This window comes from Antechinus flavipes, chromosome 5 (genome assembly GCF_016432865.1).
Source record: "Antechinus flavipes isolate AdamAnt ecotype Samford, QLD, Australia chromosome 5, AdamAnt_v2, whole genome shotgun sequence".
In the NCBI taxonomy this organism is placed as follows: Eukaryota; Metazoa; Chordata; class Mammalia; order Dasyuromorphia; family Dasyuridae; genus Antechinus; species Antechinus flavipes.
Genome location: NC_067402.1, coordinates 107,819,807 through 107,936,792, shown reverse-complemented (window position 1 = coordinate 107,936,792; position 116,986 = coordinate 107,819,807). Strand labels below are relative to the sequence as shown.

At 38.1% G+C, this 116,986-nt stretch overlaps 3 protein-coding genes across 4 annotated transcripts; 1 reads left to right on the top strand and 2 right to left on the bottom strand.

Moving 5' to 3' along the window:
* Positions 1–5,221: 5,221 nt before the first annotated feature.
* Positions 5,222–17,690, top strand: STMP1 (short transmembrane mitochondrial protein 1). The gene is made up of 3 exons (XM_051963253.1): positions 5,222–5,342; positions 14,534–14,587; positions 17,196–17,690. The coding sequence occupies exons 1-3, from the start codon at positions 5,328–5,330 to the stop codon at positions 17,268–17,270; spliced, it is 144 nt and encodes a 47-aa protein (XP_051819213.1). The 5' UTR covers positions 5,222–5,327; the 3' UTR covers positions 17,271–17,690.
* Positions 17,691–21,382: 3,692 nt separating this feature from the next.
* Positions 21,383–82,276, bottom strand: SLC13A4 (solute carrier family 13 member 4). Of its 2 annotated transcripts, none has more exons than XM_051963251.1 (16): positions 81,349–82,276; positions 72,788–72,916; positions 49,446–49,582; positions 47,134–47,312; positions 46,605–46,659; positions 46,000–46,039; positions 43,933–44,010; positions 41,270–41,448; positions 39,890–40,009; positions 36,570–36,671; positions 35,248–35,349; positions 32,444–32,541; positions 31,654–31,784; positions 27,005–27,166; positions 26,122–26,259; positions 21,383–23,182 (listed from the first exon to the last, which is right to left on the bottom strand). In XM_051963251.1, the coding sequence occupies exons 1-16, from the start codon at positions 81,445–81,447 to the stop codon at positions 23,024–23,026; spliced, it is 1,908 nt and encodes a 635-aa protein (XP_051819211.1). In that variant the 5' UTR covers positions 81,448–82,276; the 3' UTR covers positions 21,383–23,023. The 2 variants fall into 2 exon arrangements, with proteins under 2 accessions (XP_051819211.1, XP_051819212.1); XM_051963252.1 differs by having other exon boundaries at positions 23,047–23,282.
* A 4,115-nt stretch (positions 82,277–86,391) lies between these two features.
* On the bottom strand, positions 86,392–116,233 carry FAM180A (family with sequence similarity 180 member A). Its single transcript, XM_052001339.1, has 3 exons — positions 115,196–116,233; positions 91,257–91,357; positions 86,392–89,973 (listed from the first exon to the last, which is right to left on the bottom strand). Exons 1-3 carry the CDS (start codon positions 115,269–115,271, stop codon positions 89,629–89,631), a joined length of 522 nt encoding a protein of 173 aa, XP_051857299.1. The 5' UTR covers positions 115,272–116,233; the 3' UTR covers positions 86,392–89,628.
* Positions 116,234–116,986: the final 753 nt, after the last annotated feature.

Genomic DNA, 116,986 nt, shown 5'->3' with positions numbered 1-116,986 from the left:
CATTTCAGCTTTTTAATTCAGTTCTCTGAGTACAACAGATACGAGGCAAGGGTCAAGAACATTATTCCAAGCTAAAGGCATGGAGCAGGTAAAATTGAGAGAAGATAACAGTAACAACAGTAGCCTGTGGCAATTTTGGTGGCACATTAAGCTATAAATACATGCTTCAGAGTATCAGATATCAGAAGGGGCTAAATTCTTGTTTCTCATACATTGTTTGAAAAGGCAAGGAAGAGTGGAACCATTTTGTATATAAAATTTCAGAAAAAGAATGGACCAAAAAAGTCTTTCTTAGGATGATAACTTCACTTATGTTATACAATTTATTTCCTACTGATGCTGGATAAATGAAGTACTTGTTTTGTATATTACCAATCAATTTTGCTTGTTGTACGTTTTTATTACTTTTAAGTTCATTTTTTCAGGCAAAACCATACAAAGGTTAATTTCCTGGGTTTTTGTTTTAAGTACTTGAGTACCACTGGTGAAAAGAAATCTGTTAGCTTCTCTTTTGTGGAATCTTTAGATCTGACCAGCCTATCTGTCTAAACCAGTTTTATTTGGAAACCCACCTCCTAGTAATGACAGCCTGAATAACTTGGCACACTCACCATTGGGGAGGAGGAAGCTAACCCTTTTATATGTAAAATAAGTTTGAGTTTGGATGAGAAGGTCTCTGTCTTCATTCTGCATTAACTTTTCTCCATTGTTTTATATAATAGATATTCTAAAATTGTTAAAGTTATTGGGTATCAGCAAATAAAATTTCGTTTTCTCTAATGCCTCATGGCATTGTGAACGTGGCCTGGGTTCTTGAAGGGCATGTTAGTCAGAATTTGGTAGATGCTTCCAAAATGAAAAGGCATCAAATGGAGAAGGGTGGGTGGGGGGGCTATTTTTATGGATGATATCGTAAGTGATTTTTCTTTAGTCCCACAAGTATTAAGTGGCAGAGGTAGGCTTGAATTCCGGACCTCATACTTCACCAGAGCAGCTATATGCCATGGTCATTAGAGTAGAGCACTTGGAATCAGGAAGACTTGAGTTCATATTGAGCCTTGGACATTCCCTACTATATGACCCTATGAAAATCCCTTATGTAAAGTGGGGATAAGTCCTCTGATGTAAAATGGGGGTAATATTTTCAGTGTTATAAAGGTAAATGAGTTAAGATGTAAAATATTTTTGAAAATCTTATGTTAGAAATTATCAATTGCCAGAGGGTGGATACCAGAAGGTTGGTTTTTTTGTTTTTGTTTTTATCTATAACAATTCATTTAAATATATGCTGGGCTTTAAGGAGACAAAGATAATCATTGCAATAACTTCCTGATTAGGTTTGATCTCAGTTCTCTTTCCATTCTTAATACCACTCTCAAGTATCCTAAAGCACAAGTTCTCCTACATTGTCATTTTCTTGCTTAGAAAGCTCTAGTAGCGTTCTCTTACTTCCAGATGTTTACTGGTTTTTTGTGTGTCATTGACCCTTTTGGCAATCTGATGAATCTTATGGATCCCTTGTCAGAATAACATTTTTAGATACATAAAACAAAAACCATGGGATTACAAAGGAACCCAATTATATTGAAATACAGTTATCAAGTTCATGAATCTCAAGTAAAGAACCTCAACCTGGGATAAGATAGAAACAAAAATCAGAGGGAACTTTAGAAGCTAGTGATTTAAAATTATATATATTTTAATAGTATTTTATTTTTCCAAATACCTGTATAGTTTTTTTAAATAGCTTTTTATTTTAAAAACATATGGAATGAGTTTTCAATATTCACCCTTGCAAAAAACCTTGTGTTCCAAATTTTTCCCTTCCTCCACTTTAACCTCCTCTTCTAGATAGCAAGTAATACAATATATGTTAAACATGTGCAATTCTATACATATTTCCACATTCCACATGGGCATCCACTCAATTTCCAGTCCCAGGAGACAATGCTGGATCAGAGAGTATGCACTCTTGATAGCCCTTTGGCCATAGTTCCAGAATGCAACCAGAATGGTTGGATCAGTTCACCATTCCACCTACAATGTAGTGTCCCAATTTTCCTACATCCCCCTTTCCTGTCATTTTAGTTGATCTGAGGTATGTAGTGGTTGTCTTAATTTGCATTTCTCTGATTAATAGTGATTTAGAGCATCTTTTAATATGACCAAATGGTTTTGTCTGAAAATTATTCTTATTGTAAGTGATTTCTCTGAAGTCCCACAAGTATTAAGTGGCAGAGGTAGGCTTGAATTCTGGACCTCACTTTTAAGTCCAGTGCCCATGTCTCTTGCCTGCTTCCCTTAGCTTGTTCTTTGAAGCTTCATTCTACAACTCCTGCTGATCTTTTAGGCTTAGTGCACATGATTTTGACTTCTGTCTTCCATGCAGACTGACTGGTTTGCTGTTTCCTGTACATAACATTTCTTGCCTCTTAAGCTTTGTATTAAATTGTACTACATCATGCATGTCTGCCTTCAGTCTTCTGTGACTTCAAAGCTTAGATTATGTCTCTGTTTTACAGGAATGCTATCTAGATCAAGTTGTTAACACAAACCCCTTCCTCCAAAAGAAATTAGCTTTTATCACTACACATACATGTGTATATATGTATTTTTATATGCACACATGTATACATATGTGTGCCCATGTGTTGTCATTTGTCTGCCCATGATTTTCCCTGTTGTAATATAAATTCCTGGAAGACTTATTTTTTTGGCATTTGTGTTCCCAGTACCCAGCACAGTGTCTGACAACAAGCTTAAGAAATGCCTTTCAACTGAATAAAAAACAGACCGTGCTTTTAAAAAGTTTAATTCAAATAGAGTTAATAATAAATGTAAGGAGAAGCTTCTGGAAAACATGTATACCAATTCTTCAAATTCAAATTGTAATGAGAACTACAAACAGAGAAGGATCCCTGGGGGCCACATAACAGCTTAGTTTTAAAATTTAATGTTATTTTATTTTTATATTTTATTTTTAAAATTTCCCAATTATGTTTTAATCTGGGTTTGCTGGGGTTTCCTATGGGTGTGTGTATGTGTGTGTGTTTTGATCCCTCTGCTCTTGAGAGTTGGAATCATCTTAAGGAGTACTCACACCAGTGGTTTATCTCCTGTCTTTTGAAATATACTGACTTATTATAATAGATATGCTTTATCCTGATTACTGATTTATTGACAGTTGGCAGTAGTTTTAAAGACTTTTAAAGATTCATTAATCAGACTAGCATTTTATTTTGCAGAAAATAGCTATAGACATACTATCATCTCTCTGTCTCAGTTATCTCTTGTTAAATGAAAGGATTATTAGTTAGATAATGTCCCAAATCCTCTTGGCCTAAAAGTGTGTAATTCTAATATCCTTTCAGAATTTGACAGGAACTTGCAGTTTTAGTAGGTTACCACTAGATGGTGTTGCTCACTTGGGTAGATCAGCAATTATTTCTATTGAATCATTTCAGAATCCATAGACATTACATCATGTACAACCAACAAGAAAGTCATAGAATTTTAGACTTGAGTGGAATTTAAGATTTTATCACGTTTGTAATACTGGTGATTTAGTTTAACTTACAGTTCTCTTTAATGACAACTCTCTGCTTGCAGGACTATATCTACTTACAGTATGCAGTGAATAGTTTCTATTATTAACTGCTATTTTCTCTTCACTGATGATACTTAGGGGCTCCAGGATTTAACTTAATACTGATGCTTATTAGTCTCTGTGATTGATCTACTGATCTACAGAAAAAGAGAATGACTTGTCTCATCTTGCTCTCTCTCTCTCTTTTTTTTTTCCCCCCCCTATTTTCTGTTCCAATCAAGACATGTAAACCATAAAGTTAAAAAAGTTAATAAGGTCCTGAGTAGCTAGGTGGACATAAGCAGAGGAAGCCTGAAACACTGATAGGATTGTAATACCCCTGGTAGAAAGTTAAAAGACCACTTATCATTTCAGCTTTAAGCATTTTGTTCTCAAGTAGGTCTTTTGTTTGTCACAATTGAATAATTTCAATTTTCAAAATTTCAAAATTTTACCAATAAAAAATTTCAGCACACCTCTCCGTCCAGTCCCTATGTTTTTTTTTGTTTGTTTGTTTAGTGTAAGTGAGAGATCCCATATGGCTCAACTTAAATTACTGCAATTAACAAGTTCCCTAGGCAGGAAAAGGAAGAGAATAGGCATTTATTAAATGCCTACTCTGTGTGTACATAGCATCTCATTTGATTTATCATTGCTGATAACAATTTTACAACCTGAAATCTTAGAGAGTTACTTGGGGGCATGGAGAGGATCATAGAATCAATATATGTAAAAGGTGTTATTTAAACCCGGGCCTTTTTGATTCTGAAACCTAGCTCTCAATCCTCTATGCCACATTTACTTTATTGAAACAAAGTTAATAAGTTCTCTGTGCACTCATATCAGTTCCTTTTTCCAGTTATTTTTTGTCCTTTTGGGAATTGTTTTCCTTTAGGTATTTGTAATCTTATTCTTTACAGTCGGATCCTTCTTATGAACCCTTGTAGGGGGAGAGACTGTTGGGAAGTTCAACAAGACTTGACAATTGATTCTTAAGAAAGGCAAAGATCAAATTATTGACTTAGAACATACACATTTCAATGCCAGGAAAGTTACTTTTTGATGCTAGGCGAGTCACCACCTCTGCCCTTGAAAATGTTTTATCTATGAAATGAGGGAAAGGGAATAGAATTCAGAGGTCGGCACACTACTATGGATTTATTAACCCTCCCTTTTGCGTGTCAAGGAAGTTAAGAATCATTCTTACGTTTTAATATGAAATTTTGTTGTATTTAATTTTTTTTTTAAGTTCTTAGCGTGAAGACCCCTTAGGATATATGTGTGCCTCTCCTTCCGCAGCCCTCTCCTCGTGGAGAGTTACCTTTTTGGGTCCTCCTTGCCATCCTTTTCATTTTTAATCTATGATTCTATGCTTTTTGTACAGAGTAAGAGCTGAAAACTGTATTACATACTCGGGCGATAACCGTGACCCTTTGAGCGGATAGTGGGAGTAAATCACAGCCTTAGTTGGGTGGTTAATCCAACTGAGTTTGCAAACTCGACCCTTCCCCACCTAGAGGCGGAGCCTTTCCTGTTCAAAACTCTAGGCGGGAGGGGGAGGGCGGGACTAGAAAGCCTAAAACACGTGGGTGTACTCGTGACCCGGAAGCAAACTCCTTTCCTTTTTTCCCTATCCTTTCACTTCCGCTAACCCCTCTCTCAGAGGGAGGTTTAGAGCTTATTGGTTCGGTGTCTTACTTCAACTGCTGCCGTTGCCGCTGTCGCCTCCACCTCCGTCACCATGATTCAGTTTTTGGTGAGTGTCGGCCTCGCGCTGCCTTTTCTGCTTCCACTCCAGCGTTGGAGATGAAGTGGGGCAAGCAGAGTGGGGATAAAATTAGGGGAGACTCGGCCGATAGGAACCGGAGTCCCCCCGCGGGGCGGAGCCAAGGGGGGCGGGGCCGGGGCCCGCGGTGAGCCTCCCCACTCCCCGCGATGTTCCCAAACTGGCTCTCTGGGCCTACGGCCCCTGAAGTGCACTTTTTGGGATCCCGGCTCCTCGGACTTTACCGGATTCTTCCTGAGGGTTTCAGGTTTCGACTGCCTTGTCCCCCTTCTGAATCCTCGGTTTTGAAAGATGACTTCTACATTGCCTTTTGTCTCTGCCTAATTTGTAGGTGTGTAACCGTTCCTCCCGTTCCGTAAACATCCCGAGACTGCCACCCGATCTATTCTCCGCCCAGTATGAAGCTTCACCCGAGAGGGCTGAAGTAAAGCTACATTTTCTTTCGTAGCCCAACTTAATTTTTTCTGGAGTTTTTCTGATGTATAAAAACCTGTGATTTAAAGCCTGTCACCGTGTTCCTGATGCTTTTTTTTGGGGGGGATGGAGAAGGAAGAGTAAGGGAATGCTTATTTTTCCAAAGTTTAATGTAGTTATCCCAACTTGTAGCCAGGCTAGTTGTTTTCATGACAGAAAATGAAATATCGAAATAGTGGCATTAAATACAGTAAATAATGAAGGGAATGAATCGAGGCTTGTAGGTATTAGTATATTTGCAAAGGATTGTATGGCTTCCAGATTTTGAAAATCGCTGATTGGGTTGTGAACAGCTGGAACAGTCTTACTGTTGTTCATAACTTTTCCCAAAGTGCTCCTTGGGAGTGCCATTAATAACTGAAATAGTCGTCATAAACCTTTTTTTTTTTTTAAACTACAGTTCTGTATCGAACTTTATTGATTTCTCCCTTTTCAAGGAAGTAGTATGCTTAGAAGGACGATGCAAGTTTCATTAAGTTAATATGCCCATAAATTTCTACGTCAAATCACGGATGAAAATGTTTATTTTATGATTTGTAATTCTGGATTCTTTTTTTATATTTTGAAAATAAGTTTATGCCTTTTTTTTTTTTTTTTTTTTTTTTTTTTTTGCTGAGGCAATTGACTTGCCCAGGGCCACACAGCTAGGATGTGAGTGTTAAGGGACTGAGGCCAGATTAAACTCGGGTTCTCCTGATTTAAGGGCTGGTGCTCTGTCCACTGCGCCACCTAGCTACCCCTGCCATTTTGTTTTTATGTCGTGTTCATTTTCTGACATTTTCTTCTACTGAACCTTACCGTATAACCAAATTTGACACACCGATATCGGTAGACAGCAGTCATAGTTTACCTTCTTCTGGTCTCAGATTTTTTAGCCTTTAATATATTTTTAATTGTTTAATTTTTTCTGGTTATATATGTACATTCTTTTTTTTTTTTTTTTTTTTTTTTTTTTTTTTTAATAATACATTTCTTTATAAATCATGCTGGGAGAGAAAAATCAGAGCAAAAGGGAAAAACCATGAGGGAAAAAAAATCCAGAAGACAAAGAAAAAAAAAAGTGAACATACCACATGTTGATTTACATTTATTGTCTATAATTCTCCCTATGGATGCAAATGGTATTTTCCATCCGAAATTTATTGGGATTGCCCTGGATCACTGAATTCCTGAGAAGAACTATAGAATTTTTTGTAGTTGATCACTGCACAATTTTGCTGTTATTGTGAACAATATATCTTGGTTCTGCTTTTAACTTGGCATCACTTCATGTAAATCTTTATAGGCTTTTCTAAAATCAGCTTGTTCATTATTAATCCATTACTTTCATCTACCATAACTTATTCAGTCATTCCCCAATTGATGAGCAGCCACTCCTTTTCCAAATTTTTTCCACCACAAAAAGGGCTGCTACAAATATTTTTGCACATGTGGGGCCCTTTCCCTTCTTTATGATTTCCCTGGGATACAGTGGCACTGCTGGATCAGTGTACACAGTTTTTGGCTTTAATATTTTGTAAGTGGTACCAATTTAACTTTATGAATGTAAATCAGCAAGTTTTAGGTGTTTACTGCAATGAAGTACCATCTACTGGCAAGGAGCATGCATTCTCATAGGGAAGAGAAGTATATTTATATAAATATATACGCCAGATAAGTGAATTAAAATACATAAAAACCAGCTAAATACAAGGTCCTCTGGAAAAGAGAACATTTGCGAAGGGGTCAGGTTATGTTTTAGCCAGAGTAAAGCTTAGTACTTTATTTTTAAACCTTGATTGTAACTGTTGGTAGTTCTGAGTAGCTAGATAAGCCTGAGAAAGCCTGAAACACTGATAAGATTATAATTATAGGCAAGCTGGAAAAGGAACTAATTTGGAATCTGTTCAGCCTTCAGTAAGCCCTCTATTTTTAAGTAGTCCTTTTGTTCTAGTGGACTTTCTATTACAATCCCACCCTACTGGAAGGTCTTTAGAAACTCCCACCTTACTGTATCCAATCAGAAAGCTAAGTTATGTAACCCCCCCTTCCTACCAGATATTTCCCCTATAAAATTTCTACCTTGGTGCCGATCTTTTATTAAGTCCCTTTTTTAGGCTTAGCCTTCCACCCCTTGTGGCCTGCGGCCTGCCTGGTGTCTTTCTCCTTGTTATAGCTCTTTTAGGGGTACTAAATCCCTAAAGCTTGCTACTCAATAGTGAATCCCCTTCCCTTCCTAACCCTTTTGGGATTAGTCTGCTAAACTCTACTATGGATTTAACCTGCCAGTCAATGGCATATTCCCAGCATGTTGCATTCCTTTTAATGGTGTCTTCTTTCTGGTTAATTGTGAGTTCCACTAGGAACTTCTCTTTCCCCTTTTTAATTGTTAAAAATTTTCCTTGCTAATTTGTATGTTTATTCACAAAATAAATATTACTACTTTATAACCTGTGATGACTGCTTATGACATTTCTTTTTGTCTCATCTGAATCTAGATTATGCTATTTTTATATGATATTCTTATTTAATAATCTATTGCTCTCCCAAATCTGTTTCATATTTATCACTCCTGGTGCCTATTTTACTTCTTCTGTAAGTACCATTTTAAAAAGGTAGGTGCTATTATTGTAACAGTTTTGCAGATGAGAAATCTGAGGCTGAGTGGTCAAGTTATTACCTAGAGTTGTTGCCAGAAAGTCTCTTGAGACAAGAGTTAACCCCAAACTACAAATCTAGCTTTCTCCATTATGCCATCTAGCTACCAGCCTTCTCTAATCAATATTATTTTGGCTACTGTGTGGAGAATGATCTGAATGGAAAGAGATTGGAAACAGGGAGCTCAATTAGAATTTTATAATAATTAAATAGGACTTGGAACTATCATGTGCTTGTGGGAGTGGAGTTAAGGAGCAAGTGACTAGAAATGTGTTGGTAGAATGGGCAAGATTTGGAGGGTGAAATTGAGCCAAGAGTTGATGATTGAAGTTGGGAAATAAAGCTCATTAATGGCTGCTGTTTTCTCAGGAAAATAGTAGGCAAGATTATCTGAATATAGAACAGCCACCATATTAAATAACATTCTATATAACATTTTCTACTTAAAAACTTTCAGTGCCTCCCCATTTTTCTAATTTTTTTTGGGGGGGGGGTTGATTAATTTCTCAAATTTTGCTTATCTGGAGAAGGGCTGGAAATCTGAGCCAACAAGGGAAAGGCCTAGTTTACATCCAAATTTTCTTTCCCCAAGAAAAACATGAAATTTTAGGGTGGGGAAGTATGAGTCATGGCAGCTGACTTGGAGATAAAGTAGGCAAAGCTTTTCAAAAGCTACTGGAAGATCCTGATGTACTAGTTGGGAGAGTTGAAAGTAGACTAAGCCACTCTTTGATTACATTGTTATTGTTTGTCCTTCATTCTAGAAAAGGACCTTGATATTAGGGAGGGGAGATGCAAGTGACATGCAGGTGAATTGGATTTAAGAGAGAGGAAGCTGTGCAAGGTCACCAACCTCTTTTGTTCAACTAGAGCCACCTAGTTATCAGTGGCCAGAAGATCAGGACAATTGGAGATGAGCCTCCTGAGTAATAATAGAGACAACTGTATACACACTGAAGCCATACTTCTCCTACATTGAAAGGCTTTATATGGCAAAAAACAAATTGTTGTGCCACAGTCTCCTTGAGGTTGTCCTACCTCAGCTGCTCTGCCCCAAAACCCCAGGCTATAATCATTCCCTCTTGAATATTTGATGAGATAAAGGTCTTGTATCTTTAAACTATAAACACTCCTTTTAATGTTTGAATCTTTCCCGTACCTCCCTCCATTATGTTATTCTAAGTACCTCCCCCAATAGAGTATCCCCATCCAGGTCCTTCCTCCCATTATATCCTTGATCTTGTTATTCTATAAAAGGTCTGCCAATTATTTAGTCTTGGCAACCTAAAAAGCAAAGGAAGAGAAAAAATCCTAATTCCTCTTTCGCCTCTCTTGCATAGGCAGTGATAATAACAGGATGATTCCCCCCTCTCCTCCCCTTCCCAATAAAAAGCAGGGACAAAGAGTGCTAAGAATTGTACAGGGTCTAGTTAATAATAATGGGTTCAGTTATTTCTCTAAAGTGAGGTCCATGTCTAATGACCACTGAGTATACATATCACTAGAGTCATAGAATTATATCAGTTTGGATATTCTTGGTATAAATAAAGCTAGGAGATAAAAGGAACATGTAGCTAAATGGAAAAATGGCTCACGGGCCATTTTTGGAGAGGCAAAGAAGTTGGCAGAGTTGGTTTTAGAGTTGGCATGTCCAAATGCAGCAATAATTTCTATTTGATGGTACATTTGGTATTTTATTTGTATATTCATTATGAAAGCTGGTTTAAAAAAATAAAACAAAACCACTATGAATATAATTGTAGTTTGGGCATTTGATGCAGAGGATGATAGAAAAATGTGAAGCTCAAATAAAGCCCATTTAATTTAATTTGAAGAGTCTTAATACTCTGACTTAATTGCAAAGGTAGGTATAAGGGGATCAGCAAAAATGTTGCTCAAGGAACAAAGGAAAAGGACAAAGACGTTTAACTTCAGTAAAGAGCTACCTGTCTATTATGAATACTTCCTTCTTGAAAAAAAAAGGAAGGAAGTACTGGAAATGGCAAGCATCAATTAAGCAGTGAAAGATGATATATCTTGAGACAGAAAACTGCAAGTTCTGTATATCTGATCTGAATTGGTTGAATTTAGTCTGATCACTGACTTGTTAAAGCAAATGGTGAAGTAGTTTGACTCAGTAAATCTGAAAAAGTGGAGAATACCAAGTGTTTGGGAAACAATAACATTAATTGTAGACAAAAAGTGATTGAGAACATTGGTCATCATGCACTCCTGCTTTTCTATCTCTACAGTAGTTTTATGAGATTGATCTGCCCATGTACTGAGTGGGGGTCCTTGATGAAGGGAGGAGAGGCAGGATTTTGAAGACAGTGATCTGTGGCATACCACATCTTGGCTGTGGAGCTGTTGAACAGGAGGTGCAGAATCCTGTGTTTATTGATGAGGCATTCAAATGGGTAAAGACGGTTTGTTTTGAAAATTGTTCTCCAACATTGAGTGTTTTTCATGCTTATATTGAGACTATAGAAGAGTCCTTGAAAGGTACAATAGTGGCCTTGATTGTTAAAATGAAACAATGGGAAAACATATACTTGCCAAGGATTTTTAATTTTGTCCTGGAAGATATCAGTATAGAAATTTGAGCCAGAGAGAAGTGGGAATGGTTTAGGGATTCTGTGTATTTTTTCAGGTTTTCCAGATTCTCCTGTTTGTAAATAGCATTGTGTTGATTGCTTTCAAGTCCTAAAATATTGCAGAGCCTTCTAATTAAAATCCGGAATCAATTAAGAGTTTGTTCTAACTCTCCCCAGGAGGGGAAAAAGGTGATAAAAGAATGCTTCTTATCCAGACTGATATTGCAGTAGGGTGGGAATAATTGGTTAGTCTTTCAGTACATGTATTTTACACATGTGTGTTACATATGTGCATACATGTGCAAATATATAATTGCATATGACTATACATACAACATTCTTTACCTTTCTAATAAAAACAGATATATTTCCTTATTTTTTTCCGAGACCAGATTTTTTAAAACATAAAATTGTTTGATGTGTTTTGTTCTTACATTTTCTGCATTTTCCAATGTTTTGAAGAGGACCAGTGACATCACTGGGTGATGGCTTGATTTCTGGGTGAATTGTATTTAAGGAAGGCAGAGTTGCACAAAATCAGCAGCCTCCCTCTTTTTTTGTCATTGAATTCCATTGGCAAGGTGAAAAGTCAGGACTACTGGTAATGGCTCAGGATGCAATGTATTACTTTGGTGTCTTCAGCTCTAAGCATTCCATAATGCCTGCTTCAGCTACCTTCATGATCATTGGAACAGATTGTTCTCATTTAACCACTCTACTGGAGGAGGTCTTCTCATGTTTGAAGTAGGCATCCCCCCACCTCACTGGATTTGAGGCCTGTTGGTTACCTCAACTTAATTTAGCCTGTTTTCTGAGACAGTTTTTATCAGGGTGTTGGCATTGCACTTCTCAGAGCTTCTTGGAACCATAGGTGAGTTGGGTGAAAATAAATTCCAGAGGTGGATGATCTCTATGCAAGTCCTTTCTTGAATATCCTGTATACCCCATATTCCAAGGTATCTTTTTTGCAAACCTATCTTTTAAATTCCAAGATTGTTCTGATAATCCTTTATGGCTACAAGAACACCTAAAGAACAATAAAGAAATGCATGGTAGATTAGAACATTAAAAATGTCATCAAAAACATAGGCCTGGAAAAGGAGAATGGAACCTTTAGAATGGATTGCAACTTAGGCAGTTGTAGGGAATAATAGCATTGATGAAATGACATCTATAAAGAATTTGGTTTTTTGAAAGCCTATGTGGGAAAAATGGTCAAATTTCTTTTCTTTACATAGCAATTAGAATGGAGGAAATTGGCCCATATCTCTTAGGTCCCTTTTAATTTTGAAATTCTGTATTCTAATTCTAATGTACGTTACATATGTGCAAATATATATAATTGCATATGACTATGCATGCAACATTCTTTGCCTTTCTAATAAAAAGAGAGATGTATTTCTTTTATTTTTTTCTGAGACCAAATTTTTTAAAGATAAAATTGTTTGGTATGTTTTATTCTATCCCTTTGGACTAACAAACCAACCTAAAAAGTATAATACTTATCTTAGTACATACTAAGTTAAAGTGAATTAACTTTAATTTTGATTAAGTTAACATATTTTTGAGACATAGCCTCTGTCAGAATGTTAAGATGTATCTAAAAACTAGGGTTTGGAATAATTTTACATATTTACTATAGTAACTATGATCCTATTTGCTCTACTTCCCAGGAAAATTGCAAAATTATAATTTGAGACACAGGAAGAACATAGAATCTTAAATCTAGAAAGGGACTGCAGAGATTTAATCCACACTTCTAATTTTTCAAAAGATGAAAATGAGGCTCTGAGAATGTAATAATTTGTAAAAATTATTTTAAATTTTGACAAGTAAAATAGCAAAAATTTTTAAACTAAGTCTATTTTCAACCCCATATTTCAGTGTGTCTAAAAGAATTTGAACAGTATAGGAAGTGGCATAATTTTTGTGAAAAGAGAGACCTCTTAAAATAGACCAGTAATTTTGTTGTTGTTGCTATGTCAAAGAAACTGCACTATAATTAAATAATTAACCTTTTATTTATCTGATTAACAACTCTTACTCTACCCCCAACTTCCAATCATTTCAGATATATGGCATTGAGAAAAAGTAATTGACAGTGATACCACTGATGGAGAATGAACAGATTAGAATTAAAATGAAGAAGGAATGGGTTTGCTATAGAGAGTATTAAAAAGATTGTGGAATTCAGTGAGGAAAACTGAAAAAAAGGGCAGTTGATTGGATAATTAAGAGCTTTTTTGGAGACCTTGGGTTTAGCAATTTTAGTAGAGTGGGGATAAAAACCAGATTGTGAGGGCCATGGCATAATAAGTGGGTGGGGAAGTACACTGGTGAATTTATGCTTCTCTTTCTTGAAGTTGAGCAGCAAAAAGAAGAAAAGGACGAAAGAAGAATTTTCAGGATGTAGAGATCTGAACATTTTTGTAGACAAATGGGAAGGAGGTTATTTTTTTACAGGAGTAAAAAAAGGCAGTAGAGAGAGCAAAGATAGGTATGAGAGTAGCTAGGTCTCAGGAGATGGGATCAAAGACTGTTGTGGTGAGGTTAGTTTTGACGTTTGAGTTCACACTTTAACACTAATGTGAAAATAGGGTGGAATTTCATTGAATGTTTTTAGAATAATAACTGCACTTTATTCCTGGGAAGATATTGTAGTATTTGATTTTGGTGTTAAGTTTTGTTGGATGCTTTTTCTCATAAGTGGAAAGAAAAGGTCAACATTTTCAGAACTTTTAATTTTAAAAAGTTTTGTAATAAATTTGTGTAAACACAGATAAGAAATAAATTTTTAAGAATATTTTATACATACACATGTGTAATCTGAACAATTTAAAGAAAATAATTTAAATGTTAACAAAATAATTTACTGTCCCCTATTGATCTGTCCATTTATTTAAGACTTATTTTTATATAATTGTATTAAGTGTATATGCTCTAATTCTTTCTTTAAGAATTAAATTGCACTGAATGCAGCTATCTGTAAAATATAAGAGCTTAATTATCTTTCTACATTCTTTTATATTTTTTATTTGTAACAACACAATAATACTCAATTACATTGTTATGCCATATTTTATTTGGTCATTTCCCAAATCTTTGGATTTATAAGTTGTTTCCAGTTTGTTTTTTACAAAAACAAGAAACAAAGCATCACAAATGATTTTGTGTAGTTATGGTTACTTCTCTTTTTATAAAAAATATCAGTAGGTGCCTACTTCTGGGATCACTGGATCAAGAGGTATACATCAGTTTTGTAACTCCATTGTGTATTGCCAAATTTGTTCTTCAAAAAAAGAAATCAATTTATATCAACTTCGAATCAAGTGGGATAATATTTTTAAAGTGATTAATGTGGTGCCTGCCACTTAGTGTGTGCTGTGTAAATACTTGTTACTATCCTTTCCCTTTTCACATCTGTGACTATTCCGTTTTTTTTTTTTTTTCCTTCAGCTAGGATTTACTCTTGGCAATGTGGTCGGGATGTATCTGGCGCAGAACTATGATGTAAGTGACTATCATCCAAGACCTTTTTGTTTCTGTTGAAGTGTTTTATAGTGATTGACCTTAATTGGGGGTGTTTTTCTTGCCAGAATTGAATACCAGTAAAAATAAGGAGCGGTTTCCCCTTAAATATTTAAAGGGTGATGCATGAGGGTTAAATCTTGAAGGAAGTAAGTCCAGCATTTAGTCAGATATTTTTTCATCACACTCATAGACTCATAGTGCTATTTCTGCCCCATGTCACCACAAGAGGGCAACTTGTTAGTAATTGAGAGATTGCTCTCAATGATTTTATGCTGTAATTTGTTAGCCCTAAGCTACTACTTTCTCATTTAATTGGGACTCTTTTTCAAGTAGAAAGGGCATTAAAAAAGACATTTAGCAGATAATTTTTGTTTCCTGTCATTTCCATTTGTAGAGAGAAATTGGATAATTATAGTAACAGAATTTACCAATAATTTTAAAGACTAATTTTTAAAGTAGAGCTTCTGCAAATTTTTTTAGATTTCTTCAGAACTGTCTTAGGAAACAAAGTTGTTTCACAGATAGAGTACTGAATTGGGGAGCTCAAATTTGGGACTTAAAGATTTACCGGCTCTGTGAACCTTGGGAAAATAACAGTCTTTTGTCAAATGAGATTTTAACAGCCTCTGCCTTAAAGGATTGTTGATGGATATTCAGAGGAAATCTCATACATACAACATATGCATCTGTGTTGTGTGTGTGTGGGGTGTGGTTTTGTAAATCTTAAATCATAAAAATGTTAGCTATCATAATTATCATCCTCATTAGGAGATGCTATGAAGCTTTTACTGATGGGGAAGGAAGTTTATTTTCCCAGAATCACGAAAATGAATCATTGATAAAAGATTAGAACCTCTCAGTATATCTGAAACAGGATGAAGGTGGAAATGAATCTCTGAAAAGATTTTCAGAGGAGAGAAGAATGTTTTTGCTTTAAAGAATGATAAAGAACATAGGATAGTTTACCTCTCAGACCTGTGGAAGAGGAAGGAATTTATGACCAAAGAAGAATTAGAAATCATTATTGTTTACAAAATAGAAAATTTTGATTATATCAAATTGAAAAGTTTTGTACAAACAAAACTAATGCAGACAAGATTAGAAAGGAAGCAATAAACTGGGCAAACATTTTTTACAGTCAAAGGTTTCGATAAAGGCCTCATTTCCAAAATATATAGAGAATTGACTCTAATTTATAAGAAATCAAGCCATTCTCCAATTGATTAATGGTCAAAGGATATAAACAGACAATTCTCAGACAAAGAAATTGAAACTATTTCTAGCCATTATTAATCAGAGAAATGCAAATTAAGACAACTCTTCAGATAGTGGCTAGAATGACAGGGAAAGATAATGCAGAATATTGGAGGGGATGTGGGAAAACTGGGACACTGATAACATTGTTGGTGGAATTGTGAATACATCCAGCCATTCTGGAGAGCAATTTGGAATTATGCTCAAAAAGTGATCAAACTGTGTCTTTGATCCAGCAATGTTATACTACTGGGCTTATATCCCAAAGAGATTTTAAAGAAGAGAAAGGGACCTGTATGTGCCAAAATGTTTGTGGCAGCCCTTTTTGTAGTGGCCAGAAACTGGAAACTGAGTGGATGCCCATCAATTGGAGAATGACTGAATAAAATGTGATACATGGATATTATGGAATATTACTGTTCTGTAAGAAATGACCAGCAGGATGATTTCAGAAAGGCCTGGAGAAACTTACACGAGCTGATGCTGAGTGAAATGAGCAGGACCAGGAAATCGTTATGTACTTCAACAACAATACTATATGATGATCAATTCGGATGGACGTGACCCTCTTCAACAATGAGATGAACCAAATCAGTTCCAATAGAGCCATAATGAATTGAACCAGCTACACCCAGTGGAAGAACTCTGGGAGATGAATATGAACCACTACATAGAATTCCCAATCCCTCTATTTTTGTCTGCCTGCATTTTTGATTTCCTTCACAGGCTAATTGTACACTATTTCAAAGTCCGATTTTTTTTTTGTACAGCAAAATAACTGTATGAACATGTATATGTATTTAACTTATACTTTAACATATTTAACATGTATTGGTCAACCTGCCATCTGGGGAAGGAGTGCTGAAAATTACCCATGCATATATCTTGTTAATAAAAAAAAGGAAAGAAAATATATTAAAAAAAAAAAAAAGAATGATAGATAAAATGATGTTAATCTTCAAGACTCAGATTTTTAGTATACCAAAGAGCATTTGCAGTAGCAACCTTATTGGGACGATAAAATTTCCTAGTCATGGGTTTCATACATTCATAGAGTATTTGGAATGTGTGGTATAGTGGAAAATGAAGTCTTTTTTCTAGGAAGTCTTTTTTATCTTAATAAGTTCTTGCACATTTAGCATGCAAATAACAGTATTTATAGTACTTTTTAGTCCAAAAAGCAGTACTTTTGAGAACTCTTTTGGAAAGAAATGTAAATTTGTGAAATTTATCTCATATATATTTATGAAAATTGCCTTTGCTGACAGGAAAGGGAGAGGGGAGAAGCTATTGGTCAGATGCAAAGTTAAAATCTATTCTTTTCTTTTCAAAGATTCCGAATTTGGCCAAAAAGCTTGAAGAGATTAAAAAAGATTTAGATGCCAAGAAGAAACCACCTAGCTCTTAATGCCAACATGTAGTAATGTCGTCTGGATGCTTTCCTATTCGGCACTCCTATGCTCTCCTCCAGGACTGGATGACTTTCTTCCAAATGAGATACACTGAGATGCCTTTGAGCTAAAACACACCCATAACACCAAAAGTACCCTTTATTACTTCTCCTGGACTCTTCTGATCACTATACCTGCGTGGGAGATTCTGATACTTGCATCATGGTGCTTGACTAGGAAATGCTAGTTTTAATTAGTGGTCTCCCTTGTTACCTTTAAATTGTGAATTTTTAGTAATTTTTTAAGTTGCTTTTTATATATGGCTGAACAGATGGCAGTAATACTAATTCTTTGTCTACCACACTTGGATGCTTTATAAGCATTTAGTGTTAAATTATATTGTTCCAAATCAATTAAAACTATTATAGAGCAACTAATTTTTGGTGAGTTCCACTTATTTTGTCATAGCACAGCACTTTTATAATTGTGTAACCAGTTAAATAATGAGCAAGTTTATTTATTTTTTTTTTTTGTCAGACCTCTTAGTTGTCCAACAATATATGCTTTGAGGGGAAAAGAAATGGGATGTTAAACTTGCTCTTGAGATTAGTCTCTTTGGAATGCTTTTTTCTATGATTAATGTACTTATTTTGTCCTATATTGCGTCTTAAATGTGATCATTCTCATTTAACTTTCTGCAATTGTGTATAAGTGAAAGGTTGTATATAAAGAAAATATTTCTTGCACCATATTTTTATGTTTATTTTAATTATTTCAAAGATATATTCTTTGTGAAAAAATTGACTTAACCTATACAATTTTTGTTTTACAAATTCAGTCATATTTCAAGGAGCATTCTATCATTATGTTCATTTAGTTTTCATTATATTTTTAGAAAGCCAAAATTAAATATTTTTGTTAGTAGTTCTGTTTTAGTGAGACTAACAGGGTTTTTATTTAATTTTTTTTCTTTTATAGCAACTACATTCATGGTAATGACAGAATGACATATTCAAATCATGTAGCAGAACCTACAAATAGAACTAGTTTTTCATGCTTTTATACACACTAAGCACAACAGTATATTTTGTGATTATAAAGGGGTTTAAAAAACCCACCAGACTATAAATATCCAAAGTAATAGACTTCCAAATATCCCCTTGGGAAAACACAAACTTGTCCAAATGATGTTCCTGTTGCCTGTTGCCCTGTAGTAAGTAAGGAGCCTGATGTGGGACTTGATCTCTCCAGCCCAGGGTTAAAACTGTTTACCTTTTAGTGCCTTTGTGACCTTGGGCAAATAATATCTTTTTAACCCTGTTTCTTTTTAAAATGAAGTATAAAAGGAGAGGATCTCTAAGCTCTCTTTCCCAATTCTAAAATTTCTGCTATTTTGTTCCACCAAAATTGCTTATTTCAAAACTTATTTATAAATCTCACAAACTAGTTATTACTTTTTAGGGACTGGAGAAAGGGACAAGGAAGGGAAGAGATGTGTTTTGACCAACTAGGATTACTTTGAATTTGGGGCCAGCCTTATAGATTTCATTTGTTCTTTAGTCTTTTCACTCATGTCTGACGCTCTGTCTCCATTTTTGGGATTTTCTTGGCAGAGATACTGGAGTGGTTTGTTATTTCCTTCTCCAATTCATTTTATAGCTGAGGAAACCGAAGCAGACAGGTTTAAATAACTTGCCCAGGGTCACACAGCTAGTAAGTATCTGAGACTGGCATTTGAATTCAGGAAAAAGAATCCTCCAGACTCCAGGCCTGGCACCCTGTCCATTATATGTATATCTACAAATGGATATATATTACCTGGTTTACAACTTAGTTTGTTTAGAGTATTGCCTGGGGCAGTGAGAAATTGGTGACTTTACTCCCTCAACCATTATATATCAGAGGTGATTATGGTCTTCCTGATTTTAAGGCTTCCTTTCTCTCCTAAGCTTTACTGCCTCTCACTAGCTAAAAGATGAGGATTTGAATCTTGCTTCTACCTCTTTAATTACATGCTTTGGCAAGACTTTGAATCCTAGTTTCATCATCTGCAAAAGGGGGTAATGCTAATACATCTACCATATATAGGGCTCTTGTGAGGATCAAGATAATATGGACATGGTGTACTTTTCTAAACTATATGTAGAATGTGCATCCTGTTAAGTAATTTGGGAAACATTGCTGTACTCACTGTACTTTTACATTATAAAGTAACAGAAAAACTTAAATGTTCTGCCAAAAAAAAGGATTTCATTGGCTGAAATTACTAATGCTTTTAGCCAGTTCTGATTTGGTGTTGTTTTATTCTGCTGTGAACTTGCTGCTTGAGCAAAAAGAAGAATTTTACTATTCCACTTCATTTTTTTTCCACCTAATTTATTCCCCTTCAATTTCCATTTGTATGAATGTAGGTAAAATAGAAGACATCTGTATATAAGTATTTTAAAATATGTATACAGAGTATGTATACATACATTTATAGCACGTAGTGTTTTCATTTCCATTAAGCTAGACCTCACCCTTTGAATAGTATTCCAATGGTTATATTTCCCTTGTGATTTACCCCTTGTTCAGTGTGCTCTGATTAGCCTAGGCTAAAGGAACATTACATACTATAGTGGAGGAAATTAACTTTCTCTTATGTTTCTTGTACTGTAATTTGTACATAGCACTTTTTAAAAATTATTGCTTCCTCCAGTATATTAACAATTCCAAGACTGATAAATTATATGAAATAACTGAGGCATGATTTATTTATCATAGATTTCAGTGGAAGACTGATCCATTTTTCCATTAAGAAAAAACAGCATCAATGAATAAATAATACAATTTAAAATCATTGTTTGTCTTTTGTTAATAATTGCCAAAGATTATTTAGCATTGCCAGGTTATTTTTTCAAAATTCATTTTTGTCAAGCATTTTTTGACATTCCTCCCTCTTGAATAGTAATTTTAAAAATAAAATCATAAAAATATGCACAATCCACCAAAAAAAATATACCACCTATAAAAATGTATGTCTCATTCTGAATTTTTGAGTCCATCATCTTTATGGGTGAGGTAATGACTCTCTGAGTGGCTGGAACCAGATTAAATGATTGGGAAATGTCTAACAAAAATACAGTACAACATAAGTAATGTTAATTTCTAAGTTAACATGTGGCCCAAAGGCATCCATTACTCTTTGTGAGTTTGATACCACTACTCTGGACAACAATGTAACATTTTGGTCCTTGATTGACATGAACTGCTTTTCTCCTTCATTTCTTGGAATCTGGACTTGAGGAAGGGAAATACACTGAGACTTATATAGATATTCAAGCATTTAAGTGACATCTCTTAAGTCTGAGAAACACAACTCTGTAATTGTCAAATGTGTACCTTCAGCCCTGTGGAGGAGGAATATTTAAGAACTGAAGAAATGTCATGGCAGAAAGCTGTGGAACTAGGAATCAGGAGACCTTGGGATTGATGGTCTCGGCTCCACCACTGTCTTAACTGTGACCTTGGGCATTGTCTTGCCACTGAACCTCCATTTCCTAGTTATAAAATGAAGTTGAGAAAGGATGGGTTGATGTAAAATGCACTATAAAATGAATTTGGAATCAGGCAGACCTACCTTGGACACTATTATCCTGTAAAAATCACTTAAACTCTTAGGGCTTCTATGTTTTTATCTGTGAAATAAAAGGGTTGCACCAAATCCCTCGGTTCCTTAATAGGTCTACAATTCCAGAAAAGTCCAGAAAGAATAGCTTATCTTGGGAGGTTGGAAAGAAAGACATATCTATGGAAGGGCTAGGTGAGTGTTAATGTCTAGAAATTACTATTCATGTGATGTGAAGCTAGATGTCAACATTGGAATAGTGGAATAGGTAAATTTTTGTGACAGAACTAGGAGCCATGATTGATGTTAATGGCTTCAGGAAAGAGTTTTTCTCTTCCCACAGGCCTGGATTCTATTTTTCATATATGTGTGTGTATATATATATATATAATATATATATTTCCTGCCCCCTCCCGCTATCCCAATTCAGATGATCTTTTCTAAATCTTTAAAATACTATAGAAACATGAGCAATATGGAATGCTAATGTTAAGATTAGAAAAAGAATCTTTACAACCCAGAGAAGCTAAATAATTGATTTTATTTGTGTCCATGTGGGAGGGGTCAAACATGCTAATAAGGAACTTGAAGCTAATTAAAATAGGTGCAGATGACTACAAGGGATTATTTCAAAGACAAATAACTGACATCAGTGATCAGAAATATGTGATGCTGGTGAACTATTGAAATAATGAGCATTCTTTTAGTCGTAGAAAACGATGAAAGAAATAGGCTAGTTCTCATTGAGATGAAGAAAAGCTTATATTCATTAGCCACAAACATTTACTGGATGCTTACTGAGTACAGGGTAATGTGCTAAAGTACTTGGGAAAATAAAAAAGATCATTTTTGCCCCATAAGGCCTTGTAGTCTGCTAGGGATGACAATGATTCCTCAGTCTATTCTAAGGCTGCTTAAACTGTGACCCATATGGAGTCATGTAATTGAACGCAGGGATTGTGAAATTATGATTTAATACCAGTAAAATTTGATTTTATACCTATTTTATAGACCAATATATAAGATTTCTTGGGTGAAAAGGTCACAAGTGGAAGAAGTTTAAGAAGTCCTAGTTTATATCTTCTAGCATCTACCTATTATTAAAGGAAATGACAAAAGTTTTTTCTTCATAGTTTCCTGTGGTCCCTTCTAGCTCTAGGTGGGGTTTGAGTAAAACAATGCATTTAGAAGCTTTACTGGCTTATGTATAGTTTTTATCCTTCTGATAAAATAGTAATAAAAAGTTGTTTTTTCTCTCTCTAGTCATTGAGAACATATTTGTAGTAATGAAGCTAGAGACAACAGAGGGGAGTGCCCAAACTCCTTGTTATTTAGTCTTTTTTCTCTTTTCCATTTTGGCATAGTGGAGATGCTGGATTTAGACTCAGAAGCCCTACTTTTGCTTGTGTAACTTTAGGAGAGTTTCTTTCTCTGGGCCTCAGTTTTTAATTTCCTTATCTGTAAAATAAAAAGGCCAGACTAAACCCTTCCCAGCTCTAAATCTTATTAATTCTGAGTACTTCTATTGAGAAAGAATATCGTATAGGCCTATCTGAAAAGGAAAGCATTCTTTTTTTTTTCGCCTTAGTGCTATTCCTTCAGAGAAATGCTATGGATAACAAAGGTGATCCAGAGGTGGAGAGGTTCTCCTTGGCTGGAGTTAGGACAATCGAATATTTGGAATGAGTCTAAGGTTGTCTTTTAGAATCTAGGAGAGGCACCTGGATTAGTCAGCATTGTTTTATCTTCGGTGCTTATCTACCTGGTAATTTGACTCCCTAACTCCTCCCCCCCATCGGTGACATGTAATGCTACAGTACTGCAAGGGTTAAGTCAGTCCTTGCAGGCCAAGAGCTCAGCATGTGGAATGCACCAAGAGGCTGCTCTTAACACACAGGGCAGGGTTTGCACTGCAAAGACCAGCCCTTTTCCTTAGATGTGCTGGCTTTGAAAAGTGAGAAATTCTTTTCTTCTAGAAGGTCCTACATAAAACCACATCTCTGTTTTAAGAAGAATATCTAAAGCCAATGAATAGAAAGGAATGAGAAAAATTCAGAAGTCCTTTCTTAGTGACTCCTGTATGACAGACAGGAAAGAAGTCAATGGAAAATCACGTCTGTCCTTCCAGTTGCTGCATTTTCCCGTCTCGCTGGTGACTGGCCTTCATAGAAAGGAGGCCTTCAGATTGTTTGGCTCCAGGGTTGTTGCACACGCCGGTCTCCTTAGCTTGCTGTTTGGACTCTTCCATGCACTCACTCTGGTCCGCTGAGTCTGTCCGCAGGTGCTAGGCCTGATGGGTGGTGTTACTGACTTTAGCCCAGACTGGAAAGGTATCCAAATGGAAGAGGTTAATTCCCCAAGTGTTGATAGCCACCATGACTACCACCAATCCAATGATGTTGACACCTAAGCCAGCTTTCACCTGTACAGAATAAACCAATATATTGCAGTTACTTCCCATTGAGAGGGAATGAAGGGAGTGATAGGGATGGAGTTGTATAATTCAACTCTACATCTTATTGCTGCTCCCAAAAGTTCTTGTTCCTCTGCTGTAGGTTCTAGTTTTGCCAGGTAATTATGGAAGGGTAAGAAAGGAAGGGAGATTTCTCAGGAGCTTAGAATGGGAGAGGGTGAGCAAAGCAGCTTTACCGGTTGTGCTACAGTTTCCTTTTAATGTCCTGACCCAGTTTCCCTAATTGTCCTATTCAGTTACTCTGCCTCAGGTTATAACCATTTCCTCTTAATCTTAAAATAAAGGTCTTATATCTTAGACCTCAGGCTATAATCGTTCCCTCTTAATGTTTGATGGGATACAGGTCTTTATCCATTTTAGACTACCAGGAGCCTCTCCAGTACCTCCCTCCATTGTGTCATCCTAGGTGCCTGCCTCCATTAGATTCCTCCCCCCATTATGTCATCATTTTTGTAATCCTATAAAAGAATCTTGTGTCTGACATTCGCAGCTGGATTCTTTGAGATGATAGTCTCATTTGGTCTCAGTAAATCTTTCCCATTTAATAAATTATTAAATACTCTGTAATCTCTATCTTGCTCAATTTCTCAGGCATTACACACCTACTCTGTAGGTCTCCCTCAGTGGAGGTGGCCAATAGTTACTTTCTGCTTATTCCTTCCCACTGGAGATGAGCCCAGGAGGAAGAAGCAGCAGATTTCTTTTTCCAAGTGTACCTTCTCAGCAGCCCTTCGCCATACCATTTATGCCGTGGCCCTGAGCAGAACCATATGTACAGAGAGTGTGGGAGATGTGATGGGAGCAGCATGTTCAGATGGAGCGATTAGTACAGTAAGCCTGATCGTTACCCCACCCAGGGGAGTTGCCAAGCATACAAGGAGTATGTACAAAACAAATCTAGTCTGGCACTTACTTGGAAAAACTGAGGGAAAAGTGTATGCTAGGAAATTTTTTTTCAAACATGACTCAGCAGAGGGGAAACACTGGACTCTCGCCGGAGCTGGGAGATTATTAATCATTCTAATCCTTTGCTGTGCTTAGCATAAAGCCTGCTATTCAGATTCTAGGGCAATAAGGGCCCTTGCTTAGATACTAAGGTAGAATTCTGAAAAAGCAGGTGGTCAGTTTGAGAATACCAGGTACCAGGCAGTGAGGCGAGAGAATTACCACTGCGTGACCCTATCATTGAATATGTATAGGCAAAACAAACTATCGGAATAGAGAGACTGGTCCTATGCTTTTACTGATATAGGGAACTCCCTAATAAGGAAATTCCCTTTACCAAAGTAGATTATCTTCTTTGCAAATTGCAACCTTAGGGAGGAGTTACCTAAGGAGTTATCTAAAGAATCCAGAGTGACTTCCTGAGGGTCACACTAATAAATATCAGAGATGGGATTAAGTCTTCCTAGTTTCTAGGAAAGCCCACTCTACCATGCAGACTTACACATTTGTGTAGTATTTTTTTTTTTTTAATTTAGGACGCTTTCATTTTTTGTCTTATTTCATCCTCACAAGAACAGGTGGTAGATTCAATTTAATCAAATACATATTAACTTCTAGGTTATGGTTTCTGACTCTTTGTGACCCCATCTCTGGTTTTCTTGGCAAAAATACTGAAGTGGTTTGCCATTTCTAGCTCCTTTTACAAATGAAATGAGGCAAACAGGGTTTGCTCAGAGTCACAGCTAGGATGTGTCTGAGGTCAAATTTGAACTTGGGAATGAGTCTAGACCTGGCACTCTATCCATTTTACTACCTAGCTGCCCAATTCTAGGGAGCATCATGAAGTAATACCATACTGATACAGGAGTCAGATCAACCAGGAGTTCAATCTGGCTTTGGAGACTTGCACTGTGTCTCTGGGCAAATCCCCTAACTTCTGTGTACTTCAGACAAGCGGCTGGGGGGCTTGGTGGATGGATGCTAGAATTGGAGTCAGGAACCACTGAGTTTGAAGCCTGTCTCAATTAATTAGATGTGTGATGCTGGGAAAGGTACTTAACCTCTCTCAGACTCAGGATCCTCATCTGTAAAATGAGAATAAAAATGAGATAACCAATAAAGGACTCAGCAAACCTTAAAGTACTATTTAAATGGTAGTTATTTTGCATAGTCATTTTGTAGAGGGAATTTCTACCCCAAGTTATCTCTGAACCTGATGAAAACACAGACACTTTATGTAATGGCATCATTGCAGCACTACCCCATGTATAGTAGCACTGTACCAGGCACTTAGGAAAGAGACAAAATTAAACTAGTCTTTACCTTCAAATAGCTTACCATTCTGCTGCGGGAGAGAGGTGTACATAGAGGGCATAAAACAAAATAGGGATGGAACAGAGATTAGCAAAAGGTGCTTTGGGTATGTTTTCTGGAGGGGGGGGAGGAACGCTAATAGTTACTGGAAGGGGGAAGGCTGAATGAAGAAAATGGACTTCAGGAAAGATAAAATTCTGAAAGAGAAGAGATAAGGAGGAGAGCATATTGTGAGGAAATAGGGTATTGAGCTTGTGTTAAGTTGAGAGTATTAAACATAAGAGAACTGAAATTAGAAGGATGAAATGGCCAAGACCACATAGCTAGCAAAGGCCAAACCAGAAATCTAGCCAAGGTCTTCTGATTCTGATGTCTGGCTTGAAGATGAGAAAATTATTATTATTATTATTTTATTAAAAAGGGTACTCTTACTTGGGAAAATTTTAGGAGAGAGTTGAGGGCTAGAGTTAATTTCTCATGGATTTAGAAGGGAGAGGGAATTCTGGTGCCTTAGGGAGCCATAACTCACCATATCTTTGATCTGGCAGTGGCCATAGCTGAAGACAATAGCATTCGGGGGATTACCCACTGGCAGCATAACGGCAAAGGAGATGCACATGGTCACAGGGATCAGGGTGTAGAGTGGGTTAATATGAAGAGTTTCAGACTAGGAGAGGAGATAATTAATAGGATCATTAAGTTCAGTAGGGAACTCTCTCTTTCCCCATTCACATATTTTGTTGCGTTTGTTGTACATAGTAAGCTCTAAATGATTGTGTAGTGTTAACTGCTGCTCCTTGGAGAACACTACTATGATGTGAGATTATTGCCCACAAAAACCATCTTTCCTAAGTAGACATTGTGTGCTGATGCTATTGAACCATCCACAATAGGATGTGGACTCTGAGATCTTTACCCCAATAGAAATGGATTGCATTAAGCCATCTACACTCTCTTTTGCAGAGTCTTTCTGACCAATGACATACTTCTATTGTATGGGTGAGTATGCTCAGGATGCAGCTCTAAAATGGAATTTTTCTTGCAAGTGAAGATTACGGACAATTATGGAATTTTGACTCTACTGGCTTGACTTCACCAATACCACCCCAAATCTAGCCTAAGGGAAAGAGAGAAACAGGAGACTGAGGATAAAAAGGATAGAAAATGGCTGGAGGGGTCAGAGCAAAGAAAGGGAAAGGAAGAAAAAGAGTAGAGATTTTTTATTTTTTGGCTTCCTTGTCACCAGGTCTCATGATATGTGAAACAAGACAGAAGGCTGGAGAAAATAGTCATTGATGGAAGAGAATAGATTCCCACCCTTTTTGTCCTTGTCTATTGATTTTGGCCTCCAAACTAGTGCTATTTTGGGCAGTTTGGCTGGGAAAGTGAGAACACCTTCTGTTTCTACTCACCAAGCTGCAGAGGATCGGCAGGAAGATGGTGATGGTGGCAGGGTTGCTAACAAACTCAGTGACCACGGACACTAAGATGCACGCCAGCAGGGTGACTGCCCATGGTGGGAGGCTACTCAGGGATAACATCTGGTGCCCAATCCATGTGGACAGCCCGGAGGACTGAGAGAAGGGAGGGTGACAAGGAAAGAATGAGATGGAAATGTTGGGCCAGCAATCTTCAAGCTGGATTCTTGAAAGGCATTTCCAGGCCAGACAGACCACTTTTATCCCTTTGTAGATCTGGTCCTGACTCCTTTATTCTCATTCCATCACCTTCCATGGCAGTAGAATTCCATTCCAGACACAGGTAAGTGGTGCAATGGATAAGAATCCTAGACTTGGAGTCAGGATAGAGCCGAGTTCAAATCCGGTCTTAGATACTTAACTGTGATCCTGGGCAAAGTCATTTAGCCTCTATCAAACCTCAGTTTCCTCATCTGTAGATCAGGAATAATGATAGTATCCACTCACAGGCATGTGGGGAGGACCAACTGAGATAACTGGTATAATGTTTTGCCAACTTTTAAGTGATACACAGATGTTAACTTTTATCTTTAAATCTTTCTTGTGACTGAGAAATTCTTATGATTATTTTATGTGTGAAAATGATGCTGTCAATAAGGAAATGTGGTTTGAAGTGAAAAAGCTAAAGCCGTTTCTGGTGTGATACCCAGGACCAAGGTGTTTATGGACCTTCAAGATCTGACCTGGTCAGATCACATCTAGTGTATTATGCTTAATTCTGAGTGTCACATTTTAGGAAAGAAAGAGATAAGCTGGAGATTGCCCAGAGGAGGCAGTCCTTTATGGTAATGGAAGGTTTCAAGACAGTGCCGTAAAAGAATTAGTGGAAGCAAGGGAAGACTCAGAATGGATATGACATCTATTTTTAGTATCTGATGGGCTGTCACATGAAAGACAGAAAAAAACTCATTCAGGACAAAATTAACAGTGACAAATAGAAGTTAGAGAAGGATAGAACTTCTAACCTTGAGTATTATGCAAAAATGAAATTGGCTTTCTACTGATCCCTCGGGTTTTAGGATGTTTCCCCCTCACTAGAAATTGTCATATAAGTTGTTCTGGATGGCCACTTGTTGTGTATGAGCTAAAGGGAATTGTTGTTCAGGTGCAGATCCATCCCACCTCTGAAGATCTCTGTTTCTGTGATCCCCTGAGTTACCTTCCCAGGAGTCTTCCAGAAAAAAATGACTAAAACTTCTGATGAAATCTTGGGTCATTTTCTAGAAAACTGGAGGGAAATGTAGAGGGAAATACCCTTCTTTTGCCTTACTGCAATTGGTATGACTGCTACCTCTTTCTAAGCATATTCTCTTATTTTGTTAAAAGACAGCTCTAGGGATACCCATCAATAGGAGAATGGCTGTAAGTTCTGGTATATGAATGTTGTGCAATACTATTGTTCTGTAAGAAACAACCAGCAGGATGATTATACATGGCAACAAGATTATATGATGATCAATTCTTTTTTCTTTTCTTTTTTTTTTTTTTTTTGCTGGGTTAATTGGGGTTAAGTGACTGGCCCAGGGTCACACAGATAGAAAGTGTTAAATGTCTGAGATCAGATTTGAACTCAGGTCCTCCTGACTTCAGGATTAGTGCTCTATCCACTGCACCATCCAATTCTGATGGACATGGCTTTTTTCAACAATGAGGTGATTCAGGCCAATTCCTATAGACTTGTGATGGAGAAAGCCATCTGCATCCATGGAGAGGATTGTGGGTACTGAATACAGATCACAACATAGTATTTTCACCTTTGTTGTTGTTTGCTTATTTGTTTGTTTTTTCTCATTTTTTCCCCTTTTGATTTGATTTTTCTTGTGCAGTATGATAAATGTGAAAATATATTTAGAAGAATTGCATATATTTAACCTATATTGGATTATTTTCTGTAAGGAGAGGGAGAAAAATTTGGAACACAAGGTTTTGCAAGGGTGAATGTTGAAAACTATCTTTGCATGTATTTTGGAAAATAAAAATATTATTACTAAAAAAAAGAAAAAAGTTTAAAAAAGAGGATGCTCTAATCTTATTTCTCATAAGATACTTGTGACTGATCCTATGATTTATATTTTGGTGGTCCTTTTGCTCAGGATATGGGGCAGTTAATGGCTCGGGATAGAGTGGCAGGTCAGGAGTCAAGAAAATATGAATTCCATTCTGGCCTCAGATACTTACTAGATATGTGACACTGAGCATGTCACTAACCTCTGTTTGCCTCAGTTTCCTCAACTGCAAAATGGGGTTAATAATAGTACCTCCCAGGGTTTTCATGAGGATCAAATGAGATGATATTTGTGAAGTGCTCAGCACAGTGGTTGGCCAATAAACATTAGTTGCTACATAAATGTTAGCTATCATTAGTAGTTCAGCACAGGATCTTGAGAGTGACTTTCTTAGGGCAGAAATAGGATCCCAATTGCTATTATTTCTCTAACTGGAGTCATAATCACAAGTTATCCACGTTTCATAATTACATTTATAAGGGCAAAAGACCTCTGAACTTGGCCCTTTAAATTTGATCCTTCAAACTATTAGTGTAACATAGCTCCTGTTTAAAGTAGAGGGTGATAAATCTGAAGTCAGGGGATCTGACTTTGAACACTAATTGCCCCTCCCTACTTAAGCTAACCATAGGCACCCCTTATCCCCTCGAGGTCTCAGTTTCCCCAGTTAAAGGAAAGTATGAAGTCAAGTGGCCTCCAGCTCTAGAACTATAATTCCATTCAAATGTTTTAATACTCAAACATCAAAAAGATTTCAACAGACAGAAAACAATGGCTCCCTAAGTAAATGAGGTAAAATTTAATAGTGCTAAGTATTTAATATAAGATTTAAAAGTATTTTTAAATCAATTATACAAGCATAGCATTAGAAATAATTACATTAATAAACATTTCATAAGAAAGTAACTTCTTGGATTTGTTATTCAAAAAAGGCTTTGAAAGAAGGAAGAAAACAAGCATTTATTAAGTACTTAATTATGTCTCAGTTACTGTACTAGGTGCTTTTCAAATGGCATTACTTTTGATCCTCACAGCATCCCTAAGAGGTGCTAATTTTTTTAATAGATTTTTTTTTTGTTGCAGATTTATGGATAAAGAAACTGAAGCAAACAGGGTTACATGACTTGCCCAGGGTCACACAGCTAAGAAGTATCTCAGCTTATACTGGAACTCAGTCCTTCTAGACTAAAGATCTGGTCCTTTATCCACTGTACCACCTAGCTGCTAAATCTTAAAATGCTATATAAATGTGAGTTGTTTGAGGTTATTATGATTTTAAGTTGATTGCAAGCTTAGCACAAACCCAATAATATGATATGCCCACCTAAAGGTACTACTGTCTTTAGTTGTAAAAGGGTAAGTTGTTTTAAATTCTTGATACCTTTAAGACAAAATGCAAACAATCGTGTTCTCATCCTTAGATCTCAGGTAGCTGGGCCATGTATAGAATTCTTGATTACTGCTATCACTACAAGCTAATCAAAATCTTGTAGCTGTTTTCTATAGACCTTCAGGTAGCCCCTCTCCTTTCCTCAATGAGTTTGGTTCATGGCGTACAATTTTTCTGTCTTTCCCAGTTCCTGCCTTCACACTAGGGAATTTCAGCTGTACATAATGACTCTCCCTTTAACCACTGGGTTACGCATCTTGCTTCTCATGACCTACTCTTCTGCTGCACCTTAGCTACATATCAGCCTTCCAGTTCCTCTGGTTCAAAATGTAAGTGTCTTTCTCAGCTCTTTACTATCTCTCATTCCTCTCCCCCTACATCCAATCTGTTTCCAAGGCCTACCAATTTCACCTTAGCCACGTCTCAAATATGTCCCCTTCTCCTTTCTGATAGTGTCACTGCTCTGATGCAGGTCCTTATTACCTCATATGGATCTGCCTGCCTCAAGTTTCTTTCCACTCCAATCTCTCCTCCATTTGGCCACTAAAATGATTTTCCTAAGATGAAAACCTGAACCTGTTAACTTAGAATTCAGTAACTCCAGTGGCTCCCTGTTGTCTCTAGGATTAAATACAGGATGCTCTGTTTGGCATTCAGAGCTCTTCAGCTGCCTCCTACCTTTCCAAGTCATCTTATATTCTATTCCCTTTCATGTATTCTTCCATCCCTGACACTGGCCTCCTTGTTCCATGAACAAGACACTCCATCTTTCATCTCTGGGCATTTTTTCTTACTGTCTCTCATTCCTTCCTTAGCTTCCTTTAAGTCCCAACTAAAATCCTCCCCTTTTTCAAATAGGAAGCCTTCTAACCTTTTTAATTTTTAATTTAACCCTTCCTTTCTTACTGATTTTCTTTTCATCCTGAATTTATCTTATATATATTTGCTTGTTGTCTTGTCCATTAGATTGTGAACTCCGTTTCTTTTTGCAGGCCTAAAACTTAGCTAGCATGTAGTAGGAGCTTTAATAAATACTAATTGATTTATTGTGGAATAGGTATTTTTATTCTCTCTCTCTTTCTCTCAATTCTGAGAAATCACCAGTTAGATATTCCCTCTGAGCACTTAACCAATTAGCAAAGCTTCTATAACAACATTCAACAAATCAAACCCAGAAAAAATGTTACCTTGCTTCCAGATGCTAGAGCATAACCTCCACCCACCAGAATGACAATTTCCCAGGGCATAGTCTTCTGAAAGTCCTTCCATGTAATGATAGGTTCCATTTCCATTGAATCTTCTCTGCTTTCTCCTGAATCTAAAGTTTCATGAAGACCCAGATCCCATATTAAAACCATGACACCTCATTAGAAGAAAAAAGGAGCATTTGAATTGATCACTAATTAGTATGACTACTCTGATGTTGAGGCTCTCTTTAAAGACTTTTTTTTTTCTGAGACAATTGAGGTTAAGTGATTTGCCCAGGGTCACACAGCTAGGAAGAGTTAAGTGTCTCAGAGCAGATTTGAATTCAAGCCCTCCTGACTTCAGCGCTAGTGCTCTATCCACTGCACCTTCTAGCTACCCCTCTTTAAAGACTTTTAAAAAGTTTTATTGATCACATTTGTTTTTATATCCCATGTCTTGATACACTTTCCTCCTTATTGAATCCTCCCTTGAAACACAGAAAAAAAGGTAAGCCAGACCAACATACAAAATAACCACTCTGACAGCAGGCTCTCATAATATATTCATAGTTCCCTAGTTCCTGAGAGGAGAATAAACTATTTTTAACTCTGTTTTCTGGGATCATTAATGATCCTTACACTTTGTCTTATTTTAACTGCCTTTTCTTTTATATTGCTATATAGTATAATCATTTGACATTATTGTTATTCTGCTTCTGTTAATCTTTGATAACTTCGCAATCAGGTGTTCTTTAGGACCCAGTGTCCTTCATCACAGTTTGCCTCTTACCTTCATCTTTTTTTCCAAAACAGGGTTTCTTAGCTGGGATTAGGAAGAGAAGGAAACCAAGGAAGACAGAGACAGTAGCGTCTGTACGGTAGCCTTTCCTAGTGAAGAAACAAGTATGAATGTCAAAGATGCCATAGGAGAGACTAGACGTGTAGTGTGGTAACCAGAAATTTCTGGGTATCTCTGGGATCCTCTGGATATTATACCTCTTTTATTGAGAACTCCAGAGAGTGGCTGTCAACCTAATCTCTTTGATTTTTTTTAATTTTAAGGAAATGATCTTTTATTTCTTCTATTTTACAAGAGAAAAAACTTAAGACCTTAAAAGGTTAACTAGCTTGCCTGGTTATGGACCTATTAAGCGGTCAAGTTTGTAATTAATTTTAGGACTTTGGAGTCCAGTTCTAGTATTATCATGCTGTATGAAGTTCAGCTGGGAGGCTTACCTTTAGCTCTTGGTTAGCCTGGAAAAGGGAAATATTGGATTGAGAGAGAAACTCAATAATTGTGTTTAAGTGTCAGAAGGATTGTCCTGCAGAAGAGGGAAATAGATAAATTCTTCTAAGCGTTAGAACATAGAATAGGAGCAATGAGTGGGAGTTGTCAAGAGATGAATTTCTACTTGATAGAAGGAAAAACTTCCTGACTGGCAGAGTTATGGCCCAGAAAGAATGAATGGCCTCGGAAGACAGGAGATTCCTTCTCCTTTCACATCTCCATGATCACTTCTGGGCTATATTTAATCCAACTTCTTTCTGGAAATAGCTACTAGAGGGTCTGAATACCAATGGTCATGTGGAGTGCTCCCTATCTTGAAGGCAGAACATAACTTTTCAGCAATTGTGAGGTCAGAAAGTGAGGGAGTCAAATAGTGTTTTTTTTTTTTTGTTGTTGTTGTTGTTTGTTTGTTTATTTCTTTTCATCAGTGTGAGTCAATCATTCATGGCAAAAAAGGAATAGAAGCTGATTGGGGATTAGAGATCTGCTTCCTCAGACTGAAGCATGAATGTCAAACTGAAGCCTTGCTGTGTGCAAACATCAATCTTGTCGAACAGGAATGATAACATTGGCCTTCATCATGAAGATAGTTTATTTGTTCTTCCCAACTGTCTTGTAGTGGAGATACTGCAAGAGGGGGTGTTCCAAAAGTTTTAGTGTCCTTCTGAGTTATTAAACCTTTAATAAAAATTTTAATTAATTTTTAATTTTAATCTTATTAACATTTTAATTTAAACTTTAATGACTTAAAATTGCATTAATACTTTTGGGGCATACTGTTATGATCCCTATTGTACAGGTGAGGAAATGAGACTCAAAGAAAGAAGTTAATGTGATTTGCACTCAAGGTCACACATTTCTAGAAGTAGGATATTCCATTTTTCTTCATCAAATTCTGTGATGTTTCTATTTCAGAATATTGGTTTCTGTCAAAAAGCAATTCATCTGTGCATAATAACCATTGTGGCTTGGTTCTTAGGGGTACCTCATTTAATTTCATTGACTGGTTTATTGAATTAAAAAAATTGGGACATTCATTTTTAAAATGACAAGTAAGGGGTAACTAGATGGTGCAGTGTATAGTACACTGGCCTTGGAGTCAGGAGGACCTGCATTCAAACCTAGTCTCAGACATTTACTAGCTGTGTGACCCTAGGCAAGTCATTTAACCCTGATTGTCTGCAAAAAACCCAAAATCCCAAACCCCTAACAAGGTAGGATCATAAATTCATTGAATAAAATATCATTTGGTTGGAAATATTTTGGTGGCATGAAAACTAAAACATGGAAACATATTACTTACCCAGCCTACCTGGACACAAAATAGAAATAATGCATTGTGTCTTCCATACATGGCTTCCCAAAGGGCCAAAATAAGAGGAAATTGACAAATTGCCCCAGAAGGCTTTAGGTTAGTTAGAGAAAAACTGTTTTCTTTGTGAAAAAAAAAAATTATCTTAAGAAAAGGAAGAGAAAGAAAGAAGGTCCCTAAGGCATTTTTTTCATTTTTTAATGGAAAAAAAAGAACAGAAGGAAAATGGGCAAGAAAGCTCGACAAGCCCCACTGCTGTGAAAGCTATAGCTTGGAATATACTTAAAGCAAGCTGTATTTTAAATAGTCTTTTCTCTCTTGTCCTGTTCTATGATGTCCATGAAAATGCCTATCCTATTTGGTTTTTAAAATTCAGAACAAAGATAAAAATTAATAAAAATTATCTTTTCATTGATACTTTTTGTTTTTTATTTCACATCCATTTCCCATGTCTCTCTTACCCTGACTTTTCCCTCTCTTACCCATTCCTTGTAACAAAGATTAAGGAGAGAAAAAAAGGCATTCAGTCAAACATTAACCACTTCTTGATGGAAGAGGCTTCTAATAATATAATGCAGGATTTTCCTTGGAAAAAGAAGAGAGATGCAATTTCTCACCCCTTCTCCAGAATTCTCCATTTTTTGGTGGGGGTAAAGAGTGGGGAGAAGGGAGAAAGTTTTAACTCTTGAAAAAGGTATAGAATTCTCTTGCCTTCCCTTTCTATCCTTCCCTATTTTTCCTGTCACATAACAGTAAGATTAGTTATAGGATATAAGGAGACTGATTCTCTTCCTTTGAGATTTCTGAGAAGGAGGTAAGCTAGCACTAGGTTGGTTCTGCTAGGCCATGGGGCAGGGAAAGTGAGAAGGGAAAAGAAGGGAGAAGGAAAAAGATGTCTCTGGCTATTTCTTCCATGTAGAAGAAAGGGAATGTGAGAATGCATTGTGAGGAATGAGGGTTACTTCTTCACAAGGAGGGAGGTTCTAATACTTACTTCTCAAAGAATGAATCCCAGCCAGGGACAAAACCAGGCTCCCGGGTAAACCACAGCAGAGTCATCAGGATGAAGAAGAATCCAGTCACCATTTCAGGGTAGCTAGAAGGAAACGCCCACTGACTGATCCTCAATCCTCTAGTTCCTCATTCCAAACTGGCATCAGCAGAGGAAAGAGAAGCTCTGAGCAGTTGAGGGATTGGCCCAAAGCACAGCTGGTAAATGTGTGCGGGGAATTTGAACCCGCTTCCTAAGACTTACAATCCATCGGTCTTCCCATTTGATCACTCCAAGCCATGTGTATTCCTCACCAGCATAAGGGCCATCCTTAACCATGGTTTTAGTCAAGGGGGAAGAGTTGGTAAAGACTGCTTTGGGCGGATACATCCTTAGGCCCTATTTGCAAGCCTGCATTAAATATTTCTTTAGCTAGTAGATACAAAACAAAAGCCCTTCTGTGCCTGTAAAAAGAAATGCATAAATTTACAGACAGACAGAAACTTCAGGCCATCTAGTTCAGTATCTGGTTTAATATTGGGTTAATAACTTAGCCAATATCACTTGGGTATTGGGTGGCAGAGATAGGGTCCCATGACTTTAAATCTAGTGTCTTTCTCTTTTTTTACTGTGTACCCTGCTGAGCCATTCCCCTTGTCCACAAGTCATGGTTCTGTGTAAGTCTGTAAAAATTGAAAGGGATAATTGGAGATGGAGCCTTTGAGGGTACACCTTGTGCTACAGAAGGGTAGTTGAGTTCCCTTGTCTTCTCATTCTTCCCCTCACTTTTCACCTGTTATAGGAATACACTGAGAAATATTTTTGGGATAATGATAGTAAGATCATCTGAACTCTGGGTCAATAGCCACTCTTGAATGCTTGGGTTTATAGTAATGAAAAACCCTTGGACTTGGAGATTCTAGAATAAGCCTCGGGCAGCTGGATGGCACCGTGGATGGAGTTCCAAGCTGAAAACCTGAGTTCAAATTTGACCTCACACATTTACTAGCTTGGTGATCCTGGACAGGAGACTTAAAATGGCAACCCTTCAATATGTCAAGAAAACCCTAATTGGAGAAAACCTCAGATGGAGTCATGAAGAGTGGGACATGATTAAAACAGCTGAACAGCAATAGGGCAGCTAAATGACACAGTGGATCCAGCACCAGTGCTGGAGTCAGGAGTATTTGAGTTCCAATTCAGGCTCAGACATTTACTAGCTATGTCAACCTTGGTAAGTCATTGCCTCAAAAAACAACAAAAACAGGTTTATTTTCTGTTACCATTATGTATTCTTTCCTGAAGGAGGGAAGGTCGATTTTTACCTAATGTCTCCCAGTTTCTCATATTCTGCTTGAATCCTCCTTTCTGACAACTCTTCTCTTTTTGTCTTCTTCTTTTTACTCAGGGAGCAGGTCTCTTTAAAACTAAGAAATGGAAGAGAGAGATGTACCTTATGATGTTATAGGTAAGTTGAAATAGTGGAAAAAAATACTGGTCCTCGGTTCAATGACCAATTCTATCATTTGTTAGTCTATCAAGACTGACCATACACTTCATTTCCTCAAAACTTAATTTCTTCATCTTACAAAACTAAGACTAATAATTTTCTCACCATCTGCTTCATAGTGTGGGAATTAAGGAATGTATTTTTTTCCATAAGCTATCAAATAACATGGAAATGTGAAGTTTTTGTTATTTAGTCATCATCAATCACCCAATTTTCTTTCTCTTGTATTTGCCAATGTCATTGATTGGGTTCTGATTCAAATAATACTTCACATTTATAGGGTTTTTTACATTTAATTTTTATTTTACTTTTTCTCTATATGCAAACAAAAATTTTTAATATATGTTTTTAAATTTTTGAGTTCCAAATTTTCTCCTTCCCTTCCCTCCCCATTCCTTGAAAAGACAAGCATTTTGATATAAATTATACATGAGAAGTCATGAAACATTTTCATATTAGTCATACTGTGCAGGAAAACAAGAATAATAAAGAAAACTGAAAAGGCATGCTTTAATCTACATTTAGACTTCCTCAGTTCTTTCTCTGAAAGTGGCTAGCATTTTTCAGTATAAGTCCTTTGGAAGAGTTTTGAATTCTTATACTGCTAAGACTAGCTAAGTCATTCACAGTTGGCCATTGTACAGTACTATGTATAATGTTCTCCTGATTCTGCTTACTTGACTTTGCATCAGTTCATATAAGTCTTTCCAGATTTTTCTGAAAGCATCATGTTCATTATTTCTTATAGCACAAATAGTATTCTCTCATAATTATATACTCCAATTTATTCAGGCATTCCCCAATTGAAAGGTATTCCTTAATTTCCAATTCTTTGCTGCCACAAAAAGAACTATTATAAATATTTTTGTACACATAGATTCTTTTCCTTTTTTTCAGACCTAATAGTATAACCTCACATGTATGAAGCACTTTAAGGTATTCCATAAACATTTCCATTACAGCAGCCCAGGAAGTAGAAAATCCTCATTTCATAGACAAAGCAATTGAAACCCAGAAGGCGGGGTAGACTTGCTTATGGTCACACAATAACTAAGTACCTGAAGCAGAATTTAAGTCATGAGACTACCAAATTCAGTGCTCTGTGTAATTCTAGACTTTAATGTTGTAGAATTTATGAAAAATTGGCCTGGACTGAAGCTTATCTTTGTACAGTTTATGAAGGAACAGTTTGCCACACAAATTAAATAATACTGCGAGGAACACAAGAACACAGTGTCCAGCCTCAGACACTAACTAGGACTGTGACTTGTGGCAAATTGTATAAACCTTTATGCCTCAGTATCCTTATCTGTAAAATGGAGAGAATGATAGCATCTATCTCACTGGGCTAAGAGGATTAAATGAAATAACATGCAAAAGTACTTTGTAAACTTTAAATCACTAAATAAATGCTATTGTTAGTTAATTATAAATAGCTTATATATTCCTTATTCCAGAAGCTAGATTTTGGGGGTTTATCAAATATTAGATTACTGTAGTCATTGATTGTGTATCTAACCTATTCTATTTCTTGGCCTACCATTCTATTTCTTGGTCAGGGCCACATGGTTTTGGTGACTGCTGCTTTATAAGACTTATGTATTCCTTAAATGAGATAGGATTTAGAGACTCTTTCTTTGTTTCTCTCTCTCTTTCTTTTTTCTTATTTTCACTCTTTCTTTGGCAAGGCATTTGGGATTAAGTGACTTGCTCAGTCACACAGTTACTATGTGTTTGAGCCAAATTTTAACTCAGGTCCTCCTGACTCTAGGGCCAGAGTCCTATCTGCTGTGTCACCTACCTGCCCAAACCTGTATTTCTTTAAAAAAAAAAAAAATCTAATTAACACATTTAATTTTGATATGGCTTCCACTAAAATAAGTTTAAATTGTGAGGGTTCATGGTTATTTAATTGTTTCCAGTCGTGTCTGACTCTTTGTAACCCCTTTTGGGGTTGTTTGGCAAAAATTTTGGAGTAGTTTTCCATTTCCTCCTTCAGCTCATTTTATAGATGCTGAAACAGGCAAACAGAATTAAATGACTTGCCCAGATTCACACAGCTAGTAAGTGTTTGAGACCATATTTGAACTCACTTTTTCATGATTTTAGGTCTGGTGCTCTATCTAATGATTCACCTAACTGCTCTAGTGAGGGTTCACTTTTCTGATATCAAGTCTATGTTTACCTTTTTGCAACTTTCATTTACAGCTCCTCAGCCAAAGCTTGGAATCAGACATCCAATTTCTCTTCCAATGGCTTCCATTCTAGTACATTTATTATGTCCCTTCTGAGTCTTCTCTTTTTGGATCAAATAGCTCCAATTCCTTCAACCAATCCCTAAATGGCTTGTGGTCCTTCTTCATTCTTTAGCATTGCTCTACTCTGCTCATTCTCTTCCTCATAAATCCTTCCTCCCTGGTTTGCTGTCAATTCCCAACCACAGTAGGACCACCCTCTTACTCCTGAAAAATCCCACCTTCTCTAAGAAGCCTTTCCTGATTCTTCTTAGTTATAGTAGAGCCTTCCCTCTGATGATTATTTCCAATTTGTTATGTATATAATTTGTTTGTACACAGTTGTTTGCATATTGTGAAGACATAATCTCCTGAAGGGTTGAAACTGTTTTTTTTTTTTAATCTTTCTCCACAGTGCTTAGCACAAAACCTAACATATAATGTGCTTTTCTTTTTTTTTGGAAAGGCAGTCAGGGTTAAGTGAATTGTTCAGGGTCACACAGCTAATAAAGTGCCTGAGTCTGGATTTGAATTCCAGTCCTCCTGATTCTGGAGCTGATATTCTATCCTTTATACCACTTAGCTGCTCCCATAGAACCCTCTTAATAAATTTTTATTGATCAGTTAACTAGATATTTGACATGGCTTTTAATCAATAAAATAGCTAAGACTAGAATAGAGAATACCTGGCTCCCAATACAAAGTATTCTTTTTAAGCTTAATACAAAGACACCTTTAAACAAAAGATATCAGAAGCCCCTTCCTTGAGGAAAGTGAGTTTCCCCAGCAGCACATTGCTTGGACTATTGCCATTTTCTCCTCAGTATTTAGCATAGAGGAACCATGCCAATATTTTATACTTGAGAGGAATCAACAGGGTTTCTGAATTAGTTCTACTTACTTGCAACCCAGGAATAGCCAGTGCATCCAAAACCAGCTCACCACCAGCATGATGAGGGAGATGGGAAAGCTAAAAAGGAACCAGGTTCCAAAGTTCACCACCTCAGCATTCGGGTATTGGCTGGAAAAGAAAGAGTTGGGTCAGTGACCAGCAAGGTTGGGGGGATGAAGTTCTAAAATGGCACTTTGGGGTTAATAAGCTCTGGAAGGCAAATGTGGGTGGGATGATGCTTATAATTATAGACTGACATCTTCCATATCTAGAAGCTATTTAGCCAAAAACCTTAACTCTTAAGGACTTTGGTAGGAACTAGGAAGTAAGCAAAAAAGGCCCCAGAATAATCATAAAGGCAGTTATTGAATCCTTTCTCTCTCTTTTTCCCCTCTTCCTTTCTCTCTCCTCCTCTTTTCCTTCCCCCCTCTTCCTCCCTTCCTGTCTCCCCCTCTTCCTCTTCTTCCTTTCTCTCTGTCTCTAATTCTCTCTCTGTCTCTGTCTTTCTCCTCTTCCTTTCTCTCTCCTACCCTCTCCCTTCCCCGCCTCTTCCTCTCTCTCCTCTTCCTCTTCTTCCTCTCTCTCTATCTCTGTCTTTGTCTGTCTCTGTCTCTCTCTCCTCCCAACCCCAATTTCATTAGTACAAGAATTTTCAATTAAGGATATTCAATTGACTAAAGCAGATTGATCTTTCCTCTTCTTTTTTTTTTTTTTGAAAAAGTAATTCTTTATTATGACAAAAATACACAGTTGACTGAAAACACATGAATAGCACACGATATTGCACAGAAGCTAAAACCTGTTTGAAAAAAGATGGGACATTCCAGTGCAAACAGCATCCCTTTAGATGGGTAACGAATCATGGAAAATGATCCACTAAAACCCAAGAGCAGAAAGAAAAACCATCCTCTTTCACCAGGCAGAACCCTGCCATACCTCCCCAAGATAAACTTCTCCCACAAGGAATGCAGTATTTCAATGTCCTCTTAAAGAATTGCATGGAGCTGTAAAGTGACTTGTTCAGGGTCACCTCACTGGCCAGCTGTACTTAAGCCAGAAATTATTTTAAGCGCCACTTTCCAGGATCCAAGGTCGGCTCGTGATCCAAAGAAAACTTTATTTCAGAGTTTCATTTAGGGCTGTTTCTGTTCTCAGTGGTTTTTTGCAGTTGGGTTGTCTGGGGGCCAAAATCTCCCTTTTGCTTAGCCATTAGGAAGCCAGGATTCACTATCAAATTTTTTTACTTTATAGAAAAACTGTTTAGGTGCTGACACGGTATTTGGTGATCACAAGGCTGCAAGCTGCAGAGTCCTAATTGGTGCCGTTGGGACCCAAGTCGGCATTGTTCTCTGGGCCAGGCCCTGCCTGGGATACCATTGCGTGACTTACTTGTTGAAGTGTTCCAGGAAGATGAGGCTGGTGGATGTGCCAATGATGGTGGTCAGGCCCCCAATGGTGGCGGCGTAAGAGATGCTCAGGGAGAGGCACTTGCAGACCATGTGATCATGCTGGGACCTGTACTTGCCGCTCAGCTCCAGGTTCCCAGGGGGTAGGACTAATAGCCGTTCCTGCCAAAGGAAATGTACTGTACCCCTCCGTCCCGGTTCTGGCTGCCCCGTGGAGAGCATCGTGAGCAACAGGATGTTCAGGGTCCTACTCCAGGAAAGAGACTGGCCTTCACCTTCATCCCCACTCTTACTGTTAGCACCCCCATCACCCCCGTCATCACCAGTATCACCAATCACAACCACTGCTACCACACCACCACCAGCAGTTACTAAGCTCTGCAAGCGCTCTATTAGAAACGAGGGGCACAAAGAGAAATGAAGCAGTCTCTGAACTCAAGGAGTTATAGTCACAGAATCCCAGAATCAACAGCTGAAAGGCTGTTGTAGTGCAACCTGTACTTGAGGAATCTGCTCTACAAGAAGTTGGTGTGGTAGAGGGGGCAGAGTGCGGGATCTCGAGCCAGGAAGTTGTTGCTAGCTTTGTGATTTTAGGCAAGTTAATCAGATCCTCTTAACATAAGTCTCTGAATCTGTAAAATGGGAATGATAATATTACCTATTTCAGAGGGTTGTTAGGACAGTTAAACATCTTTCTTTCTTTTTTTAGAAAGTAGCAAGCCCATTTTCAGCTAAATAACTTTTGTATTATTATGATCCATCCTTTGTTGGGAAGCTTTTGGTAATAGGAAACGCATTACTTCAAACTATTTTCAGACTACTCTATTTAGGAAATTTTTCCTTCTGATAAACTGAAACTTACCGTTTTACAACTGTCACCCATTGCCCCTTTTCAGCTAAACAATTTTTGTATTATTATGATCCACTTCTGTTGGGAAGCTTTCAGTGATAAGAAACTTATTACTTCTAAAAAGAACTATTTTTAGGCTCCTCTAATTATTTAGGAAATCTTTCCTTCTGATAAACTGAAATCTACTTTTTACAACTTTCACCCATTGTTCTTCCCTATGGAGTCAATCAAAATGAATCTGACCACCCTTCTACATATGATTGGAAGGTAGTCACTATATATAGATGAAAGGCAGTTATAAGATCAAATCCATTCTTTTAATTCAAATTAGAAAAGGTCTTGGTTGGATGAATACTAATGGATCATTTTCGAAGTATAGAAGGAGTCTTGCCTTCCAATCAGAATGTGTCTTCTTGGCTTGTATGGAAGGTAGACTGTTATGCTACAGTTCTCTTTAACTGTCCTGACTCAGTTTCCCTGTCTCAGTTTCTCAGTTTCCTTAACTGTTCTGTCTCAATCTCTTACAAATTAGCAAGGTAAACAAGAGAGTAGATTCCTAACTGTTTTGTGTCCTCAAGGATTTACAATATTCCTTTAGAATATTCCAAGATAACCCACGATATCTTTACTTCTTTGTCTCCGGATTTTTTAGGGTTTTATGGCTTCCCCTCCCTGATAAAAACTTTCCCTCCCTTTCTCTTCTTTGTCTCCAAATAGGTATTTAAGAAGTTGGGGTTCCTCCATTCATTGCTGGAGAATGGCATCTGGCAGCTGTATGCTGGACGCTGGATACTTTGGATCCTCCAGCCCTGGGACCAATATGGATTCCTTGGTCCCAGTATACTTATCTCTGTCTGACTGGATAATCTGAGACAAGAGTCCTGTCCAGTCAATCTTATTCTCCCATTAATAAAAATAACTCTCTAATCTCTCTCCTGCCTCAGTTTCTCCGGCATTACAAGACAAGGGAGTAAAGTTCTTGAGTTGGTCTAGATAACTTCTGACAGAAGTGTCAACCATCCCCCAGCAACATTCTCCTCTGTGTGTGTGTGTGTGTGTGTGAATCAGATTAAAATGTAATTGAGAAATAGCTGACAAAATAAAAATACAATAGAACATAGATAATGTTTCTAAGTCAATATGCTCTCCAAGGGATCCATCCTAATGTGTGGTTAAATACTGCTTTCTATTTGAATTTGACATCACTGATTTATGTTTTTATTGCTGCCAAATTTGCCTGGATCATGACTCTCTACTATATGTATCTTTTTCTTCCTTCTTTTTTTCCCTCTCTCCTCCTCTTATTCTATTTTTTTCCTTTTCTGTTTCCTCTTTTTTTTGGTCTGTTGTTTAAGTCTGCCAGTATCTCCCATGGATATTGCTTATCTCTGTTGGTGACTCCTAATCCTTAGTCTACAAGTCTAACTCAGAGGACAAGGTGGGAATCTCATTCACCTTTTCCTTTCTTTGTGTTCCCTTCCCTCCTGGCCCTGGCCTATTGTTGGGTCAGATTGTAGAGGAACAGACCAGCTGCTTGCACCCAATGCTTGTCTCATCTGGGAAGGACCTAAGCTGGATTCTTCAAAGTCCCCATGTGGGTGAGGAATGGGTTACTTTATTCCTGTGATACATGAGGGTGAGCCACGTCCATCTGGACAAAGAGGGCTCAGACACCATAGCAGTAAGGCAGAGCAAGACCTGATCTGAGGACTGCAGAGATGGTGGCTTTCCTGGGAAACAGCATGCCCCGAAGCCATGCTTAATATATGAAACAGCCCTCCCTCCGACACCCTTACCTGAGGCGAGCACTGCCTCTTGCTCTGAGGTTTCACAGACTGGATAGAGTTGGAGATCATGGGTACGCCATTCAGGTTCTGTAGGAACAAGAGCAGTGAGCCTGACTGGAGGAGGACGAGAAGGGCGAAGTATCCCTGACACCTGGGATAGGTTGGGAAAGTAGTGCTTGATTTGTGGGGTCAGTGAGCTAGAAGCCAAGGAAAGTGACCATTTGACTGGGATCGCCCACCTCTCATCAGTTCTGCCTCCATTGTGCTAAGAAAAACACTGTGTAAACTTTAAAAACATATATAATTTATTATGATTGCTGCAATAATAATACTGTTTTCTAAACCCCGCTCAAGATCAAACACCTATTGTGCCAAAGTGCCTTTTGAGGTCCTATTTAGTTATTCTGCCTCAGGTTATAACCTTTCCCTCTTAATGTTTGATGAGATAAAGGTCTACCCCAGTTGCTCTGCCCCAAAACCCCAGGCTATAATCATTCCCTCTTAAATGGTTGATGAGATAAAGGTTTTATATCTTTAGGTTATAGACATTCCTTCTTAATGTTTGACAGGATAAAGGCTTATCCATTTTAGATGCCATTAGAATATCAGTAACCTCCCTCCATTGTGTCATCCTAGGTGCCTCTCCCCCCATCCCCCATTAGGTTATCCCCATCCAGGTATCTCTCCCATTATGTCATTGTTCTTGTTATCCTATAAAAAGCTTTCCCTCTGATACTTGAGGGCTGGACTCTTTGAGATGATAGTCTTTCCTACATGGATCCATTGGTCCCAGTATCTCTCTCCATTTAATAAACTATTGAATTGGTCTCTAATCCCTGTCTTGCTCAGTTTCTCCAGTATTACACACCAAGTTACAAGTCTGATAAAAAATGTTGCTGATAATAATTTTTTGGAATTTTATTTTTTCTAAAGAAGCTTTCTTTGTCCCTTTAAAATGAAGAACATCTTTTAGACCCAGAATTCTTTAACCTGGGATTTGTGAGCATGCTTTAATAATACATCAATAACTGTCTTTCGATATAATTGATATAATTGATTTCCTTTGTAAACATTTATATTTTACTCTATTTAAAAACGTAATTCTAAGGAATCCATAAAGTAGTTTCTCAAATTTTCCATGATACAAAAACTTTAAATTGCTTCAGACTTATAATATATATGTAGGTATGTGTGTATATATATATATATGCACACACACACATACATTGATATACAAATGTGGGTATATTGCATATAAATAACCCTTTAAAATTTTGTAAATATTGAATTTTTATAAATTGAATCATTTTAAATATAGAAAAACTTGCTACTTAAAAGAATAAAAACTATTTTTAGGACTATTAATGCTATTTAAATGGGGAATCATTTTTGGGATAGGAATAATTTTTCTTTAAAATTAACTATATATTATTACATATTATATACATCATGTATATTACAGGTCTCATATAATGTATTACGTATTATTACTATATATTTATACAAAATATTATATCTCAATGTATCTTATAAATCTGGGCTCTCCCATATTAAGGAGAAAATGTGAAAAATGAAATGTTGTCTGTCAATTGTATCTAACTCTTTGTCAAATCCCATTTGAGCTTTTCTTGGTGGAAATACTAGAATGGTTTGCCATTTTCTTCTCCAGCTCATTTTACAGATGAGAGAACTGAGGCAAGTAGGTACTCAGGGTTACCCCGCTAGCTATCCAGTGTCTGAAGACAGATTGGAATTTAGGAAAATGAATCTTCCAGATTCCAGGCCCCACAGTCTATCCACTGTGCCACCTAGCTCTCCTATGAGATTTCTGAGGTAGTATCCATTTTTCTGAGTCATTCAGGATTGACCCTGTAGTAGAAGGTAACACCAGTTACTGACTTCCCAAGAGTTGGATGTTTTTCCCTACCCCTCCATTTTTGAGTGTTTTTTTGCCTACATTACACAGAAGAAGGTCATGATTTTGGGGGCCAGGGAGGCTGGGCTTTGCTACCTCCCTGATTTATCCCACTGGTCTGGTGGGTGATTCCAGAGCACAGAAAGAACAAAAAGCAGTACCTTGCCCTGCATCAGAGAAGGGAAATCTGGAGCTGATGAGCTGGAAGAAAGCAAAAGATACAAGAAATGAGGGAAGATGTTGACAGGACTATATGGGAATTGGGTAAATCTAAGTTCTATTTATTCCTGACACTCAATATTTATTTCTTTAATTGAAAAAATAAGCATTCCTTAAGTTACCTACTAAGTAAAAGGCATTGCGCTTAGAAATGACTATATATACGCCACCTTCAAGGGGTTTGCAGCTAGTAGGAGGTATAATATGTCTGGGAATTGGATCCATGTCATGAGAACTGCCTCTATTAAGGCTAGTGGGCTCCTTCTCTGCACCTTATAGTTGAAGAGAATTAACTATAATTTTAAGAAGTTAAATGACTTGCCCAGGCTTCACAACTTCACAAAACTTCACAAAAATATTGTGAAGTAAGGCTTGAATCATCTAGGTATTTGTGATTTCAACATAAGTGTTTTATTTATTATGTCCTGTTTCTTCTTGATAATGATAAGTAATACAAAGAGTATAATGTAAAATAGAATATAAGTGCACAAGAGACATATAATGAGAAACTTTGCCCCTCTTTCTGTTGGAGAAGGAATATACTTACTCTTCATTGACAAAAATGAGCTCCAGAGAAGGGGGTCCATTTTTTTCATGAAGACCTACAATTGGAGAGGAGAAAGAGGAGGGAGAAAGGAGAAAATATTGGAGTTTCAGGTGACAGAAGGAATTAACTGGTTCTTTAAGGGTTCTGAGTTTGGTGAAAAGGCATTTCAAGCTTCCAATAATATTCATCGCCATCCTTCCTAACTCCCAGAGTGCTTTGGTGGATAGCAATGCTTGCTTTTTTTGCTCTGAAGGCCCGGAGGGGACAGTATACAGAGATGGACTTCAGAGAGGACTTTGGACATAGTCTACAACATTTGAAAGAGGAAGAGGAGCAGTTTGTAGCAACAGTCTTAGGAGGAAGAAGCAGGGATGGCGTTGGCCAGTCTCATGGGGAAAATGCTCAGACCGTATGGGTAAGTCTGTAAATCATAGGAGCAGGGAGATGTCTGGGGGAGAAGAAGGATCTAAGAGCCTGTTTGGGGAAGAGGAGAGTGCTAAAAGTTTAGGAAAACTCAAGCAAACTGTACTGATTGGCTCAGTTTCTTCACTGCTGGAGTTGCCAGGGGCCGCCATGACCTGCTCTTCTTCGGCACTGACCAACTCCTGCAGCACGGCCTCCACGATCGGCATCACCATGGCCGTGGTGGAAGTGTTGGAGAGCCACATGGACAGAAGGGTGGTACAGCACATGAAACACAGCAGCAGCCTGGAAAGAAATGAGAAGCTGTCCCTGGGCCCAGGGGACCTGAACGAGAACCGTAATGCACTTTGGAAACAGAAACAAGTCCTGTAGATTTTTCATTGGATGGTCCTAATCTGGAAAATAATGGTGGATTTCTATTAGGCTTAAACTTAGACTAGCATTTCATAGCAGAGAATGAGCAAACACAATTTTAAGTGTTAATGGTTTTTACTCAAGGCAGAAGACTTTATTTACATAGACAATATCACTGGTGACAGAAGTACAGTATTTGCTAACCATTCTTCACTCCAGACATTAGCCTGTAATGCTTCTGTTTGTGAATGCATGTAAACAATAATTTTAAAAAATCTCAGACAATATCCTCATGAGGGAGCTCAGTGAAATAATGAAAATCTAAATAATTCTATTCTTGTTAATTATACTTTTTGAAATACTTTTAAAATAATAATATTGAAACAATATTACTTTTGAAATAGAAATAATTGAAGTAATATTGAAGTAAAATAGCTAACATTTATATTGTGCTTACTGTGTACCAAACAATGTGCTAGATGCTTTTCAGTTATGTCATTTGATCCTCACAATAACTCTGGGAGGCAGGTGCTATTATTATTCCCATTTTACAGATAAAAAAACTGAAGTAAACTGAAGTTAAGTAATTTGCTCAGTGTCACACAACTTGTGTCTGAGGCTGAATTGGAACTCAAGTGTTCTGAAATCCTCAAATATAAAGGGAAAATGTCTAAGGTCTCTTATTGGCCAAGTAGAGAACTCAGTATACGGTTTACAGTTTTCTCATTGAGGCAATGAACTCACTTAATCAAATGTTTCCTATTTCTCTCCTCTATAATACTATTCTTGACTATACTCGTTAATGGCAAAGAAGAGTATGGATAATTTTTAAAAAATCATTTATTTGACTTTTTGATATATCATATAGGATTATGGCTATATTAGTATATATTTCTGTGAGGCATATATGAAAAGAGCCTCATTATTTGATGGACAAGAAATAAAATGCAATTTGATGGACTAGAGTACATAGCATATTTAATTTCTGAATTATTACTTGGGTAGGCTAATGCTCTAAAGGTGTTTTGAACAGGCTGATGTCTGAATGATTTTTAATACCCCATCAGCTCATGATAAATGATGAGAGAAGTGGGGAAATGAGGAGTGAGAATGATCCAGAAATAAGCAAATAATGGGTCAAGGACAATCTAGTCTGGGATGAACATTTTCCTGTAGCTAATCCTCAAAAAGGATTCAAAAGAGTTCAAAATTCTTTCCAGTGTGATCCAATTAATGATCTCCACATGCCTAGAAGGTGTTATCTTATTGTTCTCATTCTGCAAAAAAAGAGAAACAATTAAGCTCAAGATCAACTCTGCACAATGAAAGGAGCAGTTCTGGTTATTGGGCAGACCTAACATGGGACAGTATATAGTGTCCTTTCAGGCATCATCCATATGTTGATCTCATTTGTTAGAAAGAAAACAGTCCTTGTGACTTTAGAAATGGCAGAATAGAAAAAAAATAATACTTGAGTGAGAAGGTAGTGAATTGCTGGCTTTATGTACTCAATGTGCCCTCCAAAGAGAATTAGGAACACATATTTTGAACTTAAGAATGGAAAACATTAACATATATACATTCTAAACATTGTGTTATTATTGTTTTTATATCATCATTATTCATGCATTATTAACATTTTCTCCATTACTTTCTTAATCTAGAAATAATGAAAAGAAAAAATAAATCCTTGATTTATAATATTTGCTCATTTCTGAGAGAAAGATGATCCCTCTGAAAATTTAACCATCAGCTCTTGAGAACCGTTCCAACCTGGCTCCAATACATCTTCGAATTCAATCTGTAGGTACCTAAATTTTTTTCATGCCAATAAAATTGTCAGTTTTATGGCCACCCTAATGGTTGATTGTCATCTTGAAGGTGTATGTTACTGATCACATCTAGGACAGGGTAGGAGTATGAATGGTTCAGGGCACATCCATTCCCATTCCTAGAAAATTAGAGTGCATGTCCTGAGCAGTATCCCTACAGAGGAGAGACATTAACATCAATGATACTGATGCATAGGAGGCATGAAGACCAGTAGCTCAGGGATGTACTTACATGCCAGGCTTGGCTCCTGCCATCATGACCATTCGCAGGGCAATCCGTTTGTGCAGGTTCCATTTCTCCACTGCCGCTGCCACACAGATGACTCCCACCAGCAGCAAGGTGGTGTTCTTGAAATATTCTGCAGCCACCTTGGAGAGGCAAGAACAGAATCTAGTCATCTAGAAGGAGAGGGGGTTTCTGGGAGTGTTCTTCTAACTTTCCAATCACTTGGACTTGATTTGACTGAGTGCTGAGGAGGGATCCCTTCTGGTTCTAAATTCACATCTTTCATAGAAAATGTACAGGACAATATGGACACGAATGAACAAGAATCACACAGGATGAGAAGGCCCAGGTGAGTTGTGATCAGCACTAATGGAGGGAGTATAACTATTAATTTACGAAAATGTCAAGTAGAGCTTATGTGTAAGGTACTGTGCTAGAGCCTGGAAATAATAAGAATAAGAATTGTCACTGTTGAATCATTTTTCAGTCATGATCCCATTTGGGTTTTCTTGGTAAAGCTACTGGAATGTTTTGCTATTTCCCTCTTCATTTTACACATGAGGAAACCAAAGCAAACAAGGTTAAGGGACTTGCCCAGAGTTACACAGCTAGTAAGTGTCTGAGGTCAGATTTGATCTCTGAAAGATGATTCTTCCTGATTCCAAGACCAGTGCTCTATCCACTATACCACCCAGCTGCATAAGAATAACATTTATATAGAACTTTAAAGTTTGTAAAGCACTTTAGAAATATTATCTCATGATTTAAACCAGTTTGAATTGTTCAGTGATGAAGAGAATCAGCCAAACCCAGAGAGAGAAGTGTAGGAAATGAGTGTGGATCGTAGCATAGCATTTCCACTCTGTTATTGTTTACTTGCATTTTTGTTTTTCTTCTCAGATTTTTTTATCTTCTTCTAGATCTGATCTTTGTGGTGCATCAAGATAACTGTATAAATATGTATACGTATATTGTATTTAACGTATTTTAAAGCATATTTAACATGTATTGGACTAACTGCCATCTAGAGGAGAGGGTGGGGGGAAAGAGGGGAAAAGTGGCAACAGAAGGTTTTGCAAGGGTTAATGTTGAAAAATTACCCATGCATATGTTTTGTAAATAAAAAGCTATAAAAAATATTATCTCATTACATCTTCACAAACAATCCTGAGAGGTAGGTATTATTATGATCTCCATTTTTACAGAGGAGGAAACTGAGGCAAACAAAACAATAACTTGTCCAGAGTCACACAGCAAGAAGGTGTTCTCTCAGAAGTTTCTGAGACTCAGTAGTCTGAGAGAACTACAACATGAATTATTTTCTCAAGAATCTTATAACTTAATGGTGGAACCAGGGAGGAGGGGAAGTATGGAGTAGAGAGAAGACATATACACAGAAGTAATTATGATACAAGGGAGAGTGAATTAAATGCATGCATGCCTAGGGGAGCAAAGAACTATGAGAAAGTCAGGAGAGATTCTGGGTGTGGGGAAAGGAATAGACAAATTGGGCCTTGGAGCAGGATAAGGAATTCAATAGCCTGAGATGGCAGAATGTGGAATGGAATGTGTCAGTCATTGGAGATGTCATGAGCAAAGGACAGTAATAAAGATAGAATGATAGGAGTTCAGACTGATTGGAACATAGAATATATGGAGAAGATGAAATAAAGGTGGATTAGAGACATCATGGAAGACTTTGAATAAAATTGTTTATCATTTTTCTTTAAGCAATGGTGGATTTTAAGTAGAGAAGTTTCAAGACCCAAGAATAACAAGATAATCAATGAAAAATAAAACATTAAGGAAGGTAGGTTAGCAGCTTCAGCTTTCAAACTATATTACAAAATAATGATCATTAAAACAATGTGGTACTGACTGAGAAATAGTGATGGATAAATAGAATACATTAAATATACATATACAGTAGTAGATGACCATAAAGTTTGATAAACCCAAACATTCAAGATTTTGGAACAAGAAGTCGATATTTGACAAAAATTGCTGGATGACTAGAAAACAGTTTGGCAGAAACAAAACATACATTAACATTTGACTAAGTCAAATTGAATAAATGATTTAGACATAAAGGGTGATAGCTTAATTAGAAGAACATGAAAAAAATGTACCTTTTATATTTATAGATGAAGAAAAAATTATGACCAAATAAGAGATAGAGAGCATCATAGGTTATAAAATGGATAATTTTGATACATGAAATGAAAAAAAGCTTTTAAACACTTAAAATTAATGCAGCCAAAATTAGAAAGAAAACAGAAAACTGGGAAGAAATGTTTATAGCAAATTTCATTGGTAAAGATTTAATTTCTCAGATGTATACATATTTGTATATATAGGCAATTGAATCAAATTTATAAAAATGAGAGCCATTCCTAATTGATAAATAAAAACCATTCCCTAATCAAAGTATATGAACAAAAGAAGTGCCATGACAACCCAATCATACTCCAATCTATAATTCCAGAATGATTATACATTACTTTTTCCATTCTCAACTAAACTGGTCAGTTGCTATTTCTAATGTTCTCTTATGACATTTCCTCTTTTCACTCTATACCTTTGCACAGAGTATTCCCTATATCTGGAAAACTTCCTCCTTTCTCTTCAGAACCTCTAATTCCTTCAAGGCTCAGGGCATTGGCTACCACTTTCAAAAGGCCTTTGCTGGTTCCCTAGTTGTTAATATGTTCTCTCTCATTGTATATTTAGTTTGTGCATATCCCACATGTATTTATCTGTGTTGAGAATGTATCTTTCCTAATCGTAAGTTACTAAGGTCATATTTTGTATCTTTTTAGAAGAAAACCCTTTGAGAGCAGGGAATGTCTGATTTTTATATTTACATCACTAGCATCCAACACAGTTCCTGGTATATAGTATCTGGTTAGTTAAATGCATGCTGATTGATATTGATCAATCAGAAAGGTTGATTAGAAAGATTAGGACATATATAGATTATATAGATTATCTATGTATATGTAGATTAGAAAGATTAGGTACATATGTGAAATATGTACATGAGAGGGATTACATTGGAAGAAAAGAGACTAGTAGACAGTAATCCCAGGTGAGAAAAGATCAGAGCTCAAATGGGAGATCATGGGAGTGCTAGTATAATACAAAGGAGAGATTTCAGAGGGATGGAATTGGCCAGAATTGCATTGTAAGAGTGAAGAAGGAATAAAGATGACTTGTATTATGTGCTATCTTGTGATGCTGCATATTATTTAATTTTCATTCCTGTGTATGTTATTTATCCATTAGACTGTAAGATGTTTGAATACAGGAACCATATTTTTTTTGGTATTTCTCAGCACAAAGTAGATATGTAATGGTCATTGAATAAATGAATGAAAATGATTATTAACTTCCTGGGAAATGATTGAAATTGGAAAGGGAAGGCATAGAGCACTTGACAAAATGGTAAAAACAAAAACCAACATGTTTGTATGGTCTGTGCTTGAATCATCCATTTTATAAAATTCACATAGAAGCTCAGGGTTAGAAAAGACTTCTCTAGTTACAAGTTGGACTAGCCCCAAACTGGTAGCTAAAAGAGGAAATACAAATTCAGGAGGGTGGGTAGTATCTCACTTTTGGCTTGCCCAGTACCTAGCATGTGGCACTTAATTAAATGCCTGTTGATCATTCTCAGACGAAGAAATTAAAACTATTTATAGCCATATGAAAATATGCTCCAAATCATTATTAATCAGAAATGCAAATTAAGACAACTCTGAGATACCACTACACACCTGTCAGATTGGCTAGAATGACAGGAAAAAATAATGATGAATGTTGGAGGGGATGTGGGAAAACTGGGACACTGATGCATTGTTGGTGGAATTGTGAACACATCCAGCCATTCTGGAGAGCAATCTGGAACTATGCTCAAAAAGTTACCAAACTGTGCATACTCTTTGATCCAGCAGTGTTTCTACTGGGCTTATACCCCAAAGAGATACTAAAGATGGGAAAGGGACCTGTATGTGCCAAAATGTTTGTGGCAGCCCTGTTTGTAGTGGCTAGAAGCTGGAAAATGAATGGATGCCCATCAATTGGAGAATGGCTGGGTAAATTGTAGTATATGAACGTTATGGAATATTATTGTTCTGTAAGGAATGACCAGCAGGATGAATACAGAGAGGACTGGCGAGACTTACATGAACTGATGCTAAGTGAAATGAGCAGAACCAGGAGATCATTATATACCTCAACAATGATACTGTTTGAGGATGTATTCTGATGGAAGTGGATCTCTTCGATAAAGAGAGCCTTAATTGATCAAAGATGGACAGAAGCAGCTACACCCAGAGAAAGAACACTGGGAAATGAATATAAACTGCTTGCATTTTTGTTTTTCTTCCCGGGTTATTTTTACCTTCTGAATCCAATTCTCCCTGTGCAATAAGAGAACTGTTTGGTTCTGCACACATATATTGTATCTAGGATATACTGTAACCTATTTAACATGTATAGTACTGCTTGCAATCTGGTGGAGGGAGTAGAGGGAGGAAGGGGAAAAATCGGAACAGAAGTGAGTGCAAGGGATAATGCTGTAAAAAATTACCCAGGCCTATGTTCTGTCAATAAAAAGTTATTTAAAAAAATAAAATAAATGCTTGTTGATTAACTGATTAACCTCTCTTGATAACTCAGTCCTCACAGGCTAATCCATTTCCTCCTTAGTATCTAAAGGAAATAATTATCACTTTTCCTACTAAGGATATGATATCCTTTATCTGCAGGAGCTCATTAATGTTTTGGGGAATCTATCTTCCCTGACTTGATGCCTGATCCAAGCATAAAAGTGCTGGTCTCCTGAAGGGAGATGAAAATGCCATTGAAATGGCTTTAGAAATAGCCTAAGCAACCATCTAAAAGTCATCCAAGACTCATCTCGCATCTTAGAACGGAAAAAGCCCCAGACAAGAAGTCAGAAAGACTATTCTGACTTTGAATGATTCCTCTTTAATGACTAGTCTTATTTGCATAGTACTTTTCCATACTCCCTGCAGGTAGTTCAATAATATTATTTCTAGCTCATAAAAGACTGAACCATAGACAATCCATTTTTTCCACACTCAGCTGATTGGACCATGCTTCTGTCTTGTGGTACTCTGAAGCGCTTTTTCAGTCACTTCAGAAGCTGCCTTCAAGAATCTATGTAGTACTTATATATTTTGAAGGTGATTACTATATCAGTCTCCTGGCACTTCCCATCACAAAATGATTCTGGCTCTTGACAGTCCTTCAGGAAGTCCAGTGCAGGAATTAGAGGTAATAGGTGGGGCTATGGTTTCTGGGAATTAGAAACACCTGGCAGTTTTAATAGCAATTGAATTTACTTGGGTATCCCAGACAAAGAGCTGAGGGCAGTGGCTATGACATAAGCTTCCACAGAGCATTTCTTCAGCTCGTCCCTTCTCATTCGTTGCCACAATCATAATTTTGATCCCAACGTCCCAGTCTTCTCATTCCTGGAGATTTTGCTTTTCAGAACTCTGCCACAATTTCCAAATCAGTGGCCATACTATTTTTTTTTTTAAATAACTTTTTATTGACAGAACCCATGCCTGGGTAATTTTTTACAGCATTATCCCTTGCACTCACTTCTGTTCCGATTTTTCCCCTCCCTCCCTCCACCCCCTCCCCCAGATGGCAAGCAGTCCTTTACATGTTAAATAGGTTACAGTATATACAGTATATACAGTATACAATATATGTGTGCAGAACTGAACAGTTTTCTTGTTGCACAGGGAGAATTGGATTCAGAAGGTAGAAATACCCCAGGAAGAAAAACAAAAATGCAAGCAGTGTATGTTCATTCCCCAGTGTTCTTTTTTTGGGTATAGTTGCTTCTGTCCATCTTTGATCAATTGAAACTGAATTAGCTCTCTTTATCGAAGAGATCAGTGGCCATACTATTGACCCTATCACCACCTGGTGGCAATGTAGAGAAGAGAGAACCAGAACTGAATTCTAATCCTTGGAATCCCTCGGCGCTATAGTTTTGAGCCTGGGATAATGGATAGAACATAGGATTTAAGTTTAGGATGCCCTGGGTTCAAATCCCACTTCTATAAGTGCTATAAATAACCACTTCTGTGACCTCAGTTTTCCTTTATGTGAAACGGGGATAAATGATATCTGGATTCCCTACTTCATGAGAGTGTTGTGAAGCCCAAATTAATATTAAGTAAAACACTTCGCAAACTTTAAAGTGCTAAACAAATGTCAGTTATTATCCTTAATGTAGTAGATATGTGACAAATACCTTGACTTTTGTCCTGCTATTGGATTTCAATGACTTAGGAAGAAAGAGTGAAGTGGATGCCTTTGCATAGCTCTGCCTCACTTAAATCCAACTCAAGTGCAAGTCAAGACATCACCCATGATGTCATTGGTCCTCTTCAAAAATGAAGGCTGAGGGGCAGCTAGGTGATGCAGTGGTTAGAGTACCAGCCCTGAAGTCAGGAGGACCCCAGTTCAAATCCGGTCTCAGACACTTAATACTTTTTAGCTGTGTGACCCTGGGCAAGTCACTTAAACCCAATTGTCTCAGAAAATAAAAAAAAAATAAAAATAAAAAATGAAGACTAAACAACAACCCAGAGTAATATAGTACCTTATTGACCTCAGCCTCTCGATACATAGCTTCAGGAATCAATCAATAGGCATTCATTAAGCATGAGCTATGTGTCAGATTGTGGGGAGATGAAGTCAAAAATGAAAGTCCTTGTCTTCGAGGAATTTGTGTTCCATTAAGGGGAACAACATGTTTGCCTGCACGTAGATATCAGATCTCTAGTATCCTCATTTTTTCAGCATGGTGAATGTCGCGGGAGACAAAGAAAGCACTAGTCTCATACTGTTGCTTGTCTCCCATTTTTGAAGAGGACCAGGACATCAGCAAGGGGATGCCATGACTTGCAAGTGACTTGGATTAAGGTGAGGGAGGGCTGTGCAAAGTCAACGGTTCTTACTCTTTCCTCTGGAGCTGAGTCCAAAGGAAAGCAACAAATCAGGATGACTGCAGATGGCCCCAGATGCAGTGGGAGATTTTGACCTTCTTTTACCTAGCCAAAAAAAAAAAAAAATCTGGGAGGGGAAGACCCTCGGAGTTCCTGACCCAAACAGAACTAATTTCTATTTACACTCACTCTGAGTCATGTCAGCTCAACAGTGACCAAATGAGGTTTAGGATGAGATCTATTGCTGGCCAATTAAGGAGAGAGCCAGAGGGATTTGGGTTTAAGGCATGGTCCTTAAAAAAGAAATTTAGGCGGTAAAACCCAAGTTACCTTGCAAGGTTTCAGAGATCAAAATTTACATTCCTTTGGGCAGAGCACCTGCAGATAAAGGTATGATACCCTGGATGGACAGAAGGAGAGGAAGGAAGGAAGTAGTGGAGGAGGAAAGAAGGAAAGGAAGGAAGGAGGGAATGGGAAAAGGAAAGAAGGAAGGAGGGAGGAAGGAAGTGTATATTGCTCAACTGGAACTGGCCAGTTGTGCCAGTGGGGCAGCTCCTTCCATTCACAGGTTGTTGTTTGTCTTTCATTCTCCAAGAGGACCACGATATCTGGTGACGCCATGACTTGCAAGTGAATTGGATTTAAGTGAGGGAGGACTGTTCAAAGGCCTCACTTTCTCCTCTGGAGCTGGTGGTAAGATACAGATCAGGATGACTGGAGATGGCTCTAGGTGCACTTTTTTAAGCTAAGCTTTTCCCCCGTCTCAGTTTGTCTAAGGCAATACCCATGCAGTGAGTAAGACTAGATATGAAGAAATAAGTATTATAGTTTTGTATGGGAAGGATATCTAATAGAATGAATGACAGTTAAGATCCAAAATAATCTCATCAGACTGGAAAGACAGTTAAAATGAGGAAATTCAATAGGCATCATTGCCCACTATTTTAATAATAAATAAATTTTAATAAATAGGTCCAACATTTAATTTTTAAAAATCAATTATAAAAAATAGGCTAATGCTTAACATATATTGGATTATTTGCCATCTGGGGGAGAGAATAGGGGGAAAGGTTTTGCAAGGGTCAATGTTAAAAAATTATCCTTGAAGTGGATTTCTTCGACAAAGAGAAGATCTAACTCATTTTCAATTGATCAAGGATGGACAGAAGCAGCTACATCCAAAGAAAGAACACTGGAAAATGAATGTAAACTGTTTGAATTTTTGTTTTTCTTCCCGGGTTATTTTTACCTTCTGAATCCAATTCTCCCTGTGCAACAAGAAAACTGTTCGGTTCTGCACACATATATTGTATCTAGGATATACTGTAACCTATTTAACATGTATAGGACTGCTTACCATCTGGGGGAGGGGGTAGAGGGAGGGAGGGAAAAAGTTGGAACAGAAGTGAGTGCAAGGAATAATGTTGTAAAAAAATTACCCAGGCATGGGTTCTGTCAATGAAAAGTTATAATAAAAAAAATAAATAAAGAGATATCCTACCAAACACAAATATAAATCTATTCTTGATGTATAAATCAGGTAGAGATAAAGCCAGGAGGAAAAAATTATTTATCAATGTACTTAATGAATATCAAGATGTATACTGAATAAAATATTAGCAAAGAGACCAAAAAAAAAAAAAGGAAAGAAAAATTATCCTTGCATATGTTTTGAAAATAAAAAAAATTCAATAAAAAATAAAATATAGCCTAAGGAGATATAGCTTGCCTGAAATACAAGTGGGGGAAAAATCTGGTGGCTTTGAATTAGCTAAAAAATTTATCTTCTAAATAGAAGCAATCAGGTAGTGTTAATAGAATCAAGCTATCCATTTTGGAAAATAATATTTCCCCTATATGTTTCACTGGTAAGACTATATGAGAAGTATTGTGTCTAGTTTTGGGTGCTACTTTTTAAGAATATTAAAAATAGACTACTATGTTGAGAAGAAAGTGATCAGATTAGGGTCATGAGAGATTTAGAAGGAAAGGCATAACTTGGAGATATTGCAAGTTTGCTTCCAAATTACTAAATAAAGTGATTATCATAATTAAGCAAGTCACATGGTTTGTTTTCTAGTTTCCCAGTGCATGTAAAAGTTATCTTTACACTGTTCTGTAGTCTATTAAATAAAGAATAGTGGTTGTTGAATCATTTTTTTTTTTCAGACATGTCTGAATCCTCCTGGCCTTTTCTTGGCAAAGATACTGGAGTGGCTTGCCATTTCCTTCTCCAGCTCATTTTACAGCAGGTGCCCTTGCCCAGCCCTCGCTCACTTGAATCTGATTCACTTGCACCTCCCTGATGTCACGGTCCCCTTCAAGAACGAAGGATCACTGCCACCACAGAGGAGGAGACTGAGACAAACAGGGTTAAATGACTTGCCCAGGATCACACACAGTAAGTGTCTGAGGCTGGATTTGAATTTAGGAAGAGAAGTCTTTCTGAGTCCAGGCCGGTCACTCTATCCACCATACCAGCTAACTCTCCATACAATGTCCATAGCTTAATTTAAAAACCACTTTATTTCTTCTTTTAAATTTTTAATAATAGCTTTTTATTTTCAAAATACATGCAAAGATAGCTTTCAACATTCGCCCCTGCAAAACCTTGTGTTCCAAATTTTTCTCCCTCCCTTCTCCCTATTTTCCTCCCCCAGATAGCAAGCAATCCAGCATAAGCTAAATATGTGCAACCCCTCCAAACACCCCCCCACATCTGTCATGTTGTACAAGAAGAATCAAATCAAAAAGGAGAAAAAATGAGAAAGAAAAAAAAAAGCAAGCAAACAACAAAAAAGGTAAACATCCATTCAGTCCTCACAGTTCTCTCTTTGGATGCAATTGGCTTTCTGTATCACAAGCCTTTTAGAATTGGTCTGAATCACCTCATTGTTGAAAAGAGCCATGTCTGTCACAAAAGCCACTTTATTTCTAAAAATTGTATCATTAATTTCCTTCAGGAACATTTCCTTTGCATTCACAACTTGGTTAACTGGTAGAAGGGACCTAGTTTTTGGCCTTTTTCAGCTTTTGACATGTCTTTTTCACTGAGCGTAATTATTTCTAGCTTTTGATTTAAAGTGAGAGACATGGGACTCATCTTTTCACTGGAACACTTAACAGGCATTGTAGAATTATTAATTGGTCTAATTTCAATATTGTTATGTCTCAGGGAATAGGGAGGCCCAAGGAGAAGAAAAGAGCCAGAAAAGAAAGGCAGGTCAGTAGGGCGGTCAGGACACACAAAACTTATTAGTTCATTGTGACATCCCAAAACAATTATAATTGTAACATAAAAAATCATTGATGACAAGTCACCATATCATAATAATGAAAAAATGAACAATAATGATGAATAATGAAAATAATTAATAATAATAAATACCAATAATAGTGAAAAAATTAAAAATATTGTAAGAATTACCAAAATGTGACATAGAGTTACAATGTGAACATATGCTGATGGGAAAATGGCACCTGATAGACTTGCTCCATACAGGATTGCCACAAATCTTCAATCTGTAGAAGACCCAATATCTGTGAAATGTAATGAAGCAAGGCACAGTAAAACAGTATATGTCTGTAATATTCTGTGCCATTTAGCCTGAAAAAACATAGAACGTTGGGAACTTAGAAATTATATCACAGTATTGTAGGATTGCAGAACCTGGAAGGGATGGTGGAGGCCATTGAGCTTAAGTGACTTGACTCAGGTCTTACAGATAGTAAGGTCCAAGGTAGGGTTCCAACCTGGGAATTCCTGGTTCCAAGTTCTGTATTCTATATTCTACACCAGGGTAGGTCTTAGAGGTCATTCTGATAGAAAGTAAATTTTTTGAGGGCAAAGACTACTTAATTTTTGGCTCCCCATCCCTAGCAGCAAGCGGTAGGTGTTTGTTGATCAGTTGAAGTAGTCCCACCCCCTTGTTTTATAGATAAGGAGCAGAGGTTTAGAGAAATGAAGGGATTTGTCCAGGATCACACAGGTTTTAAATGACAAAATCAGGATTTCAATCGAGAATCTCAGCGCTCTTAGAGCCTTAGAGAAGAGATTACAGCATAACATGACTACCATCTTCCAATTCTTAATTGTTGTTGTTCAGTCATTTTCATTGTGTTTGATTCTTTATGACCTGCTTTTGGTTTTTGGTGGCAAAGATACTGGAATGGTTTGCCATTCCCTCTCCAGCTCATTTTACAGATGAGGAAAGTGAAGCTAACAGAATTAAGTGACTTGCCCAGAGTCATATAGCTAGGAAGTGTCTGAGATTGGATTTGAACTCAGGAAGATGAGTCTTTCTGACTGTAGGTCCAGCACTCTATGCACTGGGCCACCTAAATGCCCCCAATATCTTAATAAGCCAGCACATAGAAAAGAGGCTTTTGTTTCTTCAGAAAGCAGGTTTAGAATCAGTGGATGGAAGTTATGAAGAATTAACTTTTAATGTAAAGCAAAAGAAGATGAAAGGAAAAACTTTCTGGAGAATAGGCTATCCTCCTGTGGACTGATTAGGTGATAATCAGATCAAAGTATTTAAAGAGAAGGTAGATAAACCAATTGTCTATTGGTAAAGACACAACAGATAGGATTTTTCAGGGATTAAATGATAGCCAAGGCCTACCTGAGTAAAATTCTATGATTCTGTATTCTTTCTGAAGTGCTTTTTCATCCCAACATTCTCCATCCTACACAGTAATTGACTGAGGACCCCAGTTATAGTTACTATAAAACTTGAATGCCCAGTCATGGTCTTTCTATCAAATGGAACAAAACCTCCATTTATCCCAATCTCAGACTGTCTGCTTCCTGTACAGGATTCTGCTCAGCATCATCATTTCCCATGAGAGCCATTTCTGCCAGTTTTTTTTCTCTCCCTTATTTCAAATCTTCGCTAGAAATCCTCCTCCTCCAAGAAATCATACCAGACCACCCCACCCAACTCCATTCATACCAACTACCACGCAACATTCATGTACAGTAGGTAGTTCCAAGCAGCTGCTACTAGTTATGTGCAGAAAAGATTTCCCTCACTTAACATACATTCTAGCAGAATTCATTCTAAAATTAATTTGTTTAATTAATTCCTTTCCACTGATTTCAATCAAAAATGGAGCTGTACTTTGGCAGAAAAATTGATGTAATAAAATCACATTTAAGATCATTATGATATATTTAACATGTATCGGATTACCTGCCAGCTAGGGGAAGGAATGGGGAAAAGGAAGGGAAAATTTGGAACAAAAGGTTTTGCAAGGGTCAATGTTGGAAAAATTACCCATGCATATGTTTTATAAATAAAAAGCTTTAATAAAAAAGAAAAAAAGATCATTATGATACATATTAAAATCATATATACAGAGAAAAACTTCTGATAAAACATTAAAAAATATTTAATAATATTACAGTAAGGTATTGTGAATATAATACTATCCTGGGAGCTAGGAGATGTGGCTTTTATACTTCCTTTTTCCACTGACTAGCTGTCTGATCTTGGGCAAGTCACAATCTCTTTAGAACTGTTTCCTTATTCGAAAAATGAAAGGATTGGATTAGATGACACTTAAAGTCCATTCCAGCATTAAAATACTATGATTATATAATTTATAATGTAACATGATTTTTTAAAACTTCAAGTGGTAGGTGTTCTCTAAGTAAATTACAACTGGGGATTGATCTGGGAGAATAGGTACCCTTTATATAGGACACAGACCTCAACTAGTCTATTTCAGACCCACAAAAAAATTGGTTTTAGGGCTGAAATCTCAGTCCCACACTTTCCTATTCCACAGTGGCCATAGATATTGGCTTAAAAAGGCAAAATGGCTGGAAGTTGCTTGGCCCTTTTCATTAATATAACCATCTTCCTTTCCCATTCCCAGACACTTACAAGTGTAAGGAGGAATTTGGATAATTAAGTCTACTACCTACTTTAAATTTAGGCAGACAAATGAACAATGCAAGTGTTTCTGTTAATAAAGAAAAAAGATCGACAGGCAGCTAGATGAAATGCTGGACAGAGCACTGAACTTGTAGTCAGAGACAAGTTCAAACTGTGCTTCAGATACAGTTTGCTAGCTGACTCTGAGCAAGTCATGTAACTTCTGTGAACCTCAGTTTTCCCATCTGTAAAATGGGTACGACAATAATGTTAATATCTATATCACAGGGTTGTTGTGTGATGGTCAAATGAAAATATATGGCAATCACTTTGCAAACCCTATACTATCACATAAAGATTAATAAAATATTATTAAATAATAATATATTAGATTAAAATAATTACATATAAATAATAATAAATGTTAATGTTATTATTATTATTATTGAGAAGTGGATGAAATCTCTAAATTATTTCAGTGATAGTTCCAAAAGTGGCCTGGGAAGACTACTGAGAGAGACTTGACATACACAGGGCTTATGGGGTGGGGAAATGAGGATATCTTAGACTGCTTTTTTCTCCAATATATCCTCAAAATGTTTTTTAAAGCATTTTGAATTAATTGCTTTTTCAACTCTGGAAGGGTTGGAATAATTCTGATCATAGATCACAGGGATCACAGAAGTCTTCTAATTCACTTATTTTATTATAGATGAGGAAACAGATATAGAAAGGCTGACCTGTTTATGGTTACATTGCTTGTTAGAGGCAGAGCTTGGACTCTTAACTAAGCATACTAAATCCTAGTCCAGGTTTTGAGATTTTTTTTTTCATCCCAAGTTTTTGTCTGGTGGTCCTGGGATTGTGAGAGTCAGCAGAGAGGTCGACTAAGTCGTGGGGCTGCCTGATGGTGAAGATTAGGCAGCGTGCCCGGGCAGGGTTATAACAGAGGCTCACTAGATTTTGAAATGATCTGATTATTGTGAACTGGGGCCAGTCCCATGCCTGGTTGGTGCAAGGCTGTCCAGGGGAATGGTTTCCTGGTGATTAGGGACCCCGTTCTGGTCTTCTTGAAGAAACTGAGCTCATGTGCAATCATCATTTTGGACACTTCCCTTTCCCCCACTCCTGACATCCAGTCAGTTCCAAAATTCTTCCAGGTTGGTCTTCACAATATCTCTCATGTCCAGTTCTTCTTCTCCACTATCCTGGTTCCTTTCTAGTTCTTTCATCTTTTTTAGATTTTTTTCCCACTTAATGTTCCCAAGTAAACTTTGTAATGCACTGCTTTGATCATACTATTTCGCCACTAAAAAACTACCCATTGTTCCCCATTGCTTATTAAAGCATAAACTTGATCCTGATATAAAATCTACCTGATCCTGGCATTCAAGGCTCCCTGTTATCTTGCTCTAATCTTTTGGTTAGCCTGTTCGCCACTCTGCTTGCATATTATGTATGTAGGTCTTTTCATGATTTCCAGTACTTGTTCTGGTCTTATTTTATTTCTAAGTTTTTGTTTATACTATTCCCTTTTACACATACAATTATTGGAAATCCTCCCTTTTTCAAGTCTTGATTCAAATGATATCTTCTTCTCCTCCTCCTTCTTGTCCCAGTGGGATCATTTCCTCCTCATCTTTCTTCCTAGCACTTCGGTCCTTTTCAACTGCTTTCCCAGTAATTGCAAGTATTTAACAGATACCTAAATATTTAATAAATATGTACAGTAAAGTGGACAAAGTGCTGTATTTGTGACTTAGGATGACTGAAGTTCAAATCCTGCTCAGACACTTATTTAGCTGTATGACCCTAGATTGATAATTTGACCTCTCTCAGAATCAATTTCCTTATCTGTAAAATGAGGATAATAATAGTGCTTATCTTGCATGGTTTCAGTGAGATCAAATGAGATATTTGTAATCTGCACGTCTTAAAGCATTACATAAGTGCCAGCTATTAATATCTAGTAATTGAATTGAATTGGGGATATGTTGGTGCTATCCTATCCACCCATGGGAGGGTACATGATGCAATGCAAAGAGCACAGCATCAGGACTTTAAGTAAGGACCAATGTTAATATTCTTTTTACTTTTTTGGGAGGTGGAAAGTTGAGTCATTTCGGTGGAGTCTGATCTCTGTGACCCCGTTTGGGGTTTTCTTGGCAGAGACACTGGAGTGATTTTGCATTTCCTTCTCCAGCTCATTTTGCAGATTAGGAAACTGAGGCAGAGTTAAGTGCTTGCTCAAGGTCAAGTGTCAGAGGCCAGATTAGAATTCAACTTCTCCTGATGTCAGGGACAGTCACTGTCCACTGCACCACCTACGCTGGACTACTTATCTTACTTTTACTTACTTCCTACCTTTGTGAATGTGGGCAAATCACTTTACCTTCCCAGGCCTGTTTCCTTATCTTAATGAATTGGACTCTAAGATTTCTTCCCATCCTAGATTTATGATCCTGTCATCAAATCTCTGTGTTGATTATGATGATGAGGAGGAACTATTTTCATTTGAGAAGCTAATGATGTGATGGGAATTGGACTTGTTTTCCACGAGGAAGGAGAGAATTTCCCTAGCATGCTCAGGATGGAATATTTGAGGATGGAGAGGAGGCCAGTTTTACCAAGCACACAGGTGAGTGGTACTTAGGCTTCCTGCAGTATGGATATAGGATGGAGTCCAACAGAGCAGCTCTCTGTGTCTGAAATCCCATTGTGGGTCCTTTTTATTGACATGGACTCCTGAGCTAATGGTCTATTACTCCCCTGACTGCTGATGAGGGCTCAGTGGGTATGTGTGCTCTTTCTAATTTTCATGGGTTTGCCCTTGGGCCATTTGTAGAGAGACTAATGAATTATGAGATTATTGGGGTTGGGGAGTTGATAGTTATTTGAATAGATACATCCTTCAAATTTTGGACTGAATCCTTGTAAGAATGGGAAGCATAGCACTGTTGGACTCAATAGCTTCTGTGCTTCTCTATTTCCCCTGGTGTAGGTGCTGGAGGACCATTTCTGTTTCTTGGTTTCAGTTCTCTCTCTTCAAATTAGATTTGGGGCATCTGTTTTCTCTAGGTTCTAAATTCTCTGGATTTGGATCCTCTCTATCCAGGAATGACAATGTGGGTATTGGGATAAATAAAGACCTAAAAGTGGATACTGCGATTTGACTCCTTTCTGAAGGATACAGTTAATGGTAGGTTTTGAACGTCAGGAAGTGTTGATTAATAAATACCTATAATTTCTTGGAGGGCCCATTGAACTGCTGCAGCAGTACAAAAGCCAGAGCGGAGCGGGCTGGGAGAGGCAGGATTTGGTATTGAGTACTGGACAGGAATTACAAGTGGCTTTCCATAGGAAATATACCCTTCCCCCACCAGGGGGATTCAACCTCGGATTGAAGGCTAGGAAGGGTATGGCAGTCCAAATGCCATCCTTCAGATTTCTTTCTACTTTCATTTTGCTGTCTGATTCTAGTAGATCTGAGCAGTATTCTTTTCTGCCTTTTTTTTTTTTTTTTTTTTAGGACCATAGGACCATAAGTCTTATATTTTGGAGATCATGGAATCTATTTCTCTCATTTTACAGATAAGGAAACTGAGGCACAAAAGAAGCTAAAGCATCTGCCCAGAGGCATCCAGGTTTTGAATTAGGTCATTTTTTGTTAGGAGTCTGATGATTCTTAAATTCTCCCTCCTTGTTCTGTTTCTCAGATCAGTTCTTTAGAATAGAACATGGGATCATAGGAGTATAGATGGAGTGGAAAGGATCTCTGAAGCCATTGAGTCCAATTTCCATTTATAGATGTGGAAACTGAGGGTTAGAAAGATTAAATGACTTGCTCAGGGTCAAACAACTAGTAAATGTCTGTGGTAGAGTTTGAACCCAGATCTTCCTCACTCTAAATTCTGATATCTCACATGTTTTCTTATTTACCAGAGACCATGCTAGTATCAGGTTCCCTTTTTGTATTGTCCTAGAATGAATGGAAGAATTTTTTAGGTGTTTTTCTTTAGTTTTATTCACGATTGAGATCTAATTTTAAAACCATTAAGATCTGGGTTCAACTCTCACCGTTAAAATATATTGGCTCTGTGACTTTGGACAAAACACTGAACCTCTTGTAGCTTTAGACAACTCTTTAAAAATGCAGCATCTGGGGTCAGCTAGATGGCACAGTGGATAGAGCACCTGTCATGAAGTTAGGGGGACCTGAATTCAAATGAGGCTCAGACACTTAACACTCACTCCTTATACAAAAGTATCCCTCTGGTACCGAGGGAGCTTCTTCATTTAGGATTTCCCTGTATTACTACAGTCATAGGTTAAGTCCCTATGACTTATTGATCATTGCTTCATCTGACACCCTTTAAAATCTTTGCTGGGGAGTTTCTTAGGGGAGTCATTATTAGCTGTAACCATATTGTTTTCCCAGAGTCTAACTTTCCTCCTGATTGGGGTCTAAGTTATGTTGTCACACTGGACCAAAGTCTCTAAGTATTAGATCTCTAACAGCAGTTGTATTTAGTTAGTGGAGTATAGAGAAAGTGAGAACAAGGTCAGAATATTCAGAGAATCGAGGCCGGGTGGCCAGGGTAGAAACTGGTTCCCCAAGAAGCTCAGGGCTACATGAGTGGTCAGAAAAGGAAGGCGGATGTCAGCAGAATTAAGATCGCCTTGGTGATTGGGCAGCTTTGTTATCTCCCATCAAGTTTTTAATAGTTCTCTCTCACCAAGAGTATTTATCACTAACTGAAGGTGGCCTTCAGGATTGCAGGAAAAGGTCCCCGAGAATAGTGCAGTGAGTTGAGGAATACCAGGTCGGGTTACTTAGAAGAGGTCATTCCTGACACTTCTCAGTACCAAAAATAACTGTCAAAACTCAAGCATTAAAGCCCAGAACTTTACTCCGTGGTAGATGCCATTAGGTTATCATTCACAGACAACTTTCTCCTAATTAAGTCACTCTTTGTGACGGCTCAATCATCTAGTTTCTGATCCTGTGACAGATTAAAAAAGCAATAACCCAGAAAGATTTCTTACTTAGTGGCCACAGTGAGAATTTATAGCTGATGGCCCAAGGCTGAAGGATACAGAAAAATGAGAGAGCAGACTCAGCCTAGTGCTAAGGATGACAACATAATAATGGATCATATTTTTCTGGTCTCAGACACTTATTAGTTGTGAGCAAATCTTTTAACCTCTCTTTGCCTTGGTTTCTTAATCTGTAAAATTAGTATTATAATAGCTTCTATCTTCTAGGGCTGCAGAGGGGATCAAATGAAATGATCATTGTAAGGTATCATAGCACATTATCTAGCACAAAATAAGTACCATTTTATCATAACTATTATTATTATATTAAATTAAGTATAAATATTATATTATATTTTAATCTGGGGACAAAACAAGGCCTACCTCCCAGGATTGTTGTGAGAGTCAAATCAGATTTTAATTGTAAAATGCTTAGGACAATGCCCGGCATATAGAAAGCTCTATAAGATGATGATGTTGTTGTTGTTATTCAGGCTTAGAATTAAATAGGAGAAGGCTGGATTGCCTTTAGAAGATTGAAAATTCCTTTCATAACCTAGAACTTTTAAATACTGGTACTCTCCTGGTGGTGGTATATGACTATGGACACATGGAACCCCAATAGGTTCTGATGAATTGAAAATGAGAAGACAATGGAAAGACATATTGTAAGTAGGAACAGACCACAACAAATACAGAATTATGAAGGAGAAGTATAGATGAATATGGGTTGAAGGAAATGTATGGGCAGAAGAGGTGGGCTGGCCATATGAAAAGAGCAAGGGAGAACTGAAGGATAGTAACTGGGCTCCACCAAAATCTTTATGATATTAAAAGAAAATGAGAAACAAGTTACCAACTTGTGAGAGAACATGGATTGGAATCACGTAAAAAAGGTGGGAATGAATGCAACCCGCTTCTTTGGAAAGAATTCTCATATTGAAGAAATCACACCCATCTACACATATTTATTTTTGTATATATATATATACACATATATTTACTCATGTGCATATGTGTATATCTGTATGGATACTTGAAATGATAAAATAATAGACCCTTTAAAAATGGAAGGACCTCAGTGGTTAACTGACACAACTTCTTATCTCATAGAGGAATCTTTTTTGACATAGTACTGATTGCCAAAAAGTTCAGTCAAAATGTATACTCCTATAAACTTCATGTTACTAGCTTTATTCTGCCCCTTTGCAACTATACAGAATAAGTCTAATTTGTCTTCCAAATCTGAGGTCAACAATTAGGTTCTTTGTTTTCCACCCTTTTCCCAAACCATCTTTTGTCATTTTTATTGTATTAGCTTGGCTTACCCACGGTCAATTAATCTTTTTTTCAGTTGTTTAGATCTAACTTTATTTGTGTGACAAGTATTTTGTAGTTGTATTCATATAGTTCCTGGCTTTGTCTTGGCAGGTAGACTCCAAAATATCTCATATTATCCACAATTCTTTTAAAAGATATTCCTCTTCCTATCTCTTGCTGCTGGGCTTTGTTGGTAACATAAAAATGCCAATGACTTTTTGGATTTATTTTATATCTTGCAACTTTGCTGCAGTTGTTAATTGTTTCCAGTAGCTTTTAAATTGATTCTCTAGATATGCTATCATATCATCTTCAAAGAGTGATAATTTTTTTTCTCCTTGCCTACTCGAATTTTCTTCAATGTCTTTTCTTTCTAAAGCTAATGTTTCTAATATAATATTAAATAATAGTAGTGATTATGGGCATCCTTGTTTCACCCCTGATTTATTGGGAATGCTTCTAGTTTATTACCATTACGTAAAATGCTGGCTGATGACTCTAGGTAGGTACTACTTATATTTTAATGAAAACTCCATTTATATCTAAACTAGTGTTTTTATTAGGAATAAGTGTTATATTTTGTCCAAAGCCAAAGCCATCTTTAAGAATTTTTTTCCCTTGATTGGAATTCCCTTGATGGAACCACTCCCCATGCAACATTATTAGGAGAATCCTTACATATTCTCCTTCATTTCCTTTGGTCCTGTTCTAGGTATTGAATATGTTTTTATAAAAATATGGCATCTGAAAAGGAACACATTACTTTAGAGGTGGTCTAATATGTATAGGGAACAATGGAACTATTGTCTCCCTTGTGCTGGATGCTTTTATTATCCAGATTTATTTATTTTTTTACTTGTGCAAAGAGATCCAAAAGCCAACTAACTGTGCAGCAACTTAAGAGTCTTAAATGTCTTGCTGGGGGGCACAGAGAAATTGTTACTTGCCAAAGTCACATAACCAATTTGTGTTAGAGATGGGATTGGAAATCAGGCCTTTTTTCCCACTACTTTTGGCACTTTAATGAAACCTGTGGACCTGTTGTCAAAGTAAAAAAAAAAAAAAAAAGGAAGGAAATGCTAAATTTCAGTTAGATGTTAGTGAAAATAAAGAAGTTACTTTTCCCATCCAAATTTATAGACCCCCTGAAAGTCATCCATAGTCTCCTTTGGAATCTGTGGATCCCAGGTTAATAAGCTCTGCTTTCAGGCTAACCTTTGATCTGCTATGCTATGATGTCTCTCTCTATGCTCTTATGGACACTAGACTTCCTGTAATGAGCTCTAAGAATGACTTTTTTGATTGATATGTCAGAATGCAGGCCCATTTAATTAACAGCTAAAACCTTTAGGTAGTTTTCATATAAACTATTGACATTTGTTGTTATGACAATTCTTATAATTCCATCTTATTACACACACATTCTATCTACTATCTATTTTATGTTGCTTTCTCAAAGATTGGAATGGAGCAATACACTGAGAAATAAGTAATGAACTGGTTCCAAGTGGATTAAAAAGCTATAAAAAAAGGTCCTTTCATGCCCTTATCATCAAGCAGGGAAGATAAGAGCATATACACAGATATTAATAATACATGGCCCATTATAGTGGTACAAGGCAGAAGAGCTATAGATGATTTCAGAAGGAGAAATCATTCCTAGTTGGGATGAACAGGATGCTTTTTTGCCAAGAGCCTGTTAGAATCAGGCCTTGGAGGATGCAGATTTTGACAGGCTTGGGGAGAAGGCATTCTGAATGGGGGTGTTGGTGGCTGGTATAGTGGTGATAATGTAGAAGATAAGTAGAGAGCATAAAATGCTTTCTCCTTTTGTCTTGGTATCCCCAGTGCCTAACAATGTGATAAATGTTTGTTGAGTTGAATTGAATTGGTAAAATACAAAGTCCATTACAGAGACAGCATGAGGGCTGGTTTGACTGGAGCAGAGGTTTTCTGTTGGGGAATAGGTAGCCTGGTTCTTTTTATGATCAAAATCATACATTGAGCATGGAGAGGATAGAGTTCATGACTAGAACTTTCACCATGTGAAAAGGTAACAATTTTATTTATATAATGGCTAAATCCCTGTCCTTGGTCTCACTGGCATTGTCCATTAACCAACAAAGTGCAAGTCACATTAACCAATCTATCAGTTATTGGGAAATTGGTGCTGGATATTTTGCAGTTCCTGTCTCTTCCTGTTCCATCCTTACCAGTGAGAGAGAGATTTTAGCATTGCTAAAGAGAGAAGAAGCCTTTTTATTTCATCCAGATGGCTTTCCTCTTCTACCTTCGAATAGCAGCAATTCTAGATTTCACCTTGCCTTACAATAATACCTCCCCAAGTTCTATCTGCATCTCTTCTTGACTTAACCTTCCCAACTGTTCATGATCATTGGTCCTTTGTTGCACTGTTGCCTAGCAACTCCCTTGAAGTACTCAGAACCTGACCTAGCTGCTTTTTCCACTTCCTCAGAGCCTTGTGCTGCATCTCTATGCTAAGCCTAGGACATGCGTCTGGTCTCTGTTCTGTTTACAATGAGATAAAAATTGTATCCTATTTAATTAAATATTGGTTTACTTAAAATTTTTACCTCTAAGTTAGCAGTTTTTAATTTAAAAACTGAAATGGGAAAATGAAATCCAGCAGCAAATTTTTTCTTAGGCCCTTTAGAAAAGAACTGTCAAATATGGCTCAATTTCTCTTGAGTGCAGCCTGAATCAGATTAAAATATAACTGGTTCATATTTAAACAAAGAAATAAAACTTCAATAAAACAGAAAAAAATTTTCAGTTACTATGTGACCTTCAGGGATTCTTATATATTGGTTAAGAGCCTGTTTCTTTTTGAATTTGACACTATTGCTTTAGGAGACATTCACCCTTTCCCTTGTGAAGTTTTAAATCCAGGAAAGTTTAAAGGTGCCAGGGTATTTGTAAAGTAGGATGATGGAAAGCCTGGAGATCATACTTCATCAGAATAGATCGAAGCAACTGGAAAAGTTCTTTTTTTTGGGAGAATGATGAATATCTTTAAGTATGTTAAGGATTGTCATGTGAAAGCATGAGAACTGATCTGTTCTGCTTGCCCCAAAGAGCAGAATTAGAAAGGATTGAAGCTGCACAGTGTCAGATTTTCAATGCTTGACATAAGCAAAGACTTCTTAACAATTAGAACAACCAAAAAGTGAAGAGGGAGATACTGAAATGGGTACCACTGGAGGACTTCAGACAAAAAGCCAAATGATCTTTTGTCACTGATTCCACAGAGTAGAACCTTGATCAGATGAGGGCTGACTGAAATTCTAGGATTCTTTGAATGAATACTCTCATTACCTTTGCTTCTGGGATCTAATTCCATTTTCTTTTCTATAGGTTTAGGTTGTATATATACACACATATGTGTTTAAATTTACTCATTTTGGACAATTTGTATCAAAGAAGATACAAAATGTCTCAAAGAGAGAAAAGAGTGACAGTTTAAGGATATTGAGTAAGGAGAAGCCAGTGATTTGAGGCTGAATGAGTCTAAGAATAAACCATCTAGTGACCTGAGATGGGGAAGAACAGGGATATACAGGTAGAGCCATTTCCAAGACTATTATGAGCATTCTAGGAAACTTTATTAAATGAAGTGATAAGTTCTTGTGTTCTTAGTAACTTAGAGAAATGTGAAGGAAAGGACGCGTATCTGAGATGGTTACATTATACTGGGGGTGAGACAAACATATGAAAAAGGATTTTTAAAAATTAGTAGCAGCACATCATTAAGCACAAAGCCATATACTATGAATAAGATATACTCATGCTGAAGGAATACAGAATAAAATGGTCATTGGATCTGGGTGTGTTGAGATCATAAAAGAAAAGAAGGGCACAACACCCCAAGTGTAAAGCATGATTGTGTGCAAAGTTACTGGACTGTAAAATCCACTAGGGCACTTCTGTTCACTTATTCTCTGTACACAGTAGGTGCTTAATTAATGCTTGAATAAAGATTCCTTTCCTCCAGAGTGGGTATGTTTTACTTGTGAGTTACTGTGGACCTCTCCCTATACCTGGAATATTTAATCAGGGCGCAATGGGACCTGTGGCGGGCACAGTGTGGTCTAACCTCACTGGATCGAAGGACTCCCAAAAGGGGGTAGAGGAAGGCAGGCACGAGGGCTGCAGCTCCGAGGGGGACTGCTTCTGACACCCAGTATACAGCCGTCACGATCAGGACGTAGGCACACGCAGCCTCCTGCAGGAGAGGAAATAAGGGGATTAGTAGCAGCAAATACCACTCTTTATTCTGTTCAAAACGCTTCTCTAGAAACCAAGAGCCACAGATAGGGCAGGCTGAGGCAGTGGGTGGGTACATGGGGCCATTAGATTAAAAAGCTGTTTTTGGGATCCAATCTAGAAAACTGTCAAAGAGACAGCAAAAAACTCGGACCTGGTAGTGAATAGTGGGCATCTTTTTTTTTTTTAATTAAAGCTTTTTATTTTCAGACCATATATATGGATAATTTAAAAACATTAACCCTTGCGAAATCTTCTGTTCCAGTTTTCCCCTTTTCCCCAGATGGCAGGTAATCCAATATATAGTAAACATATTTATGCATACATATTTATACAATTATCTTGCAGCACAAGAAAAATCAGATTAAAAAGGGAAAAATGAGAAAGAAAACAAAATGCAAGCAAACAACAACAAAAAGTAAAAATGCTATGTTGTGGTCCACCCTCAGTTCCCACAGTCCTCTCTGGGTGCAGATGGTTCTCTCCATCACAAGAGCATTGGAACTGGCCTGAATCACCTCCTTGTTTTAGAGATGGTGGGCTTTACACCCTAATGCCCTCTGCTAAGCTGGCATCTTGAAGGCTACTAGCAGATCTGCTTGGTCTCAGAGGGCAGAACTAGGAATAACAGGTAGAAATAGTTTAGAGGCAAATTTATTCTTGACTTTAGGAACCATTTCCTAACCCCAAGGGTTGTGCCAAAGGGGAATAGGTTCCTTTTCACAGGAAGTCTTCAAGCAAAAGCTGAATGACCTCTTATGGGCGATGAAGAAGATTCTAGTTCAGGCATAGGTGGTTTCTGAGATCCCTTCTCACTCTGAGATGCCATGATTCTGAGATCCCGGAGTGGAGTGGTGCCATAAAGGGATACATACAGGAATTCTGGGGGCTGAGGCAGAAAAGCACCTGTAAGGATTCCCAGAGGGTAAGTAGATTGAGGGGGCCAGAAACCTGGGGGGTCAAAGAGAGACTGGCTGAGGTTATGAATATGGGAGGAATCTGAGGCTAGATATACAAATATGCCATTTTTATGGATATTTGGTCAGTCTGTACTAGTTATTTGATTGAATTGAGTTTTTAAAATATACATATATTTCAAATTGAAGAGACGAGTCAACTGTGTCAAAATTCATCAGATTCGGTTTTTGTATGGTATGCACATTTCAAGAGTTGGAGGGCCTGAGTTTTTAATCTGTGTTTTTCTTCACTCATTCACATTTTGTGTGCCTTGTCAAATAAAACCAGGACAGCCTTTCTCCTGAAACTATTGAGAGGCTTAGCTAAACCAGCTCAGGAAAAAGGAAGGTTTATCATAAGCCAGAAAATTCATGGCATCATAGAGTTAGAGCTGAAAGGGGTCATAGAAATTATGCAGTTCAGACCCCCCTTTTTTTCTTGTTTTAAAAATTATATTTTACTTTTTCCAATTCCAATTTTTAACATCCATTTTTTAAAATAAAATTTTCTATCCCTTTCTCTCTCCTCTCCACTCCCTAAGATAGTAAATAATTTTGCTACACCAGTGGCAAAACTGGGGTTTGGACACCGATCCTTTAGCTCCCAACTCAAAAGTCTTGCCATCATATTATGCATGTAAATGCCAACTGAATGAATGAAATCCATGAGTATCATGTGGAAGATCAACTGGACTCGTTTTGTTGGGCCACTCAGGGAATAACCAGAAATAAATGCACTGAAGTTGTAAAGGGGCAAATTTAATTTCAATGCCAGTAAAAACTTCCTTTCCATTATAGCTGTATACAAAAGGAGTGGGCTGCTTCAGAAATGGTGGGGCCTTCTGCCTGGGGGTGTTCAAACACAGGCTGCTGCTTGTTGGATGTGTTACAGTAGGGATTCCTTTTGTGTACAGATTGGACTAGAGTGGTCACTGAGAGGTCCTTTTCAACTCTCAAATTCTGTGATTCTGCCTGGAAAACAATTTCATTCCAGTAAGATGGTTGCTAATGGAAAAACTCTTTGTTGCCCCAAGGACCCTGAAGAAACATTCTGTTTAGTCTTTTTCTCTTCCTTGAGAGCAAAATACAAAATAAAATCCAACAAAATTTAATCCTCCACACAGATCCTCTGTACCAAAGAAAATCTTTTTTGGTGGTTGAGTTATGTTTGACTCTTCTTGATCCCATTTGGGTTTTCTTGGTTTTTCTTTGGGGTTGGAGTGGTTTGCCATTTCTTTCTCTAGCTTATTTTACAGATGAAGAAATTAAGGTATACAGACTTAAATGTCCAGGGTCACATGGCTAGTAAGTATATGAAGCCAGATTTGAACTCAGGGAGATGAGCCTTCCTGACCCCAGCCCTGGCACTCTATCCACTGCTTCACTCAGCTGCTCCCATTTTAAGCACTTGCTGTGTACTACAGTGCCTACTACACAGCAAGTGCTTAATAAATGCTTTTTGAGTGATTATTATACCCTAAGAAATTTATAAGTTTAGTACATGTACATTAGATATATATAGTGTGTATAACCGTCAAATTGAAATAATAATATCTTCACATTACTCTCTAACATTCTATTCCCTTATATGAACTTCATACTAATTCGTTGGAGAGTCAGGGGAATATCACGGTGGATAACTAGACAGCCTCCGAGTCAAGATGATTTGGGTTCAAATCCCTCATACTGTTTGCATGACTTTGGATAAGTTATTTCCCTTCCTCAGTGCCCCATTAAGGGGCACAGTCAGTGTATAAGGTGGGTGGGGGAAATTTACTCCTTAGGAGTTTCCTATGACAATGAAATACAAGATTTCATTTAAAAAAGTTATTTATCCCCATTAATATATCATTTGTCTCTTTTTGTCTCCCCAATGCTTAGTGCATAGTAGGTGCTGAGTAAATGTTTATGTAACAAGTGTGAGAAGGTGAGTAATTTGCTCAAAGTTACAACAGAAAATAAGTAGCAGAAATGAGACTATCCTGGGTCTTTTGATTCCAAGTATGGGACTTCTTCCATTCCATCATTCTAAAGGAGTAAGAGGCAAATTTTATAAAAAATCTGAAATGTTTCACAATAGCAAAACAGCTCTTTTTTTTTTTTCAAAATAAAAGGGACTTTTCTGAAATTGTGTATAGGTAAAATTGAGTTTAGATTCATAAAACTCAGTTAACATTTATTTTGGGGAGGTTACTTAAGCTGAACAGGAATAGTGACAGTGGATAGAGCAATGATCCTGGAGACAGGAGAACGTGAGTTCAAATCCAGCCTCAGATACTTATTAGCTGTGTGACCCTGGGTAAATCACTTAACCCTGTTTGCCTCAGTTTTCTCATTTGTAAAAATAAGCTGAAAAAGGAAATGGCAAACCACTCCAGTATCTTTGCTAAGAAAACACCAGTTGGTTATTGCCAACTCACTCATTGTGAGTGAGTCACAACTGTAATGATTAACAACAATAACAACTCTTAAGCTGAATTAAATCATTTGTACTTCCTCTCTCCTTTTTCCATATACAATTAGATTCTGGGTTTCTAGTTCTTATGTACTTGTGAGTCAGAGATAAAGTGAAGGTCTTTGGGAACAGTTTAAGTGTCATCCTTAAGACCATTGTGGTTGGACTCAGGAGCAATGTCAGTGCCCTGGAAACTAAAGCAGATCAAGCAATGAAATCCAGTTGGGGATTTTAAGGACTAAGTATTAATCCTAATGCTATCTTTACTTTCCTGAGATGCAGTCCAGGTTGAAGGAAGAATTAGGTTCTAAAGGACATCTCTCAGAACTAATTAATATAACTTTAAAAATGTGAATGATTTTTAAAAAGCCAAAGAAAACAAAAGAGGGGACAAGTTAGAAGCAGAGGACCAAGAGCCCAAATTTGGAATTAATCTAAAAAGAGTCAAAACTGAGGTTCCCCAGGGATGCTCCATCATCCTCTTCTCCTATTTCATCTCTCTTCTGATTTCCCTCTCCCTAGCTCTTCTGCCATTGTTTTTTCTTTTTCTTTCCCAGCTTTGAACAGAAATGCCCAAAGACAAAGTCTTTCTGCCTTCTTGCCTTTAGTGTGCATATGATCTCCCATCTTCAAAACCATTAACAAGGGCTGAGTAACTCATTTTTTACCTCAGAGCACTGTTATTTAAATGGTGTCTCTAGTCTCTCTCTCTCTCTCTCTCTCTCTCTCTCTCTCTCTCTCTCTCTCTCTCTCTCTGTCTGTCTCTCTGTCTCTCTGTCTCTCTCTCTCTCTCTCTCTCTCTCTCTCTGTCTCTCTCTCTCTCTCTCTCTCTCTCTCTCTCTCTCTCTCTCTCTCTCTCTCTCTCTCCCTCTCCTCTCTGTCTCTTTCTGTACCTTCGTTTCCCTCACCTTCTCTGTTTTTCTGTTTCTCCCTCTTTTCTCTGTCTCTCTCTCTCTTTCTGTCCCTTCCTCTTCCTCTCCTTCTCTCTGTCTCTTTTTGTATCTGTCTGTCTCTCCTGTCTCTGTCTGTCTGTCTGTCTGTCTCTCTCTATAACTCCTTCTCCCTTTCCCCATCTCTCTCTCTCTCTCTGTCTCTTTCTACCTGTCTTCCCTTCTCTTGTCTGTCCTTTGTCTCTCTGTCTCGCCCTTTCCTTTCTGTCTCTATCTGTGTCTCTGTTCCTCTTTCTGTCTCTCCTTCTCTCTCTCCCTCTTTCTGTTTTTCTGTATTTCTCCCTCTCCTTTCTGTCTGTCTGTCTCTTTGTCTCTGTCTTTCTGTTTTGGTTTCTCCCTCTCCTCTCTGTCTCTCTCTGTCTCTCCTTCTTTCTCTCCCTCTTTCTATCTTTCTGTTTCTATCTCTCTCTCTCCTGTCTGTCTGTCTGCTTGTCTCTCTTTGTCTATCTTTGTTTCAGTCTCTCCTTCTCCTTTCTGTCTCTGTCTGTCTCTCTGTCCCTCTCTCTGTCTTCCCTCTTCCCCAGAACAGTTAACTGAAACTGAAATTACCAAACCCTGAGCATTATTAATAACACCTTATTAATCTGTGAGCCACTATTGTTAACTAATTTTCACTCCTATTTAACTGAGTTACTGCTATTATTTCTAAATTATAAATTGCAAAGTAAATTTGAGAGTGTTTTTTTTTTTTTTCAGTATGTTCTGGGCAACAAAATTGTGACTTATAGCTCTGCCTACTCCCACCCCATCTGTCATATATCACATTTTGCTTCTGGAAGACTTCTTTCTCAGCTCACCATAGGTCACAGAAAAATTAGACTTCACACAATGAAGCAAAAGAATGAAGAGGCCTAGAGTTCTTTTGGCTAATAATATTAATAACTGACATTTGTAGAGCCCTTTACAGTTTATAATGGCCTTTATATTCAGCTGATCCTTATTGTAATTCTTTGAGGTAAACAGTGAAAGTATTATTATTTTTGCTTTACAGTTGAGGAAATTAAAAAACAGAAACGTTAATGAGTTGCTTGAGATCTCACAATTACTAAGGGACAGAACTGGGACCAGAACAACATCCTTTCTCCCATGATGGCTGCTTCCTTCAACAGAAATGTAAGCAACTTTAAAGTTGCATTGAAATAAAATGATTTTTTTTTCTGGAGAGAAATTGCTAGTGACCTTCTCCATAAGAAATTGGGGAGATTATTAAAAAGTCCCCATTAATTTCGTTTGTTCAGTTGTGTGTCCCTTGTGATAATTTAATTTTTGGCAAAGGGCAGTTAGGTGGCACAGTGGCTGGAGTGCTGGGGGTAGAGTCATGAAGACCCAACTCCCTGAGTTCAAATCCATTTTCAGACACTTCCTAGCTGTGTGATTCTGGGAAAAATCATTTAATCCTGTTTACCTTTATATTTCTCATCTGTAAAATGAGCTGGAGAAGGGAATGACAAACCATTCCAGTATCTTTGCCCAAATGGCGTTAAGAAAAGTTGGTCACAACTGAGCAACGATTTAATTTTATTTTGACAGATTCCCATGCTTCTGTCTCCACCATTTTTTTTCCTTTTCCCCATATGCATATGGATTAAAGAGAGGCATCTGGGGACAGGGCCCTGGGGTGCAACTGCTACCCCAGACACCAACTGTGCAGGCACATGCTTGGCAAATCATTTTGTCCCTTACAATTTGTGTCCTCATTGGCAAATAGTTATAATATTTGCACTATCTATCTACTTCACAAGGTTGTTGTGAGGAAGGCATTTTTCAGCTTTAAAGAGCTTAAGTGGGAGTTATTATTAAAATAGAAAACCAGGTGGCAGCAAGGGGACACGGGGAGGGCGGAGGTATGAAACATCGGCAATCCTTGGCTGGCCAATCTAAGCCAAACCTTAATCAGCTTCTCTCTGCCTCTCTAGGGGATTCATTGAAAGATTTAAGCCAGTTTGTTTCCAAGAGGAACCATCCTAATCTCTATTTAGCTTTTTTTTCTTGTCTTAATCTTAGTGACCAAGTTATTACAGCAAAGAGAAAAGTGATTTTTTTTGTTTTTTTTTCCACCCTTCTCTCTTATCCAGTATCTCAAAGGGTTGGACCAGTTTGATGGAAATTTATGGAGTCACAGCTTTCAGAGGACTCTGGGACTAAGGACAGTTTTTGAAGAGGGAAGGAGAAGAAGGGGGAGGAGAGGCAAGTGGTAAATCTGAGAGGAATTCAACGTGGGGAGCCAAAACAGTCTGCTAAGAGGACTCCGACTGATCTGTTTCCATGAACCCTGCTGAAAGTAAAGGTCATGCTTTAGGAGCTTAGGGATCTTCTTTGTTTTTGAATGTGTCATTAGTTAGTATTTTGTTTCTCTGCTTCTGAGAGCACAGAGGGGAAATCCACAAAGAACAAAAATAAGCAGATGAATCATGTGCCTAAGATCAAGGCAAAAAGCCACATTTCATTTTTCTTGGGCAGTGTCCTCCAGAATAAGGATTCCAATGAAATTTTGGCTTTTTGGCCCAAGAAACTTCACTGAACCAATCTTATTTCCTAATTGCTGTGGTTTATGTTATAAAACCTAATTTAAAAAAAACACACCAAGAAACAGTTTTGTTGAATGTAAAAGTACTGGTGCCATTAACTGTCCATATTCAGAACACCCCTGTGCACACACTGTGTATGCTGGTTGTAACTCAAACCAGTTTACCCTTTTGTATTGAGAAGATTTCACTAGCTGCTACAGTCAAGAAGATCAAATTTTGGTATGAGAGAAAACAATTAAAATTTTATTTTTCTATTGACATTTCCAATGCTGGTGTCAACATTTGCCAATAAAAATTGTTACATTAAAAAAAAGAAAGAAACTTTACTGGAACAAGTCTGGTCTCTGAAAGCTAAATCTTGACATCTTCAGTCAAATTCAGATCTAAAGGGGAGCTTTGAATCTGAATTCAGGAAATTGAAACCATAGATAGATGAAATAACTTGCTGAAGGTTACCTGGGTAGTGTAGCTGGTGTGGAATTTGAATCCTTGACCCCTGACTTCTAATCTGATACTCTTTTCAGGATAACAAATTGACCAATTCCATAGCATTTTAGTCTATCAGCATCATTCATTACAAGGCCTATACTAGTGGTTCTTAACCTGGGGTCTAAGGAAACATTTCAGGGAGTCCTTTGACTCAGGTGAGAAAATCCATCTACATTTTCATCAACCTCTAACTGAAATTTGGTATTTCCTTTCATTATGAATGTTAAAAAAAACCTGGTTATTTTGAGAATGGGTCTGTAGGCTGCCAAAGGGGTCCATGACATAGAAACTGTTTACAAAGTCTGGGTTTAGTCTATACTCCTCGTGTTTTTCAGATCATAGAACTAAAGCTGGAAGGAATCTCAGAAGCTATCTAAGTCCACTTCCCTGCTTTTGCAGATGAGGTGATTTAGTTCCAGGAGTGGTTACACAAGGAATAAAGTGTCAGAGGTGGGATTTGAACTCAGGTTTGCTGACTTCGGAACCATCAAGCTTTCCAGTTTTACCATGTGGTAGCCATGTGGTATATAAGTTCATCATTAGTTATAGGAACTATTCCTGGAAGAGCTTTCAGAGTTCTTTTTAGCTCAATTCCCTCATCTTATGGATGAGTATCATTATCCATTTCCACAACTCATAAAGGGTCCCCATTTCCTGTCCCTGAAGATGCTGTCTTATAGAAGTGAATGGCTTTTTCTGTCTTTTCACCTTTAAACCATCTCTTTTCTTCTGTGACCTCACTAATGGTAATAAAGACAGACCAAGAGGACCATGGTGGTAAGAATGGCCCTTTCAAGTTGGAGGATTCTTTAGTATTCTCCTTTAAATGCAAACCAGTCATTTTTAAAAAGGAATGGTCAAGAGTCCAAGTACTGAGTCTCATTTACTTGCTACAAAAGCATCCAAGAGACTCTACCCTTCCTTCATCTGATAGAAAGTTCCCCCCTTCTCCCATTCACCATACAGTGGTAGATCACGTAGACACCGGAGGGAGAAAACAAATGAGTACTTACGCTGTTGGGGTGTAGAATTGGTAGAGGCAACAGCAGAAGTGGTATAAAGATGACCAGCAGCAGATTCTTTGCTTTAAATAATTCCTTCAGAAAGGCCATTGTCCACTCTTCCTCTTTGTCTTCTTGTGGATCTTCCTGTCCCCCTCCTTTTGCTCAGCTTTCTTTTGTCCTTACCAAGAACCCTCACTTTCTCCCTCCTTGCCAGTTAAAAACATAAAATAAATAGCACCCTCACCCAGCTTTTAATTGGTGTCTCCCTTTTTAGGTAGCACCCACTTTGAGTCAACCGAATATAGTGGTGACTCTGCCTTTACTCTGATTAGAAAAAAGACCAAGAAATGGTACTTAGGCCTCTATGCCCTTGAATACTTTAGGTAGGATTGATGAGCAGGGTATTCTGAGCAGGAAAAGGGAATTGGCCAAGGATTATCAAGTGGGACATCGTGATTTCCGTCTTTGTTTTGGCTTGGGTGAATTAGCATGGACAGTCCTATAACTTGGTCCCAGCGTTTTAGTAATTGACTTCTTCCATGAAGTTGTTATTGTTGTTGTTGTTTTAAAATTTTTGTTGATTCTAAGACTGACTCTAGGAAAATCACAGGGGAGCCTATTATGACAATAATGATTAAGAAAAGTCTGCATACACTGATTTCTCTTGGTCAGTCCCCTTGAGGATTATTTCCAGAGTCCACTCTCCCTTGGCTCTCTCTGCTCTCTCTGATTCTATGAAATCTATCCTCTCCTTCACTGTAAGCGACCAAACAAATAAAAAAGACCAGAGCTGGTTGGAGAAAGATGATGACTTCAGATCAGGCTGCTTTTCTTTCTTCTAAGGCTTGCCACCATGCTAGAATCAAATTCTTCCCCTTTAACTTGGTTTCCTACTTTTAATTTACCTTTTCCCTACTTCTTGAGCCAGGGCCTCCCAGAAAAATCCCTGAAGACATTCCTTTCTGGAGCAAGATAAAAAGCTGTTGGGGACCCTCCTTTACTTTGAATCCACCTATGGAAAGCCTGGGAGAAGAACGTGGCCCTGCCCCAACTCCCCAAACCAATCAGGGTGTCTCAAAGAATGACCCAACTTTTTTTCCCCAAGGCTTCTACTGATTGGTCACAGCAGGGTCCTGCATCTGCTGACTTTGGAAAATAGCAGCAAGTGGCAAAGCTTATTTTTAATACCTTTTTGTAACATTCCAAGGGCAGAAATAACAATCCTCCCCAACATAATGCCCCTTCTCCAAGCGAACACTCTTTTATGGTTTGAATGCATGGGCTAAGAACTTATCCCAGGAGATTTCCCATGGCTCTCAATCCAGCTAGAGGCAACAAAGTCCTTGGGAAGATGTGTTAAGAGCTCAGGGACAGAGAGACATATATGACCTGAGGGAAAACCAATGGTCTAGAGCAGGGAAAGAGTTTGGAAGCTGAGATTTGGAGTAAGGATGTAGCCTTATTGCAAACAAGAAAGACTTCCTCTGAGACGCTGAGAAAGTTCCAACTTTCTCCAAGTCAATGAGTTCCATAGATGATGTTGGCCATCTCCTCCTCGTCTCTTCTGAGGTCCCAGCAAAGAAATTGGGCCGACTTTGCGGGGAAAGAGATTTATATCAAGATGAAGAACACATTAGTGAAACTCAGCATCTTCTTGTGAAGAATGGTAGATTCTATTGGGTTTTAGCAGGTTAGCCTTTGGAGATCCCATGGATGGAATCATACGGTAATGGAGTGAAGAGGCAGTTCATACTGATCACGTTGTCTCCAAGTTGGAAATCATTCGGTCAACAAGCTTTTATTAAGCACTTATCATGTGTAAGTGATATGCAGAATATGTTTTAAGCATGGTAGATGTAAGTAGAAGTAGACAGTTTCTGTCCCATGGAGTTTATATGCTAATGGGAGAAGACAACATATAAAAGGGAACTGAAAAGGGAGAGAGAAAGAGAGACAGAGACAGAGAATTAGAGAGAGAGAGAGAGAGAGAGAGAGAGAGAGAGTGTGTGTGTGTGGTCAGGAGAAAAGGTAGCTGGTGTCCAGGAATGGCAGAGAAAGTCCTGAAGAGACAAATTAGCTGAGAAGGATTAAGGCATCCAGCCTAGACTGTTATTTAGCTGGAATCCCCCTTTATAAAAACCCAGGCAAATCAGTGGACTTTTGTTCAAATCCTGGTCCTGCTGCTTATTATTTGTGTGACAGGGTAAATCACTTCCTTGTCAGAGCTTCATTTATAAAAGGAGGAGATTGGACAAGATAAACTCTAAACTCCCTCCCAGTTCTAAATTCCATGGTCCCTTCCCAGACATTTCCAAACCACGATGACTCTCTCTTTGAGCCTTAGTCCTCTTCCCAGCAGATCCTGGACTCTGCCCTGGGAGTCTGGGCTCGGAGAAGGGAGCGTTTGCCTAATCTTGCCTATATCCATCCCACTACGACATTCTGGGTGTTGTTCAGATGAGGTGCTGGTCCACATATACTCCCCCTCCTAATTTCTACCTTGCCTTGATGTCTTAGCATCTTCCTCATTAGAATGTAAGCTCCTTGTGGGTCCAGGATTGATTTGTATTTCTGTCCCCAGTCATTTATTAGCATAGTACCTAGTGCAGAGGAAGCATGTAATAAATGTCTTCAGTCATTTTATGGCTACTGGCTAGAGCAGGGTGGTCAGCAGTTGAGGGGCCAACTGTTAGGAGGCTGAAGATATTACTGGTAATTCTTACCTTATCTTGAAGGGGAATCCAAATAAAGAGCTGCTGAAGATAGGAGAGTGATGGGGCAGAGGTAGTCTAGATGGGTGGAAGAGGAGGAAAAAAGAATTCTTTGAAGAGTGTTGAGATAGGACCCATCTTCCATTCATTACATACATTACTTTGAACAGCAGATCTGGGATTTGTGGATAGATTTCAAGGGGTCCTTAAACTTATATGGGAAAAATAATGAATTTTGATTTTCACTAACTTTTCTCCTTTCACAAACTATGTTCTAGTCAAGTTATTCCCTCCACACAATATACTATATTTTAACTTTGTGCCTCAAATTCTCCTCACTTTTGTCTCTTGCAATCCCTGACTCCCTTCAAGGATCAGCTCACATCCAGACTCAATGCCTTCCAGCTGTGGGACTCTGGGTACCTCTGTTTACCTCATTTTCCTCATCTGTCAAATGGGGATAATAATAGCAACCTATCTTACAGGGTTGTTGTAGGGATAAATGAAGGGATATTAGTAAGAAACTTTGCAAACTTTCAAGCATTATATAAATTCTATTGTCATGATAGTGATTATGATTTATTAATTTCCCAAGTTGTTAGTGCTCCCTCTGACTTTGTGTCTCCTTTGTTTTTACCTAATTATAATTTGTTATATATCTGTCTCCTTTCTTCCCCATTTCAGTAGAACACAAGCGCCTTGAGATCCAGGATTATTTAAATTTTTTTCCTTAGTATTTGTGCATAGGATCTAGAACATAGCAGGCACTTCAATTTTTTTTTATTGAGGTGACTTTTCTTTTATATTTATGTTTGTGCCTCTCTACAAACTGACTTTTGCTCTTATCATTTAACCAAAATTCTGCCTCCAAAGCTATTAATCTCTAATTGCCCAATCTAATAATCTAATCTAAGTCTTATTTATCTTGATAGTCTGCAGCCTTTGACACTGTCAATCATTCTCTTACTGAGTCTCTGCTTTCTAGGTTTTTGGGAAATTACTTTCCCTCTCTGACCTTTCCCCAGTCTCTTTTGCTGGATTTTGATCCAACTTATACCAGCTAATCATGGGTATCCCACAGGGCTCTGTCTTGGGCTCTCTGTCCTATTCTCTTTTTATATTATTTACCTTGAAGATCTCTTCAGCTCTTATGGATTCAATTATCATCTTTGCACTTAGTGATTCTCAAGTTATTTATTTAATTCTAGCTGATCTTTATCCTTGCATGTCTGTCTATTGGACATCTCAAACTGGATGTCCTATAAAACTTTAAATTCAACATGTCCAAAATGAGATTATCTTCTTCCTAAATTCTCCTCTTTTCTTAACTTTTTTTTATTACTGTCCAGGGTACTATCATTCTCCAATTGCCCAGTTTTAACTTGTTCGATCTTAAACTCTTTACTTTCTTTCAACTCCCATATCTACTCTATTATGCCTTTCCCTTCTCTCCCCATCATCACTCTGGTAGAGGACTTCATTGTGAACTAGTACGATATCCTGCTGGCTGATCTTCCCCATGTCTCCCCAGTCCATCCTCTCTCCAGCTGTTGACCTGATGTTCCTAAACCACAGCTCTAACTATGTCAGTTCCCTACTCTGTAAACTCCAGGGGCTCCTATTAGGATCAAGTAAAAAATCTTCCTTTTGGTCTTTAAAGTTGTTCATATCCTGGCCCCGTTCTACCTTCCCAGACTTTTTATATATCATTCCCCTCCATTTATGTATTCTGTGATCCAGGGACAGTGTAGTCCTTGCTCTTCCTTAAATAAAACATTCCATTTCATTACTTCAGGAATTTTCACTGGCTGTCCCCATTCCTAGAATTTTTTCCCTGCTTATCTCTACTTCCTGGCTTCCTTCAAGTTCCAGCTCAAATGGGACTTTCTCCAGGAAGGCTTTCTCTCTTGACCAACCATTTCCATTGCATTTTGTGTATAGTTAATTACGCATAATTGTTTGCATATTGTATCCTCCATTAGACTATGAGCTCCTTGAGAATAAGGTCTCTCTTTTACCTTTCTTTGTATCCTCGGAACTAAGTATGATTCCGGGCACCTATTATGTATTTAATAAATGTTTGTTGATCGACTGATTGACATTTTGGCCTTACTTCTATGCTGGCTGTTAAAACTCGACTTGGGCCATAAAGTATGTGACATATTTTGACTGCCAATGTTGAGAAGAGTAGGTAATAAAATAACAAATATCTGGGGATGATGGCTGCCATGTGCCAAGATCCGAAAGCAGCTGCTTGAGTCAGCATGTGTTATTAAGCTTTTTGTAGCACTTTAAGTTTCTCAGTAAAGTAATTTGATAAAACAAAGACATGAGAGATTCATCAATTCGAAACAGCATCTTTATTACATCATATGTGATAATCTATTAAATAAAAATGGAAAGATGAATGATACAGCAAATCCAGGATTTCTCTTTTGGGGCTGATTCCAATTTTGGAAGAAGCAAATCATTTCCAGAGTATTATTTTGTAAGAACATAGGAAATCCAAATGGATTGGGAAATTAGAGATTCTTTTAAAATTCTTTAATCTTTGTTTTTTAAAAGGAAGTTAACCTTAGACTAGCTTATCCATGGAAATTCATCTTGACAACATACCCCCAGTTCCATATTCTCTTTTACTCTAACTTGGAGGAGAGGACAAGGCAGTGAATGGTAAAGAATACATGCTGTGGGTCTTCAGTATCTCCTAAGGCATCTGTCCACATAGGTTTCTCAAAACATATCGACCAACTGGTTGAGTGCTTCTAGAGAATGGTATAAGGATGACTTCTAGAAGGGCTTAACTCTCAAAATTTTCTAATAAAAATTATCTAGAAGTATTGTGTAGAAAGAAGACCAAAATATTGTTGTATGTGGAAAATGAGCACAGGCCAATGACACCATTTATTGTGATCATAATGTTCAGAGCAAGGAGTTAATAAGATAAAGGCTACATAGGCCAGCTAGCTTTGCTGTATTTATTGAATTCTGGTTTTTGGTAGGAAGGAAAAAGTGTGTATATTGATTTTGCCTGTAAAAGTAAGGGATGCTTTCAGAAGTTTTTCTGAGTTTAAAAACAAAAACAAAAAAGTTTTAGCTTATATCCAAGCAAATCCAGTGCTTAAAAAGTGATTACCTAAATTTTTCTTATTTTTAAGGAAAGCTTTTTTTTTTTTTTAAACTTTCCCCCTTATATTTCTTTAACCATTGGCTGCTACATGGAATTTAGAATCTCTAAAAGGACATTATTTATTTTACATTTTTAGTTAATGAATACATTGGATCAAAACATTTGCATCATAATTTGGGGTCAAAATAATCAATCTATAATATCCTAACCATTAGCTATTTAGAAATCTTTGTCCTCAGAGGCTAGCATGCACTGTGTTTGGCATCTAGGAGATTAATAAATGCTTGTTAACTGGGATGGATTAAAAAGATATATCTACCTCTATAATAGATTGATTTGACCAAGAATAATAATGAGAATAATTCTTGGGAATGTTCCTCTATTTTGTAGGTAAACACAGTTTCCAGAGTTGGATATTTCAGAGAGCAGACCTAAAACATTTCTTGGATACAGAATCATTAGATAGAATTCTTCCATACTCAGGCTCCTGCTGCTTAGCAAGGGAGCAGACAGTATAAATTACCATATAGGCTATGGGACAGATACCTAATTGCTTCCCTGGAAAGTCCAAATCTCTGGAGAAATGAGCATCTTGGTTTTTTGAAGCAATTAACTGCTCCTCATTCTCCCAACAACACACTGCAAAAATAGTATTATATTAATAAGAAAAAAGGAACTCAGAAGACAGGTCTAGGGAGACAAAAACAAACAGTTGACTGAGATAAAGTCAGATAGAGAATTAGAGATAGACAGAGATAAACAGAGATATCTCCCTCTCTCCTGCCATCCTATGCCCACCCCACCCTACTCACCCCCCAAAGCAAAGGGAAATAGATTGAAAAAGAAAAGGGAAGGAAAGCATGTCAACTTGTGAGATGTTCCATTTTCCCTAGGAGAAACAGAAAGAGCAATAGTGTATAACAAGGGACAGAGAAAAGGAGAAAAGGAGGAAGAGGAGGGAGAGAGACAGACAGACAGACAGACAGACAAAAAGAGACAGAGAAAGAGATAGAGAAGAGGCAGAGACAGAGACAAAGACAGACAGATATTAACATTGCTTTTCTGAGCCAGAGCTGTAGAGGTTGGAGCAGAGTTATATAGCATTTTTTGATAGTGAATACCTTCTTCCTGCCAACCTACTTACTACTATTTCTCTGAAAAAGCTATTAGGCTTGGGTATACAAAGCTTCATTTATCCCAAGATTTATGAAATTCCAGACCAGACTTTTATCATTATCAAATCACAGTCTTTAGAGTCACACTTGAAATAACCAGATTCAAGGCCTCAATATCCTGCTTATCTTGAGGTCAGTCTCGGAGCAACTTCAACCCTTTAGAACACAGCAATGAACTTGGAGGTAAGCCAAAAAGATCTCTTTGCTGCTGAAATAGCTATTTACAGAGTCCTTGAAGGAGGTCCTTAACTCAGAGAATTGACTGACTTACTCAGCACACAATTCTGACAGAGTGAGTTATGTGATTTCCTGACCCACAGCAAGTTAGAAAAAAGTTAGGGAAGGACATAATAGGAAAAAAGTGAAAACTGATAGCCTGACAGTCAGGGAGGAGACAGAATAATTTAAAATCCAAACACAAAATTAGCAAAGTCTGGGAACATTAAGTGTGGGTACAAATATCCCTTCACTCCTCACAGCCCCCAGACAGGATTGTTATATTACAGAATACAGCACAAAAATTGATGATCATAATGAACTATAATGAACCATAGAGATAAAAAATATAAATTATTTTCCATATTCTCAATTTAAGAAGGCAGGGAAATATTTAATACATTTTGGAATGATTTCTATAGAAAATGGTTAAATATAAAAGACGGCACATGAAGGGTAACTTTTAGTTACCTGGAAAATTTTCACTTGTATCCCTTCTTTATGATGTATCTACTTTATTTTTGTTCTAGTCCAGACTTTTATTTCGTAGCTTTTGTGGAAGAAGTTGAGAAATATATCACTAGATTAAGTTATTGTTTATTGTTCTAATATCTATTTCCTACCAATGAAAATTTGGAAAAAGAGATACTTTTAATCTTGTTATTTAGCTAATTAGCCCCAAAGAAAAAGGACCAATCCTTCTCCCCAACACTTGTCCAGTCTCCTTGTGCCTGTACTGGGACCCTTGTCTGAGTCTTCCACCTGTCACTGAGAGTAAACCATTTTCTCCCTGGAGGTATTTTAAAAATACTGGCCTAGAGAATCTTGACCTAAAGCCAACATATTTGTTGGAAATAGTCTAGAGTAAAGGAATATAGGCTTATTTTTTTCCTTTTTTTCTGATCACTACTTTTCTTTCCAAGTAGAACGGGCTTCAGTTGGCCCTTTCCACGAGGAAGGTAATGGGTAAGAGAATAAAAACCTTTTGGGTTAGTGTGTGACAAGCTAGGAAAAGCTCTGGGTTGCTGCTCTCCCCTCTCAGTGTTGCAGGTGTCTCTCATTGAGAGTGCTTGGAACCAGAAGACCTCACCAAGTCGTGTCTCAGGGCTTGGAAGAGGCTAAGGAGAGACTGGGCCCATATGTCTTTCTGGAACCCTTGGGCCAGGGCCGTTCTATAGGCCGTGTAGGCCAGGGTTAGTACTGTCCGTTCAAAGTCTTCTCTCTTGAGGACTCCAATCCGCTCGGAGAGGTGGGCACTCAGCCGGCGGATGTCTGTGATGCTCTTGGGGATGACTTCATTGCAGATGATGTTGAAATCAGAGGCCTTCCGCAAGGAGGAGAGTTCCTCATCTTTGATGGAGATCCTCAGGTCTTGGCTGATCTCAAGTTCAGCCAGAAGAAACTGGTATGAGAAAAGGAATATGGGAAAAGATGTTTTAGCCTGCTATTGTTAAAGACCTAGCTGAAGTCATTGTTGAACACTCATCATCCTCATTCTCATCATCACGCTTCTCTTTTCCTTTTATAAAATCAGAATCTTTGAGCTGGAGAGGGGATTTTGAACTCTAATCCAAGCCCAGCACTTTACAGATAAAGCAACTGAGGAACAGGAAGGTGAGAAATGATTGGCGTGTCATAGTCACATAAGTAGTTGGGACAGAATTAGAACCTGATTGATTTCTTGGCTCCTATCTTATTGTCCTTTATATATAATAAACTATATTATGTGCTATCAAATATATAGAACTATCTAATAACTGGAATAGTATCAATAGTGACATTTATAGATGACTTAAGGTTTGCAATATGCTTAATATACATAACTTAATTTGATCCTAGAAATGTCACTGACGGTGTTAGTCAATTAACTAACAAACTAACAAACAAACAAAAAACTAACACACATTTTCTGAACACTAACTGAAGAGCTCTGTGTTAGACTCTGGGGAGGAGGGAGGTTACCTTTAGACTTTCTTTTCTCAGGGCTGCCAGGTGGTGCAGTGGGTAGAGTACTCCTGAATTCAGGAGAGCCTGACTTCAAATTTGACCCAGATACTACTACCACATGACCTTGCACAAGCCACATGACCCTAATTGCCTCAACCCCCCTCCCCCCAAAAAACCCCAACTTTCTTTTAACCACACATCTACTACAGTTTCCTTGAAATTCACTTTTGACAGAAATCTCAGGGTTTTTTTATATTGATTCCAAGTTCAATGTTAAGCCAGTAGGCAGAATTTTTATTAAAAAAAGTATTTTTGAGATTGTGTCTTATCTTTTTGAAGCAACATTATTATCTAATAACACAATATTTCCTAATAACACATTTCCAATAACAATAGCACAATTCCCCATAAAGGACTTTCCCTTATGACAAGTTAAGCAAAATAAATGTACACATTTATTGTGTCTGACTTCATGCATGACTTGTGCTGCCATTCAACTAAGATAGGGGAAACTTGTTTGTTATCAGTCCCTGAGAGTCAAGACTGATCATCTCATTGATCTGAATTTTGATATATTTTAATATTGCCTTTCTTTGCATTGTTTAATTTCTTCTATTGGTTTTCCTTTCTTTTGCACATTAGGGAAAGTTTCCAGAGTTTTAGATCATTGTTATTTCCCAAACCTGACTTCTTGAAGAAAGAGTAGTGCCCTCTGAGGCACTGGGGCTCCCAGCCTACCTCATAGAGCAGCTCCACTTCCTCTAGGGAGTTCTGCAGCACTGGATTTATCGGACCTGAAGATGATCTCTTTGACCGATGAGCCGAAGGGAAAAGCACAGCTAAAAGTGAAAAAAAAGGGGGGTTTCAGAAACAGGGATCTTGGGGTAATGGGCACTAACCAGGTCATTTTGATATTAGTCAATATATTGACTAATATTGGAAGCTGGAAATGTGAAGGAGGGATGGCAGACTTTTGGTAGTAGTCACCTAGTTATTATATGTGTAACATGATACAAGTATTTTATGTATAACCCATCATATTCTCCTCTGCTCTTAAATAGTATCTACCTCCCAGGATTGTTGTGAGGATGAAATGAGATAATATTTGTAGTGTTTAGCATAGTACCTGGCACATTAGCAGGTGCTATATCAATGCTAGTATTATTATTATCAGACTTCTTCCCTTGAGGAGCTCTGCTAGAATACTAGAAGCAAAGACAGTCGATGCTGTGAAATAGTTTCAAATACAGTTTCACAGCACCCAGACCTGACATCCCATCAGGGCAACACCTCTCAGGCCTTGGATGCCTTGGGACCAAAGCTGGCACTTGGTTTTTCCTGGGGCCTCATTTTCTAGCTCAGCATTTATCTGGACTGACTCTCTACCAGCTGTACTAGGAGGGAGCCAGTTTTTCAGCTTCCATTGATTTACTGTCCATTTCTGAAGATTTTCCAGGTGGGAAGTAAGAAGCACTAGGTTTTTGGCCAAGGGCTGGCTTCCAGTAAAAGGGATTTTGAAGTCCGGGGCTGTCTAGGAGCTCATGCCAATGGGCAGACTGGTTGCTCAGAACATTAGTAGGATTCATAACTTCAGGCTATGGTGTTCCAGGACACTGCCTTCCAGAACAGTGTTTGGCCTGAGACTCTCTGGAGACCAAAGACCCTTTCTTTATTTAGGATTTTAATGGTGTAACTGACAGGTAGGAATTTCCACATTGGCCTTTTCACAGAATAATCAGGGTAAATCTGTAACCTTAAGTAACAGTCAGAGTTGACATTTGTACAGCATTTTAAGGTTTTTACATTTGTTACCTCATTTGACTGTTTTACTTTTGTCTCTATATTCCTAGAGCCTAGCATAGTGCCTAGAAAATACTATTTTTAAAAAATTTCTCTGAGATTTACTTGAGAAAAGTGGACAGGAGAGTCTTATAGGTAGAAGATATCTCCTGTCATTTCTGGCATCTGAATGTGACTGGCCACCTTTTTGGTCTTCTTCTAGTAATTCTTTTTTTTTTCTTCCTTCCAAACCTGGGGACCAATAATGTGGGACCATTGATTGTGTGCTTTTCTCCTGTTCTTTGCCAGTGGGAATCATTCAGTGAGATGATTTATAGGCAAAAAAAAAAAAGCAAATTCACTCAATGTTCTCTTTACCATTTTCCCCCTAAAGTCTTATCTACTACAGGTAGGTGGTTCAGTGGATTGAATGCTGGACCAGGAATCTGGAAGATCAGGGTTCGATTGTGATCTCAGGGACTTATTAGCTGTGTGACTCTGAGCAAGTTACTCAACTTCTGCTTACCTCAGTTTCCTCATCTGTAAAATTAAAATAGTAACAGCAGCTAGTTTGAAGGGTTGTTGTGAAGATTGAGTGAGATGATATTTGTAAAGGGCTTTGCAAATCTTTAAAAGCTACATAAATGCTGTCTGTTATTACTGTAACTGTGAATTTGGGCTCTGAAAACATCTTTGGGAAGCAGCATCCCCTGCAAAAGCAGGGGAACAATAGCATTACAGAAAGATTGGGAGACCTTGTTTTCTGAGTAGAGGTGGGAGTTTTTTAAAAATAAATTTTTATGGATATCTTTTGTTTTTATATTATTTATATTCCCCACTGTCTTTTCCTCCTACCCCTTCCAGAGAGCCATTTTTTATAATAAACTAAGCAAAATTTGATGTCATGTAGGGTAAATGGATCATAGGAAACCAAAGCATTTTTTCAGAATAACATTAAGATCACAGAATTTTAGAGCTGGGAAAGGGCTGGAAGATCAGAAGCTGATGTTTTCATCATTGATGAAGAAACTGAAAGGGATCAAATCATGACTTAACTCGTCCTAAAGTTACAAAGCAAGCAGGGATGTACTGGAGAGAGCTGATTACTAAATTTTAATTGTGAGCATTTACAGCTCAGAAATCAGCAAATGCTACAAAGCAGGCTTGATTTATTGTTGTGTTGTGTTTCTAGACTTTACAAAGTGCTGGAGAAAATGTTAATATGCAGATTAAATTAAAAGTGTCTGTGCTTCCCTATCTCCCCCCCCCCCAAAATCTAGTTATTAAATATTTACCTGTACACACCACTGAAGCTTGCAGATCTGGGACCCCAATTCTAGTCTACTAGATTTCTTGTACAACACATTTTCCATTATACCCATGACATCAACTTCAAATAGAATTAGGGCCATTAACCCATGGATCCCTCTGAATTGCACATTGACTTAGTTTTTAAATGTAATATTATCTGTGTTTATTTTTATTAATTTTGTTGAATAATTCTCAATTACATTTTAATCTGATTCGCATCTCTGTCTCTCTTTCTGTCTTTATTTGTATCTTTTTTTTTTTCTGTCTGTCTCTTTCAGTCTCTGTACATCTCTCTGTGTCTCTGTGTCTCTCTTTCTGTGTCTGTGATTGTCTGAGTCTTGCTTTCTCTCTGTCTCTCTCTGGGTGTCTATATCTGTCTGTCTTTCACTTTCTTTCTGTCTCTCCGTTCCTCTGTCTCTGTCTCTCAGTGTCTGCCTGTGTCTCTCTTGTCTCTGTCTGTGTCTCTATCTCTTTATCTCTGTCTCTCTCTTTCATGGAACAAAAGTAATAAATCACGGGAAGGTGCTGTCTTAGTGGCTGGATGAGAAGAGAGAAAGATAAGTAAGGTTGGAGCTAGGCTGGAGGTTGGTGTGGGTGAGACAGAGTTAAGAATGATTTAGCAAAGTGACCCCAGATTGCTCGGGCTGCGTGTGTGTGTGTATGGGGGTGTGCACATTTGTGTTTGTGCTTTTGCGTTCACGTTGTCATTTTTGGGAAAGAGATCCTGGAATACAAGGGAAAAAATAGAATAATTCCTTACCCAATTAGATATTAATTGAATTGATCAAATTGAGCCATCTCCTAGGTAACAACTGATGCTTAGCAGACTGCACATGAGCTACCTTCCAGTCCTAAGATGCCTTGAGTCTGTGAGTTTCAGAGGTTAGTACTTTTTAATTTTCCTCTGCCACAGAAGGAGCCTGTTAGACCTCCGGCATCTTTCTGATTCAATTGCAGCATGTATATATAATGAAAAAGAGAATTTGGAGACTTTGTGAGGTGGAGAAAATGCTGGAATCAATGGACAGAATCAAGGGACTGTTGTGCAAGTGAGGGAGAGGGGATTTCTGTAATACCTAGGCTACTCAGTTCTATCTAATTAAAGAGGAAGAATGCCCAAGCTCTGTTAGACTCTTTCTTGTTTTCAGTTCTGCTCATTACTTCTAGAGTCAGATAATAAAAAATAAATGAAAATAAAATTTAAAAATCTTCAGTTTAGCTTTTATAACCCAATCTCTTCCTACCTTTCCAATGTTCTTAACACATTGCTCATTTCTACAATCCAGCAAACTCTGCTTTCTTGCCTGCCATTCCTCCCACAGGACACTCCATCCTTGCACACCCCATGCTTTGGACCGGCTCTTCCTAACATCTGAACGTTCTGTCCCCTCATCTTGCCTTCCTGACTGTCTGTAAGACTCAGCTTAAATGATCCCTTCTCTCAGAGTTCTTTCCCAGTCCTCTCCACGGTCAGTTCCTTCTCTCTGGGATTATCTCCCATCCACTCTGTACATACACAGTTGTTTGCATGCTATCTCCCACGCAGACAGCAAGTGGTTTTGCCCTTCTTTGTATCCTCATCACTCAGCACATTGCCTGACGCCTCCTTCTTGACTGATCACTTCCTTCAGATCTGCCATCCTTTGGCTTCTTCCCATCATTTTGGCTCTAAGGCTTGGGTGGGAGGGAACAACCTAGGGGTTCATCCACTACAGAGGTGGATTATACACAGAAAAACACAAATAATCCTAGGAGCAACTTAAGGCAGGAATGAGCCTTGGAGCTGTGTAAGACCAAGGGATCTGAAGACTAGATCTCTCTCAAGTACTTTTACACCTGAGCAAGTGTTCTGTGCACTCTAATCCTTAGTGTAAACTTTGTCCAGAGGGGGTGCTGCCCCCAGACAGGTGACTGACTAGAAACTCACTGCTCTGTCATTTTCTTTGGATGCTTTGGGCTTTTTTCTTTTATGTCTGCTTTCTGTGATTGCTTTCTGTGATTTTATAGTGTGACAAACAGCTCCAATGGAGGGAGAATCTCAGCAAGGTGGCTCTATCTGTAAGGTGAAGGCAAGGATCGGGAAAGGAAGGGAGTCTAAATTTACCTTGTATATCTTCTCCCTCTCAGAGATAAGGGACTACATTTGGCAGAGGGTCCTCTGCCGTGGGCTATTCATCCATCCATTGGGAAGAGTTTGTATCCAAGACTGTTCTCCCCTTTTGAGCAAGTAGCTTACTGCTCACCTGCCTTCTGATGAGAAGGAATTCTACGTTTTCCCACATATTCTACCTGCTCAATCTTGGACTCTGTGTCCCTCAGTGTCTCGTTATTTATCACTCCACAGCCAAAGCCATAGGACTTCTGGATCTTTCTAGCTGCCCTCACAGTTTTATTTATTTTTTTTAATTCTGTGTTGTTTCCTCCTAATTAGACAGGGACTGTCTTGATTTTTCTGTTAACATCAGTGCTTAGCACAGTGGTTGGTACAAAGTAAACACTTAGTAAAGGCTTTTTTTTTCATTCATTCTTTTTTTTTAGTCACATGGTGGTTTTTGGTATCATTTAGTCCAAGCCCCTCATTTTACAGATGAGGAAACTGAGACCCAGATGGGATAAAAAGGACTAGCTCAAGCTAATAAATAACAGGCAGGATTTGAATCCAGATCTTTGGAGCCCAAATCCTGTACAGTTTTTATTATATCTGAGCTGCTTTTAACTTTCTTGGGTGTTCCACACACTGACATGCTTTGTCCCTCACTTTGTCCTACGTTTTTCCTTCCTTGGTGATGAACTTGCTGGGGGTTCCTAGGGATTAACTTTTTCTTCCTTGGCACTTTCAGTTGGGACAAGAATGAAGGCACAGAGAAAGAGATTCTTTGCAGCAAGGGAAGGAAAAATACATACAGAATTCCAAACATCAGCTCTCTGTGCCAGAAGAGATGAGCTTTCCTCGCTTCATTGCTTTTAGCCATAGTGCAAGTAAACAGTTTTTGGTGGTTTCCCTTGCTGTCTGCAGAATCAGGCCCTTCTCTTGTCCTGCAGGCCATTCCTGAGGGCAAGTTGTGCCCATAAGACAAAGGATAAAGGATGGTAAACTACAATCACATTTAGGAAAGACACGCATTGCCTTCAACACTTCCTTGCTATGTGACCATAAGAAAATCACTTAATCTGTGAGCCTCAGTTTTTTCATCTTCAAAATGGGGACAATCACAATTTGAAGAGGAAATAAGACAACATAAATTAAAGACTTTGTAAAAAAAAAAAACCCTTAAATACTATGATATTAAACTATAATAAAATTATGATATGGACAGGAAAGAAGGGGATAAGAAAGAAAGAAAGATAGAAATGAAAGAGAGAAAAGGAAAAAAATGGCACTTGGTAAGATTTGGCAAAGAGCGCTTCCCATAATCACCTTAGATTCCATTTGATAGTTTTTGGGGTGGGATCTTTACTAAATGTGTGTAAGGATAATAAAACTAACTAACATTTATATAGCTCTTTCTTTGTTCGCACTTTACAAATGTTATTTAATTTAAGCTCTTGGGAGGGAGATGCTATTATTATCATTTCTATTTTATAGATGAAAAAGTGAGGTAGAGAAAGGTCAATTAAGTGATTTGCCTAGGATTACTCAAGTAGAAAATGTCTGAGGCTGACTTTGACCTCAGTTTTTCCTGATTCCAGACCAGGAGCTCTAAGTCCACTGTACCACCTGATGCTGAGGGATGATGCTATTGCCTTTGAGAGCCAGGTTTGTGTTCTCAAATTATTCATTTGATTTATTTTCTCAGTAACCCCTGAAAGACTAGAGAGTCTTCAGCTTGAATTCCTATGAGTCTAGGTGAGTGTTGGGTCAATATTACCCTCTCTATGTCCCAGGTGAGCCTTTCTTTGAACTTTGCTCTTGTAATTTATGATGCCCTCTCTCACATCTCTGCCAGAAGATCTACCTAAAACTGCTATTTTCTCTATGAATCCTTCCCAGATGTCCCAACTCACAGCACCCTGGATCTCTTGGAGTCTTTATTTATATTTCTCTTTTTATCATTTTCTCTTTGTATTGTATTATAATAAAAACAGTGTGGGGCTGTAGAAAGACCTCTGTAATCATGGGACCTGGATTTGAATCCTATTTCTGACACATATTATCTGTGAGATGTTGGGAAGTTACTTTGCCTTCCTGAGTCTCAATTTCTTTCTCTGTAAAATGGAGGAGTTAGCCTAGGATAGTCTTTGTAATACTTTCTAGTTCTAATATGTTGATGCTGTGTATCTGAGTTTCCCTAACTCTCCCCCTCCCCCGAATATGATTTGTTGCAGTGATGACTGACTCTTTATGATCCTATAGGTGCTCAAAAAATGTTTGTGAATTGAATTTTCCCCAAAGCTGTAACTAGGATAAGGCAGTTGGGGCTTTTTTCTGATGTTAATTTAGAGGGCCTTGATAGCCCTTGTAGTCTTTCTAAGAGACAACATAGCTCAGCAAGAAAAATTAGTTAAAATGAGTTAACAAATGACTTCATCTCAGGTCTCTCCAGCAGTGGCCCCAAGGTCCTAGAAGTTCTTCCCAACGAGGTCTGTATTCAGGCTTTAAAGGGAGCACCCTCATGCTTTTTGCCTCAAGCACAGCCTGCATTGTCCAACACAACACAATTGTTAATAAAAATTGCTGTTTATGGCAATAAACATGCCTCTTATTGCTGTATATTGTATGTATATTTATATATATTCACTCATGGGAAGAAGGACTGGACTGTCTACTTGAATTTTCTTTTTCTATCCTCTCTTATTTCCAACTAAGTTTTGAACCCTATAGAAGGACACTATAACTGATTAGAAGATACTGATTTACTAAGAAAAAAATTTTTTTGGGCTAGATTTCTTTTTCTGGGCACAGGGAATTGAGGCCATTCAGCTGATCCCTAAAGTATTGCTAATTGGCTGCCATGGCCCTCCCCAAAAGCAAGACAGAGTGCTAGTGTCCCAAACTGGCCCTCGCTGTCTATTTGCGATCTCGAGATAGCTTCCAGGACATGTGCTGCTGCCAGGAAATCCCAGCTCGGTTGTCTTCTACTTCCTGAGGAGTCCAATCCACACCCTTAACCATGGAACCTTATACTAGGGTGAGAGTCTTATTTCTTCCCTGAAACAGATGTCTTTTCTTTCTCCGGTGCTTGATGAAGCCACGTGTAGGATTTTTAAAGAGATTATTGCTCCTCTTTCTAAATGCTCACCAATTGTAATAGTTGTGGTGGTATTCCAGGTCACATGTTCCACAGGCTAGGTTCACATAAGGTCTCTGAAGCTCTTCTTACAGGAGAGAGAATTGTCTCCATCTGTACCTACTGTCAGTGAGCATTTTGGAAATGTTTGCGTGACTCAGGGAACTCTATATAATCTGACTTCAAATGTTTCTTAAAAGCTGGTAAAATAAATAACACTGTAATACTTAAATAAAATTTCAGGAAAACAACAAAAGAGTTGTAAGACATTATAGGATGAATTGTTAAATGCACTTTTCAGAAAATAATTGTTCCAAGAGTTAGAGATTTCTTTAGGCTCAAGTTTAGGTGAATGGAATGAGATGTTGGTAAGTCTAAGTCTTGTGGTGATTGCAAGACTCATTTTACAGAAAAGGAAATTGAGGTTTAAATGACTTGATCATGGTCATATAGATAGTATTAGAGGCAGTATTTCAAACTGGTCTCTCCTGATTCCATATTCAGTGTTTTTTTCCCCCCATTTTATAGTATTACCTTGGGAATAAAAATTCAAAGCAAATAGTAATAATGTCATTGTTCAGTGATGTTCTGCTCTTTGTGACCCCATTTGGGGTTTTCTTGCAAAGATCCTGGAGTGGTTTGCCATTTTCTTCTCCAGATCACTTTACAGATGAGAAACCTCAAGCAAACAGTTAATTGACTTGCCCAAGATCACAGTTAGTGAGGCTGGATTTGAATTTTTTTATTTCAGATTCCGTGTCTTATCTTCTGCACCTCCTATCTACCGCCTCACTGCCCATCCCAATAGTAATAATATCTTCCTTTACATTGGGCTTTAAAGATTGTGAAGAGCTTTATAAATATTATCATATTTTATCTTCAGAACACTCCTGGGAAGTAGGTGCTGTTAGTGTTCCCATTGTACAGATAAAGGAATTGAGGCATTCAGTGATTATGTGACTTGTCCACAGCCACACAGTTAATAAATATCTGAAACTTGATTTGAACTTAATGCTTCCTGACTCCATGTCCACTGCTGTCTCCACTTTGATGTCTTATTAATGTTGGATCATCGGTATCATCTTTATAGAAAGAGGGCAGCTCCTAGATCCAGATGCAGAAGTGGATGTCCAAAAGGAGAGCGCTTATATTTTTAGTGATCCAGATGTGAAATTAGAATAAAAACTGGCCATAGGTGAAATTCATAGGATCATTGACGATTTACAATCTAGAAGGTACCCTAACACTCATTTAGTCCTACTCTCCTAGTTTACAGGTGAGGAAATGGAGTCCTATAGCAATTAGTTAAGTGACCGACCTATGGTCTCTAAGTAACAAATAGAAGTGGGATTCTAGCACTTCCAGAAAATAAAGGATTCAGAGCCAGACGTGATTTAAGAGATTTTGTATTCCATCTTTTTACAGAGAAGAAAACTGAGGGGGAGTTTCCTCCCTTTGTTTCCAAATCCCTGTGCTCCATGGGAACCTCTTTTTTCTCCCTCTCTCACATCGCTGTCCTGCAACTTTTGAGGCACTTGTATCTTCCCTTCAATGTAAACTCATCCTAGAAAGAGTTGGGTAGCAGTCATTTTTACCTTAGTATGAATTTAACTCAATGTTTGCCTCTCCTAGGTATATTTGTATTTAAGACTATATTTAATTGTGGGGAAAAATCTTTGTATCCTGGTAGAGTGCCCTTTCTAGGCCCCTAAAATCATTCTGCTTAGGTATTTGGTTCTGAGCAGAGCTGGTGTTCAGATGTCCAGACCTTCCTGTACTTTATCATGCCCCAAGTACCATAAGGATTTATAAATCCTGCAGATTTCCTGAGAGTTCTCAGTATACTGGGGAAAAGGCTTCCTGACTCAAATCCAGGTTTAATTCTATCACCAAGGAGCACACATTGGTGGAGCCAATCTGCAATAGTTTAAGTTCTCAGATAGATTCCTTTCTCTTCAGAACAATATGAAAAAAGTTCAGATGATCTTAGAGAATTATGATTCCCCTGTGCAATGGAAAGAATGTTGAATTTGGAGTCAGAGGTTTCGTTCAGTTGTTTTCAGTAGCTGTTTCAACTCTCTGTGACTCCATTTGGGCTTTTCTTGGCAAAGATACTAGACTGGTCTGCCATTTCCTTCTCCAGCTCATTTTACAGATGGGCAAACTGAGGCAAACAGGGAAGTGACTTGCCTAGGATCACACAGCTAGTAAGTGTCAGAGGTTGGATTGGAATTCAGGAAGATGCTCTGTGTACTGTTACCTAGCTGCCCCAGAGCCAGGAGACATAGATTTAAATCCAAGTTCTGTCACTTAATACCTTTGTGACCTTATAGAAGGTAGGGGCAGGTAGGTGATGCAATAGGTAGTGCTAGGCTCAGGAAAACCTGAGTTTGAATTTTATCTCAGATACTTATTAGCTATGTGACCCTGGACTTTTTACCTCTGTTTACTTCAGTTCCTTTATTTATAAAATGGGAATAATAACAGCCCTCAGAGTTGTTGTAAAAAAAAAAAATGAAATAACAACTGGAAAGTGCTTAGCGTAGTATCTGGCACACAGCAAGTCCAATATAAATGTTAGTTATTAGTTTCAGGGGCACTTAGTTTCCTCCTCTGTAAGAGGATAAGATTGTACCTCTAAGATAGCTTCCATCTCTAGATCTATTATTCCATGATTCTAAATATAATAGAGAAAGGTATTATTGCCCCTGGTCAGCAGCAGTGCAAAGTCAGCTTTAGGGTAGAATTCTCCAGCTCCTCAATATTTGCATACTTTTAATACCTAATACATGAGGAGGGAAGGAGGGTCAATATATTTCTCTTGGAAATGTCAGAGTTCCAGACGGAGGATTTTATTGAGAAGGAGGCTGTCTATCTAATGTCACGATAGCAAGGTGTTCACTATTTCAATATTTTGACTTAATATGCAGCATCTCAATGTTTTAGTACTTTGAGGTTTAAGTGCTCTTTTCCTTCCTCCAAATCTCAATCTTCCTCAAAATATAAACCCTTCCACTTCTTCCCTGAAACCTTCCTTGATGGACCCATCCTGTATTCATGTTTCCTTGTCCTTTGATACCTATTGTGTTATAGAGAATGTAAGTTTCTTGAGGGCAGGGACTACTTCAGGTCTGCTGTTGTTTTTTTATCTTTCTGTCTCTAGTGCCCAGCATACAGTAGGTGCTTAATAAGTGCTTGTTGATTAATAAAATTAAGTTTTTTCATCATTTCACAATCCTAAGTCTTTTGCCCAATCGAATTCTAAGCTATTCATGATCTGTGGCCAGATAATGTGGGGTAGTAGAAAGAACACTAGTACTGGAGATCATAGGATAGATAATACATCTAGAAATAGAAGGGATCTCAGAGTCCAGTTAGTCCAATTCCTTCATTTTACAGATGAGATAACTGAGGCTTAGGAAGGTAAAATAACATGCTCAGTAGATCAGGTCAATGAAGATTTATTAAGTATCTACAATGTACCGGGTGCTGTGCTAAACACAAAAACAGTTCTTGGCTTCTGGGAGCTCCCAGTCTAATGGGGGTCACAACAAGTGGACAGCTTTGTATAAACAAGAACTAGACAGGGCAATTTGGAAGTAATCTTAGGAGAAAGGCACTAATATTAAGGGGGATGGAGAAAGGCTTCTCATAGAAGTGGGATTATGGTTGAGATTTGAAGGAAGCCAAGAAATCAAGGAGGGGAACATTCCATACTTAAAGCAGAGCCAATTAAAAAAAGGAGATGTGGGAGATGAGTGTCTTGTTTGAGGAACAGCAAGGGGGCCAGTGTCATCTGCTCATAGAGCAAGTGGAGGGGGGGATGTTATTGTTTGTCCTTTGTGCTTGAAAAAGATCATGACATCATGGAGATGATGTTATGATATGCAAGTGAACTAAATTTAACTGAGGGAGGGTTGTGCAAATCACCCTAACTTTCCCCTCCAGAACCATTTGGGTCCAGTGCCAGATATAGATCAAAATGAGAGGAAATGACCCTGGATGAAGGGGGGAAATACATAAGGAAACAAGCATTTATTAAATACCAACTGTGTGCCACATGCTGAGTCAAGAGCTTTATTATCTCATTTAATCTTAATTTAAATTAATTTCATTTTAATTCCACCCTAAGAAATAGGTTGTAAGAAGACTGGAAAATAGTCAATGGTCAGGTTATGAAAGACTTTTAAAGCCAAACACAAGTTTTTTTTATTTGATTCTGGGGGTGACAGGGAGCCGTGGAAGTTTACTGAATAGATACCATGGTGAGACTTATACTTTAGGAAGATCACTTAGCCAGCTGAATGGAGAATGGCCTGACAGGAAGAGATTTGTGGCAGGTAGACACAGCAGTCTGTGTGTGAGGTGAGGAAGGTCTGGGTGAGCCCAATGGCAATGACAGGAGAGAAAGAGGCATCCCAGGGAATCTGAGATTTAGGTCAGCTTCTCTGACTCCAACTCCACCAGTGATGTTCTTTCCCCTCAACCTGCTTGTCCTTGGAAGATCCGGCTTGGAATTCTGGCTCCACTACTAGATTCTGAGCTGTCGTTGTTGCTATTATTGCACTCTGTGTGTCCCCTTGGACCACAGCACGACAATGATGTCCCTGGGTGTTCCTGGCAGTTCTACTGGAATGGCCTGCCATTTCCTCCTTCAGAGAATTAAGGCAACAGAATTGAGATGGCTTATCCAGAGTCACCTAGCTGGTGGGTGTTTGGGGCCAGAGTAGAACTTCGGGCTGACTCCAGGCCCAGGACTCTATCCACCAAGCCTTCTGGTTGCCTCCCGGGTCTCACTCTCTGAGGATAAGGATGCTTTCACTACTTTTACACCGTGTTATTTTAAAGAAAAATTTGAGGTTTCTTCCTCTTATACGTCTTCAAAATCAAACACAGAGCCAGAACTAAGACAAGTCAACCAAGGCTTTGTCTACGGGTGCCAGATTTTGAGAGTGCTGTTGGCTCGTGTAGTTGTCATGTGCTTTAAATCTTAAAAGAACCAACAGATCTTACTACCTAATTAGTAAGAGTAATTAGGTCAAATGGGGAGCTGTGAGATGAGAGTATATTTTCCTCTGTCTCCCAAACTTGCAGACCCTTCTTTACTCCCCACGACAAGAGCTGGCTTCTCTTCAGTTCTGACCTGCTTCTCTCTCCCACTCACTATCTTTGGGGCTTCTTGTCACTTGCCCCAGACCAGATTGTGCTATTTGCCCTGTTACAAAAATGGCTTTGTCTTAGGAGAGTGATAGGCACTTAGTAGGTCCTAGTGATTTCTTAAATCAATCAAAAACATTTGAAAAATTCCATACTTTAAAGCTTTATTTCTACTATCACTAAGTTTGTGTGGAGTACCTTCTGAGTTTTATTTTCCAATTACTCTCCACAACCTCCCCTCCCCCCAGCAGAACATTAAAATCCCTATTTTTATGAATATCCTACTCAGTGAAGTACACCCATTCACTCCTAAATTTTCTCCTCCAGCAACTGTAGAGATCAGAGGAGGGAGAGCACCAAATCTCTGACTTCAGAAGTCATCTGATAATGGCACAAAAACACATTGTCCTGAGTTCAAATTTGACTTACATACTTACTAGCTATGTGAATCTGGGCAAGTCACTTAATTCTGTTTGCCTCAGTTTCCTCATCTGTAAAATGAGCTGGAGAAGGAAGTGGAAAACTACACTAGTATTTCTTCCAAGAAAACTCCCAAATGGGGTCACAAAGAGTTGGACATGACTGGAAAACAATAACAAAAAGAAAGTTTCAGAAGTCTTCCTAGGACTGCAAGATTCCATCAGTCTTGGGACTCTATCTCATTACTATACCAAGCCCCTCTAATTTAAAGATGGGAATATATGCTTCAAACCCACCATTTAAAGAAGTGACCTCTCTCCATTTCTCACCTGGCTGCATTATTTTGAGACTTCTCTGGGTTCTTCACCATGTCCCTGAGTGAGTTATTTCCCCCAACCCCTTCCCAGATTTCCAGCTTCCTTTTATATGTTTTCTTCCTCTATTTGATTGTAAGCTTCTTGAGGGCAGATATAGCCCTTTTTTCATATTTGTATTCTCAGAACTTAGCACAGTGGTTAGCACAAAGTAAATAGTTAATAAATGTTTATTAACTGATGCCTAAATACAGAGTTGGAAACAAGGCAGTGTTAGAATTTGTTGTTCTCTTAGGTACTTTGCTTAAACAATGGGAGTCACTTGTCACCTGTTTTGTGAACGCATATTCTATGTAATTAGGCTTTTCTTAGGCTCAGATCACTTAAAAATGAATACATGAATGAATCTGATGAAAAAGCATTTAATAAGCTTCTATTTTGTGCAAGTGCTGAGCTAAGCAATGGAGATGCAAATAAGAAAATCTCAAGCAGCTTAAATTTTAATAAGTAGAGACAGTACTTATATAGGGGAATGGTGGCTAAGCGGTGGAAAGTCACTGAGGTATTGAGTAGATGGAGCCATAGAAGAGTACATTGACACACCTTTTCCAGTTACAAAGGCAGCATTGATTTGATTTATTCCAGAAATGGAACAAATGTGTCTGTGTGTGTGGGGTGTGTGTGTATTTGGGGAAGGGGAAGGGCAGTACAGAACATAGTTATATGCCACACGATTGATTTAACTATTTTCTACAAAAATATCTTTTTATCAAATTTATAACTTATTTTTATTAATCTTTAATTTCTCTTTTGATAATACTAGTGCACACATTAAAATAACATAAGGAGAAGTCAAATGGTCTTCTTATTTTATTTCACCATTACTAAATTGTGCTTATGCAGGTCTTTTTTACCCACCGTACTAATCTTAGACATTTTCTCAGTTTCCATTCCCTTCTATTCATTCATTGATTCATTGAAGTGTACGTGTTCACCATGTCCTTAACACCATGCTTAACTATTCCCTTCTGCCTGGAAGATACTGCTTTTAATTTCTCCTGGGAAACACTATGCTTGTTTACTGTTCTGAGCTGTCAGACCCTCTATGTACCTCAAGCCAGAAACTAAACACTCCCCAAATGGAAAACGTTGAATGGAACCCTTGATGAACTTTTTTTTCATTTTATAATCTGGCTTTTGTCCCTCATCTATGGCTGATTGATATAGATTTTCCAAAGGGGGTAGCCTTCCTCCATACTTTCCCACCCTCAACTCCTGAACAGTAAAAATATATCTGAACACACCAGAACAATTTGTCAAGATGAGAGCATGGGAAAACTGCCTTCTCTGTTTAGCAGTAAGAAACAGTGGTATTAGAAAAGCCTTCCAGCAATGAATCCAACTGCATAATATAGAATGCCATTTACAGCATTACATTCAATATATTTTTCATGAATCAGACGAAGCAACTTTTTATGGAAATGAGAGTGGGTGTGGAAGGGAAAGGCTTTCATTTATAAAAGAGCTTATTTCAGGTCCTGCTGATGTAATTTACTTTTTGCTTCTGGGCCAGGCCTTTTTAGAAACAGCCCTGTTCTGGGGAAGCTGGAAGCAGAGCCCAATACAGTGGGGTCCTCTGGGAGCACACATGTGGCCACTTGTGAAAGGAATGGATGCTAGCCAGCTTCCCTTGGCCCAGGCCCGAGCCCTCCACGTTGCACATGTGGTTAACTGAATGGAGGTGCTGCAGAGCACTAGAGCAGAATGAATGGAGGAGTAAATGAGGGGGATAAAGAATGGTCTGCCTACAAGCCATCATCACCCCCTGTCCCAGGATGTCCGTGAGGGAAGCTTGTGTGAGCCAAACACAGTTAGAAAAGACTTGTAAAAATGAACTTGCTTCCTACAGATGGCAGCAATGCAATGATCCCACTTAATCAAATAAAGCTTTCTTTTTTATATTAATAATTGTTTAATAACTTTTCCTGTGACATTTTGAAGGCTGACAATGTATTAAGGCTCTTTGAATATTGGAGATGATCTCACCTGTGTCCTCTGAAAGTTGATCAGAGAAGACTCTGTACTGGGAAAGGTGCCAGGGGGACCACAAAGGAGTGGCTAGCTCCCTCTGGCTAGCTTGCCTGGCCACAGGTGACTCATTCTTTCTCAATCCAACTGCCAAACAGATATTACTACTAGACCAGAAAGCTACATTATGGGGCTGAATCCTAGAAAGCATCCTGCAGGCAAGCTGGGAGCAAGAAAGGGTCTTATCACAAGAACGTTTTCACAGGGTCTGGTTCTAGAAGGGTTTTCTTACTCAATTCCCTCCTTTTACAGCTGAGGAAACTGAGGCTCACAGAGGTTATGTGTTCTCATTAGCTTAGGTAACCCTTTGCGCGGAAAATCCCTTTATCATGCAGATTGGAAACTCAGAGATAATGTGTCCAGAGCAATACATGAATGTGAACTATTATCTGGCAGGATTTGAATCTGTATTCCTCTCCAAGTCAAGCCCTCTATCTATTGTTGCCTAATAGCCTTAATCTTTCTTAGGATGTGCTCAGATGATATGGGAGGTCAGATTGTGCATATTGATGCTAGGAAATCCTAAACTTCAGGTCAGTTCTAATTAGTATGACAACTGGATTGGACAACTAGATTCTACTTTAAGATTTACTCTAAAACTAGAATAGTTTCCAGGTTCAAAGGTTCATCAAACTGGAAGGTGCATTGGATGCCATCTGATCTGGCTTCTTGATTTTACAGAACCCCATTTTACTCTAAAATCCGTAGAGTTGGGTTGTTTTTGTACAGTGACAATTTCATAGCCTTTGACAGTCCCTGCGCTTTTGTAGCACTTTATTTTGCAGCTCTAGCACAGAGTTTTTTTGGAAGAGGTCTATGATTTTATCTTTGGGGCAACTCCTTTTATAGATTAACAATTCACTTTTAACATTCAACCTTAGCCAGATATGAGAGCATATTCCTGTAATTCCTGCTACTGGGGAGGCTGAGGCTGGTGGATTGATTAAATTTGGGAGCTCTGAGCTATACTAGGTTAAGCTGATTGGCTGTCTAAGTCTGGGACCAATATGAAGGGAAGGGACTATCCAGCTACCTAAGGATGAGTAAACCAACCCATATTGGTATCTGAGTTGATCATTAGTGGGATTCTTGAGTGGCACTTCTCGCTTGGGGAAGATGGAACCAAATCTCAAAAACGAAAATAAACAAAAAGCATATAATCTTAGTTCCCTAAGTCAGTGAATCATTGAATGATATAGAGTACTTGTCCAAGGATACACAGCTAAAAAATATCAGAGGTAGAATTTTTACCCAAGTCTTCCAGATTTCAAAGCGGGCCACTACTTGGGATATACTCAGAGAGATAAATTATTTATTAAGATTTGCTAGGTTCCAGGCTCTATGTACCTAAGATATTATTTATCTGTCCAAGCAAACAAATGAAATAAAACATAGGAATATAGGCTAGGAGGGTCAGAAAAGAAGAGAGCTGAAAAACAATAAGGGGCACACCTGGGTGGCTCCAAGGCATAAAATTTGGGAGAGTCAACAATGGAAATGAGCATGATAGACATGCTCACTTCCTTAAATGTAGATTATAGGAAGAAACTCATAGAATGGAGGAGAGGTCTGAAGAGGTAGAAGCAATTTACAACTTGAGAAGATACCTGAATGGTTGGGGTAGAGGTGTAAAAGACTAGGTAGAACTGAATTGGAAGTGATCATATAAGATTACATTTTGAAATTATATAAAGTTATAATTATTTATAACTATAATTTATAGATACTTACAAGTCTAAATTAGAAGCATAGTATCTGGCACATAGTAGGCAATTAATAAGTTTATTAAGTGACTAATAATGACCATCCACAATTCCAAAGGACTCATGATAAAGTTTGCTATCTACTTCTAGATAGAGAGTTAATGCACTCAGAGTACAAATTGAAGACTCTCTCTCTCTCTCTCTCTTTCTTGACATGGATAATATGGAAATTTGTTGATATTTGTAATGAGTTCTCTTTTTATTACTTAAAAAAGATAAGTATCTTATTGACAAATTAGATTGGAAGCCCAGTGAGGTTAGGGATTGGATTGTTTAGCAGATGTTTGACAGATAGGTTGTTGATTTGCATGGTACAATTGAATTTTGAATCATGGGATCCACTTTTTCATGATGTATTAGGGAATTCATGTAACCATATTCATGTAACCATAGATTAGATGATCTCAAAAGAACGTTTTAGTCCTTGGTCCTTAATCCCTTGATTCCATGAAAATGAACTCAGTTAATGAAGGGCAGAATCAGTACTGGCTCTCTTTACTCTCAGACCAGAATGCTTTTGCTATAGGACCCCTCCAGGTCCAGGATATCCTCTAGGTTCTTGGAGGCCTGAATTTGGTCCCACTACCACCTTTTCTCCAAAACAGTGTAGATTTTCTAGAACCCCACCCTTGGTACCCCATGGATTTCTGGGTCTGGACTTAGCCCCAAATAACTTTTTCCTCTACTTGCAATTCAAATGCTGCATCCAGTGGGTCTCGTGATATGCTAGTTCAATTCCAAAACTCACAGATGGCCTGAAGAGTAGCTTCAGAATGCTATCTGGCCAACTGAAACCTCTTGGGTGGAAGGGGTACATAGTATTGGAATGCTCTGTTTGTCAGAGAATATTAATCAGTGGAATTGGGGATGGGGGAAGCAAGGGAGAGGTAAACTCCCTTCACAGAAGTCAGTATGAAGGAATGGGACCCCAAGCTGGAAAAGGAATCAATCTCTAGATGCACCTGGACTTGAAGAGAGTTTTCCATGTGTTTCTTCTTTCCCATTGTCATGCTCATTCTTTGTTGGGCGAACATATAGACTTCATGGAAGGTCCCTTTTGTAATGTCTATATTGCTGCCATCAAGCTATTAAAACTGACATCAAGATCTTAAAGTACTTCAGTTATCTCCTAATTTTCTGTCTCTCTTTTTCTCTTCAGAGCATTATTCTTTGAGGTTTGGAAAAGAAAGGGAAACCAAGTAAAAGAAATAGAATTACAGCATATACAATTGTGAAATGACAGACTTTGGAAATTTGACTCCAAAATACTCTTGACATGGTCAAAGAAACTAGTGCTTGCTTACTAGACATCCATCTGTCTAACATCTAGGCTAGATCTGGTTAGATCTGTCAGTCAGTTAGTCAACACATTGCTTCAGTAGAATGACTGTCCTTTTTCCTTGGAGAGGTGGTGGTTTGGAGGAAGGACACTATTGAGAGAAGAATCAGATTCAAATCTCAGCACTGTCCTTTAACAATTCATATGATTTTAAGCAAGTCATTTTAGCTATTTCAATAGAGAAGGAATTGGAGGGATGGTCATTTTTTTTGTTTGTTTTTTTGAGAGGGCTAAGTAAGTATTACGTATCTGAGGTGGGGATTCGAATTCAGGTCTTCCCAGTTCCAGAGCTAGTGCCACTGTGCCAATTAGTTGCCAAAAATGACACTGATTTATTTGTGTCTCCCCTTCCCCCGTGTACTTTCTTTAAAAGGTAATTCCCACTGTTTTCTGAAGGTAATTTTAGTTGTCTCTCAGACACAATCTCTCTTAAGCATGTGATCCAGTGGATTTTAAGGGCTGAATTTAAAATTGTTTCTTTTAAATTAAAGAATATCAAATGACTGTAAAATATCTTAAAGTTCTCCGCCTCAGTTTCTCATCTGTAAAATGGGGATAATCATCTTTTTATTACCTACTTCGCTGTGGTATTGAGGAAAATACTTTATAAACTTTTAACATGCCATAGAAACGTGAACTATTATTAGACTTTTCTCAGCCCAATGCAGGTTCGTTTCTATTTTGAAACTGGCTGCTTTCTGCCATTTTCCAAAATCAGAATTTCCATTTGTCATGAGTCGACCACATTAGCATGACTCCACCCAGATTTACTGTCATGGTGCCCCACCCTCATTACCATGGAAATATTTACAGCTTTACAATACACACCCAACACTTTCTAGTCTGACAACTTTACCCTATATAAAGATATAGGTGACCATTATTATATAAACATTATTAAGGGATACTTCAAGCTACATTCTAGGGAATATATAGAATCATCCTTTTTAATCCCAAAGTAATTAGACCAGAAATTCTTTGCTGGAAAGCTCTAGTTTACATATTCATTACCTGCCCAGGACTGAATCTTTGAACATATTCTTTCACATATTTTACATCTCTCTGGTCCTTGGTCCTTTTCTGTCCTTTTTCTCTTTCTGACTTTTCCCACTTTCTTCTTTATCTCTTCAAATCCTTTCTCTCTTAAGATATCGTTACCTTCTGTTGTAATGAAAAGCATGGGGATTATATGAAAGAATATGCAGAAAATGTTATTTGGCATATACATGGTCTCTAGCTCTAGATTGTAGAACAATCTTTGATAAGTACCTGAAAATTTCTTCCTTCCTCCATTCTTTCCTTCCATCACCTTCATCAAGTAGCATACATTGACTTATCAGAAATTTGACATGGAGATAGAGAGATATCCTGGATATCAGAGAGACTTGGATTCAAGTCCTGCCTTTCACACACATATTTTCTGTGTGACCTGAGTAGTCACTTAACCTTTCAGTTAGGTTCTCTAAGGCTGCAACTTTCAGTGCGCTAAGGTTTCAACTCTTAAGATAATATAATGCTGATTTGCACTTAAAGGAAATTTCTTACCAGTGCTTCCCTATATTAATAAAATCACTACTTTAGTCCTTACCTCTATCCTACAAGGGGAAAGAGATGGGTTTATCATAGATTTATCATTGTAAGGGATCTCAGAGATTATCTCATTCACAGTCATTAAAAAAAAATTTTACATGAGAAAACTGAAGCCTTGGAGATAGGATTCTAACTCAGGCCCTCATCCTTTCCACTTTAGCTCACTGTATATTATTCAATGTCAACCATTTGTTCTTTGCCCATCTTTGTCCAAAGAAGATGAAAAAGGTACGGTTGTTTTTACTTTTGGAAAGGAGATAGAAGGAACATATTCTAGTGGGGATATGTGAAAGTTCTCAGCTGTCTGTCTTGCTGAAAGGCAGGATGAAGCTCCAACCCTTTACCTGATTAAAAGGAAGGTACCTGGAAGACTGATGAGGAGAATTCAAGTGAGAGACATTTTCTCATGGAGGGAAAAATCACAGCTGTTTGAATCAGCCAATGTATTTGGTCTACAAAGTGTTTTTTAAAATGAAGCATTTCTAATAATAATAATGTTATTGTTTAGTTTTATCTAATACTTTGTGATCCCATTGGGATTTTCTTGGCAAGGATTCTGGAATGGTTTGCCCTTTCTTTCTCTATCCCATTTCACAGATGAGGAAACAGAAGCAAATAGAAGGTAAGTGACTTGCCCAGGATCTTACAGCTAGTAAGTGTCTGAAGCTAGATTTGGACTCAGGTTTTTCTGACTCCAGGAATAATCATAATAATAACAATAATAACTTGCTATTTCATTTTACCCTCAGAACAACCCTGGGAGGGAGGAGCTATACTCATCCTTCTTTACAGATGAAGAAACTAGGAAAGAGGGGTTAAATGAGGTGGTCAGATCACACAGCTAGTAAATGTCTGAGGCTGGCTTTCACCTCCAGTTCTCCCTACCTCCACTCAAACACTTCATCCATTCTCCAATGCTGCTGCCCATCGCAGAGAGTTGACCACATTTATGTGACTCCACCCAGCACCTAACACAATATCTTGTTCATGATGGGGACTTAAAGATCATTTGTTTAATGAATGAATGAATGAATGAATGAATTAGAAAACACTATGCCTTCATTCCTGAGTTGTGGAGGAAAAAGAACAAATGTAACTTTGTCTAGAATATAATTAAGAGCTAAACGATATGGTAGAAATCAGTAGATAGTGCTGGCCACCTACTTTACTCAGAAAGTATCTCTGTGAACTAGAGTTTCTTTGTGGAGTCAGCCATACAGACAGCTGGGGAGTGTGTGTAGGGGTGCGGGGGGTGGGGGGGGAGAGAGATAAGCTTCTGATTATTTACCTAGTTTTGAAGAGGGGAAAGTATGATTTGGTGCAGCTGTCATACTCCTTCCCATCCCTTCCTTACTCCCCTATGTGGATGAATGAAACTTGTGCTAAGCACTGGGCTATGGCTGATGTATTTATGAATAATCTGCCCAGAGAATGAGGGACTGGTGATTTGCCTCTTCAGGGTTTTCCCTTGTGAAATTTGGTATAAAAGAAAGTTTGTATCCTTGGAAGGAATAAATCCTGGTTCTAGTCAGCATCTCCTCAGAAATTCACTCTCTGAAAGTCCATGTGATCCATGTAAATCAATATTAAAACCACTTTATTAAGCACACACTATATTCAGGACACTGTTTCTATCCTTAAGGAGCTTACACTCACAGAATTATAGAATTAGAGTTGGAAAGACAGTAGAGGTCATCTAGTTTCTCTTTCTTATGGATGAGGAAACAAATTCAGAAAGATAAATAGTAGTTGGAATTTGCATTCAAGTAGCTGACTCCAGAGACAAAGTTCTTTTCATGGATCTACCCTTTTTCTTTTCTACCAGACGGAGTAGATAGTTTTAGCGCCTAAAACTAAAAAGCTTAAAGTTTAAAAGTTTCAAGTTCTTGTAGCGCTGGGAATGGACAGGATGTGGCGGTGTGTGTGTAGGATGAGTGTGTAAGTGGTGGTGATGGGTGTATGTGTGTGGGGGGGAGGAGGGGGGAGGGAGGAAATGGGGGGAGGGAGTGATGGGGAGCAGAAATGACCAGCGCAGTCAGAAAGGTAAGACCCAGAATTCCGCACTGCGAGCTGGCCGAGCTCCATTCTTTCAGTCTCTCAGGAGTCTCCAAGATCTCAGGTTTAGAAACGAGAGGATTAAGAAGGGAGAAAAGGGGGGGAGGCTGGGGGGGGGGGCGTCGTTCTTTTCTTTTGTTTGGGGAACAAATACCTACCCGGGGAAATGCTGCTGTGTCGGCGGCTTATTCTCAGGCGCCTTACGCACCCCCCCTCTCTGCTTCCGTTCCCCTCCCTCCCAGGTTTGGGAGAACCTCCGAATCCCGGTGCTGATTTCCTTACCATCTGGGCTTGCATTAAGCACCTTCTCCACAAATCCAGTCCAGTGGATTACCAAAGGAGTTCACTTCTAGGCAACCACGATCAGTTCCTGACCTCGGAGGGGTTCTAATTAGAAGCGGAGCCTGCGGGGTTGGCGTTATTGGTCAAAGTGATAAATTTAACTTGAACTACGGGGTCTTGCCAGCCCCGGCTTCGAGAGGGTTGTGGGTCCTAGGAATGCAAAGTGGAGCTATTTCCTCTGCCCTAGCTGCTAGCCCAACTTCTGGGAAGTCCAATCCTGGGGGAAGGAATATTAGCAATACGGGGAAAAAAGAGTCCCTCTTTTCTCAATGGGGAGGTCTTGCTGATCCCTTCCCATTGCAGAGAAAGTTCCTTTTTGCAAAGAGAAATAGCACGTTATTCATTTGATAATTACAAGAATATGATTGTTATCCCCATTTTACATACGAAGAAACTGAGAGACAGTGGAGAAGTGACTTGCCTACAATCACATAGCTAGTAAATGTCTGAGAACTAAATTCTTCCCAACTCCAAGTACCAACATTCATTCTATCCACTGTGCCACCTGGCTAGCCCATTTGTTATAAGCATTTTCTTTATATATATATTTTCCCCCCCATGGGAATGAAGTAATGGAAGGGAGACAAAATACTTCGTAATTTAAAAGCAAATTAATTTTAAAAATTGATTAATTAATTTAAAAAAACCCAGAAATTAAAGAGAAATAGTATGCTTGTTGATTTTCTTGTTAGAAACACGTCCCTCCCCACGGTGACAGCTCTGGCTAGCTAGAGAGATGATCAAAGTTCCCGCCAATAGTCAACCTCACCTCTAGGCTAGAAAGCTGGGCAAGGCAGCCTTCTACCAGCTAGAATGAAGGCACCATCACTCTGCATCTCCATGTGCAGGCTGGCTGGTCCCTTGAGATGCAGAGCACAGCACCTGCTCACAGCTGGAGAGAGGAAGGGTCCTTCTCAGCTAGAGCAGCTAGTGTATCAATGAGAGAGCTGGTAAGGTTTTCTTGGGGCAAAGGAAGAGAGGGAAAGATTCTGTCCTATAGCACCAAACAGGTCTTCTTTGGCTCCTGTGCCAAGCTCTCTCTCTGCTGCCTCATTCCTTCCTTCCCTCCTCTCTTTTTAAAAAAAAAAAAAAATAGTATTATTTCTCTCTCCACCTGCTGCCATGGGACAAAAAGGTCAGGCCTTAGAGAAGGGTAGTCTAGTGAAGTTAAATGAAAATAGAATAGAAAATTAGAATGTTCTGGGGTCCTCTTTTCCCTTCTGCTCCCCCCCATAAACATTTAAAAAAATTTGGAGAGGAAAAAAAAAATCCATAATAAAAGGCAACTCACCTCTGCTCCATCTGCGGGCCAGGGTAGCCTGAGCATTGTAATATAGCAGCAGAAGCATTAAGGTCTTCCAACACATCTTTTACTTCAAGAAGAGAAAACCACTTCTAAAACCACACAGAACCCCAATATCTGTGGATGTTTCAGCATATAATTCGACTAAGAAGTGTGTATATATCTTTTTTACTGCCCTTCCCCTCTCAGAAATGGAGAAACGCCTTCCCCTTTCCTTAGAAGGAAGGGCCTGCCTGCCCTCCTGGGTGGGACAGAAGTCAGCACCTCTTTATCCAGCTCTCCCTGGAATTGGGGGACTCCGTTTTCACAGACAGACTCTGTTTTTGAGCACATCTGGAGTGACTCATGGGGCATGTGATTTCCTTGGCAGAACGGTGGATAAATATAATTTCTGTACTTAAGTTCCATGTGTTGGATGGACCCACTGGAACTTTTCTTTAGCAAACAGACACGGGGAACTTCATTAGGGAGCCTGGTAAAAGGTTGGCTGAGTACTCTACGGTTCCTGGGACACAGTAGCTGGAATTGGAGAAAGGATGAGCAAGGCTGTCTAGTCTAGGATGGAAGGATCATTGCTTTGGAGACAGATCTTCAGCAAGCTGCCTTTAGCTCAGCAAAAGCATTTTGTCGCCTAGAGGCAAGATGTCAATTAGATGCCATTCCTTAGGGACAGAAGTAGGAATTTCTTGCTTGGGGCTAAGCCTGAAAGCTGTTCTCTGAAGAATGAAAGGGAGGGAAGATCCCAATTTTGTTATCAGGCTAATAAGAAAGAGAAGCTCTGCTGAGAGGCATCATGGTATTGTGGAAAGGGTACTAGACTCAAGGTCAGAAAGATCTGGGTGGAAATTCCACCAGAGAAACGTATGAGCTATGTGAGCCATAGCAAACCTTTTGATCTTGGTTTCCTTATATGCAAAATGGGAGAGACCAGTTAATTTTTAAGGCTTAAATCTACAATCTTCTGATAAGTGAAGGTAATAAATGTTCTACAGATAATCTAGTTGCAGTGGTGTGCTAAAAAAAAAAAAAAAAGTATGCAGAGCACATTTTAATGTGCATTTTTTATATTTTCTCCATCACTTTCTTGAGTAGGAAGTACAGTAACTCTGTGTCTGGAGTTGAAAAGATCTCCAGCCTCTGACATTATTTGGGTGACTTTGGGCAAGTTACATACCTTTATTTATCTCATTTTACTTAAATGTAAAATTGGGATAGTAATAGCATCTACTTTGCAAAATTATTGTGAGGATTAAGTGAGATGGTATTTGTAAAGTGCTAAATACTTATTAATTTCATTTCAGTCTAGATTTGTAGAATTTTCCAATTTTTGTGGCATAAATGCTCACACTGAAAATTTAATAATCAGCTCTTTGAAGAGCTATTTGAGCTGGCTCCAGCACATCACTAGAAGTAACCTAGATCAGGGAATGCTTAAAACTGGAACTTCTGATCAGTACTTTCTGTCCTTCTCCAGTCCCCTTGGGCTATGATTATATGACTGTCTTTTCTATCTATCTAAATAATTGGAACTTAAAATTTTTATTACATTTAAAATGATTTTATTTAACATTTTGTAATTTGAAAAATTTATTTCTATGTATTGCTACAGAAGTTAGATTTTATCACCTGTCTCTGAATTTCTAATTTGTGTTTATAAACAGAATAATTGTCCTTCATCTTTCTCTGTTTTACTTGTATTAATATATAGCTAGCTGTTATATATTTACTTATGTAAATGCCTTTGTATTATATTTGATACTTCACAGATATTAATATTAT

Bases quoted from the DNA above. Each gene is read 5' to 3' on its own strand.
- STMP1 (XM_051963253.1), top strand. The intron at 14,588-17,195 runs GTAAGTGACTAT...TTCTTTTCAAAG, and splicing joins ATCTGGCGCAGAACTATGAT to ATTCCGAATTTGGCCAAAAA.
- SLC13A4 (XM_051963251.1), bottom strand. From the start codon at position 81,447: ATGGCCTTTCTGAAGGAATTATTTAAAGCAAAGAATCTGCTGCTGGTC. The intron at 46,660-47,133 runs GTACAGTTTGCT...CTCCAATTGTAG, and splicing joins TGAAGAAACTGAGCCAATCA to GTCTTCATGAAAAAAATGGA. The intron at 23,183-26,121 runs GTGAGTTATGGC...ATACCTTTCCAG, and splicing joins ACTGCCAGATCAAAGATATG to TCTGGGCTAAAGTCAGTAAC.
- FAM180A (XM_052001339.1), bottom strand. From the start codon at position 115,271: ATGTGTTGGAAGACCTTAATGCTTCTGCTGCTATATTACAATGCTCAG. The intron at 91,358-115,195 runs GTGAGTTGCCTT...TTTCACTTTTAG, and splicing joins GGCCCGCAGATGGAGCAGAG to CTGTGCTTTTCCCTTCGGCT. The intron at 89,974-91,256 runs GTAGGCTGGGAG...TTCTCATACCAG, and splicing joins AAGTGGAGCTGCTCTATGAG to TTTCTTCTGGCTGAACTTGA.